Source organism: Strongylocentrotus purpuratus, unplaced genomic scaffold (genome assembly GCF_000002235.5).
Source record: "Strongylocentrotus purpuratus isolate Spur 01 unplaced genomic scaffold, Spur_5.0 spur5_scaffold_11, whole genome shotgun sequence".
Taxonomy (NCBI): Eukaryota; Metazoa; Echinodermata; class Echinoidea; order Camarodonta; family Strongylocentrotidae; genus Strongylocentrotus; species Strongylocentrotus purpuratus.
Genome location: NW_022145596.1, coordinates 24,342,747 through 24,471,422, shown reverse-complemented (window position 1 = coordinate 24,471,422; position 128,676 = coordinate 24,342,747). Strand labels below are relative to the sequence as shown.

The window sequence follows — 128,676 nt, the reverse complement described above, 5'->3', positions numbered from 1 at the left end:
GAATGAACATGGTTGAAATGCTTTTTTTCTCAAATTATAATGAGTTCAGTGTATATAAATGTGATAATAATAACGATAATAATAATGAACGTTTTTTGTATAGCGCATATCACTAACACAAAGAAAGTCCCTTTGCGCTTAGAAAAGAAGAAAATAGAGATAGGGCAGAATAGAAATGGACATTTATGCCTGATACATGAAAATAATTATGGTGGTATTTTACACCATTTAAAAAGGGATATAAAACCGCTTCTGATAACTTAATTCTTTTGTTTGTAAATACACAGGATAGGGGTAACTGAAAAATTAAAGAAACCACACTTTCAAATTACCCCCCCCCCCCCCCTCCCCGGAATGATAGCATGGACGGCATTTGTTTCCTTATGAAACGCCGAAAATACAATGAAGTCTTATTTATTTACAAGCGACGGATTCCTTTATCTTTTTATCGCTGCATTTTTCATCAAAATAATAACATGCACGGGGTTTAGAATGAGGCAATAGATTAAACATTTAGCCTGACGGAAGTGAGGTACAAGAAATAACTGAAGAGAAGATGAAAACACAGGCAATGACAATGTGTGACATGTCATTGGAAATCGTCTGCTTGTGCAAATCATGTTCAACCCGTGACGTCATACATCTCAGCAGCGTTCGGAGAGCTCTTCAGATGCTATGCCGGGGCTGTACTTAAGCGTTTTTTTAATTTATAATAATCATTACTTCGAATGTTTCCAAGCATTAAATTGTATAACCTTGTCCAATCAAAGTTTCACTTTTGCAATAATGACAATAAAGTTAGTTTGTGTAATCAATTAACCTAATTCTCTTTAAGGTTCAATTCACTAGACAGGATCAACGATTTCTCTTCTGCCTTTCCGTCCTTCCCCTCTTCCCTTCCCTGGAATCCCTGACCTTTCTCCTTTTTCAGATCTTCTGATCCCGGTCCAGGATTGTCATCATCACTTTTTTCTAGCTTGTTTAAACTTACATTCGGTGAACTTCCTGTTTCATGTTTCTGTTCATAATCTATAACTCGTCCACTTTTACTCATGGTAAAAGCGTTGAGAGCGGACCCGCCTGGTGACAAATAGTTAACGTAAAGATATGGACCAATCGCCATCGCCACAAGAAGTACCATTTTCAGCATCTAGCATGGAGAAAGAAAGAAAGAGAACGGCGATTAAAGTGGTAATTTTACAACCTACAGAGAGGCGGTTCTCCAATTCCCTTGTTTTCGCTATCGACGATACGGCCAATACGCCTCAAATTCCCGGATCTAGCCTCTTGAGGATTCCTAAGTCTCCAAATATCTATAAAATCAAAATAGACCCTAATTTTGTTTATGAGATCATTGGTGCAAGTATGTGTCTGTGAGGATTCCCACCCATCCTATAATACATTTATATTTAATGGGTTGTTAAAATCTCCCCCAAGTACTACTGGTAGCTTTCTTATATCCTTTACCGAAAGCAAAGTCTCGTTAGATTGTTCAAAGAAAAGTTTCAGATCTGTCTCCTTTTGTGCAGTCGGTACATGAATATTAAACAGCATATATTGAATTGAATTGAATTTATTTTCTTTTGAAAAACAAATTACATTTCAGCGATACAATATTTACAAAATATTCCCCTTTTTCAACGTGTGCACAAAATAATAATAGAGATGTTGATATTAAAACAAAATGTAACTACAAAAAGGCTACCAAAGTATTAATTATAATTTTACATGTATAAGTTCACATTAATAAGTATGCAGAAGAAGGGACTTCATATTTAGTGTAACATTCTGAAGAAAAAAAACGATCTTTGGTAGTCGTCGTAGCGTGGATAATTAGCGCGTGTTAACCAAACATACAGATGACTCAAGACAAATATATAATATCGCAGTTCAGGGTCGTATTTTATTGATGAAAATCATAACACCGATATTATTACAAGGTTGATTAAATATTTTGCCGAGAATGGCGAAGCAAAGTAAAATATATGTTTCAAGTGATTTCCCATGATACGAGTACAATTTACACATTTACCTAAGAGACTGCGATTCCCGCCGAAAATGAGAGTAACCCCACCAACAAACACACAACAGCATACCCAAATACAATATATATACAAATACAACATTACAATTAAAAAAAATTACCAAACTCTACACTTAAAAGAAAACCTTCTACTCAAGAAAGTATTTATTTCCTGAGTAGTAGCTAACCTTATTCCGATATGAATCGGTCATCTTTGCTTGGAAGTGGAAATCAAGAGCAAATATCCACAAGGCTCAAAATTTTCCATGCACGGTTTTAATCACGACTTCCGCGAGCTAGACTAAAACTGCGACCTTTTTTGGTAAAACAAACAACTGTTAATTGATAAGCCCAAATGATAATCGTGCTTAAATTTAATGACCTGAATCCCGATATTATATACTGTAACATTTTCATAAAATTAGACAAATCATTTGTTTTGTCATGCATTGCATCAGTATACTCACATAGCACAATCTCTTTGAATAAATAGGCTTGGCAGAAGCGGATCTAGAGGGGGGGGTTGGGGGTTGCAACCCCCCCCCCAAAAAAAAAAAAAAAAAAAAAAAATCCGGGGACCATTTTTTAAAATCTTATCTTTTTTTTAAAACTTGTAATTTTATTTTATTCTATTTCTATGTATTTATTTCATTTATTATTATTATTATTATTATTATTATTATTATTATTATTATTATTATTATTATTTCTTTTTGGGGGGAGGGGGGGGGATTGGGCGAACAAATGTCACAGAGTCCCTTGCCCCCCCCCCCCATCAGCTTTTTTGAGGACACGGGCCACCGCCGAAGTGACAAGCTAGGCCAGCGTTGCCGATTCTCATCCCCAAAATCCCCACATTAAAAAAAAAAAAAAATTGGGGGATTGTTGAAGTCTTTGGGGATGAAAAATAAATATTTGTGAATGAAAATAATATTGAGTTTTATGAAAAACGAATTTGGGGATTTTCTGTCAAAATTTGGCAACTTTGGGGATATTTTAAGTGTCGTTTGGGTGGGGATTTTGTGTAGATTTAACCTGGCAACGCACGCTGAGCTGGGCTGCTCATTTCCTGGATTACTTGTTCAAGGTGCTCACTTTTTTATCAGTCTGGTCTGAGTGTAGTGACAAGCAATATGGAAGCAAACAGGGCAAAGAAGTTGCGGCAATCCAGTCTCGCATCTTTTTTTACTGGAAGGTATGTTTGAATCATGCAAAAAAGTTGGCATACAGGGTAAATTACCATACATGGGGGTGTAATACGGACGTGTTCATGCACTGCTTTTTATGGTCTCCATTGTGTTAATAGATGCCAGGAAAACATCACTTACGGGGTTCAAATAAACACCCCAAAAAAAAATCGGTTCGCCGCTTCGCGGCTCGTGGGCGATGCTCCGCATCGTCATTATTGGTCAACCCCCCCCTTAGCAAAAAGCTCCTGCTTGGTCAGCTATAATTAGCATGGCAGCCATCTTGGGAACAAAATTGCAAACAAAATTGCAAAATAGTAAATAGTAATGCCCTGCCTCCACTTTAAAAGAAAATACGGACAAAAAACACGTTATTTTGGTTATGTGGCCTTATTAAAAAGATGATAATTATAATATTTTTCGTGTATGTTCTGAAGGATGCCAAACACAAAAATGATCTAGTGAAGGACGTGTTCAAATTGTCCCATTCCCCCCCCCCCAAAAAAAAAAGGTGATAAAAATAATAATATTTATACGATCATCATAAGCGTAGAATTGAATGAATGTACAGCTAACCTTTTTCCGATATGAATTGATCATCTTTGCTTGCAAGTGGGAATTAAGAGCAAATATCCACAAGACTCAAAATTTTGCATGCACGGTCTTGATCACGTCTCCCGCGAGCTATACCGAAACTGCGACGTTTTATTGTAATACACATAGGTGGCGCGTCTGCAATGAAATAATAGGCAGGCGATAAAATCCGAGTTCCCAATGACTGACAGTAGTCTTGTTCAGACGATGGCAAATTCGGTCTGGGTAAAGGTCGTTATCATTTTGAAGCGCAATTTTTGTAGGGCTTCAATATTCAACCATATCACAGACACTGATCGCACATAGGGCCATGCATCCAACATTTAACATTGTTAAACGATGCCTTGTTAAGAGCAAGTCGGGGTGAACATGGTGAGGTCGGTGTAAAGGTCGGAGTAGCGACCGTCTGAATGATAGTCTTGTTAGCTACGCCTAGTGGCGTACTGGTGGAGGGAGGGGCATGGGGGGGGGGGGGGGGGGTCAGTTGCCCGTCAAATAAAATTCAAAGATGGTTTATTCTTAATTCAATACCAGTGATTTACAAATGTTGCTGAAACGACAGGACTTTCCAAAGTTTTTTCTCACTTTTTTTGTAAATTTATACTTTTTTATGAATTTGCTGGAAAATGTCGAATTCCCAAATTTCTGGTCAGGCAAACAAAAACTAAAGTGCCCCTTTTTACATAGCAAAAGTGCCCCTTTTACTTCAGATAAGCGCCCCTTTTTCATTTCAAATAGGTGCCCGTTCCACTTTCTTATAAGTGCCCCTTTACCTCTGAGTGTATATGTGTGTTTGTGTAATTGGGTTTTACAGACGTGTAAAAGAGTAAAATATTTTAATGGAGTTTAACGGTACTGTGAAGCTCCTCTGAGATTTCTCATCGAGGAAGATTTATGAATGTTTTATAGATTTTTTTCAAACGAGGTATATAGGAAATAATTAGTAGGCCTAAGAAAGTTTTTCTTGTTAACAGACTATTAGAGAAATTCAAGATTAACTGCAATATATACTAAAGAACACTTATTGAGATTCAGCTTTGTTGAAGATAACTTGTGCTCATTTTGTAAGCAAAAGATTGAAACATATTTACACTTGTTCTGGGAGTGTGTACATGTTTTTATTTTGACCCGTGTCCCTCCCCCTTTCTCTTTAATAGAATCCCTCTTTCTCTCTGATAAACGCCTCTTTTTTAAATAAGAGCCCCTCCCCTTTTCATTAATGCTCCATCCCACATCTTTGTTAACTATTAAAATGCCATAGGTGCCCCTTTTTCGTGCAAGTGCCAATTTTCCATTGTAATAAGTGCACCTTTCCATTCTCACAAGTGCCCCTATTCATTTCAGGTGAGTGCCCCTTTTTAGAAACAAAAAGTGCCCCTTCTCATCTCTGATGAGTACCTATTCACTTCTTACAATTGCCTCTTTTCAAATCTGAGAGGTGTCCCTTATGTTTTGACAATGACCTCTTTTTATTCTTATAAGTGCCCCTCTTCATCTCCTGTGAATGCCCTATTAAAATTTGAGAGATGCCCCCTTTAACTTTGCAATAAGTGCTCCTTTTCCTCTCTGATAAGTGCCCCTGTTATTTTGACACGTGCCCCCTTATCCTTCCTGATTAGTAATTTGGACGAGCAAGGTGGGATATGTGGATGTGGAAGGGGGTGAAGGGGGACTAGGGGGTGTCTAAATAACAGACAAGGGATCTCAAGTTGATATCAATATTTGCGATCGGGCGATTACATTTCTTTGGTCTGTTTTGATTTTTTTAAAGGATTACTAATTAAACAAAACAAATGTATTGAATTTTTACAAAATAAGTTGTTAACTTATTACTGGCAATTACAATGTTTCCTTAACGTACTTTTATTATTCCTCTTCGAAGAAGCTATTGACATATTATGTTCCCAGTTCTGCATATTTGGAGATGTAAAAAAGTGTATTTGACATTGAATTGAATTGTATGAAACTTGAATTTGTTTCATTTCCACATGCACAATTAAAACTAATAAGAATATTCAGAATATGCATCTATTCACTCATTTAAAATAAATAAAGTAAAATGAGAGCGAAAACATTGAAAGATGTGAAGTCGCAGTGAAAAAGTCTCATAAAAGGGAAAAAACAATCCTGATGGGGTTCTAAGACTTATCTAATTGTGAAAGACTGAAAAGATCTTTAATAAGAAACATATTTATATCAATTTTAAATACGAGCTAGCGTAGCGAGCCAGATTTGGGTGAAATTAAAGAAAAAGTTGCTATTAATCGTTTTAAATTAGGAGCACTTTTTATGGGGAAAGGAAAAGGGGGCACATATCCAAAAGGAAAAGGACCCTTTTTTTAAAAGAAAAAGAGCACATGTCAAAGTAAAAAGGGGAATTACCAGAGGTGAAAATGAGGCATTCCTCGCAATTAATAAGGGGCACTCACCAGCATGAGTGAAGCAACCGAGTAAATAGTATAGATTATATCCCTCATGTATAGTTTGTTGCATTGCGATTGTACAGAGCACGAAAAAGGTAGAGATAAGTACTATCTACCTGAGATAGTACTTTTGTAAAGTAATTTTTTGCTGCTACCCCACTTGCCCACCCTTGCCCATTGAATACGCATAGCAAAGTAGGTTACGCGAAATGTCAAAGTCAATGTCAATGTCAAATGAGCGCGCATCGACTATATTACATGTATGCATGTTGCGCTTTGTAAAATCTAGCTGAAGCTAAACTGTCTGCAAAATCAGTTGTTTTAATTATGTAAAATTCACTTTAAATAGACCTTATCGCCGATGTGGGATACAAAACAAATATTAACCTCCTTTACTCGGGCAATGGATACAAACTATCATCGCCGAGGTGATCTCGGGGCTACTATCTTCCCGTTTGCATTATATACCTCACTTAAGAAATCCAGCCATCTGATTGGTCGAAATTGCATTCATAAACTTTAACTATTCCTGTAAAATTCCCGGTAAAATTCCAAACCCATGTAATAGTTCTAAAATAATAGTTCTAAAATCCCAGTTACCATGGTTACCGGGAAAATAGTTCAGTCTTGGTGAAATACCCATAGGTTCACACGTTAAAAACTGGTTTGAGCGATCGAGGATACCGTACGTGTGCGAAGAATTGGTCGGTGATTTCAAACCGAAGGCAAAAATGACTGAAGAAACTCTCCCAAGATTTCAACTTCTTGATGATGATCAAATGCAAGACTTGCTGACAGCAGGGACATGCTAGACAGAGCACCAAAAAGGGTAGGTTAAATTCTCCATAATTTTTTTCAAAAGTCTAGGCCTAGATTCTAGTAAGTAGGTCTAGTAGTGCTAAAATCCTTCCCATAGAGGTCGCACGGAATTCAGATTGTACACATCCCTATGCATTGGCATTGCGCACTGGCCTTGCATTGCAATATGCATTGGCATTGTAAACTAATATTGCTCGTGATTCTGAAGGTGATACTCAATAAGTGAGGTGTCATACGAAAGCACAGGTTCTTCCCCATATTCCCCACAGGGCCGGCCCACCCCAAAAATTGTAAAAATATCTTGCTTAGACTAGAATCTAGATCTAGTCTACTCTCAAAGATACACTCATAAAAAACAACCGCACAGATAAACTAGAGAAAGGCCAAGGTGGTGTCATAAGTTGACTCTTTTGTTTTCGGCATATAAAAGTACTAATGACTGCTTTAATATTCGAGAAATAGTTGTTTTTATACGCTCTCGGGAAGGTTACATTGGGCTATTGCCCTCGGCACGCCTCGGGCAATAGCACAATTCTAACCTTCCCTTGAGCGTATAAAAACAACTATTTCTCTCAAAGCAGTCATTAATACTATACCATTACCCTCGTAGTCGATTAATATTTGCTTAATATATAGACTGCTTTGAGAGGCTTTGCTGTTTTATATGCTCAAGGGAACGCGCGCACCTCCTGCCATGACCCCGAGGCGCGAGGGTTCATGGCTGGACGTGCTAGTTCCCGAGAATTATTGAATAAAGATTGGTTAAAACATCACGGAAAATCTGAGACACTGCCTATAATCTTTGCTTGAAAAGTGACTGAAATTTTCGATCATTTGGGAATCGCAGACAAAAAGCACTGCATGGTGTCCGCACTCGCGCCAAAAAAACATTTTAACACATAAACCAATGGGTATCGCAGCAAATTTTTACTATTTTCATGGTAACCAGAATTTTGAGGGATGTCACTCTTGGACTCTTAACCGGTATTGGGATTTTTCGTTTCTTTACGGGAATGGCTAAAATCACGACTCCAATGTCGACCAATCAGATGGCTGGATTCGGAAGTGAGGTATATAACACTTTATAGTCATGCAGTCTCTAAAATGTTATTTCCTCATCTAAATACTCTATGTAGTATAAATTGGGCAGTTGGGTTCCTGGTAGCCTACTTTGCTTTCATAAATTAAGTTGACGTTACTCCAAAATATATTCGAATAACTAAAACTCTTGCACTGCAGTTGAACAACGCTGTAGCCTACTATAGATATGGTCAAAATTTGAGGGGGCAGATTGACCAGGTCGGTAGGGGAGACAACCCTTGCCTATAGATTGGGAAAATTGTGCAGGTTTAAAGCGAAAAAGACACACATGCACATAAGTATTCTTTCTAAGTCTAGTGTCTCTTTGCCGTATGTCTTATATCTTTCACTCCTAGCTATATCCATATGTCCTTTCCTTCTCTGCTGCCACATCAAACAAATTTATTTTAAGACTAATCATGTTATCTTCTAATTTACAAAATGGAATAATTTTTGAAGAGCGAATTCGAGCAGTCTATCTCCTTATATATAAACTCATGTTCTTTTTCCTTTTCCTTTATCTATCCCCTCGCTCTCACATTTTTTTGTTTTGCCATTTGATAGCCCTCCCTCCCACCCGTAAATATACGCCACTGCGTTGATATTGCTCGAGCTGCTAAATAGGCATAATAATTGAAAGCTCAAACGATAACTTACCTGTTTGACGCTTGAGTGTAATTTTATGATGGAGTAGAGGGAAGAGATTAATTGAGAGCCAGTATTTTTTTTGTTTTTTCTGAATATTTTTGTTTTGTTTTTTGTTGTTGAATAATGTAAATTTTCCGTTGCCAATTTTGTCACTCAGTACGCAATTCTGTTTCTGTCTTCATATAATATAATTAGAGGAGAGAGTTTTCGGCCGGGTGGCAATTTTCGGCGGGTCCGTTGTATGCATGGTAAAATCACTTTAAAATACACTGCATATAGCATAATAGCATACCGGGTATCACATATCACACACATACAATACATATCAGAGTCACAGGAGAACCACATTTGCAATGGAAAATGTGTAAAATGTATCCTTAATTATTACATTTTAGCGATGTAATCGGCAGTCCCGCTACCTGAATTAAAAAAAATCGAATATATTACGCGTGTCTGTAAGGTAGATGGGTACCAAAACCTGAGCTGTATTTCAAGTATTGTTCATATTTAGATCGCGATTTTTCAACTGCCTTTGCTTTAGCCAAAACTACCTCCGAAACAGGAAATATGAAATTGAATATTGCCATGGCAATTCATGATTTTTATTCTGAGATTATTTTTGTGTTTAAATAATAATAATATTAGCTTCATGATTTGAACAAGAAATGAAAATAAATAGGAAGTAAAGAAAAAAATGGAGGAAAAAAGAAATCATGAAATGAATAAAAAAATCCGCCCGCCCGCCCCTACTCCAGAAAAGCAATCGAGGACAACCAAATGATTTATTTATTTTTTTATTTTTTTTTGGGGGGGGGGGAGGGCCTAACCGTTGTGATTCATGTTTGTAAGTCTAGAATCAAAAAATCGCTTGAACGCACCCTTTACATGTCGGTGTTTTTTTCTGTTGATGGTAATTGAACAAAATTTTGATTTTCTCACATGAGTATCAAACAAATGTTCATGCTACAACAGAGGCAGCGCCCCCGGGGTAGGGGGCAGGGGGCACAGTCCCCCCTCCCCCACAAGATTTTAAAGTATCACCCAAATTTCCTCTTTTTACCTAAGAAACGTTCCCCTTTTTACAAAGGAAAATGATCCTTTTACATAGGAAGAGTGCCCCTTTTATTCTGCCTAGTACCTCTATTACTTTGTAAAAGTGCCCCTTCTCCTTTTCACCTCTGATAAGTGCCCCTTTTATGTTGACACGTGCCACTTTTCCTTCGACAAGTTCCCATTTTCCTTTGCAATAAGGGCCAAAATTCCATTCTCATAGGTGCCCTTTTTAATCTCTAGTAAATGCCCCCTTTTCAGGTACGCGAAGTGCGCCTTCTCACGTTTTACTTTGATAAGCACCCATTCCCTTCCTGATAAGCGCTCTTTTCATATCAGATAACTGACCCTTTTTAACTTTAATTGCCCCTTTTATTTTGAGACTTGCCCCTTTTCCTTTCTAATGAATGCTAATTTTCCTTTTCATAATTATCCCTTTTCATGTCTGATAAGTGCCCCGTTTATTTCAATATATGCCTCTTTTTCTTTTTGATACAAGCCACTTTCCCCTTCTCATAAATGCCCCTATTAAAATCTGATCGGTGCCCCTTTTACCTCTGATAATTTCCCTTTTGACAATGATACGTGCCTTTTTTTCTTTTTAAGAACGGACCTATCCCTTTTTCATAGTTGCCCCTTTTCACCTCTGATAAATGCCTCTATCAAAATCCGATGGGTTCCCCTTTTCCGTCAAAAAATGCCCATTTGCCATTCTCATAAGTGCCTTTTTTCATCTTAAGAGAGTGCCTCTTCGGGTGTATGAAGCAGACGCGGATCCGGGATTTCTTAGGTGGGCCCAAATTTGAAATCATGCGAGTCAAATATTGGTACGTAATGGTGACCAGCAGAAGCGTAATAAACAAAAACGATTGTATTGGGGGGGGGGGGGGGGGGCAGAACAAAAATTCGCATCATCACCACCACTCTTAAATGCAGGCCCCGCTGAACGTTTTTCAAAGTTGGTGGGGTGAGACTAAAGTATTTACGATCAGGTAGAGCGTAGCGTAAATTGGCGTGGGGTCAAGGGGCGGAGCCCCCAAAAGCTCAGGTGTATGGGCATTAGATTACGGTCATATGAGCATATTTTGATACCTTATTTGTGACACTGGCATGTCACTAATTGGCGTGGGGTCAAGGGGGCGAAGTCCCCAGAAGCTCAGGAGTTTTAGGCATTAAATTACCGTCAGATGAGCATCCAGGGGCCCGCCTTGGTGCCCTAGGTGAGGTCCAGGAGGCAGAGCCCCCGGAAGCCCAGGGGTTTTAGGCATTTAATTACGGTCAGATAAGCATACTTTTGATAGCTAATTATTTTACGACAGTGGCAGGTCACTAATTAGCGTGGGGTCGAGGAGGCGGAGCCCCCGGAAGCTCAGGGGTTTTAGGCATTAAATTACGGTCAGATGAGCATCCAGGAGCCTGCATTAGGGACCTAGGTAGAATACAGGGGGAAGAGCCCCCGGAAGCTCAGGGTTTATAGGCATTTTATAAATGTCACGGTCAGATGAGCATATTTTGATACCTCATTATTTTGCGACACTGGCAAGTCACTGTACTTTCTTTCTTTCTCTCGTTCTTTTTTATTTCTTTTTAATATACTTTTTTTTTAAATATTGGGGCCCCTAGCCCCGTTGTTTTGCAGGCCCTAACATAAATTCCTCTAAATAAGCATATATATCTCTTGCCCGACTGTAAAATTGGGAATTTGTAAAAAAAAAAAAAAAAAAAAAAAGTACAATTTACTAAAAAATGAGGAAGAATCTTAGAAAATTATGTCATTTCAGCCTTGGAAATTACTTGTATCGAATTAGAAATAAACCACATTTAAATTTCATTTGGGAGGGCCACTACCCCCCCCCCCCCCCTCTCCCCCTCCCCATCAGTACGCCAGTGGTCACCGAATCGGGCGCTTGGTCTCGTTGGTGGGGAGGGGGAGGGGCGCAAACGCATATCCCGCCCTGTCATATCGAAACATAACACCCACTGACCCACATCTTGTTCAGAGCGTTGGAAGGGGTGGGCTTTCACCAAGCTTTCACACCCGACGGAAGAACATTCTGAGATTTGTAAGTCCATACAGAGCATTATAATGGCTAAAGTTTCTTAATTTCGAAAGAAAATGTATATTTATACATGTTCCTGCGTGTCGTGTCGAGGGGCTCCTTCTTCATGTTTTGTTCGGTAATAAATAAAGTTAGTTTATATGGGTTATGTACGCTCACTACCTCGAAACCCGCCCTAAACACTGAGTTTTGTGAATCCTTATCATCATACGTCGGCTCTTACAGGAGCCGTAAGTGTTCATTATTCCTCGGCGATCATATCAAATAGTTATGTATCTGAGATGGCCAGATACTGTAAATCAATATAACTATTTTCAATACCACCAACAAGTCATTGTGACTGTCGTACGTGAAATAATATAGATGTAGGGCTCGGTAGAAAAGTAGACTTTATTGACCTTTAATAGGATAACTTTATGATTACAAGTTGTGTTCAGAACTTCAGAACCAGAGTGAAAAGACTTGTTGTTTACAATATCACTTTTACAAATGTATACGTAGCAGGTTCTTTGGAACAAACATGCCAAGAAAGACAACAGGTAGTTTTTGTACGATTGAAGTTATATAGGCGGATACTCCACCCGCTCATACAAAATAGCGTGCAAAGAGCAGCAACATGAAAATGGAAAGACATCTTAGGCCTGGGCGTGAGACACCTACTTGCGTTTCGTGAGAGGCTGAAGTATCCGGGCCAGCTATTAATACTTTTTTATTGAGTAAGTTTTGAGGCAGAACAAAAACGAGTACTCACTCTCCAATCGTATTGGTTATTGGGGAATTTGGAATGTCTGTCATCAATATGCTTTTTCCTTTGAACACAATAATTCTTTTGCCACTCAATCCAGGCCTAACTAAATATATACTTTTTCGCAAGGCAACAGACAAGTTATTTTGTCATATAACTGATTAACAATTGAGGATTTCCCTACACTAGTGTCTGGCCATGCATGTCCCATGTTTCATCAGTTTTCGAAAGGTTGTGGTCGACATGATTAAAAACAAAATTGGTTGGCTTGCACATAATACATCTGTATTGCTGTATAAAAGGTTAAACAAAAAATAAAGAGTATTCGACAAGGCGTTTCAACCAAAAATTGCACCTGAAATTGCATCATGTTCATTACAAGTTCCAAACGCTTTCTTGCATACAAATACACAAAAAAGGTTCCAAAAGCATACTATTTCACAAGATGTAATAAAACAATATGAATAATTATAATGAAACAGTAACATACAAATACATGATCATTTTTGCGTTTCTTTCAGCCTGCGAAATAGTTTTCATCTGCATTTTATTTTGTTGCTGTTAGGAGTTGTTATTAGAGTTGTGCTGTCCAACTGATCATCACTTAGGTACAGGCTTGCTTGTGTGAAATACAAATTTCTACCCGAACTACACTGAGCACTGCAGAATACAGGACTCGTGATATGGAGCGATGTTTTTCACAGTGAAATCATTAGTGGACAGTTCTTTGGAAATGTCATGTAGGAAATTTGAAAATCACAAAAACACGCCAACCAGAAGCCTAAAATTATCAAAACGTTAAGTTATTACATAATTGTGGGAAGGATTTGTAATATTTATACTCATATTCAAGGGTGAATATTCACAATATATTTGGTATAAATTGCACTATTTGAAATGGTGCCGTTAACTGTATTCGTGTCATGTAAACTGAAAGTAAACACAGCAAAATGTAGAAATAAAAGGAAGGGTAATTTTCCTAACACTTTGTTCAGAGCCTTAACTTTATACATCTTAAGAATTATTCCTACCTAAATAAACAATCATATTGCAAAGATGTGCATACATTTGCATAACTAAGTATAAACATCAAAAGGTTCCCAATATCGCATCTTCGACTTTACAATTTTAAATTTCATTCAAATTTGCCGATCTAACATGAATGTAACATTTTTAAAGTTCTTGTGCTTTTATTTCATGTAATAATATTACATTTCAGCAATACAACATGTACAAATTAAAAGTTTGTTTTAATGTGTATATATACAATATAATAATCATAAAGTTTGACATTAAAACAAATTTAACTGATAACACAATACCAATAATTATTCATTAAGAAAGTTGCATGGGCTATTACAATGTATTACAATAAGCGATTGCTTGATAGCGTGATAACCCGGGGGAAAGGGAAGGGGGATAACAAATTAAAGCAAAAACAGGTGATGGTGATGATGTTGATGACGGTGATGGTGTTGATGATAATGATGATGGTGAAACTGAAAATGAAAATATGCAGATATAAACAATTTGTCTGACACAGAAAAATTAGTTCAAAGAGGATAATATTTTTAAATAATGCGAGACACCGGGTTGTGCTCGGTTACTTATCATGGTTTAGTACTTGTCTGTTCTCTGCAGGGGGGGATTTTATTTTGTAGTTTTCGTAATGCAATAAACGTTACCAACCCGACATCCATTATGGAGCGCAGTTGGTGTAGCGCCTAATAATAACACTACTAATAATGTAAACTTATAAAGCACACACATCCATTCTAAAAGACAGCTCAAGGCGCTTTGCACAATATCAAAATAAATGAACGATGTTAAAACTTTGACATAATTATACAATATTAAAACTACGACATAATTATACAATGTTAAAACTACTGTAATGGTAAAGTGTTCCATAATTTTGGTGCAATATTAGGAAAACAGATTACGAATTACCTGATTAACACATTTTATTTCTGAATTGCCAATGATGATCTTTTGTGTCTACCCTAATTATCCCTCTAGATTGGGCTACATACTACGACATGAATATTTCTTTTGTATGGAAGAGGGAGTGTTGGATTAATTTGAAGGATATAGGAATTTGTCATCACCCATTAATAGCACCATTTTCTTGTTATAAGGCCGGTAGAAATCGTCCAAAATTTTCTTCGTTTGAGGCAAAAGTTTACGCTTATTTATACTTTTATTTTTTCGAGCTTCTTGAAGGATTTTTTCCTCTTCTTTCTCACTGAGTTGTTCTGTAAATAAAGAAAACAAAACAAACATAATTACATTGGCTAGAAATATCGCTATGATAGTGTATAAACTCCTAATACGAAAAGTTTGGAAACTCGAGTTGGGTCGATTATACCCCACATATAGCATAATCATCGCTTTGCTTATTATCATTAGAAAGTGTCTTTATTTTCCTTTAAAAAGATACCATATCTGTTATGAGTTTGCAGACATGGAGTAGCAGTATATCGGATTAACTAAGGGCGCAGGTTTATAGGTGGAAAGTTGTAAAATAAACATTTTTTATCGTTATGTAGAGCACTCTTCTTTCTGTGAAATAAGATAGTATAATATTTAGAAATTACAGTGGGGCTATTGTTCCGAGCTGGTCGTTGATATTTTATTAATGCCAAATTTTAAAGAATCTGAGATTGAAATTGCTAAGGTGACATATCAGGCAAGATTTCAAACTGTTTGGCCATCTAAAGCATCATGCCTTGCACTGGCGTACTGATGTAGTAGGGACTTAAGGGCGGTGCAAAAGATCCTGGCGCTCCCGATTATTACCCATGATTTAGCATGGCTGCCATTACGGCGCCCCCAAAACAAAGCATCAAGGGACAAAAATTCGACACAATTCGTTATCGTCCTAAATTATAGAATCAACCCATAAAATAGTTTTTTTGACTTACCCAAGTCAAGGAAATTGAAAAGTTGTCTGTGAACACGAAGAGGATCTGCTTGCCAATCCTCTAATCGGATGACGAGTACGCCATCACGTGAGAAGGCGTTCATCCAATCACGAGCGTACACGTAATAGAGTCCCGCTTGGAGTTCGGGTATCAGCTTATACGGCTGAAAAATAGAATATAGCAAATTTTGTTTGTGAGATCCAGGAGGCAATAAAGAAGAAAAAAAAATTGTGCAGCACCCGTTTGGAAATAACGATAATGATACCAGGGCCATGTCTATATGAAGGTTCGTTCAAATATGACGCGGCAAAACTGCAGCGTTTTATTTTATGATGACAGAAAGTGTAATGCGCTTCACATTTCTGAATCTTAGAGGCTGTTCACACCGGCAGCGATAGCGCGCGCTAGACCGCGTTATCTCTACGGTGTGGAAGGTATAACGTCGTTTCGGTCCGCCCAACAGCGAGCAACGGCGAGCCAAAACGGCGTGCCACTGGAGCACCTCTTGGGGGTGTTCCACGAGAGATAGCGCGATCTAGCGCGCGCTAGAAAAAAGGGGGTGCTGCGATAGACCGCGCTATCTCATTGCGGTGTGAACAGCCTCTTATACCACAGAGCTCACGCTAGTGCTTCTTTTTGCGCAGTTGCTATTCATTTACACATATAACAACTGCGGCGTTTTTAAATATTTTTTTAAGGCGGCTTACCGTGCCATTTCTGAACAAAATTTACACAATCGGAACTTCCTTCGAAAAATCAACGTGGGGCAATTTCAATACCATATTGTGTATCATATAGAAACCATGTTCGGATCACGCAGTACGTCATTTTTATGTTCACACCTTTCAATAGGCGATAGACAAGGCTATTGCTATTATTATTTCTTTCTTGCAACCAAAACTTGAAGTTGGAATTCAAATAAATAAATATGCAAACAAATACAATATAAGAATGGTAGAAATAATGTACGCAAAGTCAAAGAAACTGTCGAGTCTGATACATAAGAAATAACAATGTGGTCCAATGAAATTATTACACATTAAAAGATAAATGAAAGTGAGCGCATGAGTACAATTTTTCATAATGATTATATACAAATTCAAGCATCATGCTTTGCAGTTGGGTGTGATGGTCTGAACATTTATTTGGGAGAAACTGCTCTTAGTCGCTTGAAATTAGGGGCGCGTTTAATGATGTGAGGAAAAGGGGACACTTTTCAGAAAAGAAAAGGGGCATGTGTCAAAGTACAAAGAGTAATTATCAGAGGTGAAAATGGGGCACTTCTTACACCTCGAAAAGAGGCACTCACCAGGGATGACAAAAGTCAGTCATGAGAATAGAAAATGGGCATTTGTCGACGGAAAAGGGGCCCCTGTCAGATTTTGATAGGGGCATTTATAAGAGGTAAAAAGGAGCATTTATGAATAGGGGATAGGTCCCTTATTAGAACGGAAAAGGGGAACGTATCATTGTTAAAAGGTAGAGTCAGAGGTGAAAAGACGCATTTATCATTGAGAAAAGGGGTATTATTAAAAAGAAAAAGAGGCACATGTGAAAATATAAGGTGCGCTTATCCGAGTTAAAATGGGGATAGTTATTAAAAGGGGAAGGGGCACTTGTCAAAGTAAGAGAGGCACCTCTCAGATTTGAATAGGGCAATTTTCAGAGGTGAAGGGGGCATTTATCAAAAGTAAAATGAGGCACTTCTCGTACCTGCAAAGGGGCACTTACTAGAGATTAAAAAGCGCACTTACAAGAATAGAAAATGGACACTTATTGCAAAGGAAAATGGGAACTTGTCGACTTAAAAGGGTCACGTGTCCAAATAAAAGGGGCACTTATCAGAGTTGAAAGGGGAAGGGACACTTTTCCAAAATTAATAGGGTCACTTGTCAAGTAATAGGGGCACTTGTCAAAGTAAAATGGGCACTTTTCCTATGTAAAGAGGGGCACTTTTGGGATGCTTGAAAAAGTGGTGGGCATTGTGCTCCCTTCTTCCCGTGAGGGCCGCCTCTGCTTGTAGTCAGTCAATGGTATTAGACTGCTCATTACTCTTTAAGATTATATCATCTTTCATGTCATCCACATACATTTTATTTTGTGATGGCCGATGACGTCCTGAAGAGGATCAGCATACAGACTAAAGACTAAAGGTCCGATAAAAGAACCATGAGGTACCCCATAACAAGTGTAGTAAGTATGCGATTGTTATTCCCCAATGATTACAGTGTCTCCTGTTCTGGAAGTATGATTGGAACCACTTCAAAGCATTGTTGCAGATTCCATAGCGCCTTTGTAGACGAGAGATTTGGTGTCTTATGATGGATGGTGTCGAATGCTGACGAACAATCCAACAGTAGTAAAACAGCTTCATCCCCTCTGTCAAGAGCCAGCAGTGTTTCATTAAGAGCCAGCAGTGTTTCATTAACAACTCGGAGAATAGCAGACTCGCAATAATGACAATAAGAATAACCCCGGGGTTGACTTTATTGGTTCACCCGCCATTATAAGATAAAGAAATTGTTTTTCCTTGGTTATAGGTTGACATCATGTTTAAAAAAGAAAATCACATCACAAGTTACAATAACAACTTTCTCAGACTTTTAGAAAATTCGAAAGTCCGGAAGGAGCAGTCAGTACTATCAAAATAATTGTCGGTATGCCTCCTTGAAATGTAATAGTGAGCCTACTACATGCATATTTCAGAAGTAGGCATGGTATTAGGGAGAATAGTTGATTCAATTGCTCTATAACAGTCGAGATCCAAAATGATTTCGTTTTTCATAAATTCTTTTCAAGTCATTTATCATATATTATGTCTGTGGGTAAAACTAACATGTTGCAATGTGCTTTACATTTGTTAGGTATAATTATCTTCAAGGGGACCCTTACTCCGTTGCTGCTTCAGTTTGATAACACTCCAGCTCTGCATAGCTTTTACAAAAATTGACTCGTTTGTTGAATTATGTTTGGCGAACACGGGTCGGGAGGCGAATCGAAACAAAATCCCCTTTTCATATTGAGAGAGAAAGAGAGAGAGGGATAGAGGAGATGGAAATCTCGATTCTTGTTGTGTTTGATAGGAAGGCTTCTGCTGACCTTTTTGGGGTCCTGGGGGTGTTTCATAAAGCTGTTCGTAAAGTTACACATGACTTTACGAACGACTTGTATATGAAAAGCCAAATGGGATACTCAATCATTGTTAAATGCATCAACTAAAGTTTAATTGTGCCGAAGTAGATTAACATTCTTATTATAACAAACATTTTTAATGCAAAGTATATTTTTTGCCATAATTTAATTGAGGTTATTGGAAATATCAGGGAAAACTTTTGGCATCCGATCTGGCACTTCATATACAAGTCGTTCGCAAAGTCATGCGTAACTTTACGAACAGCTTTATGAAACACCTCCCTGAATTCATAGTCCAGGTTAAATTATTCCATGGAAAAGAAGAGGTAGTCAAGATCCCCAAAGCTGTTATACTTACGCAAGTTGATGCATATGCACAGTACCTGATGTTATGTTTCTTTATACAGTCCTTCAAACATCCGATTTGTTTTACGACGAAATTGTGAAATTGAGTGTCGTTATTACGGCGGTGCCCGCTATACCAATACCATGAGTTCGCCCTGAAAATGTATTACAGAAGAGGAAAAATAACAGGTCAATAATAAAGACAATATTACCACCATTAAGATATATGATACGTATCAAACTTTTAGAGGAAATCATCCCCAATTTTATATACATTAACACGGACTTTGTGTAGGCATTACTTTAACATTATTTATTGTTATGCCTTTAATGGTAAAAGATTACTGTATACACATTATTGTATACACATAAAGCCCTGTGTCTGCGAACCTAACATTTCACTTAAACATGACAAGGAATTTCGGTGGTATTCTACTTATGCTTGAACACAACTTCAATTATAGAAAGTGTGCCGAAAATGTTGTCACAATTTGAGCAAGAACGTGGATTGATCGTGACCAATGATCGTGGATTACTATAATAAGTGGGTATATTTTGAGTTGGTTGCCTTTTTTAATTTAGAAAAGAATTTCATTTAGAATCGTGCAGTTACAACTATGCGAGACAAGGGCGCTGCGCGGACATGGGCCTTCTACCCAAATAAGGACTATTAATCATAATCATAAAAAGTAGAGTCTGATCGATGAAGCCTTATCCCACAGTGGTAAAATTCATTATATATAGAGCTGATTAGCTTAAAGGCCCCATGACATCGAAATACAAGTGGATTCATTTTGGTGTGCAGTCCTGCATACATCTCATATTTTGATATGTAAACTTCTGAATTTGTTTCATAGATTTGTAAATATTTTTTTTAATATTTGTTTTTCAAACTTGCTAAGCTCCACCCCAAAAACCTCCAGATCTCATTTCAGAGAGCAAGACATTTTGTGTGTGAACAGATATACATCCTTAACTAGACTGGGCACTGCTCTTTAAACGCTCAGTAGGGTCATTGCGCATTTACGAGAAGCGAGTCACTAGGGACTTTTAGATTTGCACGTCGACAGCTTTGACTGCAACGTGCGACGTCATTTTAAGGCACTGCGCATGCGTCACGTCGTCTCAGTCGGCGATCGAGAATGCGTCAACCTTGATTTTCCTAAATCTAGTACATGCATACATACATACATATCGATATTTATATAGCGCCTTTACATAGACATGCCGCGTGCGCATAAAATATACAGTTCCTCAGGTAGACAAAGGAACATCCCTTCCCTGCTATTATGTACAAATGTGTAGAACAGGTGTCACATGCATATTCACCTGTTGTTCTACACATTTTTTATAATAGCAGTGAAGGGATGTTCTTTTGTCTACCACAGCAATTGTTGAGAGTAGAATGAGGAACTGTATATTTTGTCCTCTTTCTTTGTCCGTCATATGCATAGTGTTACTCCCTGCATGCATGTATATCGTCGAGTGCAATCTAAAAAAATTCTAACTGTAGTCAACATGGGCAGTTGAGTACGTTGACACGCATGATCAGTCGGCGTTCGTCGTGTTCTCGTCCACTCAATCTAAAAGTCCCTATTGCTCGTAATTCCGCAATGGCCCTACTGAGCGTTCAAAGAGAAGTGAATCTCGAACGACCGCACCACAATTTTCTGTGTGTAAATGATGTTGTATCTAAAGCTGATTAGTTTAAAGCTCTTTAAACTAATCAGCTTTAACCTTTTCGAATTATGGTTCTCCCGGGGTTACACCCTGGGGAACAGTCTTTCTCGAACTCGTGTTCATAGTCAATAATCTACATAAAAATCACTTAGTGGGTTGCTTACAAGAATCTATCGTGCAATATGGATCACTAATTTGTTCCTTTCTTCTCTCCCCTTCCTAAATGGAAAGAAGTTCAATAAGTGAGGCATACAACCTACTTGAATGTGACAGAAAAAAATAACTTACACTGTCACAAGCACCTCAACACGGAATGTCGTGCATATTGCATTTAGGTTTAGGTTGATCATCTGGCACACCTGATCTAGCATATAAATATTGGTGTGTACTGCAAGGTTGTGGAATCATCAAAATGATAAGAAGAAACAAAATGGCCCAGTCTTGGTAGAGTTACAAGCACTGTACACAGAAAGATGTGTATGGGACTACACGAACATGTGGCGTACAAATCCGTCCCGATTTTGATGATGTCACATGCCATATTTAGAATATTAAGGCATTTGAAGAACCATGCTTTTCAGGGAACATATTTTTTAACTAATGTTCTTCAACACTTGCATAATACAATGATAACGCTCACAAATTATTGTTCACCTCTTCCCAGAACTCAATCTTCTCTTTAACAAGAGCCCTTTTTCTTCTCATAAATGCCCTTTTCACCCTTAATTAATGCCCCTATGTAAACCTAGCGGGTGCCCCCATTTCCTTTGACATATGCCTCTGTTCTTATACTCATATTAAGTGCTTTTTCATATCTGGTGAGAATTCATTTACTGGGTTAGCTTTCTTTCTCGGTGTGTTCTCCTTTCTTTTCTCGTAAACGGTGTTTCATTGAATGGCTAGTCGAGGGTTAACTCATTATGATTAATTTTAATCGACAATCGTCTTGATTTTACCTGGGTTAAAGCCTGCCGCCCGGAAAGTGTGGTTTTGGAATTGATCGGGCAAATTTCATCCTCCTGCTAAACTACTTATTGAGGTTCTATTGTTAAGAATTCAACTTGTTTTTCAGACATTTGGGATTTTAATTGCATCATTGTTGTGTGTGGATAATATGGAAATTGAAGATGATATTCAGGGTTGTAATGCTGATGTCAAAGATAAGGCGGATGTCGATGATGAGTCTGACGACGAGTTGAGTTAAGATGAGACTGAGAGTTGAGTTTGACTATGAGCTTGTTGATTCAGATATTTGTAATAGTTGTAAGAGTAATTTGTGAGACTGTGAAGAGTTCGAGTTGTCGGCAGGAGACATAACAATGATGAGTTCCACAATGTGCAGACACTGGCACTGTCCCTTTGGCTTTAAGTCAAGCCAATGTTGATTGCCCATCATACAAAATATGTTAGCGTAGTTCATGGTAGGCACGAAGTCTTGACCTCTCGCATGAACTGTTTCCGACCCTCTTCATGACTTACATCGAGTGGACAGGTAATTACATTAGCATTCGTAATGTAGAAAATCTTGCCTTTAAGACGCACCAAGCAAAATGTTACAATATATATATAAATATAATTCATAATACATGTATAAATCAGCTATGCCCCAGTCATGATAGTATGCACATGTTTTATGACTTCGACTGCTCGGTGTAAAATTCTGAATTGAAAATAACTTGCCTTACTGTCGGATCCCTAACCATGAGGATAATCTTGGCATTGGGTTGTACAGCTCGGATGAGATCGGCGTTGGTAAACAAGGGCTCGGAAGCGTTCGGGTAAGTCTTCGTCCAACCCTGACCGATGGCGTAGGCTGTTGAGATCGACGCATCACCTGAATATTGAGAGAAACCAACATTACAAAAAAAAAACGTGAAACAGACAACAGATCGAGCGTCGATCGTTTTACGAAACCGTCATATAAGCATACAAGTTCCCCGGCATCCCATTGAAACTAATGTTGATTTTAACACTTCTCATAATGGTTGATAGACACTACATCCTGCACACGATTATGGTTAAATGACATGAACACACGCACACACACACACACACGCACACAAACACACGCATATATATATATAAATTGAACAGAGTTCCGGCGAGATGCAGTATTAAAATATTAGTAAAATATAGAGTTTACAACATACATATGATACGGACGAAAGGGGCATGTTTTTATAAACTTCTCAAGCGCTTTCAATTTATCTGATGTTAAGAAATCGAAAGCGCTTGTGAAGTTACAACCATACTCCTTTCGTGTTTATCCTTTGAAATGTTGTGAACTCTGTATTTCTACTACATCATATATATGCAACAATGGAAATACACACCTAAGTCGACTTCTGAACTCAGAAAAAATTAATGCAGAATACGACATAGTTTTGTATACTTGAATTTAAAATGGGCTTCTGTATGTAGCATTTGTACAACATCATTGCCAGTGCCAGTCATCTCACACAAACTGTTTTATCATTAGTATTACTACCAATATAATTTAAAAAATGTTATTAATACAATTGTCACATATGAATTACCATTATTGCACCTTTAATTAAATGTTTGAATCAATACTGTTGCTAGTGATTATTGAACAGTCACAGGCAAGCGCGTAGCCAGGATTATATTTTAGGGGGGCGGTCGTGAGCACGCAAAGCGTGCGAATCACTTACAGAGCGCGCGTAGCGCGCTCCCTAGGGGGTGGGTGCAGGGAGGGGGGAGTTTCCCCCTTCCCTCGCGAAGCGCGAAAGCTTTGACGTTTCATTAAATTATTAAAGAAAGAAGACGATTCGTTGTACCATTCTCGACTATTAATCATTGTTTCAATTCAGTATGCCCCCCTCCCACGCGAAGGGCGGAAGCTATGACGTTTCTTAAATTATTAGAGATAGAAGACGATTCGTTGTACTGTTCTCAACTCTTAATCCTTATCTGAATGCATTTTTCCCCCGCTCCTCCCGCGCGAAGCCTTGACGTTTCATTAAATTATTAGAGAAAGAAGACGATTCGTTGTACCGTTCTCGACTCTTAATCCTTTTTCTTCCTACGTACGTCCTCTTCCTTTCTTCTTTCTCTCTCTCTTTTTTTTTTTGGCTGGCGTTTTGGGGGGGGGGCGACCGCCCCCACCGCCCCCCCCCCCCTGGCTACGCGCCTGGTCACAGGGAGGATTTGTGGTTTTTAGAACAGCCACCATTGACGTTATGAATAGTGATATTCAAAGGCTGAAGAAAGGTTGAAACAGAAAGTAATTTGTCGGTATAACTCACAAGCCAATGCTCCCACCCCATCCTTCTTTCTCTCCTCTCTCACTCTTTCTCTTATTGGCTGTGTAACAAGGCAAAGATAGAAGTAGCAATTATGACGATATAATATTGCTGCATATTATGTATTTTATCCAAGAAAAAATATTAAATTAGGATCACCTACCAAAAACTTTCGGATGGTAAGGTATCCCCTGTCTCGTTGTAGCTGTAGTATTGATGAGTTTCGGAACTCCGGTAGACTTGTATAGATTTAGATAGAATTCTAGAGAGCTGTCATCCACACCTCCTGTTATCTTACGAGCTTTCAACACTGCAAACAGAAACAAAAAACAAAAGAAAATTACACCCTACATCAATGAGCAAGTCCAAGCTATATATTTATATGTAGACTGAATATGAAGTTTTATACAACACCTACGTGGATCCTTGTCATTTGATTGGAGGATTGTTGGTCACATGATATTCAATAGATGTTACATTGCACGACCGTGCATTTTTGGTTATATGCAGAGTGCAATTTTGGTTATATGCAGAATGCGTACCTCTCTGCAGTGCGCGTATCCCTGTGTGTATCTGACGCGAAGGCAATCTGAATGTATGTACTCGAGAAGGCTTGACTCCAACTTTAATAAATATAAGGAGTAAAGCATAATCTGTTGATTAACGTTCTATTAAATCTTCTTTGATGTTGTATAAAACCAATAATGAATGTTTTTCATTCGTTCAATAGTGCAAATATTTTCATTGGTTGAAAGATTAACGTTTATTCTATTCAACTCGGCTGACGCCTCGTTGAATAGAATGTTAATCTTTCAACTCATGAAAATATTCGCACTATTGAACTCATAACCATTCATTATTTGTATAATATAAAATAGGCAGTAGCATACGCAGGATTTTTTTCAAGGGGGTGTTTGAAAATGGGGGGGGAGGGGGTAGTGTGAACAATTTTTTCCCCTTTTTTTGAGGGGGGGGGGTTAACCCCCAAAACACCTCCCACCCCCTGCGTATGCGCCTGAAAATATGGTACTTTTTGTCAGCGAGTACCTTATTAGCCGAGAAGCTTTCAAATGACTCAATATTTTTTGATATGTGGACGTGATGTTCAACTTTATGTTTTCGGTAAAATGCCTACAAATGAATGCGCACCTCTCTTCCCTGCGCGTACCCATTGCATGCTCTATCGTAGCTACGCGCATCTGACGAATGTTCTTTTTGTAAAATGGTATATTCGACTCCAAGTTAAGAATTCCCCTTGTACGTGCCATTATATTTCATCCTAAGCCTACGGCCTCGGTGAAGCACATGTATGATATCTCAACTGTTATTACTCTTATATGATTGTTTGTAAAAATGCGATTATGAATGATCAATAAAACATGAATACAAAAAAACTTTTACAAAACTATGATATCGCTCGGGAAATTCTGAATTTGCCGAATCATGTATATTGTTATATACAAGACTGGGAGACTTGTATAAGAATAAAATGTTCTTGCAGATATAGAGTTGGATTACGATAATCGTAATTAGCACATTTCACTCCAAGTAATTTTTCATGTTATTGACCACCTAAATGAGTATATTTTTAGTCATACCGCTTCCAAGCAATGGCGCACTAGCATGTACTCTTTTTTGTTTGTATCGCCTTACCCGCGCGATTTATTCAGAAGACTTGGCGGCTTTGATAAAAGGGCATGAGATCGCAATTTCCTTCCATTTCGTACAACATTAAGTGTAATCAAGGCTCTCAAATAAGGCAGATATTAACTGGATGGGCGGGTAATATACAATTTTGGACGGCAAGGGAGATATATTTTCCCTCATGATCCTAGGCCTACCCTTTGAAAAAATAGAACTCCTTTCGGCAGTCCAAACATGAAATAAACACAGCCTGTCATTCAATATGTATATAATATGTGCGCGAGTGTGCGATTTAACACCTTATTCGCAATGTAAAACGCGTACAAAAGTAAATAGAATTTCGCCATTCTATCTTCCGTGCGCGTACCCACTGTTGTGTGCATCTGACTCGAAGGCAAGAAATCGGGAGGGCCTGAATCCAAAGGAGCAATTAATGAAATCACAAATACTTTAAAGTTTTTATAGGCCTGATAGATATTGCATGCATTTTCCCCTCGTACCATTCTATTTCAACCTCGGCCTGGGGCCTCGGTGAAATATAACATCACATGGGAAATTCCGAATTAGTCGGTCGTTATACTGAACCCCGGCGCAAGCATTATTTCTATAATATTTAATGTCAAGTTATCTTCGTTACTCCACAAAACTTGATAACCTACGGAACATTCGTTAATTAATAATCCATAATACATAACCATGTGCATTAATGTTACATTTACATATGATTCAGTTATATTGGAACATTTCTTCCAATACAGTGCATGACAATTGACATGACTTACAAAGGTAATAGACTTATATTAATAAGAAGAAAAAAATACAAGGTACAGACCAGTTCTGGACATGCGATAGCATTTTGTGAAAGAAACGCTGTGGAATCGAGCAGAAAAGGTTGATCATCTAGCATATAAGTATTGGTGCGTACTGCAAGGTTTTGGATCCATCACAATGATAAGAAATGTGGCTCAGTCTCGGTAAAGTTACAAGCACTGTACACAGAAAGATGTATATGGGATTACGCGATATCTATCCAGTCCAGATATATAGATATAATAATTTACCAAATATATCAATTAGCAGGCGGTTTCCCGGCGAAATTGGTATCATCGCGTATTAGTCAAAACATATCCTTTCATATGATTGGTAATAAGAGCTTCCATTTCATTTTAAAGAGGGGGGTTCCAAAACTGGTCTATACCTTTAAAGGAGGGCTACAGCATAAAAATAAAGCGTGGCATGCTTGCTTGATGCGTTAGTATATCTCTCAGTTTAACGAAAAATACTTAAAATGGAAAGAGAGATTTGTACGAAGGATAGGAAAAAGAGTAAAAACATCAAACATTCAAATACCAAAGACTTCTCTACGTAAAGATTCAAAGTCGAATAATTTCTTTACAAAAAGTCGGCCTGAGAGGGACCCAGAATGGTCTAACAAGCAGGATACTGTGGACAGAGAATAGGGGGAAATGATTTTAATAATGCGGAATCATTTATTAGCATTTCTCTCATGTGATAGAATGTAAATTCTTCCACTTTATTTTGACAAAGAGAGATATTTAAATTGATAATCCATTATATAGTAGACCAGCCAATATGTGATTTAAAAAAAAATACTTTGGAGGGCATTTGCTTCCATGATACATCTCTTTGAAATGTATATTAAAGTGACTTGGTAAAATTGTTGAAGGTAAGTTGAAGAAAAAAACTGTAATTTGTGTATAAAATGTTACCTATTATATTCCTTCTACCGTACTAACCCTGTAACATGTAAAATATTTTGAAAACAATTCTCAAATCACAAAGATATTTATGGTTTTCTTTGAAGGCGTCACTGAGCAACACCCTCTAACAGTAAATTTATAGAGCCAGTTCATCGCTTTCTGACGATAAATATCATTGACCTAAAATGTAATAAAATTGTAATAATATATTTGGGAGAATTAAGGAATTGATCAGATCAGTATTTCCCAATTTTTATCATTAATATTGGTCCGTTTTCACTCAAGCTTTCAGATTATCTTTAACTGTACATCTAGCATTGGAGTCCCTACCTTGCACCATTTACTCTCATCTGAACAATGTTACAAAGTCCCTTTAAAGAGGTTTATTTCTTCGAACTCATAAAGAAAATTATCTATCGAAAGGTCTATACAGATAATAATATATTTGATCATAATATCAAATATTATTTTTGACATTCTTTCGAATTTTGAGCCCAAAATTACATGTCTAGTACGGTAAGAAATAAATAAATGCGCGTGGCATCCACCCCTATCACGTTCCTTAGTTGTTTCGCAACAGTTTGAGCATGGACGCATTGCCTTACCCCAACAAATAACAAGGAGTCTTCTTTTGGAGCTTTTATGTGTGTTTTGGGGCTGGTCTACTAATAGTGATAAAACAGATTTTTCCATGATACCTTCCCATGGTATAAACGTCGCTTTGATCGTAAGAACTGATATACCAGATACTACTTGGATTATTATGAGGTGAGGTTTTATGATTTAAAATGATAATTATGCTATTGTTGCTTATGAAGAACAATATATCCGCGATAATGATCGCGTATATAGTGGGCATTGAATTTGCTTGATAATCATCAATGCATCTTAAACAAATCCTGGATTTAGCTCATGCTGCAATTATAATTATAAACCTTTAGGTCATACATGAATCACATGAATTTTACAAGCCAATCGCCTGTCTGATTATCAAGTTATCTATGATTGGAATTTACAAATTCAGAATTCGTTTTCCTAACGATTTTTATAACACTGCAGTCTATTTGGGAAAATGAATATGGTAAAACCGGTCACTCAGAGATATTTACCTCATTGAGGCACGTTTCATGATCATTTTGAAGCGCAATAATGTTTAGGGCTTCAATATTACACCATATCACATACACTGATAACACCAGGGCTCAAATTATTTTTTTGTCCACGGGGGCTCTTCCCCCCCCCCCCCAAAAAAAAGAGCCCCCGTGAGCCTTCTCACGGGGGCTCTTTTAGTACTGACGGGGGCTCTTTTTTATACAAATATCCATTGAATTGGTACCTATCATACTCCTCAATTATTTGCTATTTCATCATTATCATTTCAATCAGCATTTTCCCTCTTACAAATTTACAAGCTATATAGCTGTTACTGGCCTGTGTATATAATATATACGCATACAACACGGATCTTTATGATGTCTTTTACGTGACATATCTTCTTCTCCCCTTGCAAACGAGAAAGAAAACAAGGTCATGAAAAGGGATTAAGCGACAAATAATGATTGTGATTCAAATTGATGCGAATATTTGTTTGAATAAGCACTGCTATTCACCCGAATCTTCTTTGTAAAAACAACTTTTACAAATCTCAGCCATGCTTACTGAGTTGAGACGTTCCATTCAATGTAAAATACTCATTAAAGAATACACTTCTCCTAATCTAAAAGTGATCTTACAACACAGTGGCAGATTTGCATGGCTGAGATTTGTAAAAGTCGTTTTTACAAAGAAGATTCTGGTGAAAAGCATTGCTTATTCAAAAAAATCCTTGCATCAATTTGAATCACAATGATTATTTGTCGCATGATCCTTTTATTAAATAAACTTGTTTTCTTTTTTGTTTGCAGGGGGAGAAGAAGCTATGTCACGTTAAGAAATCATAAAGATCAGTTGTATTATGCGTATATACATTTATGATACCAGAACAAATGTTGATTATCAGAATATCATTTTGGAATACCTCTATTCAAATACCACATTGTCTTTAGCCCGTATCAGTATTAGTATGATCCAATATAAAGCTATTATTCTTTATTTAATTCAGTATAATGCTTTTCCTCAAAAATAGTTTTGCTATTTTTTTAGGGTTGAGACGCTAAGAAATGGTTTCAAATGTACATTACACGAACCCTGCATGAACCATTGCAAAATGATGGTGGTTCTCTCTCTCTCTCTCTTTATTTTAATCATGCATTATCAACTACATATAAAGCAGCAACCAAAACTAAGGGTTATCTGAGATAGGTGAAAGTGAGAGTTAAAAAGAAAGTCATGCTAAAACGGCGCTTCACTTCCCTCCCCCCTGAAAAAAATAAAATAGAGAAGTCCTCCTCTCCAGCATCCCCCCCCCCGCTTTAATATCACATTTTCACTTGGCAGCCCAAGGGGGCCGGGGGTGGGAGGAGGGGGTTAAACCCCCTAACCCCCCCCCTCCCGTAGATCTGACCATGTTACCATATCATTCCACGACATATTGGTCTTCCTCTTCTTCTCAATAGGGACTTTTAGATTTGCGTGGACGTGCACTGGCAGTCACATGTGACGTCCTTTTAAGCACTGGCACTGCCTTAAAAGGAGGTCACACGTTGCAGTCCACGTTCTCATCGTGCAAATCTAAAAGTCCCTAATATTGATTTACTGGTCGAGGTTCATTATTTGCTGGTCATTTGAAATCACCAGATTTCAGCGGGTTAACGCTTTCACAAAGAAAAAGTTCTCCGTGACCATGTTTCTGCCCTTGCGCGATCGCCTCCAGCTCCAGCAGACATGGCGCGGCAGCGTGCACACATACCGCTACTAAAGGCGCAGTAGGCCTATAACCACTGCTGACGGCGGCACTGCACTGCGAGCTGAATCGGTAATAATAGGCCTATACTCATAAAACGAGAAATCTTGCACGCTAATCTAAGTTCCATTTCATTGGTTTAAGGTTTGAAAATTGAAACTCAATATTGTGTTAAAGCTATAACAGAAAAGATAATCTTTATTTTATAATTCCACGGGGGCGATTTTTAATTTTGCAATCGCCCCCGTCAGCAACCTGACGGGAGCGATTATGTAGCTCACGGGGGCGAATCGCCCACCGCCCCCGTGTATTTTGAGCGCTGGATAACACGTACGGCCTTGCATCAACTGATGCATTTAAGTTGTGCACGGGTTTGGTTTTAAAATATGGTCATGACGATCCATGTTAAAAAGGAAGCTAGCTCCCTGTCCCCATTTACCTCCCGTTAGTGAAAGGGAGGGTGTGTATTTAATAAGTGTTCTCAACAACAAAAGGTTGGTTCCACCCGAAATGATCAATATTTACAAAGTGGCTGATCGTAAGAAACTAGCTTCATTCATTCATGCTCTGTAGAGGTTGTTGTAAATATGGCAGGTCTTACATGCAGCGGATTTAATCCTCTACCACTTATCTCAAACAATTCACTTCGGGCTTAAGGTTACAAGTAGATTTCAACGTTGGGTTAATGTTTATATCAAGTTTTAGGGTTAGGGTTAGATAAAGAGGTTGGTTCAGGGTTAAAGTTAACACCTCGGCTTTAAACAACGGTGTCCTGCATGGAGACCGGGGGGGGGGGGGTGTTTCACAAAACTTGATATCAATAACAAGTTACAAGCTACTGTTACAAGCTACTGAAATCATGGCATCTGATTGGCTAAGAGCAAATTTGTCATAGAAATCTAGCATTTGTTATAGATAATAAGTTTTGTGAAACGGGCCCCAGACCAAGTTGAAGAGCCCAGGCTTTGAAACCATGAAAGCGTATTAACCCGGGGAAGGTTGGGCCGGTGAATCTATTACACAACAATAGGGACTTTTAGATTTACGTGGACTGATACGTGTGACATCCATTCAAGGCAGTGCATTAAAAGGACGTCGATCGTAGCAATCCACGTTGTCGTTGTGCAAATCTAAAGTCCCTATTGTATTCCTACGACACATTGTTTTAATTTACCGCCAATACGAAGTTTGTGGTACATTATGGCGCCATTTACTTTGTGATTCAAAAATTCTCTAAAACCCATCAAAAATGACATTTGTATGGACCATTAGTGGAATGTCTTTTATCAAGACATTTTGTTTGGCGTTCATACAGCCGCCATTGTCCTCATATTTCCGGTAGTTTGTGAATGTCTTTGGAATTTACAGCCTTACAGATGGATGTTTACATCTTTTCAAGATAAACTTTTTTTCTCCAGGAATGTTATTATGCATGGAACAGCTTGCCCTTGGTCTTGATGCGCATCAGGCAGTGTTTGCATGGTGGCAAAGCTAGCTGCTTGCATGTTTTATCGCGAAATCAATAGGTAAATCCAAAATATGAAAATCCTCTTGTTGCATACAAAAGTAGAAAATATCCTTGGGTGAACAAAAACTTGCGTATTTCTTGTTAAGTCCAATTCAACTAAAAATTAAATATCAGCTCTTCAGGTAAAAATCGTTCTCCAAAAAAAAATTCTCCATTTCTGGAGTTCGAAATCAGTGGCGCGCAACAAAATCCTGCGCCCTCTCCCACTTTCCATTTTTTTCAGTGACCCAGTGTGAGGTACAATTCAAGTCACTGGACTGCATGGACTTCTATCCTAATTTATTACCAAAACATCAAGATTTTCGTCGATCGATGATATCAAGTGACAACAACAAACATAAGTGATTCTTGAAAGAAAACATCTATCTTCGTCTCCCCATCATAACCGAAATTGTCAAATTCTCGCCATCTTCAGGTATCGTTCCGTTGACAACAGTATCGGCATTCATTCGGATTCATAATGATCGGACTTCATAAAAATCCATCACTCGATAAAAAAAACTGTCTTTCCCATTATAACAAATGCGCGTGCATTGCAAATTGATTAATGGATCACCTGGTGATAACGACCTGTGTACATGCCTTACGAGTCTGCATATTGACCGCACAGAAACCGCTCTGTTTAAATATAACATAATTTTATGTTTGTTCTAGAGAATAGCAAGAAGTATGAAAATGTTAAAGTTTAATCGGTCATGTCATTATTTGTTTTAAGGTGCTTGAAATGCGGAATACAGGTGTAAATAATAAAGATGAGATTGTATTGACTGTCGACCCTCTCGGTGTTTTGAGAATACAAACGGATTAACAATGGTTACATATTAAAGTATGAACAATATAACTTTTATAACATAACATGAGCAAGAATATGATGATGAAAAGATGATATAGAAATCAATTAAACAAATAAAATCATATCATATCAAATTATGTGCATATTCGATGGGAAGGCGACAGAATAATTGTGCCGTGACTTTTCATTAGGGTACAGAGAGAGAAAATGAAAATTAATAGCTGATATCATTAATTATTCAATGAAGAGTAAAAAATATACTTACCTTCATCCTTATTTATGGGCGTTCCTTTGAAGCCATGGCGACGTGGTCCCCACCAGTGGGGCTCTTTGGGAACGTCAACGACATCGGGATGGTCAACGATCTTCGACCAGATGTCGGTTGTTCCGCACTTGAACATACCAATCACGTAGAAATACGGAAGGCAGTTGAGTTCCGCGCCGTCCCGCACCCAGCATGGATTCTTGAAGTTGTCAAGAAAGTGCTGAGGAACTTTCGCAAAGATCTGTTTTAAATTCAAATAATAAGTTTTGTTGAAAGAAGACTTTATCTTTGACTTTTGAGGCGGGAGATAGCGGGGGGGGGGGGTTGTGATGGCAGGGTATAGCCGCAACCTCCCCCTTAAGATTTTGAAATTACTATGCCCGCACGTGACACCATGAACAGGCAGGACAAGATGATCTTGCTAATATCTTAAATTCCAGCGAAATAGCGGACAAACGGTCTTATTTTGATCTTACAGAGTATTTGAAATAAGATCATTAAGGATGTTTGTATACTGCAAGGGTATATAACGAAGTTCGCGAGTCTATTTTATTCTGACACTTTTATTTCGGTCATTATTCAAAGCAAGACGACTAGAAACGATCTTTATTTTAACTCATTTTGATTTGGTGGAAGGCCATGGTTCGGAAGACACGTTACACCATATTGTGGTTTCCCTCTCTCTCTCATTAATATTAGATGTACTAAGTACAAAGTTAAAGATATTAATTAAGCTTGTTTAATTAATATTTTAGTGCATGGGGATCTGGGCAAACTATGTCTCAAACCCGCAAATTTCTCGTAATGGACAGACAAGGTCACACGCTGGCTGAGAGGTAAATATTACCAAATTATGATTTTCCTTATGATTTCTGTCAAGAATTTTGCTAAACTTGCTTAATTATATGAATAAAATGGAAAATTTAAGGTGGAAACAAACTTCGAACGAAAGGAATTGACCAACGCTAAGTCTGTTTTCTGCATGAGGAAGATAGTCTCATGTCAAGACTTCGATTACTATGACTTGAACAAAAATTGTGTACAATTACCTTTCTAACCAATGTCGTTCACTTGCGTTGTACAGAATAAAACGAGCGAAACACCTTATAGTAATACGAATGCATTTATTTTAAATGTTATGGCGTATTTTCATACACTGATACCATAAAGTTGGAATAATTTTGTTACACTGACCAATGTTGAAGAAAATTGAAGGAAAAAAAAACTTCATCCTATTGATTCGGTACCCTAATTTTTACTGAAGCCTTATTTTTGCTCAAACTGTTTTTGATTGCGGGTTTTTCTGATTTTTCTGCTTTTATTGAAAGTAAGTTTTCTTTGGAGTGGACTTGTCTTTTTATAAAGATTAACAGTGGTTTGGTTTTCATTATGAGGAAATTGATCATTACAGATTTGGAAAAATATGCACTTTGTCTGTCAAGAATATCAAAGATTTTGGCCCGACTGAGGTTTCTCGGCAAACCTAGGTTTATGTGCGTCATATATGACGCATTATGCCGCGTTTTAACAAACCTTATTAAATTGGTTTTCGATATTTGGACATTATTTGTGTTGCTCTTTCGGAAAATGAAGAAAAAATTGAGAAATTCAAAAAAACTGATTTTTTTTTTGATGACGTCACACTTCACCACTCTAATAGAGGTACAAATTAGACTTTAAATAGACAAGAAATCATTCCAATGACATGGCCTATACATCGACAATAGAACAACAACAACAAATAACTTACTCTCGAATGGCCAACAATCGGACGTTTTCGAATCGATGTGGCATTGTGACAGAAGTATAAATCATTAAACTACTGTGCAAACTCACCTCGGGTGCCCATTTGACAAGCTCTTTTGTGGCACCAGGCATCTTGGGCCATTTACAGGCGACGCCCTGACATTTTCCCTCATCATCATAAGAGAAAAGTCTCGAGTAGTTGAAGGGTCGTGCTTGCCGAAACCGGACGTTGTAATTCACCTCCAGTTTTGGTGGGGTTGTTGACTTGTTGTTAAGGTTCAATCCACTCGACAGGATGATCGTAGGTTTCTCTTCCGCCTTTCCGTCATTTCCCTCTTCTCTTCCCTGATCTTTCTCCTTTTTCTGATCTTCTGATCCCGGTCCAGGAATGTCATCATCACTATTTTTGAGTTTTGTTACACTTAAAGTCGGTGAATTACCTGTTCCTTGTTTCTGCTCATGGTCTCTAGCTCTAATTCCTGCGTTTCTCATGGTAATGGCGACAGCAACCTTAGGAGGCGGTTGCCCGGCATGAAGTGTTGTGAGACCGGACCCGCCTGGTGAAGAAGATTTAATGTAAAGAGATAGGCCAATCGCACACGCCACAAGAAAAACTCTTTGCAGCACCTAGCATGTTGAAAGTAAGAGAGAGAGAGAGAGAGAGAGGGGGGGGGGTGATTAAAGCTTTTTTTAAAACAACCTACAGAGGCGTTTTACCAATTCTCTATACAATACGCCCCAAATGCCCGGATGTAGCCTCTTGGACGTAATTTCGAGCCTGTTCCAGGACGCGACTTTAAAAAAAACCTAGCCTAGCCATCCTATCGCTGCATTTGATAGGCACATAAGAAACCTATAAGTCATGCGCTACTCATCAATATTCATAATACGTACGAACACAGAATCTGATGTGATAATTTATCATAATTATGATGAGATTTTATACACAAAATTACAAGTGCAAAGCTATGTTGACTTTAAATGAATGAGATCGCAAGAAACTCGGGAGGCTTTCCGTAAAAAAAAATGACTACCCAGGTCAAAACTTGTCCAAAATCTGGCCGATTTAATGTTGATCTGCCCCACACCGTACCAACGTACGCATATATTCAAATGCCGCGCTAGACTAGGTTAGGGCTAGGTTTGAAAAAAAATCGCTTCTGGGACATACATACTTTCTGGCCCGAATTCACAAAGGAGGTTTGTCGACAAACCTAAGTTTATGGGCGTCATGTGACGCGTTTCAGACCAAGGTTTGTCTGAACCTTGGTCTGAAACGCATCGAAACGCGTCATTATGACGCACATGAACCTAGGCTCATTTGTCGACAAACCTCCTTTGTGAATTCGGGCCTTTGTGTACGGCGGCTCAATGGGGTACACGAATTATACATACGCGCTATGTACGTACGAAAGTGTCCAATGATGATGATGATGATGGTGATGAAAATTATGATGATGATGATATATACGGGAGTTATAAAATTTAATGATAGTTGTTTATAGAAATATGGAAATATTATTGAACTTTAATTCAGCACTGGGAAAAGATTCTAAAAATGTACTCTGACAGAAATGCTTTCTTCGTATTGAATTCAAATGAAACTAGACATGATTTGTTTGAGAGAAAATGGAGCCAAAATAAGCGAGATACTGTAAAAAAAAAACTGTTAAATAGATTCACGATGTGATCAAATTTCATCTTCCATAGGCATGACATGCAACTTAAGGAATTTCTGATATGTGCGCTTTAATCGTAATTTTCACTGTGATGACGTCATCAAAATGAAAATGGTGGTAACTGAGCTTGTAGAGAATTGTTTTAGCTGCAACATATCGAAATTTGGAAGAAAATCGATCAATATTTACAGAGATACAATCAATTTTCCATAAATATGCTGACGTCATAATATGCAAATTCGTATTTTGAGTTCCAAGGTCAATATGATGATGACACGATATACTTAATGGCCAAATGAGACATGATATCACATTTCCGACTCATACTCTATCCGAATATGAAGAGAAAAATTGAGGGTTCCCGTCCATCCCGAAGAGCCATAAGGGTTTTGTATAGGCATGTTGTTGCCCATAAATGCTATGTATTACAAGAGCTCGCGCGCACGGACATTTATCTTGAACGGACCCTCATTCCCTTATTAATGGTCATTAAGAGATAAACATGGTATCAAATTGTTCGGAAAAAACATGAGGAATACTTTGTTTTAAAAAAAATCTAGGAGGAATTATTTTGCGTTCGGCCGTGACAAACGAAAACGCGCGCGTGTGCGCGTTTCTTTATGAAATGCTATTGCTAATAATGGCGTACGCGCACGTTTTTTGACCTGAAATTGACTGGACTGATATTGACCTTGATCCTGGTAAATATGAATGAGAAATGTCTTTTCGTGATCATGAGTTGATTTTCACAAAATGGCGCCTAGATTACGTCATCAGTCAAGGTCAAGGTTAAAATCCTTATTGTGCTCTTTTCATATGGCTATACATAATGTGTGCTCACAAAAAACGCTCTAACGAAAACATAAGGTAATCTGTATTATATACAACCCACCTGATAAATAAAAATAATAATAAAGGCAATTTTAACAAAAATATATGGTGGTCTGTATCAGATACAGCCCACCTGATTAAGGCATTATATGATTGTATTGATTCTGGGAGTGCATTCCATTTATCTGGACCCCCCCCCCCCCACTCAGTGTTATTTAGGGTACGCGTATGCATGTTCCCTCATTTTAAAAACACCCCCCCCCCCCTAATTCCGGTGTGTAAAGTCAAAACGGGCCGGATTTTTGTGTACTACGAGCCTGACTTTGGTTAGTGAAAAGAACCCCTTTACCGGACATTTTGGGAACACGCATGCGGTCCCCCCGACCCCGGAGTGGGGTGGGGGATGGGGTCTGGACCATGATGTGATATTGATTAATGCAGGATCTACAATTTAGGATTTATCAAAGGAACGTTTGATCAATACCGAGAAGGGTAAGAATGGATAGTATTGATTAAGAAATTCTTAAATGAATCACGAAGCAGGTTATTCGTGGATTTAGAATTCAGATCAAACTTTTTTGTGCGTTTATATCAAAGATTGTCAATGTTTTTAATTCATACAATAATGGTTTTATATGGGCTAAATAATGGTTTCTCAAATGTTTTCTTTAACGGTCTGGATGTGATTTATATGAAAGCTGTAAGGTCCGAAACATGGGATGCCATTCGTTTGAAAATCATTATGGTCGATAGTATACTTCAACTTAACCCTATGTTAACTGGGGGGGGGGGGGTCAATTTGACCCCCCCCCCCCTGTAGAAATTTCGCGACTACTCCGAAACCGCGGCAGAAATAAAATTTTCCTTTCATGACTTTTTACTTTAGAGTCTTACGCATCTTTTAAAACGATTTTTTTGAAAATCGGACCTACGGTTACAAGGTCACGTGACCTTTTGTCTTTGCATGTCAGCCCGAAAATCGCTCATTTTCGTGATTTGTGTACAAAACATATGTAAAAGACATTTTTCCTAAAAAAAAATAAAACATTGGTTATTCAGTCTTGTTTAAAGTTTAGATGTTTGTTTTGGAGTTAAAATAGTTGAATTGTAGTTATAAATGAAATAAAACAACAAAAACAATAAAATACATAAGTTAAAAAAACAATGAAATACATAAGAAATTATAAAAACAAGAGATAACATAAGGAATAACCTGGCTCTTCCAATTGTTTGTGTTGTATTATTATTCCTTATGGTCTAATAAATATATGTAGTGAAAAAGAATACGAAAACATGAATAATCTATGATTTATGGGCAGAAATGTGAATTTAATGACCTAATTTGCATAAATTACCATAAATATGCAAATGAGTGAATTTTTCAAAAATTTGAAATTACCATAGTATTCTATACACTTCACTTGACATGCATGCAAATTTTCGCGGCGATCGGCGGTGAGACGGCCGAGATCTTAGGGGGGGGGTCAAATTGACCCCCCTCCCCCCCCCCCCCCCCCAGTAAAAACCTGGTCTGAAATAGCCCAGTTAAAATAGGGTTAAGTAGAACAATGAACAATATGATTGCTGGAAAGCCGGGCACGACTCAAACATTTGGTCCGAAACATGGGATGCCATTCGTTTGAAAATCATTATGGTCGATAGTATACTTCAACTTAAGTAGAACAATGAACAATATGATTGCTGGAAGGCCGGGCACGACTCAAACATTAGCTCAATTTTGTTTCTGACAATCTTCTCCTAAATTTTACAGTAATGACTCTTGTATACTGAAAATAATGAGGCTTGTTTTAGGTCTATATCTGATCCAAAGAGAAATGTTACAGTTTAAAAAAACAGAGCCGTTAGTGCTTCCACTCGTTTAAATAGAGTTTTCTGAAAAACAACATTTCCTGGAATTAGATGGATTTTTAAATAAAATTCGACAAAACAATAAAATAAGAGGGATAAATATTACAACCAAAGTTCATAGGGTTAGCGAAGTAAAGATAACATAATTCGCAGATGATACCACATTATTTGTTAATTCAATGGAATCAGTAGATAATGTTATGAAGGAGACGATTATGAATATTTTGCAGGTCCAATAACCATTTTGATGTAAAGAATCTGTTCTTGTCAAAATTAAAAAAAGCATTCCCAAAATAGTGGTCAAGTCTCAATGAAACAATGTACATTGAGACAACTTTAGATGTTATAAACGTTGCATGTACTACAGCGAAAAGTTACTATAATTTAATGCTAGAAAGGAAAAAAGAGAAAATTGGTTTCCATTTCTGGCAAAATATTTTAGGCCTACCAGAAACATTTGTTTGGAAAGATGTATTTCAGTTCAAATTTAATAAGATAAGAAACAATAATATCAAACAATATAATTTCAAATTATTCATAGAATTTTGCCATCTAAAGACAATCTCTTTATATGGAAAATCGTACAGTTTAACGAATGTGAAATTTGTCGTGAAAAATAAACTATTGAGCTTTTTGTATTTCGTTGCAAGAAATTAAGAGTTTTCTGAATAATTATGTCAAGAATTATATATTTCATCTTTAAAACAGAAATGAAATTGATATGAAAATGTTATTGATTGGATATCAAATAGATAACAGAAAATTTACTTTACTTAATTTTTGTATAAATTATGCTCAACTGGTTATATACAAAGACTACGTAAAGCGGAATTTTGGGGAAGTACCAACCAATCCAAAGAGGTTCATAAATAATTTAATTTCATCAATAAAATGTTATTTGAAATACAAAGAAAATATAAAATACTTCGATAATGAAGAAGTTAAGAAAGTATTAGAAATGTTAAAATGATCATTTTAAGAAATTATGTTGATCTTGTATATAATTCATATGTTTAATTTTACTTGTTTTGTAAATAATATATATGTATTTTGAAATCAAACAATAAAGTCCCTATGAAGAGGTAAAGGTAGAAGAAAAAAACTTTCAAAACGCCTCTTAAGTGGATTTTGTTATTTGGATGAATGAATATTGGGAGACCAAAGACATACGACTTGTGTCACAGTACCAGATTATGAACTTTGCACGCGAGTAAAAATCTATGTAAAAGCCCTACTAACTACTAATGGTGGTGTGGACTAATTAGACCCCGTTTAAAGTGAGAAAATTGCGGGGCTAGGCCGCGGCCGAGACTACCTCCAGAGCAGGGCCAAATGCGCGGCCAGTTTGGCCTCGCATTTGGCTTTTTGCGCGTTTACAGAGCGAGGCCTGGCCCGGCCTTTTGCACACTGTAACAGGGGTCTTAGTTCGCTATCTCAAAATATCAGTTAGATTTCGAAAATCTGATATCACTAATGGAAAGAGAAACATAAAATCACCCAGTGCTCGAAGTAAGGTCTCTTTGTTTTTATCCCTTTGTGTGGATTTCCAAACTCGTACTAATTGCCATATCATTATCTTAAATTCAAACGATGAATGAATTTAATTTAAATACAAACTAGAGTGTAAAATACTGTGTCATACATAACAAATATTTTAAAAATTCTCTTTTTATTGAAAATAACAAGATACAGCATGTAAAAAGGAATATCAAGCCTGGGCTACTACCTGAATACACAGCCTAGTTCGAGGTGGAGAAAAAATACACACTATTACACACGCGCAGCAGAAAAACCAAAAAGAATTAGGATAAACATGCAATGGAAATAATGCCCCAAACCAGTATACGAAATTAAAAAATTTGCAAAATATTGAAAAAACATGATTTTTATGAGGCAGGTAATCATAGACTAATCAGTACATTTGGTGCATTATACTAACAGGGGTACAGTATTCATATTATTTAGCAGTATTGAAGTATTAATTTACTTTATACTAATCATAGAGGTAACATAATAATTCAGGTGACACCTTTTTAATTTTTTTATGACTAAATATTGATTTAATAGAATTCGGGTACGCCTATAATGTTATAAAACAAATGTAAACAAATATTATTTTTCATAACAAAAGATACATGCCAAAGGTTCCCCTTATCTTTCATCAAGATACTGATGAATGCGAATGAAACAGAGTTTCCATATCTACCATAGACAATATGAATGTGAAAATACATTTTGTCAGTTTTTGTTGTTGTTGTGTAAGTAAATCGAAATCCTGAAACTGAACTTTCAAGGAGAAAGGTCGATTCCGATCAAAGATTTATACATGTTTCAATGTATGCTATGAATTACCAACATACAGACAAAAGAAGAAAAAAGAAAGAAAAGGCATATCTTTTTTGGCAAGAAATAACAAGAAATAAAATGACTGCCTGATGATATAAAAAAAAATAGTACAACTCTTTCTAGGTTTAGAAGTTTATCTAAAACGTACCTGCTTGAAAGACTGACATAGTTTTTATTTGCATCTTAGTAATTTCTTATTCTGAAATGCTTTTTGACCACTAAGGACCTACTCTTCAGTGTGTTTGCTGTGTATGGGCATGTGTGTGTGTGTGTGTGTGTGTGTGAATGTGAGAGTATTTGTATGTTCTATATTCTGTAGCTAAGTATTTTCATCCATTATATAATCATACGTAACATTCTTTTTACTGTAAATGTATGTATTTTGTTGACTATAGGCCCCGCTCACAAGTTTAGCTTCTTAAGGGGTCCTAAAACCATTCAGTTTATGATGTAATTAAGTTAGAACATGTTGATTGATGTACTATTACCAGTCTCTTTTTTATGTAACAGATTATATCATGCTTTGTATGGTTTTGAATAAAATGAACTGAACTGAACTGACTACTCTTACACAATAATTGGCAAGTTCTTTCACTCGTTTCATATCAAGGCAAACTCTGTTCTCTTGTAACACAACTAAATTGTAATTGTTCTCTTTTGCATGAAGCTGTCCACATCGAAACGGAAAAAAATATTAAAAAAATAAAGTAACATTTCTGTACTACGTAATTTTATTGATGTGTGTCTTCTACTTTAAAATAATCGTACAACATACAAAGTAAGTCTAGAACGATGTTTTGAGAGAGTTCAAACACAGCCATGCATATATCAAAGTGTTGATGGAGAGTACAAAGAACTCGGCGATATGAACATGTCAGAGTGAAGCAAGCTTCAGTTGTCGTAAGTCTGTTGAGATTTTAACTGCACGATCAATATTATGCACGATCAATAAGAAACAACAATACTATTGCTGAAAAGAGGTAATATAAATAGAAAAGACACTAGACCTATACAAAAAACAATATCATGTACATATAGGCTACAATTCGCTTCCTCGTGTTGTCAGGCGGGGATCACAGTATTGGTAAATACACATACCCTTTGTCCCTTTAGTAGTTTACTCAGTTGACTAAACAATACATTGGTCCAACCTCAGACATCGTTGTATAACATTCCTCAGAAAGTCAAACACAAAGTAAAGAAAGAAAGTCAAAGAGTCAAATAGACACACGTTTTAAAGTCATACAAGAAAATACCTATCCAATATTCAAAACGTCAGAAATTCCCATAAACACACTTGTTATAATCAGCTTTCGCTCGAAAAAGAAAACAAGTCCAGTAGGAAAAATCTCTAAGTACAATTTAAAATGTCAAAATCCCATAGACACACGTGTTAAAAGTCAATTCTTCTCGAAATGTCGAAATCCCATGACGCCCCCTTGTCTATGCCAGAGTGACCTAGGTTGGGTTTATCAACCGAGAAGCACGTATGGCGTGTAACCAGGGAGGTGAGACTTTAAATGCCCTGGTGTAACGTAACTCGCTTAGCTGGTAAGAGGCATTTTAGAAAGGACAGGGCAAGCGTGAGTTGGTGTGCAGATCGTGGTTTAATTTGAAATACTATTCTCGTTTTGTTACAAAAACTGGGTAGACTATGACTTGATATTATATTAAAATGAAATTGGATTTTTTTTTCTTTTACCACGACATTAAGAGAAAGAGATGCGATGAAATTGGCAACAGTAGTCAAATTGACTTTTAGCCATTTATAATACCAAACGAAGAAGAAGAAGCAACTCCAGTACTGGAAGGACGAGTGTTTTGTACACTATATGCAATATTATAATGAAAAATCTAAAATGTGTATATTCAACAAACTATTTAGTATTTAAATACTACATGTCTTTCATTCCACGTTTTTTGTAAGTAATATTCATCCGAGTAGAAAGACAATTTAGCCACAAAATTGTGACGTAATAATCATGACCCACATTCTTAAAACAGACTAGTATCACAATCGTGGTAATAAAATATATGCTAGAGAAACTATTATAATGTCGTAAAATCAATTTTAATGCACTTATTCCTGGTTACATTTCTGAAATTTATATTGGTATTTACGATCGCAAGAAGATATATATTAGAATCGGATTGCTTATACCATTGAGGAATCTCAATTTCGTTTTTTTATTTCCATTATTTTATTAGCTATTTTCTGTGTATGCTATATGTTCCTATATTGTACATGTTGTATTTGTCTTGTATACCCTGCCAGTGACACAGTTGTGTATTGCATACTACTTTGTGTCATGGACCTGGGTTCAAATGTTTATACTTCTTCGTTTATTACGCTGAATAAAGATGAAACATAAATATATTTTGTGTGTTGTGAAGGATGCCAAACACACAAATGATCTAGGGAAGGACGTGTTCAAATTGTCCCTTTTCCAGTATTTAGGTGATAAAAAGAATAACAATTATACGATCGTCATAAGCGTAGAATGAATGTAATATGCAATGCTTACCTTCTTCGTAGTCCTATCTGAAATGGTCATCTTTGATTGAATATTATCCACGAGACTCAAAATTATGCATGCACGATTTTAATCACGTCGAGCTAGACTGAAACTGCGGCGTTTTATTGTAATTAATTTACACAGGTGGCATATCTGCAATGAAATAATGAAGGTTCATCCTTCCTTCAATGTCAGCTCGGAACCACTGGAAGCTATACGACTCCAAACTCACTGGCGAATATATTCTTGGCCGGTGTTCATTATAGATCGATGTAAAGCAGTGACGCATAACGTAAGGGAGAATGAGATCTGTTTTAAGATGCAAATAAGTCAGGGACAAAAGGAAAGTCCTAACTGAAGAGGAGTGCATACACTCACTGAGCTTATACATGACAATCCTGCCTGCTATGACAAACTGAAGTACCCTGGTAGCTGCTGATCTCCGATAGAGCGGAGGAAGAAGAAGAAGAAGTGCGCAGATCGATGAGGCTGGCTGTAGCTGTGCCTACATGAAGCTGTAATTACTTTCTGATCCTGCCATTCTTGATGTATATCGTTCATGGGCGTCATTCCTTACGTAATACCTATTGTTCAGGGGGGATGAATGAATAGATCATCCCCCTGAACAATAGCAGATTTACGCCCATGATATAGTTGATTGTGGACACCTTAGCATGTGAGAACAGTTTATAATTAACTCTCCTATGTTAAGATTCGCTGAGGAGCTAAGTGAATGGATAGATTATAATTTTGTGAAGAAGAGGTAGATAACTTTAATTTACAAGGATGAATAGAATAGAAGTAGAAGTAGATGCATAATTATGCTGGTAGTAATTTGAGTTATATTAATGCTAGAAAGGTGTATTAGTAAGACATACTGCTTTTTAGTAAGCCATGTATTCATAACGACAGGTTCTGTTGGTTTTCTTGTGGAATTCACATTGGTAAGCAAATGTGTAAATAACTGCATACAGATAGCAAATATTGCAAACTTCTCCAGAGATGAGAAGATTTAAACATTGGAAGATGTCATGCCCCACGTATTTGTATTGTGATTAGTTTGAGTATACGTTTCTATATATTGCTTAAGACTGATAGAATGATTATGATAGCTCGATCAATTGCAGAATTGTGTCATGTATATATGTATGTGAAAGTAATAAATAAGGAGTGGCCTTTGCTCATTGCAAAACTATTTACTACATGTATTTCATAGAGGTAAACTCAATATTGCATACACTAGCTGTATATAGAAGACAGTATATTTGTAATTATGACCCTCTAGTTGTTCTGCGCTGGAAAGCAGCGCTGTAGCAAGTAATTATTTGTGATCATAATATCAATACCCACTGTGATTTGTGTGTCTTTTAATTTTCTACAACAACTGAAGTGACCTCAGTCAAGGTCTTTTGTTTGATTTGTACATGACGAAATAAAGATTGTCCTCATACCAATTTAGTCGAACCGCATACTGCCTCGTCTGATTTAGGACTTTGAACACATCTCCAGAGTGCATGAGGCTATAGTAGTTGTTTGTTCTTAACGCGTTTACGCTGTAGCAAGTAATTATTTGTGATCATAATATCAATACCTACTGTAATTTGTGTGTCTTTTAATTTTCTACAACAACTGAAGTAACCTCATGCAGTCAAGGGTATTTTGTTTGATTTGAACATGACGAAATAAAGATTGTCCTCATACCAATAGTCGAACCGCATAAACAACAACTGCTTCGTCTGATTTAGGACTTTGAACACATATCGATCCAGAGTGCATGAGGCTAGTTGTTTGTTCTTAACATTTACGGAGTTTGTGGACCATTTCGCATTCATGTCAAGTACCGCATACATTTAAAGGTAAAGACCAGTATTGGAAACGCCCCAATTTCAAAAAAATGAAAGGGAAGCTCTTATTACCAATCATGTGAAAGAATATGTTTTGAATATTACATGATAAAAAAAAATTGACGGGAAACCGCCTACTAATTGATATATTTGGTAAATTAGTGTATCTCTCGCCTGTTGAGAGATATGAAATGCACGTGTCGCGCACGTGTGTGTAGTCCCATATACATCTTTCTGTGACGTGCTTCTAACTTTATGAAGACTTGGCCAATTAATTTCCTATCATTTTGATGATTCTAGAACCTTGCAGTACATCTATGCTAGATGATCAACCTTTTCTGATCGATTTGACAACGTTTCTTTCACAATGCAATCGCATGACCATAACTGGTCTTTAGCTTTAACCTAGCAGCCGAGATCTACATCACAACATGTTGCCCACCGTTGTACGCGTATGCATGTTTCCTCCCTTTGAAAGCACCCCACCCCCCTAAGTCCGGTGTGTAAAGTCAATACGGCCAATATACGAGCCGACTTTGTTGCGTGAAAAGTACCCCTTTTCCGGAGATTTTGGGAACATGAATGCGGTCTCTCCGTTCCTGGAGTAGGGGGGGGGGGGACATGTGGTTATTTGGTGATATCGGCAAATGCCATTGTTGGCTTCTGTTGGCTTTTAGGCCAAATTGAAAAAACATGTTTAGCGTCCTGCCTTTTTCCTTCTTCAAAATTCTACATATTTGTTTCACTTTTTTTTAAAGGGGGGAAAAAAAGAAGAAAAAAATTGGGGGAAAAAAAGCAGGCGGCCCCCGAAAAGGAAGCGGGCGGGGACGCTAAACATGATTTTTTTTTTTGGTTTTTTTGTTTGTTTAATGGCCTTACGTGTTGGTTATAATACGCACAACTCCATTTCGCTGACGATCAGCCCGTAAACACAAGAGAGAAAGACGTAATCCAATTTTGTAAAGCATATGTGATATAAGAATTGACTGGAAAGTTCACATGCTCCGAGTCAAACGCCCCCCCCCCCCCCACTCTGGGGTCGGAATGACCGCATGCGTGTTACCAAAATGTCCGGTAAAGGGGTACTTTTCGTGCGACAAAGTCCGTCCCGAGAATTGTAAAAAAAGGGGTGTATTTGACTCTTCATCCGGAGATTTCTTTAAAAAGGGGGTGTTTTTCTTTTTTACTCTCATCTCTTTGGACTCCTGAGAAATTATTCCGAATTTAGGGGGGTACATTGAGCATTTTTCCGTATTTAGGGGGGTCTCCAAAGCAGGAAAAGCCAGCGAAAAGCCCGCGAAAGGGGGATTCGGAAATGTTGGCAGTCCTCAGATAGGGGGTGCTTTCAAAAAGAGGGAACGAGCATACGCGTACCCTAAATAACACTGAGTGGGGGGGGGGGGGGGCGGGGTCAAACGCCAAAATACCGAGCGTAATAAATTACGTTTTAGCTGAAAAAGAAGCTATATAGATGATATTCTTTAATTTTATGTGAAAGACCTGAATATTTGTTCAGATCATTGCCTCGTTGTTACTCTTAAAGGTATTACAAAGTTTTGGTATGGGGTCAAGAATTTGGTTCAAATTAACATATTGGAAGCATATGCGTTCCTACAATATACATTGATCGTTGTCGCGGTTGAAATCGAGTCTAAAGTTATGAAATTCTAGATAATAAAATCTTTACGTTGTATACAGTGTAGCTCCCTCTCAAGGTCAAAATATTAATTTAGCTATGAAACAATGTTTCTTGACTAAAATCGACCGATTAGCTATTCCCGTTTGGAAATGATATATCTCAACTACATATTCTGAGATTTTCATGGTCGCAGCTACCATTGTACGGCCATAGGCGCTATTTGAAATTTATATTCAATTTTTCTCAAAAACAGAAGTGTTTTAGGGGCTAATTTTTTTAGTGCTTATAACACATCCACAGGGGCATCCAAATATATCAAAATTGTAAAGATTCACTATCCACCCAATTTCCAAAATTTCCCAAAACTTTGTATTACCTTTAAATCGAGTTACTATACGAATTAGCCTATACGAATACTAAATCATGTAGAGTTGAAAACCAGATGTTAAAACCACACCCGAAAGCCTACACTAAAAGCTTTGGGAATAACCCTCGTATTAGATTTTTTTAAAAAGGAATTAAACGAAATGGTTTAAGATCCAAAATATAAAGGATCTAAAACAATTACACTCTGAAAGGAAGAGGTCCTGCAAACAGCTACACAACCAAACATGTTGTTTGACTATTTCAAGGACCTTAGGCTTGTGAACAAAAATCCAAAACTTATAAATAGAACAAACTGAAATTAAAAACTTTACGGACGACGAATACTACAAAAAAAATTCTCATCTTTAGATGTTAAGATAACTCCAAACGAAGTTCTAATGATGTATTCACAAATTGAAAAGAAATAAAGCCCCAGTAAATAATTCAATTTTAAACGAAATGTTATAATGCTATGATACGATATTGGCAAAGATAATTAACTTAATCTTAATCAGTGGTTGTTTTCCTGAAAACTGGTCGGTAAGCTTTCTAAAACTACTCTAAAAGTGAGTCTGTATGTGACCGCTAAAACTATCGACGAATATGCCAACCCAGTATTCTTGGTAAAATTGTTTTGTTCGGTTTTAAATTAAACCAACGTTCAAGCTATGGTCACAAATCTGAGCAGCGACCGGCCGATCAGTAGCCTGCTCGGTCGCTGCTGGAATTTATGCTATGGTCACATTACCCCAAAGTAGCCTGCTCGGCGGCCGAGCGGCGAGTTTTTAACCAATTCTGCCCGCGGCTGCCCGGCCACCAAACGGCGGCCGCCCAGGCACCGCTCGTTTTTAGGGCATCGCTCGGTCGCCGCTGAAGTTTTAGCGCGGAGTTAAAATTTGGGCGGCGCCTGCTCACTTTTCACTCGCCGCCCAACATACGCTCGGTGCCTGGGCGGTCGCCGCCCGGCACCGACCTAATTGCTGGGCGATGCCTAATTTCCAGCAGCGACCGAGCAGGCTACTGATCGGTCGGTCGCTGCTCAGATTTGTGACCATAGCTTTAGGCATCGCCCAGCGTTTTTTGTAGAAGTCGAGCAGGTTGTAGAGCCCGAGCGGTGCCTGGTCGGCCGCCGCTCGGTGACCGAGCAGAATTGGTTAAAAACTCGCCGCTCGGCCGCCGAGCAGGCTACTTTTGGGATTTGTGACCATAGCATCAGTACCGTTCCTTGAAGACAATGAACTTCATAAATCCCATCAAATTGCATTCAGAGCGGGCTACAGAACGTTTGCGTAATATGTAAGAGGCTTGCAAAGAACGTATAGAAAAGCTTATATATATAGGTTTATAGATTTAAGGAAAGCCTTTTTCAATTTTTGGAGGGATGGGGAGTGGGGGGGGGGGGGGGGGGGGGGGGGGGGGGCCGGGGGGGGGGGGGGGGGGGTAAGAGGACATTTTTTAATTTTTTTTTTTGTCTCGAAATTTGAAAATTTGACATTTTTCTTCGTTCTGGGGAAGGGGGGTTATGTCACTTTTTGTGTGGTCCCAAAAAAAATCGCAACGACTTAGCCAGCCGCTGAATAAGCGGGGGGGGGGGGGGGGGGGGGGGGGGGGGGGGGGGGGGGGGGGGGGGGGGGGGGGGGGGGGGGGGGGGAGGGGGGGGTAAGAGGACACTTTTTTTTAGGTCAGCCATGGCATAAGGGGGGGGGGGGTTTACACACATAAAAATACCAAAGGGGGGTTCAACCTCCACCCCCCCCCCCCCACCCTGCGTACGCGTCTGAAACAAGGTATCGGTGGTGATTTTCTGAGAGTGCTACATGACATGTATTCAAATGTAAAGTATCCATAAAAATTAACGAGGGCGCCACCTCGTGTTTAAATACAAATACCGGAGTGAAACTAGGGTCTAGTCGGCATTCTAGGATAGCTACCTTACAGAAAAAAAATGACTTGTCGCGACTTCTATTTCTTGAGAATGTGAAGTATCACATCTTAAAGTACATGTATTAAAAAGGCCCTAATTCACCTAGTCAACCTTTCATTCTTGAGTTACGAAAAACACCCCCAAATATGATTTAAAAGGACGAATAATTCACTTGTTATCTGTAAATTTCTAAAACAATATTGTTAACATTTTGGGAGTACATCGCAAAAAGGACATCATGCATATAAGCTCATTGGCATAACATGATGGAACTGACAAGGAATATCTATAACTGCAAGCATATGCTCTGAGGTAAAATAGAAATATTGAGGAAATGCATTGATGAAAATTGAATGAACTATAGATAATAATACCAAATTCTGAAATTTATTCCACAATACACGCATGTGTATGTTAATTTCATTTAAACTGTTTTGTAGTTTCGCTGTGGACACCCTCGCATTTGCTTTTATCGACGAGAAACGTACATTACAGTATATTAAAGAGAAATGTAATTGCCTTGGAGATACTTTCTTGTGAGACTATTTTTTCCCCTTTCCTTGCCAGTTAGACTAAACATTTGCAAGAAAAGAAATTGGTCCATCAGCAGTCCTCTAAACTATTTTAAAAAGCATTGTTTATATAACGATGGGACTATTCTTTTTGAAGGAAATGATAAATGAATCCACAAATCTATCCATGTGTTCAAATATGTTACTTCAAGCTTGCTTAGAGAAATAAGAAAATCGTAGCATGGATGATAAGAATACAATCATACAAAAAATCAAATGGATTCTATGGTGTTTTTACAAAAGGTCTCAAATTTATTCAAAAATCCAATTACTTCTATAACGTAACAGTTAAACTGGAATGGATCTCTATTTAAATTCATGTATGGTCCAAAGCCTTTTCTTTTAGGAATGAAGGATGCATCCAATGATGTATACAACTGATCGTTATTCGATCATGTCATTATATCAATTCTCTAGATGTAATTCTTCATATACATGTTCAATATATATATTTAATGGGTATCCTCAAGGTTTTCTTATACTGTAAACCCTTTGCCATATAATTTTTTAAGAGATAATACATTTTAGTGAACTTCTCGAAGGAGCTAAATAAGTTATTCCCAATCTGAGCGGTGAACCGAGCCGTAGACCACAGCCTGGCAAGGTCCTTCTGATAAGAGGGGAGGGGGTCGCGGACTCATTGGCGTCAGCAATAGTTTGGTATTGGGTCATGAATTTGGTTTAAATGAACTTTATGCGATTTTAACAATATTCAATGATCGTTGTCGTGGTTGAAATCGAGTCTATTAAAGTGATGAAATTGTTAACTCTTTATGTTGTATAACGCCTTCTCAAGACTGACATTACTTTTAGTTTTAAAAACAATGTTGTTTGACAATCGAACCAATTTCCTATTCCTGTTTGGGAATTATATATCAGGACTGCATATTCTGAGATTTTCATGGTCGCAGCTACAATGGAATGGCCTTAGGTGCTATTCGAAATATTTGAAATTTACCGGAGAACCGGTAATTTGTTTTATTATATGTAACACACATTTTCCGATGAGGGATGAAGAGCAGGCACGTAGCTAGAGTTTGATGTTTTTTTTGTTTGTTTGTTTTGTTTTTTTTTTTTTTTTTTGGGGGGGGGCACATACATGTAATCGATCGAGGTCAAAAAAGTTCAACCGATCTTGGAAATTTTGGGGGGCAACGTGCCCCCCCCCCCCGTGCCCCCCCCCCTCCCCGTGCCTTCCACGCAAATCTAAAAGTCCCTATTATTTTCTTTAGCACCCACCACTCGGCAATATTAAAATAGAAAGTAGAATGCTCTTAATATAGAAATTTGAAAACAGTCTTTATGCCGGAGAATATGTTAAACAGGCAAAAGATGGATAATCCGATTAAAGATAAAGACCAGTTATGGTCTGCGATTTCATTGTGAAACAAACGTTGTGGAATCGATCAGAAAAGGTTGATCATCTAGCATACAAGTATTGGTGTGTACCAGGGGCGTACGCAGGGGGGGGTTTGGGGGTTCAAACCCCCCCCTTTGGATTTTTTTTTTTTTTTTTTTTTTTATAATAAAAAAAATAAAAAAAAAATATGCCCACGGCTAACCTAAAAAAGGTGACCTTACCCCCCCCCCCAACGAAGAAAAAATGTCAAATTTTCAAATTTCGAGACCAAAAAAAAAAGAAAAAAAAGTGTCCGCTTACCCCCCCCCCCCCCCCCTTTAATTAAAAAAAAAAAAAAAAAAAAAAAAAAAAAAAAAAAAAATATGCCCACGGCTAACCTAAAAAAGGTGACCTTACCCCCCCCCCCCCCCAACGAAGAAAAATGTCAATTTTTCAAATTTCGAGACCAAAAAAAAGGGTCCACTTACCCCCACCCCCCCCACCCCCCCCACTGAGCGACTTTTTTCGGCTGGCTGAGTCGTTGCAATTTTTTTGGACTCCAAAAAAACCCCCCCCCCCCCCCGCTTACCCCCCCCCCCCCCCCCCCCCCCCCCCCCCCCCCCCCCCCCCCCCACTGAGCGACTTTTCGGCTGGCTGAGTCGTTGCGATTTTTTTTTACTCCAAAAAAAAAAAAAAAGTGCGCGACACCTGCGTTTATCTCTCACAGTCCAATAGACTAATTTACCAAATATATCAATAAGTAGGCGGTTTCCCGGCAAATTTTTTATCATCATGTATTAGTCAAAACATATTCTTTCACACGATTGGTAATAAAGAGCTGCCATTTCATTTTTTGAAATTTAGTGGGGCGTTTCCAATACTGGTCTTTACCTTTAAAGGAGAAATAGAATTTAGAAATTAAAGATAGGAGAGATGCTCTTGTACTTTACGAAAAGAAAAAAAAAGAGATTTAGGTAAGCCTTTTCTAAGAGATGAGCCATTGATCCGAAGAGAAAAGAGAATTTCTTGAAAAAGAAATCGAAAATTTAGAACATATTATTATTATTCAAGGAGTAGCTAAAAGGGGGGAATCAGATACAAGGTTGGCCTACGTTACATATTACCATCTTACATCTTTGAATTTCACAGTATATTAATATATAACGTCAATTATCGTCTTAATGAAGTGTGGCTAAAATGATTTCCAAGTAAGCCATTTATGACTTGTTGAAATTCATATTATTAACTTACCCTGACAAACCAAATGTACTCAAAATTGCAGGTGGGATAAAGTGTCCCAGTTCACCCCCCCCCCCCCCCCCCAATATGGGGAAAAGAACAAAATACCCTGAAACGTTTTTTTTTAGTTTTCATCATAACAAATATTTTTGCAAATATACTGAGCAAAATTGATGATAAGCCTTTATTTTTTAAAGAGTTTAATGTATCACAATATCACAATCGTCTCAAAATTTACAAAAATACATTTGAATTAAAAAATTATAGATTCATATATATTTTGATCAAATAAGATATACAACTGTACTTTCATAATATAATCAATGATAAAATGACCAAATATCTATGATTTAGGCATTAATTGCCAAAAACTAACAAGAATATAAACTCACACCGATTTCTTTCATTTGTCATCAAAGGAGTGAACATCTTCAAGTAGAAAAATATATCACTTTCTCATATACATGTATATAGACTCGGGTTCAATTCCAAGGGGAGACATTTTGCAACCTTTGCAAACAAACTCGGAAAGGGAGGACAGCAATGTGGAACTTTGATTTAAGCTACACAACTTTTATACTCTCATTTAATTTCAGAATTTATATATATACATGTATACAATTTGCGTCGATCTTTCGTTGTACCTGCAAAAACTACAAATACTGCAAAAACTCTCCATCACGAATCCAACCCGAGTCTAATTCCCAATGGGATATGCAATATATATATTCCAATCATTCTTGCACTTGAATCCAATGATTGGGTATTGATAATTAGATTTATGTATAAAATCCTCAAAAACAGAGGCATTGAGTGAAAGTGCCATACAAACATCATCTTTATCATGATACATTCACTATAGAGGGTACAAGTGCAAATTGTAATTAGAAATATTTTCACTGATTCATGACCGTAAACATGTTTACGGTCATGAATCAGTGAAGCTAACATTAACTGAGCAGCTTGTGCAATAATATCTAACATGTATACATTATATATGCTTCTATTCTTTGTACAACAAACATTTAGATTTCTAACATGTAGAGGTGTTGTGGTCCATTGGATGCGTCTCCCGACTGTGAACCACAAGGTAAAGGGTTCAAATCCCTGTCACAGCACCAATGTACTTTGGCAATTAAGACATTCATCTACAATTGCCATACTCAACGCAGGTGAGGTAACTGGGCACCTGGCAGGAATTAGTTCCTTGAAATGCTTGAGCGCCGTAACGGCAGTAATTGAGCAAAGCCAAAGCAATGATAATGGAGAGCCAGCTAGGAGCGGCAATGTGCCAGACATGAACGCTATAAGACTCCTCTATTATTATCATTATCATTGTGCTGCCCCTAGATTATGGAATAGATTACCAATAGAAATAAGGAAAGCTCCATCACTAGAAAAATTGTAATTAAGACTAAAAACTTGCTTGTTTATGTGATACGTATAGCACAGCATTAATGAGGTCTTGCAGCCACGTAGAATATTTCCACATAGTTATTGCACTTTACAAATGAATATATTATTATTATTATATGAAACATCCCCTATCTCTGTTTCTTTCCTTAGGGTGAGGGACGGTTTTCTCAGCTAGTCTCTTAAAAAAATATTCAGATAGTATTTGATAGTGACTATTTGTGGACAGAAAGGCAAAACACACACAAATGGGTGAGCAATTTAGCTCTGGAGGCTTACAATAAGGCTCTGGTAAGCTCAAGAAGAGCTCTAGTACAACATGTATAACCCAAAAAATACTTTAACATAACTCTCAGAACATCACACTTTTATCACACCAAATCGTAAAAGAGCATCCACAAACAGAAAACTATTTCCTTTACACTGATTGACAGATGTCCATCATCATAGCAGCTGCATGGTTCATATTTTAAGCCTGACTAAAACTTATTTCATTTGGTTTAAAGAATATGTATATACATGTATATAATATATGTATACATACATACATACATACAAAAATATATAAATACATATCATACTTTAACAAGTGTATGTGAAAAAAATGTGGCCTATAATAGAAAAATAGTTACATGTATGTATAAGGGCTATAAAATGTACCATTAATTTCCATGACATATAATTAATAAAAGATGCTAGAAAACATTGAATTGACAGAAGACTTTAAGATAACATCGATCTACACATTAAATAGACTGTATCAACGTGGGAAAAACCATGGACACAGTAATATCATAGTCTAAGCATCAGTATACACACCAAAATAACAGGTAAAACTATGAGAGAGTATTATTTACAATGTTTCTTATACTTACAATATTTACGTACATGTAATTAACAATACATTTGGTAACAACATTCTATTGTCTGAACATTATTATGTTCCCATTATGTTTAAAATGGTTTTACATAAATCAACACATACTGATGCAACAGTAAGCTCTATATTTACTAATCCAGCATTTAATTCCATGTTTTTATTTCACCTGAATTTCATAGCACTCACCCTTCCCATAGTATAATCAATAACATTCAACACATTTAATGTAACCTTTGTATTTTGGGAATTTTGCCACTAATAACTTACTGTAGAATAAGAAATAATGCTTCTTTGCGTGTCCATTTTGATAAAAAGGTCTGCAATTACAGACTAGCATTCATGCTATATTGCACCATGGACCTACTAATGATTGCACCCAGTGATCGAGTCACATGCTCAGCTCGTATATAGATGCCGTGCACGAAAATATGCCAGGCATTGTATCTTGCAGGATACACACATGAAACCAGATTCTCTAACTAGACTCATAATGTGGTGTCAGGAGTGGCATCGTGAAAACCTAAGTCTCCTGTCGATCCCTTCGTGAAAGACTCAACCAAATGTAATCTGGAGAGAAAAGGAAACAATTAAACGCAAAGCGTAGCATCCCCTCGCAGGGTACAAATGGCCTATATACATGTACGTCAGAACAAGTAACCTCTATTGGACTATACTATTATATTACTAGGCAAGGAAGTTAACCACATTTCCACATATATAATTAGGTGTTTTTGCATATTTAATGAGCTATAACGTTTCACCTTTTACCTACATACTCAGAAATCAAACTTAGGCTGCACATGTATTTTTATAACATGTACCTTCATATTAAATTTTATCAAAATTTGTCAATTTGTCAACTCAAGTTATCAAATGGAAACCAGATTCGCATATTTAATGAACTACGACCTTTGACCTATATACTCCAAAATCGAACTTAGGCTGTTTTTTGATACCATGTACCTTTATATCAAATTTCATTACTGAAGTTATCGATCAGAAACCAAATTGTTACGAACAGACGCACGGATGGACGCACGCACGTACATGTACGTAAGGAAGGACGGACGACATGGTTACTATATCTCCTCCGACTTCGTCGGCGAGGGGATAATAAAGAATGCATTTATATATCAAATATACAGTCTTACATTTACACCATCACATGCTTCACAGGCTAAGCATAAAAATACCGATTGGGATATCTTCCTTTCTTTCCCCCCAAGTGATCAATAGACTATTGTTTTATTTCTCCATACATTCAGATACAGTTAGTTCAATTTGATAGACAGGCTTATTTCAGCGATGTCAAGCAAGGAAGTCCTGAGCTCCAACAAGGCAGTGAGTCTCTTCATACATCTTTAGCATTTCCCTCCATTTATTGTGACATCGCAGTAGGTACTGGTTACCTGATTTGAACAAAGAAAGAAATGTTCGTTTACAAGAGGTCAATTAGTGTAAGAAATACCAAAATAATACTTTTTCTACAGTACACAAGCGTTGGGTACAATTAGGACTACTCTAGAAAACAATAGAAGAAGAATAAAAACTAGAAAATATAACCCCCAATACAATCAATGTTAGTTTGACGTACCTAAAAGAGAGTCATGAAGCTATAGTGTATTTCAATACACGTGCATGTTAACATTTGTTTTAATTTGTGGTGTTTTCCGTAGCTCTGGAATCTTTAACTTAATTCAACCAAGGCTGCAATTTCGACAAATCCACAAGCAGTGTTAATCTTTTTATCCATGCCAGCCATATTTTTGGAGACATACATGTTGCTGAGACATAATTTCAAAGACGCACCTGTACTCCTCAGTGTTTTAAGTGACCTTCTAAGTATATTTTTTCATCCAAAACTTAAGATTTTCTAGATGCTCATTTAAAAAAGGATTCTTAAACTGAACCATACTTACCTATATAGTCTATCAGTGTATCATACATTGTGTTTTCCATTTAAGTAGCATTGTTTAAAAAATACTTTTGTATCAAAACACTTGAGAAGAGACCAAGACTGTTCAAGAGGTTAAACGATTCTGCAAGAACATACAGAATGATCGACCCGATCTTTAGTTAAACATGTATTCTGTTTAAAAATAAATAATTTTTTTTAAACTTGCACTCTCTGAATAATGGTGGGTCTCAAAAGGCTACCTTAATGGCTACTGTCAACCACTCCATGAAATATTTCAAAGCTTACCGACGATGATAAGCCCTTGCTTGGCCCTTGTCAAGGCAACATTCATCTGGTTCTCGTCGTTGATGAATCCAAGATGTTTCCTCTGCCAGGCTTTGCTTGGCTTTTCTTCAATCTCAATCCGAGGTTTGGAGCGCACGGTTGAGAGGACAACATAGTCCCACTCACTCCCTGTAAACAAATGAGTTTGAAAACAAACTTTTATTGTCAACATAACTATATACACATACCTATTCTCTAACAACCACCCCCTCTACTTATAGCTATCAGCCCCTGAACAATTTACCCAGAATTACCCCCCCCCCCCCCCAAGGCTCGTTAACATAATGCTCACTGCCTGTGCTTTACATTTCTGAATCTTATAGCACACAGATAAGTGAGTACACATAGGAGTTCTTGCATGCAGCTACCTTTTTTTTCATCCTCACTTCCCTTTCACTAGTAAGTGAAAAGCCTTCGGTAGCTTTCAAGGGTAATTTGATATTTCTGACACAACAAATGTATGGTTGGTTATGGTCAATTATTCTCATGTATATACATTGGTTACCAATCTAGTCTTACATCATATATACTTTTATTTCTGTATGAATGTTTAATGGACTAGCTCCCTGGTATTTAAATGAATTACTCAGTGCATACAGACCAACAAGAGCTCTTCAACCATGTCAAAAGAAGTTATCTAATGTTTCTCTTATTCTGACAAATACAAGTGGAGAACGTTCATTTACCCATGCTGCCCAGTTTTATGGAATAGCCTCCACAACTATCTTAGAATCATCAATACAATAGATAAATTAAGTCTGCCCTTAAAAAACACTTATTCCAAATGTGATCGCACACCATAAAACCAACAAAAAGTAGCAGAGTGTTGTTTCCAGCACAATAAAGGTGTATTTGGTCGCATAAGGCTGCATGCACGCTACCTTTATAGTGCTTTGTACACACAAGCGCACTATCGATTGCTGCTTAATTCACTCGAGCGAGTCACCACTTCGCTGCTTCATGCATGCTTGCTCGCATTCGCAAATTGTTCATGCTCATTGTACTGTGCTGAGCGCTTCACACACGCTATTGATCGTACCATTGTGTGCATCATAGTATCCAAAAATAAACTTGGCACAATGGGGATTAGCCCTGGGCTGTATTAATTATGGCAGGATAAGAGTTAAGTTCCAGTATTTCCTGAAAGAGTATACAATTTTTTTTTTCTGTAATTTCAACATTTTGAAGTACAAAACAATGTGGTATTTTTGCAGTATTTTGTAGACCTATATGTCTTTTGGATTTGGATTTTTTTTTGAAGTCTTGTCTTGTAGTGTTTTAGTCCAATCACTTTAAAACAGAGCAATTAGCTATTTTGATTTCTTAAAAAAAAAAAGAGCAGGACATGTTCTGGTTCTAGGACACCTACCCCCCTGGACATCCCCCCCCTGCCCATTTAACCACCCCCAGTCAACTACCCCCTAGGACAACTACCCCCTAGAGCAACCACCCTCTAGGATGCCTATCACCGGGACAACTACCCCTAGGACAACTAACCCCCTACGACAACGATACTCTAGGACAACTACTTACCGGACAACTATCCTAGAGGGTAGAATAAGCATTGAAAAGGTGTCTTTTCAGCTAAACGGCGGCGTCAACGTTTTTCCTTAAAAAGGTGTTTTTCAAGCACTGATCGCACAAAAACCAAAAACCGGTACCTTAACAGATTCACAAGTTCAGAGTCATCTACATTTTCCTTAAAAAAGGGGTTTCTCAAGCACTGATCGCACAAAAACCAAAAAAGTGTACCTTTTCAGGTTCAAAGGTTTCAATTTTTTCTTAAAAGGGTCATTTCAGAAAATGTGCGATACGCTATTAGGGTCCATTCCAGAGGTTGATGGACACAAGTGGGTAGCATTTGTGTATGAGCTTGTCCTAGAAGGTTTTGTCCTCGGAGAGGTTGTCCTAGGGGGTATTTGTCCTGGGATAGATTATCCTAGGAGGTATTTGTCCTGGAATAGATTGTCTTAGGAGGTATTTGTCCTGGTATAGATTGTCCTAGGGGTATTTGTCCTGGGATAGATTATCCTAGGAGGTATTTGTCCTGGGATAGATTGTCCTAGGAGGTATTTGTCTTGGTATAGATTGTCCTAGGGGTCTTTGTCCTGGGATAGATTGTCCTAGGAGGTATTTATCCTGGATATATTATCCTAGGAGGTATTTGTCCTGGGATAGATTGTCCTAGGAGGTATTTGTCCTTGGATAGATTGTCCTAGGAGGTATTTGTCCTGGGATATATTGTCCTAGGAGGTATTTGTCCTGGAATAGATTGTCCTAGGATGTATTTGTCCTGAAATAGATTGTTCTAGGAGGTATTTATCCTGGGATAGATTGTCCTAGGATCGATTAGTTACACCCAGCCTTACTTTATTCTACATAATTATATTCTTTTGTCATGTGTAAATTTGCAACATTTGTTTGTTATATATTTGTAAAAATGCAAAAGAAAAAGAAAATCAAACAGAAATAAATAAATCAAATCAAATTTATCCTGGGATATATTATCCTAGGAGGTATTTGTCCTGGGATAGATTGTCCTAGGAGGTATTTGTCCTGGGATAGATTGTCCTAGGAGGTATTTGTCCTGGGATAGATTGTCCTAGGAGGTATTTGTCCTGGGATAGATTGTCCTAGGATGTATTTGTCCTGGGATAGATTGTCCTGGGAGGTATTTATCCTGGGATAGATTGTCCTAGGATGTATTTGTCCTGGGCCAGATTATCTTAGGAGGTATTTGTCCTGGGATAGATTGTCCTAGGAGGTATTTGTCTTGGTATAGATTGTCCTAGGGGGTCTTTGTCCTGGGATAGATTGTCCTAGGAGGTATTTATCCTGGGATATATTATCCTAGGAGGTATTTGTCCTGGGATAGATTGTCCTAGGAGGTATTTGTCCTTGGATAGATTGTCCTAGGAGGTATTTGTCCTGGGATATATTGTCCTAGGAGGTATTTGTCCTGGAATAGATTGTCCTAGGATGTATTTGTCCTGGGATAGATTGTTCTAGGAGGTATTTATCCTGGGATAGATTGTCCTAGGATCGATTAGTTACACCCAGCCTTACTTTATTCTACATAATTATATTCTTTTGTCATGTGTAAATTTGCAACATTTGTTTGTTATATATTTGTAAAAATGCAAAAGAAAAAGAATCAAACAGAAATAAATAAATCAAATCAAATTTATCCTGGGATATATTATCCTAGGAGGTATTTGTCCTGGGATAGATTGTCCTAGGAGGTATTTGTCCTGGGATAGATTGTCCTAGGAGGTATTTGTCCTGGGATAGATTGTCCTAGGAGGTATTTGTCCTGGGATAGATTGTCCTAGGATGTATTTGTCCTGGGATAGATTGTCCTGGGAGGTATTTATCCTGGGATAGATTGTCCTAGGATGTATTTGTCCTGGGCCAGATTATCTTAGGAGGTATTTGTCCTGGGATAGATTGTCCTAGGAGGTGTGTTTCCTGACTGATAGTCTGCAGGAAACATTCTGAGAAAAAACAAAAAACTACTGGTACCCTACATCCCCAAGTTACTGTATATGTATAAGCATGAATAGATTGACTTATCATGAACACATTCTGAAGACGGAACAGGTTACCAAAAAGTCACAACATGATACATAAGGATACACAATTATTGAAACAAAATAAAGCACTTAGAGACAGTACTAAATATTAAAAAAAAGTTTTGTTAGTATTATTATTATTAAACTGTACCTTGACTTTTGACCACAGTGCTAACTTTGATCTGTTGGAGAGATGGATTTCTGTCACTTCGAAGCCTTTCTTCAATCTGTGCACACTGGAGGCGATACTGAGACAGGACGATGATCTTCTCTGGTGACACCCTTCTGCTGATCATCTCTCGGACGATTCTCATCTGTGGGGGTTTCAGATTAGGGGAGCAGGGGGGGGGGAAGAGACGATATAAACAAACAATTTCACTCATGAGCAAAACCCTATGGCACACAAAAAACATGTCCAGGTGAGATAAGGGTATTAATGCATGTACATATTTCATATCATCTTCATTTGTACATGATGATGACCATCCATGAAAAGTCCTACTACATGTACGTGTACCTTGGTCAGGCTTACAAATACAAGAACAGGTTTTTGATTTGAGGGAATTAACATTTTCCATGGAAATGCATGCCCATAGAAGGTAACTTGCTTTGGCAAAATAGTATTGGAAATACAGATCACTTAGTCTAAGATTAATATGCAGCTCCAGCAACACTTGCTGCGCTGTCATTTTCCAATACTAACTGAATTTTTTACTTTAAATCTGGACCAAATACTATAAATAACCCTACCCCCCCCCCCCCCCCTTCCTCTAGAAAAAAAATTGACAGCCCTCACCCTATATAACTTTGACAACAAAAAACACCAGAAATGTTGATGGAGCAAATGTCAGTTCACCCAAGTTTGAAAGATAATGTATGCACTTACAGTATGAATGGCTAGAGCCTCAACCTTAAAGGTAAAGACCAGTTTTGGAAACGCCCCCCTCTCAAAAAATGAAATGGAAGCTCTTATTACCAGTCACGTGAAAGAATATGTTTTGACTAGTACATGATGATACAAATTTTGCCGAGAAACCGCCTACTAATTGATATATTTGGTAAATTATTATATCTATAATACTTATATGCTAGATGATCAACCTTTTCTGATGGATTCCACAACGTTTCTTTCACAATGCAATCGCATAACTGGTCTTTATCTTTAACCATGATGCATCCAGCATCACCTTGTGAAAGCATACAGTTAAAGTTAATTTGTCCATACCACATGTCTGATCTCAGCACCGTTACTCTTTGACTGCTCGCTGCCATCTTCCGACTTCACTGAGAGGGTCTCCTCCTGCCCACTCACATGGCAGAAGACTCTAGGCGTCCCACCATTGTTGGGCCAGAAACTGCGGATGGGGTCAGGGCCACGCTGCAATACAGATTCTGCCGTCCTCAGTCTATCATCATAGAACGTCAAGGATGGGAATTCACATATCCGCTTGTGCTGTACAAGAGGAGGAAAGAATAAACAATTAAGAACTTCAAGATAAAGTGCCAAGAAGGGAAGTCACAAATATCTCCATATACGTCAGTGTATATCAATGAATGGAGACATGTTCTTTGAAATATTTGCAGTATATTGCTTTTCAAACAGTGGGAAGGGAGACTTATCTATTATATATGAACATAACTTTAACACTGGGTTTCCTCAAACTAGGATCTCCAAACACAATTAAATAATATATATATATACTACTAATTAATCTTGATTTATACAGCGTGTAATATGGAATATCATCTCCAAGCACTTTTAATATAGAATAGGCACTAGCAAGCAACATTAGTTATAGTCTGACCTTCCTGCATTCTTAACATAAATTTACGGTACTGCAAAAATCATCACCGTCATCATTATCATCACCATCATCATCATCATCATCATTATTATCATCACCATCATCAATATCATTATCATCACCACCATCAGCATCATCATCTTCACCATCATTATCATTATCATCAATATCATCATCATCATCATCATCAATATCATCATCAATATCATCATCAATATCATCATCACCATCATCAATATCATCATCATCGCCATCACAACCATAATCATCCTTATCATCACCACCATCATCATCATGATCATCACTACCATCAACATTATCGTCATCATCATCACCATCATCACAAACCATAATCATCAATATCATCACCACCACCACCATCATCATCATGATCATCACCACCATCATCATTATCATCATCATCACTATCATCAATAATATCATCATCATTATCATCATCATCACAATCATCAACATTATCATCATCCCCTTCATTATTTTCATCATCACCACCATCATCATCATCACCCCCATAACCATCATCATCATCATCATCACCCCCATAACCACCATCATCATCATCATCATCATCATCATCATCACAATCATCAACATTATCATCATCCCCTTCATCATTTCCATCATTATTATACTCATCATCAGCAACAGCAGCAGCAGTGCTCATCGTCATCACCATCATCATAATTATCATCATCATCATCATCATCATCACAATCATCAACATTATCATCATCCCCTTCATCATTTTCATCATTATTATACTCATCATCAGCATCAGCAGCAGCAGTGCTCATCATCATCACCATCATCATTATCATCATCACCACCACTATTAGCACATGGTGTTGTTTTTTCTATTTCACACTCACCATTCTGTACTGGATGGTAAGCATCTCGGCTTTGTCCTTGTATTTTTCTAGCAGTGAGATATCCATTCCAAGCTGCCTAGCATTGGGCTCTGTGATTATTGACCTGTCAGTATCAAAGACGTATTATGGCAATACAGTTGACTGAGAATAAATTAGCTCAACTGCATTTTCATTGTCCATCAACACAAACATTTATATCTTTATTGGAGAACGAAAACTGATGACAAAATCCAAAACAGAGCCTTCCAATTTCTCTCACACATTAACATATTAAAAGGGACTTACATTAAAGTATGAGATCTATCAAAGTATTTTTTTTCCTTTTATGTTTACGGTTCCATGCTAGTATCCTAGCTACTACATTCAATGCATCAGAATCAAATAATACTGTTGATAAAAATAAAATTAAACTATCGTAAATTCAGTATATTGATATTTCAAAAGTGTGTTGCATGTACATGTACATCTCTTCAATCAAAAACATTTGGGCTCAAAATTCAGACCTCCGTTTATTAGGTACAAACAGTATATTTCAGCCTGAAGTTCTGAAATTCACTAACTTCTACCAGTATTGCCCAAAACAGCATATTTGTATCCTATTTGTATTCAAAATATAACTTCAATAACTTCTATTGACAAATATTGCATGTTTTTATCTTCTTTGCATTAAAATGTACTATTGTAAAGTGAGTGTGCAAGTTTAAATACACAATAGGACTCATAAAAGAATAAAAGTGATTTGTGATTAGATTTCTAAATATTCCTGAATAAAAATTGGTGTACACAAAGTTCACTCAGAGTTGCCCAAAATCCCAAATAATGAATTTCTTGATTTGTAATTTGTTGACAAATTGTGGGGGAAAAATGTATTTTTCTTGCTACATATCAACATATGAATAGTAATTTGTACTTTTACCCTCCTTCTTGAAAAGTAAACAAGGGTTTATCACTCTACCTGAGTTGTTTATGATCTCCGACCAGTACCACTTGTTTGGGTTTGACTGAAACCAGAGGGATCAAAGTTTCTGGCTCGCTGCACATCCCAGCCTCATCAACAATCACCTGGATAATACGGGTGAATCTTGAGATGCGACCCGCTCCAGCGGAACTACAGGTACACAGGACTATGTGATGGTTCTTCAGTTCTTTTTTCTGCAGTGAGGGAAACAAAGTATATATCTCAAAAGGTACCAATAATCGTTTTTTAATCAAGGCATTCCATGGGCTTATGGTTAAAGAGCCTGATTCTATTCTATTCACAGGTCTATTTCATATCTATTTGGAGTAAATCGAAATTTGCAATATCCCTTTAAAGAAGTTATATTTGAAGCTAACAATTTGAATATACATGTATGTGTAGTATAATGACAAGGAACCACTAACATACAGAGTAAATAATTTTTGTTGATTGCATGGCATCCTTTAAGATTATTCATTACATAGCAGCAAATTTTCTAAGAAAGAAAAATGTATATTAGATAAATGACACAAATTACACTTAACCTAAATTCTGATCTTTTGTGTCTATTTAGAACACCCATGTCCATTTATTACACAACTTTGTGCAATTACTCTTTCTTTAAAATAAACACTCACCGTGGCCTCAAAAATAGTGTTTTTGTAGCGCTTGATGTCCTTAAGTTGTATTCCATCTGGGTCAGTGCGAAATCTCCTCTCATCTGCAGCTAACTGTTCTGCATGCGGCTTCCCACGCATCCTGATCAAGCGATGAAGCGCAATGTCTGATAGCCCCTCTGACATAGAGACTTCTTTCCTGGACCACTTAGATATAAGTCCTGGAACGCCAGGGATGGGGTACTCCTTACGCTCGATTTGCTCACTGTAGACTCGCACAATGGAGATGTTTTGGAACTTCTTGAGATAAGCTAGGGCAAGGTTATGAAATGATAGAATAAACAAGATTACAGAGCAGTTTAGACTTACATTTGGAACTCTAATGAAGTGGAAGTTCAGCAAATCTGGACAAATCTTCCAAGAAACTTTCTTCTTGGCCATACATGTGTTTGTATATAAATGAGACAGTTTTACATATAATAACAAATAGACTCATTAGTGTTGAGAACCTTCAGGTAGCTGGTGCTTCAGAACCAGCTATCCCTGAGAAGCTCAAACCATATTATTAAAGATGCTCAAGCTTGGGTGTATATTCGTTTGTGAAGTAGGCAACTTGGGGAAGACTGAGCCAACAGTTATTACGTTCCCGTACGGATGTACGTACAAAGGGACACTAGTACGCACATGAGCGTAATACCTGTTGGCTCAAGTGTGCTGCCGTCTATATACCCAAGCTTGAGCAACTTTAAGCTTGGTCCTCTCACCCTCCTGGAAGCGACCTTCCCAGGAAGCCCTGGGTTCAGCTGAACCGCCTACGATCAGGCACAGGTTACTTTGCAGCAAGCATGAAGCTCTGGGGTCTCAAAGACTTGACTTGGGTTCATGTGGTCAAATTCAGACTGTTGAGCATGTTCTGAATGAGTGTGCTGTACGTAGCAGGATCCTAATGTCCCTCTCACTGATATTGGCAACCCACAACTAGTGTCATAATTAGTCAACTGTCAGTTTTTAATTGCTATGGTTTATAAATGAAATAATAATTCCTATTGGTGAAAAAAAAAAACTCAAATTGTGACGGAATTTTGTAAGCTGTCACTATGCAAGTGAATAATATTGGACCAATACAGAACCATGTGGAACACCAACAAGATTTAGTTCTGGTGTATGTAACAGAAATCTGCCTGATAAGTTATTTTTAAAGAAGATCAAGGACACTTTACTTCTATCATGGGATGATGAAAGCACGATTCAATTAGTTTGGCAAAGCAGAATTAAATTGTTTGGGAAAGAAATACATCTACATTCCTGATTTAATTGTTCATCATCAGGAAAAAGGAATTTGCACTTTTATTTGACTAAAATTGGTACTAAAAATGTAAAATAACTAACCTGCTACAACATCCACCGATTTGTTTGAAGGTCCACAGTACAGCACCTGTGGACGCATTTTGTCTGCTTGTATTTGCGTATTGAGACGAGTGAAGAAGTATGCAAGGTAAGCTCCTGTTACAGTCTTTCCGGTGCCTTGAGGGAAAAGGGAATGTTTATATTGACAACATATATGCACATTATGAATGCTTCTGAGTTCAATACAACAAAATATAAGAACCAACATATGGAATTCCCAGAATAATGTTATATTTCTTTCGCTGAGCTGAGCTGACCCATGCTTAAAATGAAATATAACTGCAAGAATTTGGAGGTGAATGTTTGTGATATGGAGTGATGATCTGCCTTCAATTTTTGTCAAAAAGAAATTAAGGGTATTCACCATCTCATTTGCGCATTAAACATTTGTTGAAAAGTAATTAAGAGCAATTGTCAATTTCATGCCCTGACCTATCTCTAGTGAGTTTCATGTAATAATAATACATTTACATAGCACAGCTTGTATACAAAATATATTCAGCTGCGCTGGTTAAGAGCTCCTTTTTACAAAATTCTACAAAATAAGATCTCTCAATTAAATAGCCCTGCATATCTTGTGTGCATGGCTAGGAAAATGGAAACAATGGATACATGTAGAAAATGGATATGAACACAGTGTAATTCACTTATATAAGAAAAAAAAGTGCAAAATGGTGTTTATAATGCACACTCATGCACATACCGGTTATAACAAATTGTTGAGTCAAATGAAAGCTTCTACCGGTAAGCAAAAGGAAGCTCTCTTGTTTAAAGGTACTATGTCCCTTTTGCAGCCAACCTCAAATGCTGTAGAACTTTGCAGGTATTATGAATATGTCATGTATCTGTGAAATTTAAACGTTAGCAGTGTCCTAATAATCAAATTATGCAAGAAAATCTGTTTACTTGCTAGACTTCACTGTCAGACACTATTAAGTGACTGACTAGCTTTTTCTTCTTCTCTGGTAATAAAATACATAAAATAGCTGTAAAGGGTACATGAGCATTTGTTTCCATCAATAACCCACTTCTTGTGATGGCCAAAATCAAACTGATTAAATCTTTGCGCAGCATAACACGTATGACCATTCGGTACAATGGTCTGAAAATCAAGACTATTACTTATTGGCTCTATAGCTCCTAAGTCAATTCGACAACTAATAGTCATTATTTTCCCACTTGAAGACTTTTTCTAAACTATTATTATCTTTCAAATGCCGTTGGAATTCAACCTTTTCATTTTTTTGGCTTGAATAAAACTCATATATATTATTAACCTGGCTGTTTATAGCTGAGCCACCAACATAACTAAATGCATTTAAGCATACCAGGTACCCACTTACACCTAGGTGAATCATGGCAAATATAGATAAAAGGTCCTATCCAATGAATGAAAAGCTGAATGAACATAGAATACAAATATAAGGGAATGCGCAAATATTTTACCTTTTAGTATTGAACAAAAGCAAATTAATAGAGTGATGCATTAACATGTGGACCTCATTAGCTCGCCTATTTTGCTGAGGCAATGACCTGTCATTAATTAATGCAAAGTCATTGGGAATATGCATACTCCATATGATGTCATCAAGTTCATAGCTTGTTTGTAGGTGGACAACTTCTGATTTTCAAAGCTTTGAATTTGAGTTCTCAGAGAGCTGTTACTCCTCTAACAGACACTAAAGTAGCAAATATTTTTAAAGTAATTGTAATCTGTGGCTCTAAAATTCAGATAAAGTCATTAACCTCTGGCCAAATGAAGTTTGTACTGGGCTTGGATTTGAACCCTGTACCCTGCGATCTACAGTCCGGTGACTTATCTGGGAAAGGGGAAGGGAGTTGCTTGGGGTGTAAAAACAATGTGAGAGCGTTAACATTCTGACTATATTTTTGTTTAGATATTCAGAAAGCAGTATGTTTGCTTGGCAGTTAGATTGAAGATAATGGATCAATTAAATCCTTACCAGGGGGGCCTTGAATGACAGAGAATGTATCTTGGAGGGCTTTCTTCACAGCAGCTTGCTGAGGACGGTTCAACGGATGCAGCGTCGACTCTGGTACAAGCAGGTCTGTGCGCCCTAACGCCTCTGCTTCCCTGCGGAGGATTCTAAGGGTATCATCTTCACCAAAAAAATGGAAGTTATAGCAAAAAAAAATATAGGTATCAATAAATTATACATTCTGAATGACAAATGCAACTACTTCTTCAAAATGCCTTCGCCTAAATTCAGTTAAGATCCTGGATTGAATCAGTCTTTGAATATCACAATGAAAAAAGCTGATGCTTAGGCTACATGTGTCACTTGATCTGTATGACCTTTGACCTTTGGCATGAAAATCTGAGCACTTGTTCCCCTCCGGGTATGCATACTACAGGTTTTAAGTTCAGTGCTGAAAAAGCTTTAAATATCCTTTGATTTGGTCATAACAAGGATAAAAAAGCTTTAAATTTCATGCAAATCGACTCGCTGACATTTCACATTTGATATTCTTTTACTCAAAATCTGATAAATCTATCTCCATAGTTCATGGAATTTACCCGTTACGACCTTTGACCTTTCATTTTTTTACCCCAAGAATCAGATTGTCTTTCTATGGTGATACACACTCACACTAAGTTTGTTGCACGATAACGAGACTAAAACTTTTATTTTCAGAAATTGGCTGCTATGACCTTTGTCCTCTGATCCACTTATCGCAAATTCTGATCAGATCATCTACCTTAATTTTGGTATGACATACTTTCACCAGGTTGGAAGCTTAAACCTTCAGTAGTAATTAAAGATATTGTGATAACAAGACAAAAATCTGCAATGTAATATATCAACTGCTATGACCTTTGACCCTTGATCTTCTTATCTTAAAATCTGATCAGATATTCTTCCTATGGTATTATATACCATTGTTCATACCTCCAGTGGTTCTTGAGATATTGGTAAACAGGCTAAAATCTGTTATTTCAGATCTTGACCTCTATGAACTTTGCACTTCTATCTACTCACCTCAAAATCTAATCAGATCGTTTTCCTATGGTGTTAAATACTCACACCAAGTTTGAAAATGTATTTCTTATCATAATGCATGACAAGACTAAAACATTTATTATCAAAAATTGACCTCTATGACCTTTGACCTATTAATTGCAAAATCTGATCAGATCCTCTACCTCTGGTATGACATACTATCACCATGTTTAAAGTTCATACCTTCAGTGGTTCTTGAGATTTCACATTAACAAGAAATTATTATTATACTTTTATCATCATCATTGATATTATAATTATCATCGTTATCATCATTACTACTATTATCTTAATTTTTGTTTTTCTTGTTATCATTATACATCAAACATGTAACTCATTTTTAAAGTAGGTCACAAAAATCACAGAAACAAACTTAAGACGGACAATATAATCCTTGCTGGTATAAACAGAAGTCAACTGCCTAAACCTAATTTTGCATTATGATATCTTACGACTCCCTCAAATTTACCCGAGTGCCAATCAGGATGATTCGGACGTTGCAAGGCGATGTCTTGTACCAACACTGGCACCCCCTTTGAGTCCACACCACCTACAGCCGCTTCTTCTCGTCTGAGGGAAAATTAAAGACACATGACTCATTAAAGGGCAAATCCACTCCAAAAATAACTTACTTTCAATAGAAGCAGAAAAATCAGACAAACCGATCAAAAAAAGTTTGAGCAAAGTCGGATAACTAATAAGAAAGTTATGAATTTTTAAAGACGTGAAAAACTTTGAAAATCACAAGACAAATTGGCAACTCACTCATGAGTCTGTGATGTCATTGTCTCACTATCCACTAATTGTTTTCTTTATATATTGATACCATGAATTTTCAATTTTCCCCCTAAAAATCTTATTTCCTCACACCAGCATCCAAGTTATATTGATAGTTTAACAAAATTGTGTGGATGCACTAATACCTAATGTAGAGATTTTTTTCAGTTTAATCATGAAAAATATGATAAACTATTTATATTGATTGCCCATAAGTTAGAGAGGAACGATACCAATATTCATAAGGGATAATGCAACTAATGGAAAGTGCTCTTCCTACTTCTTATGTTTATGTTTTGGGTCATACGTGCGATTAAAGGCTTGTTCAGATATGAAGCAGTAAACCGCATTTATTTTTACATCAAAAATTTGAAGATCTGTGAGGTCGCAGTGCAAAAAATTAAATCTTGTAAAGACAAACAGAATAATCATGATAGGGTTTTAAGCAAAAATCTAATCATAAAAGTAACATATTTACATCAACTATAAATGTGAGCGGGTGAAGCGAGCGAGCTTTTGGGGGGAATTAAAGAAAGAATTGCTGTAAATAAGTGGCACATGTTATTGAGAAAGGAAAAGGACACTTCTAAGAAAAGGAGCTAGTGTCAACGTAAAAAGGGCGATATCAGAGGTGAACCTAAGGTAACATGGGGCACTTCTCGCACCTGAAAAAAGGCACTCACCAGAGATGGAAAAGGACACAAATACGAATGAAACAGGGCATTGTCCAAGGAAAAAAGGTCATATCAGATTATAATAGGGGCATTTATCAGAGGTAAAAAGAGACATTTATTAAAAGGAAAAGGGTATCCTATAAAAAAAGGAAAAGTGGCACTTATCAGAAGGAAAAGGAGGATGTGTCAAAATAAAAGCGACACTTATCAGAGGTGAAAAAGGGCACTTCTGCACCTGAAAAGGGGCATTCATCACTTGTGAGAATGGAAAAGGGGCACCTATCAGATTTTAACAGGGGCAGTTATTAGAGATTATAAGGAGCACTTATAAGAATGTGGAACGGTGCACTAAAAGGGGCCATTTTCTTCCTATGTAAAAAGGGGCACTTGGGGGTACTTGACAAAAGGGGGTTACTGTGCCCCCTGCCACCGAGAGCGCCACTTCTGGTGTTCACATCCTAGGGTAGGGAACACTTTGGCATTTTTCTGTTTGAAAATCAAGTTTGAAGTACAATTTTGAACACTGAAACGGTCTCCCTAATAACTGTGTCCTATACCTATGTTGTTCGCATTGTTGAATTGTTTCATTTACTTATATCAGACTGAGCATTCTCCTCCTTGGATATCTTGTTTTTTGTTTTTTTTAAATTTATCTTTAGCGTACCTCTTGTCGCTACTGTGGAGGTGAGCACACACCCCCTGCACCCCCTTGGTTATGGGCCTCGGCCCGTATTCAATTCAATACTTAAGTACACAATTTAAGCTTTTTACTTAGTATTTGGCTTAGATAAAATGATAGCCAATTTTGGTATTCAATTCAAACTTTTGGCTAAGTATTCTACCCTAAATTTAAGACAGCTCCCAACCAGACTTAAGCCAATTATTTGGAGGCCTTGATTGGCAGGCATATGGTTTTCTTACGCAGTATAATAACCTGCGCACAATTATATTAGCGCGCATTTATTGCGACAATTTAATCGCGCATTACTTTTGATTGACCGTGTAATGTCACAATGTGTATCAGTAAGTATTTTACTTAGATTTTGTCTAAGGTAAGTAAAAGTCTGAAATGTGATTTGAATATGAGATAAGTAAACTTCTTAGCTTAGCCATTTACTTAGTAATTTCTTATATAGTCTAAGTATTGAATTGAATACCGGCCCTGGTGTAATAAGATACAATAACGTGATTTACCGCGTCAATGAAGCTAAAGAATGGCCTAAATCTGTTCATATTGAGCATTGAGTAGAACCTACCTATTTGGCTCAGGTATCGAAAGTAACTCCACAGTTCTTGCGACATGACGATCATTACTCCCTTGTGGAAGTGGAAAGGACTGCTGATGCGCTACGAAGTGTACTGGAAGTGAATTTGAATTTTCACGACGGAGCTGTTTGCATGTGTGACAATCCTGAGAATTCTCGCCTTTCAATATCCTGCAGTGGAGAACACTCGTTTGCTTCTCCCAGTCCTTAGCATTGAATGGTCCTACACGATGTCCACGTTCTCGCTTATCATACCCCTTGATCTTCAGCTGAGGCTTGGTTTCCACGTCAAGATTGGCCAGGTGTATGCACAGGTAATCATAATTGTTCATGATCATTCCGTCTCTGCCTTCCCCGATTTGTATGTGGTTCACTTCAAGGAAATTCTTGTCTAACTGAAAGTGACCTGTGACCTCGCTTGAAGTTCTCTGCCATGTGATTGGCACATTCTGTAGAGTGATGGTGTCATCATTGATGACTGCGCTGTGGCTGGAGACCATAGACAGGATCTGAAGCCATTTTGACTTGTATGCTTTCATGTTTTTCTCCCTGCCTGGACTTTCAGTGGCTATCCTTGAGAAGCACTCAATTGGTTGTGATCGATGCTCTGCACAAATATCCAAGTTAGGGGTCATGTTGAAGAGTTGTACCTTTGGAGTAAGCATACCCTTCATCATCTGTGCATGCATCTGGACCCTGCAGGGATCACCCAGCTGGTAGCTTCTTTGGAAACTCATAATTCCCATTTTGCTCTGATCTGGCCTGCCATCCTGATTTCCTCTCCTCTGTGAGAAGGGGTTATCATTACCTTGGGCATGGATCAGTGCTGTCTCAATGGCAGTCCGAACTTCCTCTAAGTTTCCATCCCTATACATACTCTTGATTGATTGCAGGATCTGTTGCCATTTGTCCTCTGGAATTCTGAAATAAATGTCAGGATATGTGAATCTAGTGCTGGCTGGTGATTCTGTTTGGCATTTCCTGCTGTAGTCATACATGCGACACTTCCATGTCACTTGAACATCTGGGGATGCTTCATTTACAACTGGTTTCTCAGACGGCTTCAGAAAACTAAAGGGAATTTGTCTCTGACTAGATTGGATGTATCCACGATATGGGAGAAGCAATTTCATGGATGACTCGAAGATCCCTTCCACAAAAGTTGTAACCTGAAGAGGAGCTTCCTTGAGCTTCAGAGCCAACTTCAGCTCTTTTGTGGCTTTGCTGAAGCGCTTACTTTTGGCATTCTGTTTGTCGCAATGATGGGTGATGTCAGCCATCTCCCCAGCAGTGTAAGGGCACTGGCTATTCTCTATGCAAGCAACAAGCATCCTATGCACAACAAGGTCAATGTAACGTCTGATGGGTGATGTGAAGTGAGTATATGCTCTCATCTGCAGAGAATAGTGTTCTCGCTTCTCTGGCTTGGTTTGGCTTGTTGAGTCGATGTATTCTGCCGATTCCATGATGTCATAGCAGTGAGACTGAGCCACTGCATGTCGTGGGTGGTTTTCATCTTGAAGTATGAGATTGGCCATATCCTCCATATGACTTCTGGATGCATTTTGTGATTCACAGGATTCTCTGACCTTCTGCCATACTTCTGCAGCAACTAGGACATGTTCTCCATCTTGGCCTACTTCTTGGTCTCCACGCGCTGCATCATTGTGATTACGATTCACAAGCTCAGGAAGACGAATGCTATTTCTTGCAGTCTTCTCATGACATTCTTTCCATGTCTCTACCTTCTCTTGCGATGGGGCCAGTTGCCTACGAAGTGGTGTACACTCAGGAAACCAGGTAAGAACATGTTCAGCAACAGCATTATTGGTCATCAGCATCAGCTCTTCGATTAAGCTATGGGCACGTGGATGAGAAAGTGCCCCTCCATCATCGTCATCAGCATTGTACACCATCCATCCATCTTTCAATCGCTGCATACGACGATGTCTTGACAGCTCATATAAGTACCTGATCGGTTTTGCAACACGCACGTATGCATTAGAAGTATTGTTGCTATCAACAATCAACTTCTCTGCCTCTTCATAGGTAAGTCTCTTACATGATTGAATCACAGACCTTCTAAACATAGGCTCTGCAACGACATGCCCTTCATGATCCAGAATGAAAATGACTGACAATGCTAGCCTATCCTGTCCCGGGAGCAAGCTTAGAAGCCTTGAGATCACATCCTTTGGCAGCATATGATAAGCATCACCTTGGAATGGATGGTAGAATGTTGTACCCCTCTTGTAGGCATCTTTATCCATGAAACTGTCCTGGTGAATGAAGTAGGACACATCTGCAATATGTATACCAACTTCATAGCGCTGTCCAGGAAGACAGACACAGCTGATGGCATCGTCCAAGTCTGTGGACCCAGGAGGATCCACAGTGAAGATGGTCTTTGTCGTCCGGAAATCTTCTCTTTTCTGAACAGCTTCATCTGGAAGACTCCATCCTTCAGGGAAATCTTGCTGCATTTGCTTTCTTGCACCTGACTTGCATTGAGCTTTGATGCCATACACAAGTCGAAGGATGGTAAGCCCCTTTTGTTCTGTATTCCCAGGTTCCAACTCTTCAACAGCTGCTCCCAGTGGATATGGAGCCATATGGGCCCACTCGAGATAGCGAACAACAAAGAGTTTCTGATGTCTCTCTGCATGTTTAACCTCTACATCTCTTCTAGAGCTGCATGCATTTTGTGTTTGTACCCTTTTTTTCTTTATCTCAAACAGTGTAACCACAGCTGCATTTTTCTTTGAAGCACTTCTTTTTTTTCTTCCCAGGATAAGCATCTTAGGAGAAGAACGGTCAATGGGCACCATCACATTATCACTACGAGGATCCAGGTAGCACACAAACTTTTGAAACCGGAGGTTGGCATTGTGTTCAATGATGCCTACTACCCTACCATAGATCTTTCTTTCTCTTTCGGCATCATCATCTTCTTCTACTTCTTGCTCCTCCTCATTTTCTAAGACCTCTACAAGAACCTTATCACCGTTGAGGGCATGTCCTCGACGCTTCATATTCGTGATGGATATTTCATCTCCTGACTGTCTGTCTTGGGGGACAGCATATGTACGTCCAGTGATGTTTTGGCGGAAGATACAGATCTTGTACATGTCAGGCCTTTGAAGAGCCTTGCGTAGAAGTTCTTCAACATTAGTATCTTGTGCCTGACCAGAGGTATCCACATTTACACCATCTTCATCATCTGAATCATATGTATCATCTTGTAGGAGGGCATAACGATCTTCTCTCTCCACCATGCGTAGGTTCCGAAACACATGTTCATTAGTACGGCTTGCTGCATTTGGTACTGTAGCTCTTGATGCAGATGGAGTAGTTTTGTGTCTTTGTGCTGTCTGTAATCTTACTCCAGCTTCTGGCTCCTGGATAGGTATGGCTGATTTGCTCTGTTCTCGTTCAATGGAAGTATCTCCACCATCAGATTCTTGTCGTGATGCAGCCTCTTGATCTTCAGCCAACACCTCTGGATGTGACCTCCTATACTCCTCAGCCATGTCCTCATCCACCTGAATCTTCAGTTCCTGAAGCCATTCATCACCAAGCAAGTCGTCGTCCTCCTCATCATCATCATCAACTGCAGAAGCAGCAGCTCCAGCATCAGGTGCAGGCAACCTGCTACTAGTTGCAGGAGGGTATTCCCTGGCGCTTCTCTGTTGCTTTCCTGTCCTCGGAGAGCAACTTGGCACTTCAATTGCTCTACTGACTCCAGGTCTTGCAGTTACGGTGTGAGGGATCCCCCTGGAGGCTGTACTGGATGCTGAAGCTCTTGGAATGAATGATTTTGCAGTAGGGTTGAGCAGACGTTTGGCATTTGCAATCTCATTCTGGATAGAAGCCATTGTTAGACCTTGTTTGCTATGGATGGCACCATTCCTCTCACATGTCTTGATGTACCTCTGCCATGTCTTCTGGCATTCCCCTGCTGAACAGACTGCCACAGGATCTCCCATGACAGTTATGAGAGACTGTGCACGGGTGAATGCTGTGTTCAGGAGCGCTTTGTCTGAAAGGAACCCGTACCAGAACTTGTTTCTCACATTTCGGTCTCCTACTTGGGGAAGGGATGTGATGTCTACCTTATTTAGCGACGATCTCGTTCTCACCGTGCTCAGAAAGACAGCGCGATACTGCTTCCCTGTATAAAGTAGATTAAACATGAAAATATTTGTGACTTAATATAAATCATCTATTAAATACTATTAAAACATATGTCTGAACTACATTTAAATTTTCCTGCAGTAGTCAGCATATGGCATCAGAGAGGAAAACAAATTGCGGGCCCCAGATCACATGAAATGGCTAGCTGAACATGAAATTGAGTGCTTTAGTAACTACGCAAGAATCATTATTTCTGTGAGATATTATGGATATCTATAGTATTTGTTTGTCAAGGCAAAGTATCGTTTTACAGTAATTTTGGCATGTTAAAGTCTCTTAAAGTCTATTTTGGGTAGTTGGTTTAAAGCTGATTAATCCTTTGACTTTGGACCTTCGTCTGCATGTATAATAAAACTAGATGGAATTCGACTGCGCGCAGTCGAAAATGATGCCTCCGTCATAGAGCAATTTTACAAACCAAAACAGAAGAAATTTTTCAAATTCAAGTTCAATTGTAATCCATTAACAGGTTCTCAGAATATCGTGATTACAAACAATTTCTCATATACATATATGACCCTTTGAACTTTGACCTCATGATCCTAATATCTACTCAGCTCATTGGCTCTGCAAGATATCCAGAGTTAACTCTTAAGCTGCCACCCATACAATGCACCCAGTGCCACAGTGCTAATCTCTATTGTGCCAGCAACAAAGCCCCTGCGTGCCAAGTTAATTTTAGGGTTGGTTCAAGTGCGTGTTTTTAAAATCTTTACTATGTTTGATCCACTATAACTTCTCATTCGTATGTTGTATAAACAAACATTGTACATGAGAGTTGTAGGAAATTTCACCCTTCTTCCATTGATACCAATATCATTTTATGAATTTGTAATTTTGCTGAAGTAGATAAGCACTATCAGTGAGTTGTCGAACCAATCCAATGCGATGGGGAGGCATAATGATGATATATGATATAAAAAACAAATCTCTAAATTACTCGAGAAAATCCAATCTGACTGTTGTATACAAAGACGCGTAATCCAAAGCCGATAATCTGATGCACGCGACGGTACTTTCAATAGCGCTGCAAAAGCACTCAACACGGTGCAATGGGCATGAACAATAACTGTTATTACATCTGCGCGCTAGCGTGCACAAAGCACCGTAGCGGTGGCTCGCTAGCATGAACGTGGCTTTCAATCGATAGCACGCTCGCGTGCACATGGCACTATAACAATAGCGCGCTAGCAGTCTCATGGCAGTGTAAGAGTTAAATAGTAATCCATCTGTCAGTTCTAATGAGAATGCGTTCACAAGCTATTTTTGCATACATAATGAGCCCATGACCTTGGACCTTATGAACCAAGAATCTACACAGTTCATTGGCTCTGCAAGATACATAAATGATCTAAGTTTGGCAGGAATCCATCAATCTGTTCTAATGATAACGCGATCACAAGCTGTTTTTGCATACATAATGGGCGCTGTGACCTTTGACCTTTGACCTCGTTACCCAAAATCTAATAAGTTCATCGGCTCTGCAAGTAACATACATGACCTAAGTTTGGCAGGAATCCATCAATCGGTTCTTGAGATAACGCGATCACAAGCTGTTTTTGCATACATAATGAGCCCTGTGACCTTTGACCTTTGACCTCGTGACCCCAAAATCTAATCAGTTCATTAGCTCTGCAAGATACATACATGACCAAAGTTTGGCAGGAATACATCAATCGGTTCTTCAGATAACGCGATCACGAGCCGTTTTGCATACATAATGAGCCCTGTGACCTTTGACCTTTGACCTCGTGACCCCAAAATCTAATCAGTTCATCGACTCTACAAGATACATACATGACCAAAGTTTGGCAGGAATACATCAATCGGTTCTTCAGATAACGCGATCACGAGCCGTTTTGCATACATAATGAGCCCTGTGACCTTTGACCTTTGACCTCGTGACCCCAAAATCTAATCAGTTCATCGACTCTACAAGATACATACATGACCAAAGTTTGGCAGGAATCCATCCATCGGTTCTTCAGATAACGCGATCACGAGCTGTTTTTGCATACATAATGAGCCCTGTGACCTTTGACCTTTGACCTCGTGACCCCAAAATCTAATCAGTTCATCGACTTTGCTAGATACATATATGACCAAAGTTTGGTAGGAATCCATTGATCCGTTCTTCAGATAACGTGATCACGAGAACGGGACGTACGTACAGACGTACGTACAGACGTACGGACGGACGGACGGACGGACGGACGGACAACCCGAAAACATAATGCCTCCGGCTACTTCGTAACGGAGGCATAAAAATATTGATAGGCACATCTTTGTTGCTTTGTGTGCTTAATTTCTTTTCCTTCATCATATATAAATTTTGAGTAGGCCACTAGTTTGTGGATATTTGTACAATGAGTGCCTATTACATAAAAACGATTCTGATTGGCATTTTGGTCTCATGTGTGGTAGACTCTATCGTAGCTTGCCCAGTCGCTGGTGAGTCATATTTTTTACTTCCGTTTCTGAACATGCTTGGTACCGCGAAGCTTGAATCCTTCTTTGCACCTTAAATTTCAGAGCCCAAACAAAACAGTTGTTATCTGAAACGATATCCTTTTATTTCTACATCCATATATATTGATTCAATTGAAATTCAATTTGTAAATTTTCTGTACTGCAATCAGCGTGAAATTTAATTTTGAAATACCCCAAAATAACAATTTTCAAACCAGAGTTTTAGCGTGGTGGTCGGAAACCCAATCGGGAGGACCGTTTTGACCGAGGCCTACTATCCTGTCAAACACCTTTACGTATCATACTTTAGCTCTACTAGTTCAGCAAAGTATCTTGAGAAAATTACCTTGCACATTCTGCACCGTCTCAACCGTCACAGCATGAAGGCCTCTCTTCCTCAGCTCCTGTCGGATTACCTTGACCTATCATAAATGCATACAATTTTCCTTTAAAACCAAACTTCAAAAAATGTCAAGAATGAAAAATTAATCAGGCTAAATTGTGAATATTTACTGGTACAAACGTACAATGTTCATCTTAATATACTGGTCAAATCCCCCCCCCAAAAAAAAAAAATATATAGAAACCTTACGCAACCTTGTGATGGAAGAAGAAAAAGAAGGGGAAACAAATTACCATACTGGAATTCTAAAATGGCTGTGAGCACTAATAGCATTTGTCAACCTTTAAACTTAAAATCTACTGGTGGGACTTTTAATGCAAAGAAGGCAACACTGATTATCGTTTTGGGGGTTCTTTTGCCTCTGTATTTAAAGAAAATAGGATGAAAATCAACACAGGATATTTGGTATGCCTTAATAATGAAACTATTTTGGATCAATTTAACAATTAATACATTCACAATCTCTCAACGTGCTTTACAGATACACAACATTATAACCAATCCCCTTCAAAGCAAACACTGGTTATCAAATTTTCTTCAACGTCAAATCAATGACTGGTAAGTAAATTTTTGAGCACTGCATTCTTTCAAAAAGGACACTTATCAAAAACTCTGTCTATATAGGTGATAGAAGCACAACAATATTGTAAAATAAATGTAAAACTATAAAACACCTTTTTTTAAACTGCTTTCAAATCAATTTCCATGTACATGTACATTGCCTCTTGACCCATTTTCCTTAAATGTCATATCAATGGAGTAAATTTCATGCTTTTAATACTTATGAATAAAAAAAGACCCTCACCTGAACTCTGTAGGGTGATAGCACCACAACGTCACTCTTTTTGGGTCTATCCCACTCTTCAGGCCAGTGCTTCATCAATGAAGCGACGTATTCTGCAATTATCTTTGCTTCCTCTGCATTCATGTATGATGTCCCAACAAGCTGATCCTCCCCCCTGACGTCCACAAAGTTGAGAGGAAAGAGGTTGGGGTGGCCACTGCTGGTGCTCTTTGATATGAAGGCTGTGCCATAGTGCACCTTCAAGAAGTCTAGGATGGGTTGGCAGCTCCTGTAGTTGATGGTGAGGTTGCAGCTGGCGTGGCAGTCATTCTGTTTGTCATATTTGAACAGGCGTTGCAGCAGGGACATGTTGAACTTGGCCTTCCTCGTGCGAGGAGAGTGCACCTGCAATTTTGGAAGAAACCACCATCGGTGCTCATGTTTTCATTCTAAGATCAATAATAAATCATCAAATGACATATGCTTTGAGTACACAAAACCCCTCCAAGTAAATTGAGCCATTCATTGTTTTTTTGTTGTAAACGAGCATTTAAAATGCTATATATATATATATATGTTGGTGATTCCAGTGCAATTCATGTGACATTTGAAAAGAAATAGAACCTAATGATAGTCATGAAGAGAGTAAATGGGAGACAACTTTGATGAAAATGACATATCCCCTCCCTAAAGCTATCAAATGAAAAAAATTATAAGTTCTGAATTGATATCGATACATATGAAAAAATATTAACTTGTCCGGGACTAAATCACTATATGTACAATACATCCTGAAATATTAAATTATTGCAAATCATGCAAGGAATTTGATTTGAAACATAATAATTTACAGCCTAGTTTCCGCATACCGGTATTAGTCTTTTACTTTACCTGTGGGCTCATCTGTTTTGGATCGCCAGCCAGCACAACACTTGTATCCTCTGTTGCTAGGGCAAGCGGAATGATGGCCTCCGTCTCTAGGGCTTGTCCGGCCTCGTCTATCACAATGTGAGAGAAGTATCCACGCAGTGTTGCTGTTTTGGTAAGGTGCACCGCTGTATTCAAAGTGATGACAACTATACTGGGGCCCTTTCTGCAGACCCAGTCTGAAAAAAGATTAATTGGTCAAGAATTAAGGTATGAATCTGGTTTGTAAAGAACTAGCCTTACGTGAATAAAATAAAATAATATCATATATCAAAGATATGAAATTTGGTTCTGTGGATACTAAACGTTACAAGAATACAAATTCCAATAATACGAATAGTAGTTACCATTAAGTAGCATTAATACAACTTTTAAAAGAATGATAATATTTATTATAACCAGGCTTTATCCAAGCTACCCTGATAAGATGATCAAGCATTCAAGGAATTACTTCAGACTGGGTACCCATTTATTCACTTAACCTGGGCAATTGTACTAGGTTACTGTCTTTCCAAAAAGTGTAAGTGTTATGGCAGAGATTGAAACCCAATTTGTATATTAAGACCACTATCATCCAATACTCCCGGGTACTACAGGCAGGTTGACCTTTAAACTCAATCATAAAAAATGGAGGTCTTGCCCCTACCTTGACATTCCTCTTCGGTTGGCAAACGAGGTCCTGCAGCATCGAGAAGCATGTATTGCTTTACCGGATCTCTAACCGTGCTTAGGTTCCGCATCGTTGCATACACTCGAACCATCCAAGTATCAGGATTTTCTTCACAGAATTTATGAAGATAATCTCTGATGTATAGATCAGCAGCACTGTAAACAGGAAATAAAAGATAGGAACAAATACGGGTACATTTCATTTCACCTTTGAAGAAATTTCCAAGAGATATGATTTTTCAACCTGTGATATATGCTTTTAGACCCCTACTCTGTCTACAACTTCTTCTTTTATATTCATCTTCAATTTGGTGCTGACATGTAAGTTACATCTTTTTAATATATATTTTTGCAATAAAAAACATTTGCAATAGAAAAATACCTCTATCGATTCTGGAATTTTTTTTTTTTTAAATACCTGTTTGAATGAGTGCAGATCAAGAACTTGGCATCCTTTCTCTCTGTCAAAGTTCTCTGTATCGCTTTGGCCAGAGTATGCGTCTTTCCTGTCCCAAATGGTCCGAGGATCATGGTTGGACCGCTATAGGTTGTGGCTTCCTTTCCTCTTGTTTCTAATGACTTGATGAGGCGGACAACCTGCTCCTGTCTACTGTTCAATCCCTCAAGACAGTCCTTGGCAGCTACTTCTGGAAACCTGTTTTGAACCAAAATATCATATTCTGAAATGGATACATGTATTTCCTTTTAAATGATCACACTTCTGTACATGTACTAATTTTCAGTTCAGCTGCTTGTTTGCTTTTAAATCACCAAAGGAAATAATCAGGTAACTATGAAATATTTAATTTTAATACTTACATGTTTATGTAGGAACATCTGATTTTAAACATGTTGTGATGTGTTGCACACTACTACTACTGCTATTACTACTACTACTACTACTACACTACTACTACACTACTACTACTTATAATATAGGAAAAAATGCTCATACCCATCACTAAAGGTGCTCAATGCACTCTAATATTATCCCAGCTCAAGCTGAGATATGCTACGGTCACAAAGGTTTGTACGAAAGATAATTTTGTACGAATCTCCGTTTTTCCATTGTCTGAAAATCGTTTGTACGGCGTTCGTAATGGCATTTGTGACCGAGGCTATATATAAGTAGGCTACTCATTTCGGTGCTCAGAGCACTCTTTCATACCATTTCCCATTAAACACCTAGGAGGGGATTGCAAATATACATGTAGTCTAATGTCTTCACAAAGGACGCTAGGTATACAGGTGTAGTTCCACTTGACTTGACTCATCTACAAAACCCCCATCTGACTCTGCTTAGGTATATGTACCTTAGCAAAATGCAGTGGCACGAAAGAGATGCGTCAGCTGGAACGCAAAAGGTGTAGTCAATGATGTCTGTAAACTTAAAATTCTTTTTTTGTACATATATGGGCCCTGTCTTATAAACAGTTGCGATTAGTCGCAACTTGTTGGCGATAGATAGTGCAACTTTGTACATATTAGAGGTAGGAGACTGCAAACTTGCTGTTGATTAGAGAACTTGCAATTGATTTGGATCAATCGCAAGTCTTTATAAGAGAGGGCCTTGGATGAAAGTTTAGGCAACATGAAGCCTCATCAATATAGTACATGCATTTTGCATTCCGGATGCATCTTTTTGCTATTAAAGCTATCTTATTCCACATTGCCTATCTATACATGTAGTGCTTATGATTTACATAAAACAATGGCTGACCTATTCGGCTGCTGTCCTTTGGGTAGAACAGTGTCCATACAGCTCAAGGTATCCACAGCATGATGCATAGAGAGAAATCGCTCTCGACTGATGCACAATTGAATGGTCACTGACACATTCATGCCTCCCTTCAATTGACGCTCCTTCACACATGATGACCCAAGGGTGATCACAACAGCCCCCTTCTCAGCCTGTTTCTTCAAAGCCTCATAGACCACATCTGACTGCTCGTGAAATTTGATGAAGATGGTCTCAACAAACTCCTGGACTAGACGGGAAGCTTCTGAGTCATCATGAAGCGGCTTGTCAAGGGTGATAGTCCCAAACAGCTCTCCTTCTTCAGCACCAAGGAGAGAATGTTCCAGCTCAACATGGTCAGATACTTTCATAATGGTTACTGTCCGGTACCTTGAAATAAAAATAGGAGAATTGTCAGTTAAATATGAATATCAAAGCTACATGTATACAAAGTTTTAAAATATAAAATCAACCCAGGTGATGTAAATGGGTACCTGGCAGGAATTCATTCCTTGAAATGCTAGAGCGCCGTAATGGCAGCCGTGCTAAAGCCAGGGTAATAATTGGGAGCGCCAGGAGTGTCAAGTTTGACAGACATTAGCACTTTACAAGAATCCATTATTATTATTGAAGCTCCCTATGCATTGGTGTTGAGCTGTCAACAATTACAAACCATGGAGAATTACCATCCAAATGACTACCGCCCAGTGGAGTGATGACATGATGGCAGGGATTGGGTGATGACATGGAGATAGCAGTGTTAATTCAACACCATATCAGTTGTGGTATGTGACATGTTCTAGGGTTCTTAAAATGTCTTAACAAGTGTTAATGGGATATACAGGTGGAAGGATGGAAATACTTTAGCCACTGTCTGGTGACATGACAGCTGTAGTGGGAGTGCTGGGATGTTAACATGGTGGCAGCGGTGGGATCAATGGGATGTTAACATGGTGGCAGCAGTGGGATCAATGGGATGTTAACATGGTGGCAGCAGTGGGATCAATGTGATGTTAACATGGTGGCAGCAGTGGGATCAATGGGATGTTAACATGGTGGCAGCAGTGGTGTGCTGGGATGTTAACATGGCGGCAGCAGTGGGAGCAGTGGGATTTTAACATGGTGGCAGCAGTGGGAGAGCTGGGAAGTTAACATGGTGGCAGTAGTGGGGGCTGGGGGATGTTAACATGGTGGCAGTAGTGGGAGTGCTGGGATGTTAACATGGTGGCAGCATTGGGATCAATAGGATGTTAACATGGCGGCAGCGGTGGAATCAATGGGATGTTAACATGGTGGCAGCAGTGGGAGTGCTGGGATGTTAACATGGTGGCAGCAGTGAGAGCAGTGGGATGTTAACATGGTGGCAGCAGTGGGAGTGCTGGGAGGTTAACATGGTGGCAGTAGTGGGAGTGGTGGGATGTTAACATGGTGGCAGCAGTGGGAGTGCTGGGATGTTAACATGGTGGCAGCAGTGGGATCAATGGGATGTTAACATGGTGGCAGCAGTGGGATCAAAGGATGTTAACATGGTGGCAGCAATGGGATCAATGGGATGTTAACATGGTGGCAGCAGTGGGATCAATGTGATGTTAACATGGTGGCAGCAGTGGGATCAATGGGATGTTAACATGGTGGCAGCAGTGGGAGTGCTGGGATGTTAACATGGTGGCAACAGCAGGAGCAATGGGATGTTAACATGGTGGCAGCAGTGGGATCAAAGGGATGTTAACATAGTGGCTGCAGTGGGAGCAGTGGGATTTTAACATGGTGGCAGCAGTGGGAGTGCTGGGAAGTTAACATGGTGGCAGTAGTGGGGGCTGGGGGATGTTAACATGGTGGCAGTAGTGGGAGTGCTGGGATGTTAACATGGTGGCAGCAGTGGGATCAATGGGATGTTAACATGGTGGCAGCGGTGGAATCAATGGGATGTTAACATGGTGGCAGCAGTGGGAGTGCTGGGATGTTAACATGGTGGCAGCAGTGAGAGCAGTGGGATGTTAACATGGTGGCAGCAGTGGGAGTGCTGGGAAGTTAACATGGTGGCAGTAGTGGGAGTGGTGGGATGTTAACATGGTGGCAGCAGTGGGAGTGCTGGGATGTTAACATGGTGGCAGCAGTGGGATCAATGGGATGTTAACATGGTGGCAGCAGTGGGAGTGCTGGGATGTTAACATGGTGGCAGCAGTGGGATCAATGGGATGTTAACATGGTGGCAGCAGTGGGATCAATGGGATGTTATCATGGTGGCAGCAGTGGGATCAATGGGATGTTAACATGGTGGCAGCAGTGGGAGTGCTGGGATGTTAACATGGTGGCAACAGCAGGAGCAATGGGATGTTAACATGGTTGCAGCAGTGGGATCAAAGGGATGTTAACATAGTAGCTGCAGTGGGAGTGATGGGATATTAACATGGTGGCAGCAGTGGGAGTAATGGGATCTTAACATGGTGGCAGCAGTGGGAGTAATGGAGTGTTAACATGGTGGCTGCAGTAGGAGCGATGTGATGTTAACATGGTGCCAGCAGTGGCAGCGATTGAATGTTAACATGGTGGCAGCAGTGGCAGCGATGGGATGTTTACAGGGTGGCAGCAGTGGGAGTAATGGGATCTTAACATGGTGGCAGCAATGGGAGCGATTGAATGTTAACATGGTGGCAGCAGTAGCAGCGATGGGATGTTTACATGGTGGCAGTAGTGGGAGTAATGGGATGTTAACATGGTGGCAGCAGTAGGAGCAATGGAATGTTAACATGGTGGCAGCAGTGGGAGTAATGGGATGTTAACATGGTGGCAGTAGTGGGAGTGCTGGGATGTTAACATGGTGGCAGCAGTGGGATCAATGGGATGTTAACATGGTGGTAGCAGTGGGATCAATGTGATGTTAACATGGTGGCAGCAGTGGGATCAATGGGATGTTAACATGGTGGCAGCAGTGGGAGCGATGGGATATTAACATGGTGGCAGCAGTGGGATCAAAGGGATGTTAACATGGTGGCTGCAGTGGGAGCAATGGGATGTTAATATGGTGGCAGCAGTGGGAGTAATGGGATCTTAACATGGTGGCAGCAGTGGGAGTAATGGAGTGTTAATATGGTGGCTGCAGTGGCAGCGATGTGATGTTAACATGGTGGCAGCAGTGGGAGCGATTGAATGTTAACATGGTGGAAGCAGTGGCAGCGATGGGATGTTTACATGGTGGCAGTAGTGGGAGTAATGGGATGGTAACATGGTGGCAGCAGTAGGAGCGATGGAATGTTAACATGGTGGCAGCAGGGGGAGTAATGGGATGTTAACATGGTGGCGGCAGTAGGAGAGATGGGATGTTAACATGGTGGCAGCAGTGGGAGTAATGGGAAGTTTACATGGCAGCAGTTGGATCAATGGGATGTTAATGCATGGTGGCAGTGATGGGATGTTTACATGGTGGCTGCAGTGGGAGTAATTGGATGTTAACGCATGAGGCCGCAGTGGCAGCAATGGGATGTTATGGTGGCAGCAGTGGGAGTAATGGGATGTTAACGTGGTGGCAGCAGTAGGAGCGATGGGACATTAACATGTTGGCTGTAGTGGGAGCGGTGGGATGTTTACATGGTGGCAGCAGTGGGAGTGATGGGATGTTATCATGGTGGGTGCAGTGGGAGCGGTGGGATGTTATCATGGTGGCAGCAGTAGGAGCAGTGGGATTTTAACGTGGTGGCAGCATAGTAGGAACGCTGAAATGTTAATATCATGGATGCAGTAGAAGAGGTGGGATGTAAAATGGTGGCAGGATTGTGATAGTCATTTATTTAATGAATAGTCGTATATAGTCAAACCTCTATTAAAATGGTAGCTGCACATGGTTGGTAACTTGATACTCTAGGGGTTCTGGGGTTGTATGAAGAATACATGCATGATGAACACTCATGTGCATGTAAAGGCTTCATTTACACTCATGTCAGCAAATGACTAGTTGTGTACCTAAAACTCAAATACAGACTAGCTGCTGAGTATAAGTCTGACTTCCATAGCAAATTAAGATAATCTAAGCATTGTAGAGGGTCATATTAATGGAATAGGTGAACATTCTGAATTCATCTTGCAATACTCTCAAAAGACTTACTTGGCAACCATCTCCATACATGCTCTCTCTTCGTCTGTCAGCATGTCATGCATGAATTGTCTGTACGTGTTCTGGTTAAGACTCTGAACGTCACCAGGGTCAAGGAGAGCTGGTACTCTGTGTGAACCAGGGGTAGGATACTGCCCCTCTAACCTAAAATTAAAATATGAAGATACCAAAGAGATGGAGATAGAAAGGAAGACCCTGGAAAAGATGGAGCTAGCTACAGGTAGGACTAGATCGAGGGTGGTAATGCGGAGACCCAACCCCGCCCCCCCCCCCTCCCCATCCCCCATAGAGGGAACTCACAGGGTGATGATGATCATAATATACAAGTCTCTCTATGCGCTCAACAAGGTAAATACAACAAAAAGAAAATACAATTTTATGCTATGAAATAAACTAACAGGATTAGAAAGACTATATTAATAGACAATACATTCTTTAGACCTTAATGACTACTAGAACAATGGGGAAAATAGTAAAAATAAACCACTATAGTGACTCTTAAAGCCCCACTGTACTACTTGCAGCTACTTGCTCCCTCTATATAGAAAACAATGCCTAAGCAGTGCCCTTTGGTCCCCCATGATCCTCTTTTTCTTATGTTAATTGAGAGCTGAGTTGATGAGACAGCCACCTGTCAGTGACCACGCTGGGTGGTCTAATCCCTCCTGGCAAAACTAGTACAGACGGGTTTCTAAGGAAAACAGAAAATAACAGAAGATGATGCCTTCAAAGTCATACACATAACCTCAATATGGACCAGTTTTCTTAAGTGTGACAAAGCTTACCTGTGAGTCCATTCATCCTGTTGGGTACATTTGATGATCTCACTGTTACTCTCATTCCACAAGTCAGCTGTGTTCACCGTCTGCTCTTTAAACTCCAATTCTTTCATTTCACTCTTGAAACCAATGGTCACTGACAGCTTTAATGCAAGACATGGCCGATCACCTAAGAGAAACACAAAGATATACATGTATGTAACTCACAAGCAATGGGAATTTAGCTTCCAGAATTCTGGCAAACAAACTTTAATATGTTGACCGCTTCTCAAAAGGATCATACAGTAATAATTAAAGATAACCTCCACAAGTAATACAATTTAAAAGAAAAAAATGAAAATAAAGAGATATGATTTTGGCTGACCTTAAACAGCCTCTTATGACATTAGTTTAAAATGTAATCATGAAACCTGACTTAATAATCCGGGATAAAGTATTTGAAAAATGAAAGTGTTTAAAAACAAAGGGTATATTCAAATGGTCATTTAGTGAAAATATGGTTAACAGAAGTGTTTTGGTGCAGTAGAGGTGTTGTGGTCCAGTGGATGAGTCTCTGGACTGTGAACCACAAGGTACACATACCGAAAACAAATCCCTGTCTCAGCACTGCCACTCTGGGCGTGCCATTGTTATTACCGCATCTTTTGCATGGCTGCCATTACACTGTAATGGCAGCCATTACCGCATCTTTTGCATGGCTGCCATTACACTGTAATGGCAGCCATGCAAAAGATGCGGTAATAACAATGGCACGCCCAGAGTGGTAATTTACCAGAGACACGAGTGCTGTTCACAAACCTACTATTATTATTATTATTAATATTATTATTATTACTATTTAAAAAAATTTTGGCAATCATGAAATATCTAACCAAAGTCAAAGACAAGCCACTGCTTGAACACGCCGGAGTGCGATTGGATGAAGTTGACCGCTAGGCTGTACTCATCAGAGTCATCACGTCTGAGAAGACCACCTGGACATGTCTGGGGGCGATAATCTTTCTCAGGTTCTGACAGATGGAAGTGAGAGCGGTGCTCATCGAAAAGAAGCCCTACCCTCTTGAGCTTTTTCTGTAATGGCAAAAGGAAGATAGACAATTAAAAAAAAAAACTTTGGTACATGTACCCTTCTACCAGTTCATTAACTTTTGCTGATCAAGAGAAGACTCCATGACTACATCAAAGGAAAAGACTCAGGACTGCTTGTGTTTTAATAATGGCATCGCTTATATGGGGACAAATAAAACAATTGTTAGTACATGTATATTGTTTTGTTATGGGTATAGAAACTATACAATAAGTTTGAGCCATATAAAAATGTATTAATCCTTTTTCATAAAATTACAGGAAGATATATTGGAAGGTCAAGATTTAAGCAACACAGCCACAGCAGAGTCATAAAAGAGAGGAAGAAAAATTACACAAAAGAAGTCATTGGGGTGAAATATAAATGGAATATGAAACTTACCTCACTGCCACAATGAAGAACAACAAGCCATTGGATCACATCAGATGCAGGCAGCTCTTGGGTAACATCTACATCCCTCTTGCAGTCCAGCTCGATGCCAAATATATCATCAGTAATCTAATGAATAATATTGCAAAATGTGTAAAATATTCTGTTTAGACTTATACAAAACTTGTATAAAGAAAGAAGAAGCTCACTTTGATACTACAGCTGGCCAATCATCAAGGGGCACTCGTTAGAAGCCCTCCTTGCTTATAATAATAATAGGAATAATAATAATAATGAACCTTATTTGTATAGCGCATATCACAAACACAAAGAAAATCCTTATGCGCTTAAAAAAGAAGGAAATAGAGATAAGGCGAAATAGAAATGAACATTTATACCTGATACATACATGAAAATAATTAATTACAAACAACAATAATGATATTGAAAATAATATTGCTAGTGATATTCGTTTGTCTCGCAATGTGGTCAATAAGGAATCTAAAAGATCACGACGTTTTGTGCGCTATCTGCAACACTTCGTCTGGTGATAAAAACTAATGTAAGCAAGGGTCTTTTATACTTTACGGGAGGACCGGCGGAGCGGTCTATAATTCGATCGATAATTGGAACACTAACGCACAACGCGTATTGGTCGACGCACACGGTGATCGACCAATCACCAATCCGTGTAAAAGAAGATTCCTTATTGACCACATTGCGAGACAAACCGTCCTTGTTTTCACGAAGTGACGGTAGTGAGGAAAATCGTCACGCAAAGTGAATGCAATTTTTTTTCACTACCGTCACTTCGTGAAAACAGCGACGAAACGAATATCACTAGCGATATTATTTTCTATACTACATCCGCAATGAGTAATATATTTAGCATTAACAATAATGATACGCAATTATACACTTTTAGTATGATATGATGTCCAGACTACAGAAGGATCATGATTCAAATTTTCTTTGTAATTGAGGCTCAAATCTGCAATAATACAACGTTTCTTACAATATTCAGAAAAAAATTGTGATACTTAAGCTCTTTAATTTTTGTATAGCCAAACTACCATGAATTTCAGTCTGCACGCGGGGCTACAAAAGAACATCTTTAAACAGCTTATACAGCTTGTCCTATCTAATGGTGAACTGTATCATTTTTGACAATTTGGCCAAAACATTGGTATCCCAGAGGTGGTGAGATAGAGCATGATCCTAAACAATTCAATGCTTCTTACCACATCCTCCATATCCTCTGCAGATGTTTTCTCCTCCACCAGATTGTCCAGCCAGGAGTAGAGCTTCATCTCTCGAGCCTTCCCGAGCTTCATCAAGCGGTGCTGATGGCGCTGCTTCCATTCCCTCAGCTCCTCCAAGCTATGTGCATAGATGCACTCGTTCTCTTCCTTGGACATTCCAGAGTGCTCACACTGCTTGGTGGCGTTCCTTTCAGAGGCAAACAAAGTTTATGCAGCATGTAAATTTATCATATACAGGCAGATTATGGGTGAATCTCTCAGATTCCCAGTATTTGTTATGGTGCGCCACCTATCTGATGCCACAGATAAGGCAAATTTTTTAAACTGCGGCAGCGTTGCTGTATTTTCCATTTCACACACAGCATGTCTTTCATGGGTATTTCTCCACATATTTAAAGTTTGGAAGTGTGGGAATTAGTATTCTGAAGCTAATTCACAGAAAAAACCATGGCAAATGCAGAGGCAGTATTCAATTAAAATCTGGCAAGATATCATAAGAAAATATGCAGCATGTACTGCTTACATTGAATGTACAGTACCTAGGTACACAAAGCCATGGGATTTCGGACTTACGGCTTCATGTGGATTATTTCCCATGGGGCATTGCAGCTTTCAACTCGTCTGTTACACCCGATAAGTGGCACAACATATTGCAAAAGCTGAGAATTATCCTTATTTCTCCCCAATAGAAAAGGAACCATAGCAAAATGAATGGGATAGCATCACCAGTTATAGTTATACCTCCATATTCATACCTACATGGCCATCAAGTCATCAATGATCATTTCTATTATCTAACATCTCAAGTATTCTTAAAAGTACATGAGACAGATTGTCAGACAGATATATTGTCTGTCTGAAGCCAAAAGTGCATTAATTGTTAAATTATATGAGTCAAAACTTTTGTGGCTCCAAACATACAATGTGAGATTGCATACATGAACAAGTCCAAGCTATTTTGTCCCATGCGGTTCCGATCATATCAAATATTCTAGTGGCTCTGATCACTGTAACGACATAAAAGTCCTACTAGAGCTTGCATCAGATAAAACATGAAATAAAATGGTACATTAATGTTGATTCAAGTTTTCATACAGTTCAATAACCCTAATATAGGACATACCTTATACTAGCCCAGATACACAGTTCTTATTTAATCAACTTTCAGAACATTCTTCAGATTGCTTGAGTTTCTGGACCATTATACATCAAATAACATCACTTCTAGGCACTACTAAAAAGAGGGGATTTTTTCTTCTTGCAGTAGAGTATATTTTTTATTGTAACTGCACAATATAAATCGATCTCATTATTATTTACTATTAGCAAAGAGGTAAATAAAAAATCTTACTCTTTGCACATTGCGTAAGAGCCATCCTGCACCAGGTTTGGGGGGTCACGCTCCTTCCACAGACGATCAGAGTCGGAGAAGATCATGGCCTTGTGGGCGGTGGTCAGGAGATGATTCTCAAAGTCTGTCTTGGAGGTACTGGAGAACTTGCAGAAAGAGCAAGTGTGCTGCGTTAGATCTGTCTGCTCTGGTTTGGGGAGAGGGTTGCTGGCTGCCTGAGCCTGCTGTTGCAAGCGAACCACCTCCTCCAGCTTAGACACTATAGTTGGAAAGAAAATGGAACGACTATCATACTCATAACTACAATCTGAAACTCAGGAATAAAGGCTGGTTCACGTATGCCATGGTAAGCTGCCATGGTTTCCCAAGGGAATACTGCACTTCACAACTTGTCTTATATCTTATAGCACATACATAAATGAGTACATCATACATGCGCATAAGAACCATTCTTGCTCAGAGCTTTTACTTTTTACATCCTCACCTGAAAATCATTTAGTACACAACAAATTTCTACAGCATATGTGAATGAGCCACAAAGACAGCTTTATATTAATATTCATGTATATTTAGGTAATGACCTAATTTCTCTCCACTACTACAAATTCTTTTAAACCATTTCAATGCCTTGGGTGGTGGCTATAAAACTGTTGTGCATTCTATTTTCACCAAGATTGGTCATTACATCATTTCTAGAAAATTATAGCATTTTAAAAAAAAACTTTGACGATTGTTTCTGTGAAAGGTATGCAGCAGTGCATCAAGGAATGAAATCTCAAAATACTAGAAATTTTATTTATGATGATCTACTGTAAAGCTGGTAGCACATATACACACAAGTAGGTTAAAATAAGAATAAGTCTACAGGTGTCTGTCTTTGTACCAACTAACTCACAATTATGTAGTTTCTGGTACTCCCAGAGTACAAGTTCTTCTTGTGTATGAGGATGCATGCATGCTGTTCCAAACACACTTTCCTGCTTGCACTGCTTCCCATTCCAACACAAGTGGAGTTTAGTGCGAGACCACAGTCGGGGATGGCGGGGATTGACACGCACCCATTGCTTGTCTTTCGAGGAGTGTACCACATACAGAATGTTTGCTCCCCAGGAGTGTCGGCTAGCCCCACTGCAGTATGATGGACTATTGGGGCTTTGTGTCTGGATGCGGTACGGATTTTCACACAGGCATCTACCACAAGCACGCTGGAATAAATAAGAAGGAAGAGGAGTCTTTGCTCAATGAAAATGTTACAATAAATAGGCATATGTATCTTAAAAAAGGAAATTATTTTTCTTATCTTTGCAGCATGCTGAGACTCTGTCACAGCTAAAGTCAAGTCCTGGGGTCTTCAGACCAAGACAAGGAGGAAAATCTTTGATTACCTTCATTTAGCATTATGTCTCTACATTACCTAGAATAAGTCCTTAAGATCCCAGAGACCCAAGACAGGTCTCATGACATCACTGGTCCCTGGGTTGAATATTTTACATAGCATGGACTTGGGCCCAGATTCTCAAGTTCACATGTGATATATCATAGGTGAGCAGTTACATGCTTGATAACAAGTAAGGTTTATGATGGCTTACCTTGATAGAATGACCAAAAGGGACTTTGGAGTGACACGATTCAACAGGAATTGCACATGCTGCAGAAGGTGGCTGCTTCAGACTGCGGTTGCTGCTGCCCCAAGTGCCTTGGTGTGGATTGATCAGTGCATGAGGGACAGATAGTCGTGATCCAGCAGGTGAGGGTCTGGATGTTGCTGGGTGATTCAGATCTATGCATGCTTCAATAATCTCTTTTCGTTGTTTTCCAAGCCTTGCTTCTAACCACCAGACCTTAGCCTCTGTCTCACTGTGAGCAAAATGGCAAGAGTCTTCTCTCTCACATCCATAAATCCTATCAACATACCGACAGACAGCTATAGGCTTATGCATCACCCTGAAAGGACGCTTACGAATCTTGGTGAATCTGCCAACCCCAAACTGATGAACAAGGCACCTGTTCGGCATCATGGTCATGGAATGATTTTTGTACAAGCAAACTGTGCGATTATTCGGATTGGGAGGGCTGATTTTCACTGGCTTAGATTCAAAGCATTGCATGCAAACTACAAGAAACTTGCCACCAATCCGTTTGAGTTCATCCAGAAGTGCTTTGTCTAACCTTACTACAGAGTGTCCTGGCATCTTTTGGAACCTCTGTCGGTTATTGCTCTTAGCGCACAATAACCCAGGAGAATTGCAGACGGATGAAGCAGTGGCAACTTCTCTAGGTACCACATTCATGCCAGTTTGCCAATATGGACTTCCACTTCGTGATGTTGCCACACTGTTGCTTCTTCTCTTGGCATCTCCATTATCTAGAGATACCCTACTTTCCCTTCGAGGTCTGGCAGCGCTATTGCTCCGACTCTTGAAGTCACTATTGTCTTGGGAGACAAGACTCTCACTTCGTGATCTGGCAGGAGTGCTACAGTTTCTGTTGGATTTCCCTTGGTCATGTTGCCCTTGAGTCCTCAAGAGAGCTATGACATCATCTCTTGGAAACCGGCCTTCTTTTTCAGCTAGCCAGATATCTTGTTCTTCCCTGCTGTGACAAGAGCAGCAAGATAATTCCTGCAATTGATTTCAAGGAGAAGGGGAGGAAGGGTGAAAGGTTTAGGAAATGAGACTGATATTAAGACACCTGAGATGTTTTTCTCTAAACAAATACCGGTATACATGTATAGCTTTGTAATATCTCAAATCTAGATCCAAGGGAAATCTTGGACATACACAAATACATCTTGAACTGACAGTCCTGTAAATGATGGATAAATTGTGTGTAAATACCATGACCTTTGAAACAGGGTTACATGTATTAGCCTAAAGTACAAAGGACTTTCATTTCATAGAGGGATCATTCATCAAAATGATTTTGAAGCACCAATCATCTCTTATGTAGTGCTAGTGGGAGATCATATCTGAGTGAATATTATCTTTCGAAAGGCATACCTTGCATGGATCTCCATTTTGGAAGTGGTCACAGAGACTGTGCTTTGCATCATCAGGCCGACAACGTATGATGCCATAGACAGCCTGGTGACCATTCTTGGGTGTCCTAGCCAACAGGCACAGTAAGTAGTCCCTTCTGCACTTTGGAAAATGAGTTGGATTCACATTCAGCCTAAGAGAAACACACATGGGAGTTGAAGTTCAAATTCACGCATTGCTTAGTACATTTCACATTACAAAACTGTACTTCAATTTTGTATTAAATTAAAATATTTATTGCTTTTTAATAAATCAACCAAAAATATAGATATAATAATATGCACATAAACAAATATTTTTTATAGGGTGCTTGTGGAAAACACTGACAATGAAGACTGTACAAATCATGAAGATACTAACATTTTCAAATGACTTTAAACTTTCCTTCTTTTACTATCAATAATTGGAGAAACAAAAATTATTGGAAAAAAAGGATGTTGATACAAATTCTTTTAGTATGAAATCTTCAGTCTCCGCCTACAAATTCCTAAAGGACACAATTGTAAACCTCACCTGTAACTGTTGTAGCCATGCTTAGGGGCCTCGTTTGTGAAGCATTTCCTACATGCAAGCCTGAGCTTATAGTCTACTACCCATTTTTCTGCACTGGCAGTGCCCTGGTACGTTCCCAGAACTCGTGGGCCAGGAGCCGGCTGTCCTGCGGAACCTGCTCTTTGTGATCGCACGGTGAATGAGCCACCAGAAGATCTCCCTGAACTAGGCGGATGTCCAGGTGACCTTTGTCCCTGACGGGTAACATTACCTCCTTCACTACTCCGCAGCTGGGGGACAGATCCAGAGGCATGAGATGGTCTATCTTTCCCATCAGGGCGGGACTTCTTCTTCTTCTGAAATTGAAAAAAAAGAATTTCCAAAGCACACAGGGATACTAAAAATAAGTCTGAAAGAGTTATGCAAAAAAAACCACCAAAATAGAATAATACTTCTTAAAAGCTGCACCAAGATTAACAAACTATTAACAAGACTTCAAAACCAAACCCCAAACTGCATGCATTTTCTTTAAACATAATTTTTTTAGAAATGTTGTCGGATCCCTCATGTAATCCTGTACACTGGTCCTTTGGGAAAAGATCACCAACTCTCCCATGAGCCCTAAATTCGACTTCAGACCAAAATGTCAGAATGTAAACATTGGGCTGAATGCATGCAAACCCTAAAAATGTCCTTCTGGACACCATTTGAGTAAATTAGCAAGAAACCCTGCTTACACCATAATGTTGTCCGTGTGAGTGTTGCCTCTGTGCAATCTGTCGATGCTCTATACAGGGTTCGTACACTTACACATTTTAAAAATTCCATGACTTTCCATGACTTTCCAGAGCAGGATAATGTAAATTTCCATAACCATTTTCAATGATGAACATGTCTTAATTAAAAGCGTACAACTATACATCATCGCAATACTAGGAAGCAAATCACAAAACTATAAGGCGCACCCCTATTTCGAAGATCCCCCCCCCCCAAAAAAAAAAAAAAAAAAAACTCTGAAAAAAAATCTTTAAAAAATCGGAAAAAAAATCTGGAAAAAAAAAATCTGTCATCTTTAGTTTAAAAACAACATTGTTACTAGACCTAGGTCTAACTTAGTTCACAAGCACTTCAACTGTGCCTCGTATAATGAAAAGTTAAAGTATTTTTCGAACACTGAAATAAGACGCGATCTGATCTGGTTAACAAAAAGCCACCAAAAAAAAGCCAACGTTGGTCTTTTTGTTAACATCAGATCGGCTCTTATTTCAGTGATAGTGTTCGAAAATACTTTCATTTTATTACGAGGCACAGTTAAAGTGCTTGTGAACTAAGCTAGACCCATCAGTAACAATGTTGTTTTTAAAACTAAAGATGACAAAATTTTCCTCTGAGTCCAAACAGAAATGTGGACAGGCTAGTTTTCGTGTGGTTATTCGTTATCCCCTGTGTAAGTGAGCTGCATCATACAGGTGAGTGAGCTGAAGACACGGGAGAGCTTCGGCCGGCAAAGTGCTTTGTGACAGGGCATAATTTATCGAGACTGAAAAAAAAAAACTGAAAAAAAAACTCTCTTCCTTTCAAATTAGGAACGTAGTTTAACTTCAAATAGTAGATCCTATTCTTTATTTGCATTATGTAATGTTGAGACACAGAGATTTTTGAAAACCACTGAAAAGCAGCATTTGAGGACTCATATATCCTGTACCTGACTATATAAGGCTCACCCCCAACTTTCGATATTTTGCTAACAGAAAAAAGTGTGCCTTAATTGCGGACCTTGGGGAAAGCAGCGACCACGAGGCTAGGCAAGCTAACTACTGGCTGTATGCTCGCGCTCGCACAATGGACGCCAAATGTGGAATCAAATGCGATTCAGGGTTGCGATATTCGAGTAAAGAGCAACACGATTTTTAAAGCGGTTCTTAAGAAAACACGAGTGGCTCATGATGCATAGTTATTTACATTTAAATTATTGTTTTATGAATATTCTGTGGTAAAACCCCGGGGTGAACCACCTTCATTCAAACTTTTAATCAAAATCAAAGCACAAGCTCGATCAAAAAGTAATCGTACAGCGTGCATGCAGCATTCCTGTATGTACACACACCGGCATCACGCACCACATCTGTCACTGCAAGTCATTTACGCACACAAACATATTGCATACAGTATGAAAGACACAATATACACGATACTAGTAGGTCCTAAAGATATTGCGTGTAATTCATTACGAAAAAGGTCCTGTGAACCACAGATTTTACAAAATGTTTTTTCCTTTGTTCACAAGACAAATTAAATGCCATTTTAACAAACATCTTGAAGAAAAAAAGATTTTCCCTGACTTTCCAGAAGAAATGGATGAATTCCCTGACTTTCCCTGACTTTTTGCTTCTGGAAAAAACATTTTTAAATTCCCTGACTTTCCAGAAATTCCCTGACCCATACGAACCCTGTCTATAAGTATCCAGTCCATCTCCACCCCACGATTTCCTTGTCCCTGAGCCGACGCACTGGCGCCCTCATCGGCAGGTCCAAGAATAGTCCAAATTCTTTCAAACAATTCTCTCGGGTCACCAGACCTAAAGAAGCTCATCACGATTTTCTAGATGGAGAGAAGTATAAAATTGCCATAGTATAGTTTTTCAATTTTGATTCCAATTCGTTGAAGGTACTGACCAAAAGATCAGCAACTGTAACAGCAACTACCATTTTACTACAGTATGTATGCCTACTCTGTACAACAAAACAGCCCCTGCATGAAACACATGTATTTCTTTATCAATATCTAAGAAAATGCAAAAAAGTGCTGAGAAATGGGAGAGGACCAAGGATAAAACACAGAGTTGCCAATTAGTGTTTTATTAATTACATCTTCATAAATGTAGAATTTTCTTATTTTTTGTTGGATTTTACTCTCATCTTTCACTTTCACTTATCTCTTTCTATCAATTTGTTTGTTTCATCAAAACCAATCAGGGTACACTTCCCCTTTAAAGGGAAAGTCCACCCCCAAAATAAATTTGTTTCGATAGAGGCAGAATAATAAGAAAATCAGGTGAGTGAAAGTTTGAGCAAATTCTGAATGAAAATAAGAAAGTTATGAATTATTGAAGTTGTGATCAATCAAATACAAATTGGCAACTCTGTGACTTATTATACGAGCTCTCCTTCATTTGCTTTGTGCATAATATTCCATAAAATCATGTTTTCTTCGTTATTGATGACGGAATATATATTTGTTCCTTGCAGGGGGAGTATAGAAACATATTTGCAATTGTTATTTTTAGGGTGCATGTATGGTTGAAATTTTTCTTGAGGGAAAATGAAAATTTTAGATTTTTTTAGTACTGAGCAAATGGAAGTTGAGCTCGCATGATATGTCATAGAGTTGCCAATTTGTGTTTGATTGATCACAACTTCAAAAATTTTCAAAAAATCCTAACTTCCTTATTTTTAATCGGAATTTGCTCAAACTTCACTGACTTGTTTCTCTCATTTTTCTACTCCTATTAAAACTAACTTAATTTCAGGGTGGACTTCCCCTTTAAACGTCAGCATAAAGAATATCTGTGTCATCAAGTATGGGCTAATTCAGTCCAATGTTTCCAAGGCTTTTTTACATGGTTTGTAATTCAACATTTTGAGCAGCCCTTTGTTTTTGTTCTGGTATTGCACAATTGCTGTTATGGAGAGGATTCTCTTGCATAATGTCAGTGCAGTACGTGAACATAAATCACACTTCCTTCCTGAATGACTCACAACATAACTATGGAATGAACATAATATCTTTTGCCAAACAATTACTGGCAATAAATATCTCATTTTGACGACCGTCAGTGGGAAAATATGCAGCTGAAAAAGGACTCCCCACCCTTTTCTCTCACTCACACTCTCTCTCTCTCTCCTCTTTCCCTCCCTCTCCCTCTCTCTCTCTCTCTCTCTTCCTGAATACAATACCATGTATGAATTCAAATGTGTTCATGTATAAAATCTACTACATGCACATTGATTTTTGTCGAAAAAGATTTTAACAGATTTTTTTAATGAAGAAATTATGAAAGGCGATTATTTATTTCAAATTAATTTGTATACTACATGCATAGCTTCACTCCATCTCTTTCTCTGTTTCTCTCTATCTTTCTATCTCTCTCTCTCTCTCCCCCCCCCCCCTTGTTCTCTCTCTCTCTCTCTCTCTAATTTACTTATTACAACAGATGCATTAACACCTGGAGCCAGCACTGCGCCGACTCATATTCTCTAACAAAGAGCGAACACCATTCTGGCTCTCAACAGATGTCTCTTACAATACCCCCAAGGATTATTATTTATTCTTCAAATAGGCAACAATCTACCATTATTATGAACAATGGTTTCTGCACCATTTTTTACTTGGTAAAGGTAAAGACCAGTATTGGAAACGCCCCAATTTCAAAAAATGAAATGGAAGCTCTTATTACCAACCATGTGAAAGAATATGTTTAGACTAATACATGATGATTACAATTTTGCCGGGAAACCGCCTACTAATTGATATATTTGGTAAATTAGTTTATCTATTGGTCTGTGAGAGATAAACGCACGTGTCGGGCACGTGTGCGTATAGTCTCATATACATCTTTCTGCGTACAGTGCATGTAACTTTACGAAGACTAGGCCAAATTCCTTATCATTTTGATGATTCCAGAACCTTGCAGTACACACCAATACTTATATGCTAGATGATCAACCTTTTCTGATCCATTCCACAACGTTTCTTTCACAATGCAATCGCATGACCATAACTGGTCTTTAGCTTTAACCATCCAATGGAAATATCAGGTGCATATTTAATAACTTTTTCTACATTGATTTTGTTTCGGAGTTCAAGCACCTATTGACAGAAATTTAACACCTCAGAATATGATAATTTTTTTGTCATAAGAATAATATACTAATAATATAATAGTACTAATAGTATTGATAGTATTAGTAATGATAATCTTGAAGTAATGGTAATGATATAATACGAGGAAGAAAAAAAAGAAAATGAATGACGACAACAAAAAGAAGTGAATGCTTATAAAGTACATTAATATCCATAAGGATGCAGTAAAATAAAAATAGAAATACATGTTCATATATTACCATTTTATCATAGTCAAAAGTGAGCAGCACTGCATTGTATTCCCTGATTTTGTCCAGTGAAACGTTTGCCAAACCGTCTGAGTTCGTGTATTCCATCAATTCTTTCTTCAAATTGGCAACAAGTCTGAGGGTTTTCTTATCATCAATAAGGGCACCAGAAACTTTTAAAAAAGAGAAATAATAAATAATCATGAATAGAATGTAATTTTCAGCGAGAGACGTAAAAACTGTGATATCATTAAATTAAAATATGATTTGAATGTACCTTTGAGAACGAAGAGAGAATCACAAACAAATGGATCAAAAATTTATTTCCTAATAAAACAAATTTGATAAATGCTGGTTTAACCATTATCAATACTATAACATTTTTTTAAATGTGTAAAATGTGCATAAATCTTCTTGCAATGCATCAAAATGATCAACCTTCAGGCTTTACATAGAAACATTAGTCAATTGTTTGTGTGTGGGTCAGGGCTCAAATTAAGGAGGGTTAAACCCCCTAAACCGCCTAGATCCGCCCCTGCAACATCTTTGGTCTTGTTCTTCTTCTCGATATTGATTTACTGGTCGAGGTACATAATTTGCTGTCTTTTTAGAATCCCCAGATTTTAGAGGATTCACACTTTTCACAACGAAAAACTTCTGCATATTTCAGTCTTTGCGTGATCGTCTCCAGCTCCAGCAGATATTGGGCGTCAGCGTGCAAACCTGTACTACCGGCGCAGTATAGCCACCGCTGACGGCCGCACAATATAGTGCGAGCTTTCGTTTTTTGGTATCAGTAATACTCATAGAGATGGGAGAGATAGCGCCATCTAAGTTCCATTTCATTGGTTTAAGGTTTGAAAATTGATACTCAATATTGTGTTAAAGTTATATCAGAAAAGATAATCTTTATTTTATAATTCCACGTGGGCGATTTTTAATTTTGCAATCGCCCCCGTGAGCAACCTGACGGGGGCGATTATGGAGCTCACGGGGGCGAATCGCCCACCGCCCCCATGTATTTTGAGCGTTGGTGTGGGTCAATGAATATAGATAGAAAACAATATAAACAAAAGTCTTTTCAGTCAAATAACTTTAGAAAATAAGGGGCACATTTATTTGCAAATTTAGTTTATTCTTGATTCCGGGGGGGGGGGGGGGGGGGGGTTATTAGGGGGGAAATGTGGGCATCAGATGGCAAATCTACAAATTCAACAACTTTATTTCCTTGTCAGCAAATTGAGTCATGGAAGGCTAAGCACTGACCCTTTAAGTTCTGTATGATTTACCTTTATTATGAAAGAAACGTTATAAACCAAATTAATTTGGTCATGAAATAAAATAATGAAAAAGAAATGTAATTGATACATGTTTCTGTATTTTCAATTTAATTACAGATTTTTTTTTATTTGTATAGGATGAGAAGGTTGCAGTTTGGCACTGCATAGATCGGTGGACTAAATCTACACATGTTGGTGAGTTTGGCATTAAGTGTCTTGGCTTTCTAGAATTTAACGGACAACAAATCTTTACCTCTCTGTAGACTTTGAAGAGCTCTCTCAAGAAATGGCAATCCATTCGGATACTGATCTGACTGCAAACAAACAAGTGGACAAAAGAGAAAAAGACAAAGAAAAATAATGACCCTGGAAAAAAAGAATTCTTGAACAAATCGACTGTTCCTACTTTATTCTATTTCAGGCTACATTTATATTAAAAAGAAAGAGAAATATTTATGTACATCCTTTAATATCAATTGCTGAAAGTTGTTTTTTGTTTCTTTTCAACCGTGTATTATTCTTCTTTATTTAGCTTTTTATTGTTTGAGCTTGCTTTTGTTTGTTCTTTTTACATATTCTTCTCAAGAGGGGACCAAAATCCCTTGCAAAAGAAGTCTTTAAAAATTACTTATCATACATGCATACCAGTGTTTATCAAAATGACAAAGCTTTCTCTTCTTGCTTTTCTGCATTTCTAATGCTCTTGGTTGTTTTGACTGTGACACTGAAACGTTTCTAAATATTCCTTCAAGTCTGATAATTTTCTCCTTCCCCTCATTTGAAAATGACACAAGACATCACATCGATTCCTCTCACAAATGACAAATGCAAATAAAAAAATGTACTTACCTGCCGTATACAAGCTTCCGCATGCAAATAATAGAGAAGATTCTGATTGGTCCGATCACATGTATCATTCAGATGCCCATCTCGGTCCAGAACATTGAACAGCTGGATCGCTTTGGCCAAGTGTCCAGCAGCAGTGAGGTAGTCTCCCTCCCTAAGGAGTTCAGTAGCAAATCTTTGCTGTTTTTCCAAGAACTTCAGAATGCAATCCTTTCATGGTATGAGAATCAAGGAGAGGTTCACTATTACCGCAGAGAATATGCTTGAAAAGTTGTAAGAGTTGAGGTTAGAGTCTTAGACAAGTTGAACTATTCTCCCTTATAGACCTGCTAAATGATTACAAAGATTTTCTAAAAGTAGCACTATAGTGTTGTTACTAAAGCAATAAGGATGTCATGCCAAACTTACAAAATTTCAAGAAAATTTGATATATCTCCTATGTTAAATATATATCAAATATAATTCTGGTCTTGATCTAGTTAATAAAATAGAATTCATATTCTTCACCCATCAATACTCTAGTGTAACAAATGCTCATTGACTTTAATTTTCTTGTTTCTTTTCAATCCCCTTCCCCCTCTCCTGCTTCCCTCCCCCTTGCCCCTCCCCCTTTTTTTTTCTTTCTTTCACTCTCTCTCATACTCTGTTTTCTTGCACCCCCTTCTCTCTTTATGTTTCTATTCCTTTCCATGCCCACGCCCCCCCCCCTTCCTCTCTCTCCCTCTCTCTCTCTCTCTCTCAGATCTCATTCTCAATCATGATATTTTCCCCATTTTTCTTTTTACCATTTTCTTTTTTCCACTCTCCTCTACCCTCCACCAACCCTCTCCCCCTTCTTTTGTTTGTTCTCTCTCACTCTCTCACTCTCTCTTTTTTTCTCCCTCCCTCTCTTTCTCTCTCTCTCTCACTCCTCTCTTCTTTTCTTCTCTTCCTTCACCCCTTTATCTTTCTATCTCTCTCTCTCTATCTCTCACACTCTCTTTCTCTCTTACTCTCTCTCTAACTCCTATCTTCTGTTCTTCTCTTCCTTAACCCCTTTATCTTTCTATCTTTCTATCTCTCTCTATCTTTCACACTCTCCTGATTCCTTCACTCGCTCTGTCATTTCTCTGTCTTTCTTACCTTTAAATAAGGAGAATGCTGATGTCTCAACTGTTGGACTATACCATCCCTGTATTAAAACAAAGAAATACAATACAGGATAAGACAGTTCACTTGAGACATACTACCAAATTTCTATGCAATTTGCTATGTACAGTATGTAGATGAAAGCAGCAGAAGCTTTATAGACACCCGCCTGAGAGAACACAATGCCATCTACAGTCTACAGGCTCAGCAAAAGGAACACATCAGCTTTAGTCAAACATGCACAACAATACAACCTCCGCATCATCTGGGCAAAACAGCCACCTCATCATAGCCAGCATTCACTAGAACACATGCAGGATTAGAGAGGCAATCAAAATCTATCGACACAACACAGTACCGTACATCGGAACCCAGACCTACATATCATCAAAATCTGGCTTCCTCCCCTCACCCCCTATCCTACATCATCAGTGTCTGCCAACTCATCTCCCACTCTGCTTATCTCCCCAACTATTACAAGCACGCCCTTGATGTTCACAGCTTTGAGACAACAGCACCGCCCTCGACACATAGTTCCCGCATTTAGCCGGCATCAAGCCCGACTTCATCTAAGTCCATTCTCTTGCTTTTTTTACCCATGACTTCCACTGTATTAAAATTAAATTGTGAATAGCACAAACCACAATTTTATCATACAAATTCATAAGAAGTTAACAGCATAAATATTCTTAATGAATTAACGTCCTGTCATTACAAAAAACAACCACAGGCTTCCTTCACTTCACTCCTGACGACGGACGGAACGTTTGGTCTTCTCAGTCCTTGCAGCACAAACGAATACAAACAGTCCTTTTAGGGACTATCCACATAGTTGTTACGCACATTCAAAGATTCAAACAATAATCAAATACTTGCTCATTCAATCTGAATAATGGTGAAACCATCTGGTTTCAGTAGGCAACGGGTTCACACAAACCAAACGTAATTACTTGTTAAAGAAATGGCATATAAATGATATTTCGCAATTATGTTGTTTTATGTATATTTGCTCATTTCACTACAGAAAACATGCACATACATGTATATATTCAAGCTTGTGATATATTGGTAGATTTTTATCATAGTTTTACATATAATCATATATACTCACATTCCTTCCCAATCCATGGTTGTCTTCTCTCTCAGTTAGCCGATGCCTATCAATGAGAAGAAAAGTAAATCATAAATTCTACCTGATGAAACATAGTGCCAGGAAACCAGACTTGACATTTACAATTAGAAGCATGCCGTACCTAGGCACAATAAGGCATTCATTTAGAGTTACCGGTATATAGTGAACAACAAACATGTGAAGAGGCTTTAATAAAGGTAATACAAAGTTTTGGGAATATTGAAAATTGGGTGGACAGTGATTCTTTACAATTTTGATATATTTGGATGCCCATGTGGATGTATTATAAGCACTAGAAAATTTAGCCCCTAAAACACTTCTGCTTTCGAGAAAAATTGAATGTAAAAATTTACCGGTGCCCCCGGTAAATTTTGAAAAATTTCAAATAGTGACTACGGCCGTACAATGGTAGCTACGACCCTAAAAATCTCAGAATTTGTAGTTGTGATATCTACTTGACAAATGGGAATAGCTAATCTGTAGATTTTTGTCAAGAAACATTGTTTTATAGCTTAATTAATATCTTGACCTTGAGAGGGAGCTGTACAACATAAATAGTTTATAATTTACAATTTTATAAGTTTAGACTTCATTTTAACCGTAAAAACGATCACTGAATATTGTAGGATCAAATATGCTTCCAATATGTTCATTAGAACCAAATTCATGACCCCATACCAAAACTTTGTATTACCTTTAATCTACTAAACCAAATTAATCAGAAAGGAAATAAGCAGGCCCGTAGCCAGAGTTTGATGTTTGGGGGGGCACATACATGTAATCGATCGACGTCCTGGGGAGGTGTCTAAAAGAGTTCAACCGATCTGGAAATTTTGGGGGTGCACATGCCCCCCCCCCCCCCCCTGTGGAATTATATAAATTGTCATTATCAGGGATGATTTCAATATTATATATATAATTTAATCCTGTTAGTTGGGGCTTTGATCGGATCGGAAGATTGGAGCAACACCCCCGCACCTGTGATCGGTATCGGCAAAAAATATCGGCAGAATTTTTTTTTTTTAATGACGAACATTTTCAAGTTTTTGGCTATCACATGCTCAAAAAAAATCATGGCTGGGATTATTTATTATTTTGTCATTTGGAGTTGTTGTAGACCATGTTTGTTGATATTTAGTGCATTTTCACGACTTTGAAATTAATAATTATAATCCAAGATGGCGGCCCGCATGTTTTGCCTCTTCTCTCCCAGCTATGATTTTTTTTTTAAGGCATTTGATAGCCAAGAACTTGAAAAATTTTGGCATTAAAAAAAAATTAAAAAAAAAAAAAATCTGCCGATTTTGTTTCCGATCATTTTTATTGATCGGCGATCAGAAATTATTATCCGATCACCCCTGATCGGCTCAAGATCGCCCTCGATCCAATGATCGGTTACAGGCCTCATATAATTTCTCTATCTCCCTGGTCCAAGATACTGCTTAAACATCATACTTTGCAGTTGGGTGTCATGGTCTGAATAATCCTTTGCAAGCAGGTGAATGTCAAGATTTGTGAGGTTGCATTGTGACCAATTAGATCTTATAAAGAGAAGGAAAAATATCCTGATTCTGGGTTGTAAGCACAATCTCATCATGACACACTTCAAAGATCTTTAATGAAGTACATAATTACATCAACTATAAATGCAAGCGAGCGTAGAGAGCGAGCTTTGGGAAGGAAATTTAATATATATTTTCTCTCTGTCACTTTAGTTAGAGCTTAGAGGTAATAGTTACGGAAAAGGGAAAAGAGAAAAGGACACTTATTTAATAGAAAAGAAAAAGAGATTGTGTCCAAGTAAAAAGGGCAATTATCAAAGGTGAAGAGGGGCACTTATCAGAAGGGGAAGTGGCACTTATTATATGAGAATAGAAAAGGGGTACTGTATTCAAGGGAAAATTGTCACTTGACCAAGGAAAAGGGGCACCTGTTAGATTTTAATAGGGGCATTTATCAGAGATGTGAAATGGGGCATTTATGAGAAGGAGGATTCTTATTATAAATGAAAAGGGTTATTTATCAGTAAAAAAAAAGGGGGCACATGCCAAAATAAAAGGGGACACTCATCAGAGGTGAAAAGGGCACTCATCATAGATGATAAGGGGCACTTATCAGAAGGGGAAGTGGCACTTATTACAAAGGAAAGGCAGCACTTGTCAAAGTCAAAGGTATAAGATTTGAATAGGGGCACTTACAATGTATCATAAGTGAAGGAGGCATGTATCAGAGGTGGCAAGGGGCACTTATAAGAATGTGAAACTGGCACCCATTACAAATAAAAAGGGGCAGTTTTTGTCTACTTGAAAAGGAGGGGGGCACTGTCCCCCTCCCCAACCCCCCCCCCCCCCACGGGACCCTTGAATTACAGGGAAATCGTGATGACTCGGGCCCTCATCTCTTTAACCTTATTATTATGATTATTGTAATTATCATTGTTACTATCATCAAAAATTCATTTTTATCATTATTATGATTATTATTATCATTATCATAATAATTATTATATACCTCACTTAAGTAATCCAGGAATCTGATTGGTCGAAATTGCATTCATTAACTTTAACTGTTCCAGAAAATTCCCGGTAACCATGGTTAAAAAACAGTTCAAAATCCCAATAACCATGGTTATTGGGAAAATAGGTCAGTCTCCATGGTTACCCCATAGGTTTACATGTTAAAAAATGGTCTGAGCGATCGAGGATAGCCTACGTGTGCGAAGAATTGGTCGGTAATTTCAATACAATTGAATCTCGATCGATCTTACCGACAATTTTATCTTGCATTGTTGACATGAAGACGAAAATAAACTTCCAAAAACAAAAAAAACAACATCTGCCGATAGATCTTGATCTAAGTTCGTGCCAATATGCATTGCAAAAGTAAAAGAAGGGCCCGTTTAATGGAGCAGCGGCGAAGCATCCACCATGCGAAGCCGTTTTCAATTCATTTTAATGTATATATTAGAGAAAACTGCTATATATGGTGACAGAGCGCGCTGGCCGAGAGGTTTAAGGCGCTGACTTTATATAAAACACCTTTTGTACGCAAGAGATCGAATCCCATCTTCGACAAAAGTTTTTTTATTTTTTATTTTTTATTTTTTAGTCTATTTTTTTTCGGCATATAAAAGTATTAATGACTGCTTTAATATTCGAGAAATAGTTGTTTTTATACACTCTCGGGAAGGTTACAATTGGGCTATTACCCTCGGCACGCCTCGGGTAATAGCACAATTCTAACCTTCCCTTGAGCGTATAAAAACAACTATTTCTCTCAAAGCAGTCATGAATACTATACTATTATCATTATCATAATCCTTATTATAATCATTATTTTTTATCATTGTCATCATTATCGTTCTTATCAATATTATTATTATTCTAATCAACTATCATCACTGTTATAATTATTATCATCATCATCATCATCATCATCATCATCATCATCATCATGTTATTTTTATTATTATTATCATCATGATCATCATTATTATTGTTGTCTAAATTTCGACTCATCATCAATCATCATCATCATCGTTTAAATGTTAACTGGAAATGCCTTGTGTCCTTGATAAATTGGGCATACATATTTTTAAAGAACATAAAACTCAACAATGAGGTAATCATTTAAGAAAAATGTAGAATCTCTTTGTTTATCTATTGTTAGCGCCTCTAAATAATTAATGTTATTACAAAATATTAGTATCGTAATCATTGATATATTATAATATTCATATTATTGTCATCATTTTTAGTACTACTGCTACTGTTACTTTACCCAATGTTTTTCAATAAAGGCCTACTACTAACATCGTCATATGATAGAATGCCACATACCCTAGGCCTAGCGAGCGCGAGTGTGGCATTGCCAAAAAAGGTAAATATCGTCAACAACTTAATTGACAAGCATCCCCCTTCCTTCTTGCCCCACCCTAAAAAAATGACAAGATCTTTAATAACACCGGTGTTCTGTACATGAGTATAAATCAAACAAAGAAATTTTCTGCTACCGATACACTTTAAAAAGTCTCTATTATAATATGTAAAAAAAACTGTAATCTGTTTATTCTAGGCCTAGTTAATAATTGAAGAAAAAAACACCCTGGACTTTGCCTTAGTCAGTGCAGTGTGTGCTCCTGAGCACAACCTTTCTCTCCCCCCCCCCCCCCCTTTACTTCAATCTGCAACTGGACTTATACACTTCTGAAAAGGATAACATATAGATCTAGGTGGCTGTCGCATAAGGAAATCTTTCACAGCCTTCTACTACCTGAGATTTTACAGTAGCAGCTGCAAGTTTGATCTCCCACTAACTGTTTCACCAGAAAAATGAGGTTACCATACACAAAAATGAACGAGTGGGGTTCTACCGAATCCCGTCATCATACTCAAAGACCGACTAAAAACAAAAACAGAACATTGCTACGTTTCTTAGACTGCTTACCTCGCTTTTCTAACTTCATATTAGACTTGGTATGACAATACTCTGCCAAGTAACCGTCTAATCGCAAAAGTAAAAGCATTTTGGCTTTTCTCTTTTCTTAGCGTTTGCTGCTTATATTCTATGGTAGCCTCTAATCGGGCACAACTACAAGGAGGGCAATGAATATGCATATCAGTGACGTCGTGTCAATTCATGAATATTGATGTTCTTGACTGCGCGCGTACGATCGTACGTACGTACGTGCAGAATTGGGGTCATGACTGTACAATGAAGGTAATACGTGCAACGCAGTGGTTCAGCCAAATCAGGGCAAAATCTTACCATTATACAGTTGTATTGTCCGTGATTATGAGGTAGAAGTGTTTGAGTGTTAAGTAAATTTATTTAGTGTGGATTTTGATACATTTTTGATACAGTTTATACAAAAATGGCGATTCTTTTGGTCGTTTTTTAACTCCATAAAACACGTGACCAACTCGGTCGTCGGCTAAACCACCTCCCTGTAGATGTGCTCGCCTACCTCTACATGTGCCCGATCGAGATAGGGATCGAGTTGTGTAATAAAATAGTATTCTATATTAAATATCCGAGAGTTAAGGGATGTAACATTAAAGCTCCCTTATGAGTTTACAACTATCAATTCAACATCTTTGCATTGATTTTCTTTGAGGTATACGTGTTTAACGTTGTCAAACAACCACCTCCCTGTAGATGTGCCCGCCTCCCGCTACATTGTGCCCGAGATAGGGGATATGTAGTAAGGCATAGGCTACAACTTAGTGTTGTATATTGAATTTCCGACATGTCATGAATATAATAAAGCTTCCTAAGATACAAATGAGTTTCATAAATATCAATTTATCTTCTTTTCATGGATTTTCTTTGGATTCTACGTGTTTTACGTTGTCAAACAACCACCTCCCTGTAGATGTGCCCGCCTCCCGCTACATGTGCCCGAGATAGGGGAAATGTATTGAGGCATACAACCAGTGTTGTATATTGAATTTCCGACATGTCATGAATATAATAAAGCTCCTAAGATACAAATGAGTTTTATAAATATCAATTTATCTTCTTTTCATGGAATTTCTTTGGATTCTACGTGTTTTACGTTGTCTAACAATCACCTCCCTGTAGATGTGCCCGCCTCCCGCTACATGTGCCCGAGATAGGGGATATGTAGTAAGGCATACAACCAGTGTTGTATATTGAATTTCCGACATGTCATGAATATAATAAAGCTCCTAAGATACAAATGAGTTTCATAAATATCAATTTATCTTCTTTTCATGGATTTTCTTTGGATTCTACGTGTTTTACGTTGTCAAACAACCACCTCCCTGTAGATGTGCCCGCCTCCCGCTACATGTGCCCGAGATAGGGGAAATGTATTGAGGCATACAACCAGTGTTGTATATTGAATTTCCGACATGTCATGAATATAATAAAGCTCCTAAGATACAAATGAGTTTTATAAATATCAATTTATCTTCTTTTCATGGAATTTCTTTGGATTCTACGTGTTTTACGTTGTCTAACAATCACCTCCCTGTAGATGTGCCCGCCTCCCGCTACATGTGCCCGAGATAGGGGATATGTAGTAAGGCATACAACCAGTGTTGTATATTGAATTTCCGACATGTCATGAATATAATAAAGCTCCTAAGATACAAATGAGTTTCATAAATATCAATTTATCTTCTTTTCATGGATTTTCTTTGGATTCTACGTGTTTTACGTTGTCTAACAATCACCTCCCTGTAGATGTGCCCGCCTCCCGCTACATGTGCCCGAGATAGGGGATATGTAGTAAGGCATACAACCAGTGTTGTATATTGAATTTCCGACATGTCATGAATATAATAAAGCTCCTAAGATACAAATGAGTTTCATAAATATCAATTTATCTTCTTTTCATGGATTTTCTTTGGATTCTACGTGTTTTACGTTGTCTAACAATCACCTCCCTGTAGATGTGCCCGCCTCGATCCCGCTACATGTGCCCGAGATAGGGGATTATGTAGTAAGGCATACAACTTAGTGTTGTATATTGAATTTCCGACATGTCATGAATATAATAAAGCTTCCTAAGATACAAATGAGTTTCATAAATATCAATTTATCTTATTTTCATTGATTTTCGTTGGATTTTACGTGTTTTAAGTTATCAAAACATGCACCTCCCTGTAGATGTGCCCGCCTCCCGCTACATGTGCCCGATATAGGGGAAATGTAGTGAGGCATACAACTAGTGTTGTATATTTAATTTCCGTCGTGTCATGGATATAATAAAGCTTCCTAAGATACAATTGAGTTTCACAAATATCAATTTATCTTCTTTTCATGGATTTTCTTTGGATTCTACGTGTTTTACGTTGTCAAATAACCACCTCCCTGTAGATGTGCCCGCCTCCCGCTACATGTGCCCGATATAGGGGGAGTGTAGAAAATAGGCATACAACTACTGTTGTAAATTGAATTTCCGACATGAATGTAAATGTCATTTCACCATTATTTGTAAACAACCGTTATGGAATTAGAAATAAACCACGTTTGAATTTTATTTCCCCAAAGCCCCCCCCCCCCCGATCTACACCTTGTTGGAATTGCAACTGATATCCCTCACCTTTCTTCATTCTCTTTTTTTTCTTCTTTTTCTTTCTCTCCTCTTTCCCTTTCCCTTCCCTTCCTTCCCTCTCTCTTTTAGATTTGCTGGGGGTGGGGGCAAGGTCATTTTGACCCCCACCCGCTCCACACATTGTTGGCGGGATTAACCGCAACTGATCTCCCCCTTCTTTTCTCCCTTTCTTCTTCCTCTTTTTTGTTCCCTTTTAGCTCTCCTCTTTTCCTTTTCATTCCTTTTCTCTTTTTTTTAGCAGGGACGGGGGGGGGGGGGGGTTGGGGGGGGGGGCAAGGGCCTTCCTCCCCTATCCACAACTTGGTGGCGGGAAAAATTGCAAGTGATATCCCCCTTTTTTTCTTTTCTTCTTCCTCTTTTTTCCTTTCCTTTATCTCCTCTTTTCCTTTTTTCTTTCCCTTTCCTTCCTTCTCTTTTATTTTTTGATTGGGGGGGGGGGGCAACAGCCTGGAAGGCAAGTCCCCCCCCCCCGATCTCCTTCTTCCCTCTTTTCTTTTCTTCTTCCTCTTCTTTTTTCCCTTTCTCTCTTTCCCTTTCCCTTCTTTTCCTTCTCGCTCTCTCCTTTTTTTTTTTTTTTGGCTGGGGGGCTCGGCCCTCCCTTGATCCGCGCTTGGTAACACTTACCTTTTAACTTTGTTTAACAGTGTAGATGCCTGTATTTAAAATCAGTATCCTTTAATATGATTGTTGATTATTACTCAGTATACTTTTGAGTAATTTATTTGTTTGATAATGATTCATTTGACGGACTACTTTCTTTGGGTATGTTAATGTTTTCTGTAAGGTAATTTGTTTGTGTAAATATAATATAACAGTGTTTCAAGAACGAAACAGTGCATACGAGCAGGGGCGTCTCCAAAGAGGGGAGTGTGGGGGTGCGAACCCCCCCCCCCCCCCACCTGTCAGGATATTGTCGGTAAAATTGCGCTGCCGTCGGGAAAAAAGAGATAAGGGGGAGGGGAAGAAAAAGAGGGAAAGAAAAGAAAATAAAATAGGAAAAGGAAAAGAAAGGAAAGAAAGGAAAAGAAAGGAAAAAAAGGGAAAAGAAAGGAGAGAGAAATAGAGGGAGGAGAGGAAAGAAAGGAAAAGAAAGAAAAGAAAAAAAAGGAAAAATGAAGAAGAAAACAAAAAGAGAAAAAGGAAACAAGTGGAGGTAAGAGCCTGATAGAGGAGGGGTGGGAGTAAACGAGAGAGGGGGTTGTTGGGTGGAGTTGTCTCGTCGAGGGAGCAAGAAAGACACGCGGGGTTGGGCCGGAACACGAGTCTACTTACTGTCCGGCAGGCGCGGATCCAGGGGGGGGGGGGGGGGGCCGAGCGTGCCTTGCCCCCCCCCCCCCCCCCCGGCAAAAAAAAAAGCAAAAAAAAAAAGAGAAGAAAGGAAAAGAGAAGAAAGGAAAAGAAGGGAAAGGAAAAAGGAGAAAAAGGGAAAGAAATAAGAGGAAGAATAAAAGAAAAGGAGGAAGAAGGAGATCGGGGGGCCGAAAGGGCCTTGCCTCCCAGGCTGTTAACACCCCCCCCCCCCCAATCAAACCAAATACGAGAGAAGGAAGGAAAGGGAAAGAAAAAAAAGGAAAAGAGGAGATACTGGCGTACTGATGGGGGGGGGGGGGGCTTGGGAGAAGTCAAATTCAAACGTGGTTTATTTCTAATTCCACAACGGTGGATTACAAATAATGCTGAAATGATATAATTTCCGAAATTTTTCCTCACTTTTTAGTAAATTATACGTTTGTATGTGTTTGTTGGAAAATGACAAATTTCTAAATTTACAGCCAGGCAAAAAAATATGATTCTTGAGATTTCTACATGTCAGGGCACGAGGTACGGCGGGGATCGAGAGCCTCGAGCCCCCCCTCCCCCCACTTTTCTTGAAAAAGTATATTAAAGAGAAATAAAATAGAATGAGAGCAAGAAAATGAGAATAGTTAACTGCCAGTGTTAACAAAATAATGAGGCATCAAAATATGCTCATCTGACCGTGATTAAATGCCTAAAACCCTTAAGCTTCCCCCTTGCCCCCTGGATTTCATCTAGGGCCCTACGGCGGGCCCTTAGATGATCATCTGACGGTAATTTAATGCCTAAAACCCCTGATTTTTGGACCTGTACCCCACGCCAAATAGTGACCTGCCAGTGTCGCAAAATAATTAGGTAAAACCCCTGAGCTTCCGGGGCCGGCTTCGCCGCCTCGACCCCACCAGGGACCCTAAGGCGGGTCCCTGAATGCTTATCTGACCGTAATTTATTGCCTTAATCCCCTGAGCTTGCGGGGTCGGACAAGGTATCGAGATGTGTTTATCTGAATTCAGACAAGGATTAAGAGTCGAGAGCTGTACAACGAATCGTTTTCTTTCTCTAATGATTTAATGAAACGTAAAAGCTTCCGCGCTTCGCGCGGGAGGAGGGGGAGGGGAGGGGGGGCCGAATTTAGACAAGGATTAAGAGTCGAGAACAGTACAACGAATCGTCTTCTTTATCTAATAATTTAATGAATCGTAAAAGCTTCCGCGCTTCGCGCGGGTGGGGGAACCTGTATTCAGACGAGGATTAAGAGTCGAGAACTCTACAACGACTCGTCTTCTTCCTCTAATAATTTAATAAATCGTAAAATTTTCGGCGCTTCGCGCGGGAGGGGAACAACTAAATTCAGACGAGAATTATTTCCGAGAACGGTACAACGAATCGTCTTCTTTCTCTAATAATATAATGAAACGTTAAAGCTTGGGAGGGGGAAACTCGCCCCCCCCCCCTCCGCATTACGTGACTGTTGGTCACCATTACGTACCAATATTTGGCTCGCATAATTTCAAATTTGGGCCCCCCCCCCTAAGAAATCCTGGATCCGCGCCTGCTGTCCGGAGAGGGGTGAGAGGTGGGGGGCACTTCGGAATTGTGATTTGTTTGAGACTTTGGGGGATAGGGGGCTTGAACACTTTCGGACCTTGACGGTTTTCGCGTCATGTATCGTAGAAAGAGATAATGCAATCCAAATATGAATCAAACATTTATTGTCTTTTTTGTTGGGGTGAGGGTGATGGTGATGGGTAGGGAGGTCTGATAAGGTCTTTTTAGTGCAACACAATTAAAGTAAAAAAATGCCGTGAGAAATTTGTCTTCTTTTTTATTTATCTATATATCTAGCCCTCGTAGCAACAAGGGGGTCTGATATAATGATAAACACAGAACAAACACATGAAAAATACGGAATGTAAACATAAATTTGAATGCAGGTTCAATAAAAAATAATCATTGATTAATTCATTCGAGACATGGTAAATTCAAAGCAAACACAGAAAATAAATGTAATAGTTATTCGAGTCGATATATACATGCTTAAAGGTTCACACACGAAATATCGATAATCAATTAATTTCAATAACCAAACCATAATAAAAAGAAAGAAAATACAACAAAGGGAACACATAGAACGAAAATTAAGGCTGATGTAAGTTGTCATGAAACAAGATAGATAATTATAGAACAAACACATCATAATATACATATCACCTGTCAATTCATCATACACATTGAGAACAGGAATATATTGTTGTGTTTTTTGTTTTGTTTTTGTGAAAAAGCATTATATATTGTCATCCTATATGCTCACTGTCTCCCACGAGTTTGAAATAGTGTCTTATTGTCGGGGTCATCTCGTAGGAGAGGTTGGTAATCATAAAGCATATTGTCTTACTGTCACGTTCTAAATCTGTCTTTTTTTTCGGTCGAGGTGGTTTCCTTGTAAAATATATCGTCTTGTCACCAAAGATTAGCCAATCAGTTAAGGGGGGGGGGGGTATTTCACACAAGGGGGACAAATTACGATAGGATTACGTGTGTGTTATGTTTCCCTTTTTTGTCACCACTGGAGCGGGGGAAATATATTAGCTAAATTATGGGGATGTTTTTATATAATTATCAAAGCTAAAAGAAAATAAAGGCCTACTTTTAAAAAGACACAATATAGGGGACACTACCGTTTGCTTAATGCCTTACGATCGCAAAATCGTATCTTATTTGACTTAAAATCTTGAAAATATTACTTCCTTACATTATTATGAGGAGGAAAAAAAATCGTGCAATATTGTATATTTACGAAAAGTTTGAATATTGTATATAATCTAACTCCCTAAAACCAGGGGCGTCCCCAAATGGGGTGTGGGGTGCGACACCCCCGCCTGTCAGGATATTGTCCGGAAAAGGAGGAAGAAAGAGAAAAAGAGGAAGGATAGGAAAGAAAGGAAAAAAAAGAAAAAGAAGAAGAAAAAAGAGAAAAGGAAAACAAAAAATAAACAGGGGATGAAAGAGAGAGAGAGAGAGAGAGGGGGGGGGGTAAGAGCCTGAGAGAAAGGGGGTGAGTAAGAAAGAGGGGGTATGTTTGGTGGAGTCGCCACGTCGAGGGAGCAAGAAAGATATGCATAGATATAATATATATTATAATGTCTGGCTACACCATTATCTCGGGCACATGTAGCGGGAGGCGGGCACATCTACAGGGAGGTGGTTGTTTGACAACGTAAAACACGTAGAATCCAAAGAAAATCCATGAAAAGAAGATAAATTGATATTTATGAAACTCATTTGTATCTTAGGAAGCTTTATTATATTCATTACATGTCGGAAATTCAATATACAACACTAAGTTGTATGCCTTACTACATATCCCCTATCTCGGGCACATGTAGCGGGAGGCGGGCACATCTACAGGGAGGTGATTGTTAGACAACGTAAACACGTAGAATCCAAAGAAAATCCATGAAAATAAGATAAATTGATATTTATGAAACTCATTTGTATCTTAGGAGCTTTATTATATTCATGACATGTTGGAAATTCAATATACAACACTGGTTGTATGCCTCAATACATTTCCCCTATCTCGGGCACATGTAGCGGGAGGCGGGCACATCTACAGGGAGGTGATTGTTAGACAACGTAAACACGTAGAATCCAAAGAAAATCCATGAAAAGAAGATAAATTGATATTTGTGAAACTCAATTGTATCTTAGGAAGCTTTATTATATCCATGACATGACGGAAATTCAATATACAACACTAGTTGTATGCCTCACTACATTTCCCCTATATCGGGCACATGTAGCGGGAGGCGGGCACATCTACAGGGAGGTGCATGTTTTGATAACTTAAAACACGTAAAATCCAACGAAAATCAATGAAAATAAGATAAATTGATATTTATGAAACTCATTTGTATCTTAGGAAGCTTTATTATATTCATGACATGTCGGAAATTCAATATACAACACTAAGTTGTATGCCTTACTACATATCCCCTATCTCGGGCACATGTAGCGGGAGGCGGGCACATCTACAGGGAGGTGATTGTTAGACAACGTAAAACACGTAGAATCCAAAGAAAATCCATGAAAAGAAGATAAATTGATATTTATGAAACTCATTTGTATCTTAGGAGCTTTATTATATTCATGACATGTCGGAAATTCAATATACAACACTGGTTGTATGCCTTACTACATATCCCCTATCTCGGGCACATGTAGCGGGAGGCGGGCACATCTACAGGGAGGTGATTGTTAGACAACGTAAAACACGTAGAATCCAAAGAAATTCCATGAAAAGAAGATAAATTGATATTTATAAAACTCATTTGTATCTTAGGAGCTTTATTATATTCATGACATGTCGGAAATTCAATATACAACACTGGTTGTATGCCTCAATACATTTCCCCTATCTCGGGCACATGTAGCGGGAGGCGGGCACATCTACAGGGAGGTGGTTGTTTGACAACGTAAAACACGTAGAATCCAAAGAAAATCCATGAAAAGAAGATAAATTGATATTTATGAAACTCATTTGTATCTTAGGAAGCTTTATTATATTCATGACATGTCGGAAATTCAATACAACACTAAGTTGTATGCCTTACTACATATCCCCTATCTCGGGCACATGTAGCGGGAGGCGGGCACATCTACAGGGAGGTGGTTGTTTGACAACGTAAAACACGTAGAATCCAAAGAAAATCCATGAAAAGAAGATAAATTGATATTTGTGAAACTCATATATAAGGGAGCTGTAATGTTACATCCGTGAACTCTCGGATATTGAATATAGAATACTATTTTATTACACTAACTCGATCCCTATCTCGATCGGGCACATGTAGAGGTAGGCGGGCACATCTACAGGCAGGGCTAGGTGGTTTAGCCGACGACCGAGTTGGTCACTTGTTTTTTGGATTTAAAAAACGACCAAAAGAATCGCCAATTTTGTATAAACTGTATCAAAAATGTATCAAAATCCACACTAAATAAATTTACTTAACACTCAAACACTTCTACCTCATAATCACGGACAATACAAATGTATAATGGTAAGATTTTGCCCTGATTTGTGTTGCACGTATTACCTTCATTGAACAGTCATGACCCCAATTCTGCACGTACGTACGTACGTACGATCGTACGCGCGCAGTCAAGAACATCAATATTCATGACTTGACAAGACGTCACTGATATGCATATTCATTGACCTCCTTGTAGATGTGCCCGATTAGAGGCTACCTATATCTATGGGAATATGCATCTATAGATCCACTTCAGCAAAGCATAAGTCAATGCTAATGCGTATTGACCTGTATCACACAATTACGTGTTAATAGGCAGCATTTGCACTCATGAATAGTCAATACATTTATTAATACACAGATGCACACAATAATACCGATGTGGTTGATCGGCAAGTTTGACAGTAGACTTACGATTTGAATGTTTAAATTATTCTTTCTAACATCGGTAAGTTGAAAAAATGTATTTTACTGCTATTAAGGTGTCATCAATTGTCACTAAAGTACTGATGTTGAGTGAAATCAGTTGAGTTTTGTACAGTTGTGTTTGAAATGTTGAGAATCAATAGCACTGTTTTTAACACACAGCCAGGATAGTAATATAGCTATGTGTGTCTAGATCAGGCCACAACAAGTTTGAAAATAACGTTTTAACGCGCCGGTGATGGGCAATCTATTTTCATGTATTTTATGTTTTCGATTCTCGAATCATACCATTTTTATAATACCATTTCTATAATACAGCATTTCATTGTCACATTCCTATTCTGGCCAATAATTATTATTTTGCCAACTAAATAGGGCACTTCTTCCTTCACAATGTGTGTCTGAAAAAACGAGGAATAAAGACTTTTCTCATGTCGATATTCGGCCAGCAAAGGTGCCATGGCCGAATATTGTCGTACCTGCATCCTCGTAAGTTTATGGGGATATTCATGGACATTTCCTGCTGCCTAAAATGTTATCCCGTTTCTAAATGTAGCGAACGAGCGAAGCGAGCTAGGATAAAAAGCCTCTTATAAGTCTAAAAATAGAGAACGTGTTAGTTTCCTCATCAAAATACCCTGAGTGGTATATATTTGGGCATCTTTCGGTTTCTGGTACTTTGTTAAGTTTCATGAAGTTGATGTATATATTTTTAATTCATGTTTAGATAAAATTATCCCGCGGCACCGCAAAAACGCTGTACTATGTTATAGATGGTCAAAATTTATTTAAGGGGGCAGATAGACCAGGCCGAGAGTGGATACACCCCTTGCCCTAGATTGGTTAAATTTTGCATGTATGTGAAACAGCTATATAGACGGCCGGCACACATGCATATACTCTCTCTGTCTCTTTTACCGTGTGTCTTATATCTTTCACTCCTATATCCATGTCATTTCCTTCTCTGCTGTACTGCACAATACATCAAGGACGAAGATCTGGGGGCGTTTCATGAAACAATTAGTCGGTGGTTTCCTCCGACTAATATCATGTTCACCGACAATTTAGTCAGCGCTGACTAAATTTGACCAATCACAGGCCTGGAAAATAGTTGATGACAAAAGAATTGTCGGTGAACATGATTATTAGTCGGTGAAAACCACCGACTAATTGTTTCATGAAACGCCCCCCTTTTTTTGTTTCATGAAACATTTTTCGATAATCGCTTAATGTATCTCGATCTTAGTTTCACAAAATAGTATAATCTTTGAAGAGCATTTTTGAGCAATCTAGCTTATGTTAACTCATGTTCATTTTCCATTTTCTTTATCTCTCCCCTTGCTCTTACAACAATAAAAAAAAAAAATCCCATTCGTGCACGTGCCCCCCCCCCCCCCCCCCCCCCCCCCCCTCCTCTAGTAGCTACACCACTGTTTCTCTGGCTCGAGCTGCTAGTCTGCATAATTATGAACTATTGCAAGTTTGCTGGGCCTGGGATTCCGGGCTGCGAATTTTTTTTCCGTACTCGAGAGGGCAAATACCCCATGTGCGCATGCGCGTGGACTTGTGATTTCTCTGCTACTTCCCATACGAAATGTACACCGCAGCCGGTGCGAAAACCCTCTATTTTATTCAGCACGTATGCAAGAATTTACGTGTCTTGCATACGTAATGAGTAGTGCAGACGGTCTTCCCGATCGGCAGTTTTTGCCTTTATAATTGTTCATTTCTCATGAAATGGGTCTTATTTCAAAGATAAGAAGTTGCACTCTCTATATACTTATATGACAATCATGTTTAATATATTTTGGAAACAGATATTTCGCCTTGAAAATGGGGTTTTTCGACGATAAATCTATCTAAAGAGTAGGGCTGATTTTCACATAGAAATCATTCTTGCGTCAAGAAGATGTTATAATCAGCATAAAGCATAAATATTTTTCTTTACAATGATATCAAAATCATTATATTTTACGCCGTACCAAAGTCAGGAACCAAGAAATATCATGCAAATGTTCATGAATAATTAAAAAAAGTAGTCAACTTTGCCGATGTGATAATAGAGCGTTCTGATTGGCCAAATACGTCAACTACGTCACATATGTTCCGCTTTGGTTTATTAACATTCTAAATACCAAATTTGAGTAAGCATTCCTTGTGGCGTGCGCCTGTAATGCGCGTGCGCGCAAGCAGTCATGACAACAACCTGAGGACCCTGGATCAATTACGTCACCTGCCTTTCAAATAATATTTTTCTACATTATTTCTTTTTTAATAATTTTTCTTAATTTTTTCGGCCAGTCGGTGGCGCGGCGGAGCTCCCTGGAGTTTACTAATCAGTTATGCATTGCCATTGCTCAAACGGCGAGCGTGCACGAGTATGAAATCACACAATTTCGTGCCATCATATAGAAAGAACAAATTGGTAATTTCCGGGTTTTAGGGTCTTAATTACTATGATTATAAAGAGAACAAGATTTTGCGTCAATTAGGTTTTGACATTATTTTGATCAGTGACTTTTCATCTTTCCAACGAATCTCAAAGTAAACAAATTAATTATGTACCAAAGTCAGGAACCAAAAGCGAAATTTCGGGTACAAAATAGCTGTTGAAATGTTACAAAAATAACGACAATAAAAGTGGTGAAAAAGGATCGTTTCAAAATTGTGAAATATGCAAGTTTCATATCAAACTGAAGCTGAGAATCTCGAGAGTAATTACCGTTGCGTGCTGCCATGTTGACAGAAGTTATCGACCACAAAAGCAGCTGCATGTACACCCTTACAAATCTCACAGAAAATCTCGTGAATTTCAGCACACGTGAATGTACGAGATAACCAAAGAGACGCTGAATAAAAATCAGCGTATAGCCTCATTATCGCGCACGCTGCGGTCTGACTGTGTATTCGCATGTACTGTGCACGATTCGCGTTCTACAAGTAAACGATGGCATAGTAGTCTTCAAACACAGACTCTGATTTGCCAGTTTGACAAAACAATTTATTACGCATATATCGTGCGTAGCAATAGTACTAGTATTCAAGTCTGAGTAGTTGTATGATTCAGACATTTTAGTGCTTACAGAAATGCATCCCAAATTGAATAGCATGGTATAGTAGTCTGCAAGCACAGACGCTAATCGGACAGTTTGACAAAATAGCTCTCGATCGGGTAATAAAATAGGGGGTCATCTAACTGTTTAGATACAAATTTGTTTTCCATTGGCGTCAAAATGCATGCACACATCTAACGGCAAATATCCGGCACGTGAAATTCTGAGTCTGGTCACAAATCATGATAAAAATAATGACAACTTAGGCCTAGGCCCTATATTAAACAAATAATTGTAATAATAAAGAGCAGGGCATTCTGAGTCGAATTCTTTTTCGATATAGGAGTAGGCCTAGATCTAGACGGGAAAAAAAGGATAAAATGAATAACTCCGTTGAGCATCAATATTTTGGGCCTATAGTGCTACACCAGATTCAATTTTATTGATTTCTGAAGAAGAAAACATTATAGGCTAGGCCTAAGTGCGGAATGTGTCGAATCAATTTTACAACTGAATATTTGTCTTGCTTTGTCTTTCCGTTCGTGCCCACAATCAAGATGATTGAATCATTTATTTCATCATGTGTGTTTGTTCTATCACGATTTTATTATTAATTTGACCATGGATTATACTGACAAAGGAGTTATTAGACCAAGGTTAGAAATATTATTACAGAATGACGGTTTTGAGAAGGCCAATAAATGACCTCATGGTGTGTGGGTTTGTTCAGAGCCAGAAGGGCATTCGTTGTGTTAAGAGTTAACATCCTTCTGGCTCTCAGCAGACCATGATTATAAATAAAAGTAATACAGAGAGTGCGAGCATACTGGAGGGAGGGCTAGAGAGAGAGAGAGAGAGAGAAAGAGAGAGAGATATGGAGAGAGAGAGAGAGAGAGAGAAAGAGTGAGAGAGCAGTGGCACAATACATAGGCCTACCATGGGGTCTGGAATCATTAAACTACACAAACTTGCATAAAATCACTACTCATCAATACACAATATATTATTATGTCCTTGCAGACTACTATACTACACTCTACACATTGAGATGCATTTCTAACGCACGCACCAGTAGGGTCTGAATCATACATCTACGCAGACTTGAATAAAGTACTTCTCAGCACACTACTAGTATGTTGTCAAACTGTCAGATTAGCGTCTGTGCTTGCAGACTACTATACCATTCTATACAAGTTGGCGACTTGAATAAAGTACTTCTCAGCACACTACTAGTATGTTGTCAAACTGTCAGATTAGCGTCTGTGCTTGCAGACTACTATACCATTCTATACAAGTTGCAATGTATTTCCATATGCACTACTGGGTCTGAATCATACAACTACACAGACTTGAATAAGCACATCGCGACACATACGCATATTGATTTGTCAAACTGGCAAATCAGAGTCTGTGTTTGAAGACTACTATGCCATCGTTTACTCGTAGAACGCGAATCGTGCACAGTACATGCGAATACATGTACATTTCGTATGGGAAGTAGCAGAGAAATCATAAGTCCACGCGCATGCGCACATGGGATTTTTGCTCTCTCGAGTACGGAAAAAAAATTCGCTTCCGGGCTCACTGTCATTGCGCAATATGCGATCAGCTGTCGGTGAGAGATTGCTCAATTTTTAATGACGTCAGCGTTTCTTGGGTGGATTTCGCAACATGTGTTTTGGTAATTAAAGACATTACTGATGTGTTTTGTTTTTAAAATGCCAATATTGGTCATCATGTAGGGGGGAAACGATGTCAGATCATAGTCAGATGTAAGAAATAGACTTATTTGAATGTCTATCAGTGACTAATTGTGATTGCAGAATTCCGGACATGTCAGGCTTATAAAGTTGTTCAACCCACCCTTCTAGTTCTACATTTTGAAATGCATATTTATTACTTGATTTTTAATAGTGTTTTTTTTCTCTTTGAACCGGATGGAACTAATAAATGCGTGTCTGCAATGAATATCTGTGGATACAGACATATCACACTGAGGAACCGGCAAGTACGAGCAAAAACAACTAAGAACAAAAACGGCTTATATTGATCTATGCATTCTTATCCCTTAAAAACGATTCCAAAATGAGAGCTAGCTGAAGAACAGGATCATTTGGAAAATGGAAGTCGAAACTAAAACACATAATCAAAATAGATAAGAATAAAACCATCAAATGGCACAAACATGTTAAGGTAATAAAACGATATATAGAAAAATATCACGACCACAGGAACTATTTTCGAAATAATCAACTCAAGTGCATTGTCAATAGTGTAATATTTTCATGACGTCAGCTTGTCTCTTGGGTGGATTTCGCAACATGTAGTTTCGTCTTCCATTTTCCAAATGATCCTGTTCTTCAGCTAGCTCTCATTTTGGAATCGTTTTAAGGGATAAAATGCATAGAATAATATAAGTTTTTTTTTGTTCTTAGTTGTTTTTGCTCGTACTTGCCGGTTCCTCAGTGTGATATGTCTGTATCCACAGATATTCATTGCAGACACGCATTTATTTGTTCCATTCGGTTAAAAGAGAAAAAAAAAACACTATTAAAAATCAAGTAATGAATATGCATTTCAGAATGTAGAAGGGTGGGTTGAACAACTTTATAAACCCGACATGTCCGGAATTCTGCAATCACAAGTCACTGATAGACATTCAAATAAGTCTATTTCTTACATCTGCCTGTGATCTGACATCCTTTCCCCCTCCATGATGACCAATACTGGCATTTTAAAAACAAAACAAATCAGTAATGTCTTAGTTTAATCGCAAAAACACACAATGAAATGGAATAAAACCATCCAATGGCACAAACATAAAGAATTTAAAACAAATTACCGCGACCGCAGGAACTGTATTTCCGAAATATTAAACTCAAGGGCATTGTCAATATGCTATGGGTGTATTGTATAATCATTACAATATGTTCAACAAAAAATGAGGTATAATTAAACATTATACATACCTTCACAAAATTGACATGTCGAGATCCTTCCTCTCCCCCGCGAAGCTGCATGTCTATGAAATTCTTAACTTTAAAATTGGTGAAATCGAAAAATTATGTAGAACTTTATTTTTGAATGCTACTCATTCGAATTTCTATCAAGCTTGAAACGTCAAAAATTGATTGCAATCGCTACGCCACAATAACTGTCAATGTTGCAAGCAGGTTTGTTTTTATATATGTGCATCGACGGAACTTCCTCTCACCAAATACTGACATAGCGGGAATTTCCCAGAGCATGATTATCATTATAACTGCAGGGTTTAGGGTAGAATATCAACAGCGCGCTTAATCATGATAATGATTACGTCCTGTAGTACGTGCCTACGCAATTAAAGCCCCCCTAAAATTAATTGTTGGGAGCCCCAAATTCGCAAAAAATTGTGATGGCAAAATTTCACTTAAATTGTATCACGATTTGAAAGAGGCTGTCATTTAAGACACACTTCTGCAAAGATTCCCCCCCCCCCCTCTCCCATCCAATAACAACAAAAACATTGTTTGAAAATGTTGATTAATATTTGGGGTACGTACGTTTCTGTTGTACGCAGAAAACCTAAGTTTTGTGTTGCGTTCATTAATATTCGACTTCACAAACACATTTGTTTTGAAAATCCTTGTTACAAAATGACAACTTTCACATTATGATATAATTTAAGTGAAATTTTGCCATCAAGTGTTTGGGGCTCATAACACTTAAGAAGAGCTTTAAACAATGACGCTTGCAAATTTTGAAGATAATTCATGAAATAAGGCTTACAAGTCGGTGTTTCATTCTGTTTGTGTGTAGATGAACAACATTAATTTTTGCTAACATCGATTTGCTGTCGTGGGTATATACAAACACACGTTTTGTGTTACATTATAAACAGTATGCTAACATTTATGACGTGCGATATGAAAATCATGTAGGCTAATACATGAAAAATAACAACCAGTAATTCATGTATATAATGTTATTGTTATTGTTGTATTGCTGCTTGTTGTTTTGGTTCGTTTTGTTGGTAGTGTTTATCTTTATTACGTTTACGTTGATTTTTTTTCTTCTTAAATCTATATTTAATACCATTTTTTATTAAAAAACAAATTATTTGCTATTTAAAGTTGATAAATAATTGTGTCCGGTGTAAGTTTGCAGATCACTAGAGGCGATATGGGTAACAGCCCCCCCCCCCCCTCTCCACCCCCTCTCTCTCTCTCTCTCTCTCTCTCTCTCTCTCTCCTCCTCCTCCTCCTCCTCCTCCTCCTTCTCCTCCTCCTCCTCCTTATCCTCCTCCTCCTCTATGCCTCTTTCTAAAATCATGCGAGGCCTGGCTAAATGTGAAGGAGGAAATGTTTACAAAAACATGTGTTCTTTAACAATTTCTACAGTGGGTATAACTGGGTAAGTCTACGTAGATATGCAGTATATTTTTAAAAACAGTATTAGGCTTGTTTTTCAGAACCCGCAGGTTTAATGCAGCTAAGAACTACGAGTGTGTATGAGCAGATTTCTTTGCAGTTTCCTATCGAGATAATTCTATGCCATCACAAAAATTAAGATGAACATCTAGAGACCAGATTTACTCAAAGACATTATGAATGTTAGGCCGATAAATATTACATAAACGTTGGTTCTTTCATGCCACTTGTTGCTGTTCTACATGCGTTTTGTACGTTAGAACGGAACTTCTCCTTACGTCCTCACCGGGGATTTGTGTTTATAATTATTTAAACACATGGAATTAAATTTACTTCTGTGTTTATGAAAACGTTTGATCACGAAGGAGTCAGAAAGGAAACGGCCAAGTGCTTGTCTTCATATCAGTGAAGGAGGGAGGGGAGAACATGAAAGAAAGAGGAGACAAACAACCTTCAATAAATGGTAGATGAGCTCAAGAAGATTGGGTTATCACGCTAAAATATACGGTGTCAACCCAACTTTGTAAGAACACAACAGAACATGCATTGAAAATAAGAAAGAAAAACCTCGGAGAATCTTTAATTCGTATTTTGACAAATGGCCTCCTGCTTTGCAAAAAGAACTCCGTAACTATAGCCTCAAGCACCTATAGCTTTTTTGCCTTTATTCAGATTTTCATAATACAAAATGATAAAAAGGAGCATAATTGTTCTTACAGCATAAACATAGTACACTGTTTCAAATATTATAAACACAGACATATTTTAAAAATATTATTCAAAAGTATCCAAAATAATAAAGTACATATTCAATCAAGTATACAAATCGTGAAACAATCGATTTTTCAATTATAAAAAAAATAAAAGGTGACGGTACCACTTCATATTAATATTTTAGGATACACACTCTTAAAAATACGTGGTAAAAAAATGACCTTGTCGTGGTCGTTTTTAACCACGTTTTGGTAGTCAACCATGCACCTTTAAAAACGACCACAACGTGGTCATTTTTTGACCACGTATTTTTAAGAGTGCAACATTATAAAAAAATAATATTTTTTACAGTATAAATATATCTTTTACGCATATTAATTAGTTCAATATCAAGTAAGAAGTCTGAATAAAGATTTTCTTATTTAAACAAAAAGTGTAAGGTGAAGGTGCTGCTTCATAACCCGTACTAAACCAATTTGTTATATTTACATAAAATGACATGGTGCATTTCACTCTTTACTACCGTCTGATCGAATCGGCATAGCGCCCCCTTTCGTTCTCTACTAATACCGCTGACCTCTTCAAACTTTTTTAACATAGCTCTAGATTAATGGTTCTGAATCGCTCAATTCACCTTGTTGCTGGCGTTGCGAAATCACCTGTTGAAGACCGTAACCATTATGGCATAGATATCAATGATTTTGAAATATAATTAACTGATAAGCCATCATTTGGCATTAGCCTTACAAAGTATATAAACCTTGTTGGGTTCTTTTCGCAAATTATTAGTTCATGGGGAAATTTTAGAGAAGAGATGGAATGTGATTAAAGTGAGCCAAATCAATATCGTTTGATCCAGATGATTAGGATTAACAAAACCACCTTTTAAAGTTCCTCCTAACAGAAAATCTGAAATTGAAATATATTAAAACCGTATTTTGATATTCCTACATTGATAATTATATGTAGGCCTAGCATATTAGCGGCACATAGAGACAAAATTCAAGTACGCATTAAACCAGTAAGGTACATGCTTTTTTGTAACTAAATTCTAAAGACCATTTTTTACCACTTGAAAACCAGTTTATTATTCAGTAGCGACCAGCAATCAATTGATAATTAATAATCGATTAAGTGTCAGAGTGTCAGAATGGAAAGACGGTTTAATTTTTATTAGAGAGAGCATATGGGTCATTATTTTTCTTGGTTTGGTTACATAATTCTTATTGTTATATTCTACCTTAAAGATACTATGTCCCTTTTGCAGCCAACCTCAAATTCTGTAGAACTA

General features: G+C 38.2%; 2 protein-coding genes across 3 annotated transcripts; both read right to left on the bottom strand.

Annotated features, from left to right (window-relative positions):
* Positions 1–12,256: 12,256 nt before the first annotated feature.
* On the bottom strand, positions 12,257–44,247 carry LOC105446947 (carbohydrate sulfotransferase 15). Of its 2 annotated transcripts, none has more exons than XM_011684407.2 (8): positions 43,763–44,242; positions 34,603–35,139; positions 32,767–33,007; positions 24,137–24,283; positions 22,391–22,544; positions 19,044–19,185; positions 15,554–15,716; positions 12,257–14,884 (listed from the first exon to the last, which is right to left on the bottom strand). In XM_011684407.2, the coding sequence occupies exons 1-8, from the start codon at positions 43,790–43,792 to the stop codon at positions 14,706–14,708; spliced, it is 1,593 nt and encodes a 530-aa protein (XP_011682709.1). In that variant the 5' UTR covers positions 43,793–44,242; the 3' UTR covers positions 12,257–14,705. The 2 variants fall into 2 exon arrangements, 1 of the variants encoding a protein (XP_011682709.1); XR_004063412.1 differs by having other exon boundaries at positions 14,862–14,884; positions 19,069–19,185; positions 43,763–44,247.
* An 11,475-nt stretch (positions 44,248–55,722) lies between these two features.
* On the bottom strand, positions 55,723–109,952 carry LOC579093. The gene is made up of 34 exons (XM_030980938.1): positions 109,817–109,952; positions 105,350–105,395; positions 104,233–104,281; positions 103,114–103,320; positions 102,518–102,578; positions 100,997–101,157; positions 98,322–98,474; positions 95,894–96,228; positions 95,342–95,513; positions 93,932–94,963; positions 93,238–93,547; positions 92,343–92,601; positions 90,971–91,178; positions 89,742–89,858; positions 89,146–89,344; positions 88,280–88,442; positions 87,486–87,638; positions 83,366–83,773; positions 82,064–82,300; positions 81,623–81,801; positions 80,941–81,155; positions 80,071–80,454; positions 79,209–79,284; positions 72,191–76,370; positions 69,953–70,053; positions 68,425–68,580; positions 66,443–66,577; positions 65,075–65,364; positions 64,434–64,630; positions 63,479–63,581; positions 62,009–62,236; positions 60,935–61,097; positions 57,173–57,340; positions 55,723–56,378 (listed from the first exon to the last, which is right to left on the bottom strand). The coding sequence occupies exons 2-34, from the start codon at positions 105,364–105,366 to the stop codon at positions 56,278–56,280; spliced, it is 10,917 nt and encodes a 3,638-aa protein (XP_030836798.1). The 5' UTR covers positions 105,367–105,395; positions 109,817–109,952; the 3' UTR covers positions 55,723–56,277.
* Between the last annotated feature and the right edge of the window lie 18,724 nt (positions 109,953–128,676).

Bases quoted from the DNA above. Each gene is read 5' to 3' on its own strand.
- LOC105446947 (XM_011684407.2), bottom strand. From the start codon at position 43,792: ATGACCATTTCAGATAGGACTACGAAGAAG. The intron at 22,545-24,136 runs GTAGGTGATCCT...CTCAATATTCAG, and splicing joins TTACCATCCGAAAGTTTTTG to GTGATGCGTCGATCTCAACA. The intron at 14,885-15,553 runs GTAAGTCAAAAA...CTTTATTTACAG, and splicing joins TTTCAATTTCCTTGACTTGG to AACAACTCAGTGAGAAAGAA.
- LOC579093 (XM_030980938.1), bottom strand. The intron at 82,301-83,365 runs GTCAGCCATTGT...GGTTCAAAACAG, and splicing joins AAAGGACAGCAGCCGAATAG to GTTTCCAGAAGTAGCTGCCA. The intron at 66,578-68,424 runs GTAAGGATTTAA...TTTTCCCTCAAG, and splicing joins TGTCATTCAAGGCCCCCCTG to GCACCGGAAAGACTGTAACA.